This window comes from Pholcus phalangioides, unplaced genomic scaffold, assembly GCF_987345545.1.
Source record: "Pholcus phalangioides strain wild (caught in Gottingen) unplaced genomic scaffold, Ppha-v1.0 ptg000008l_1, whole genome shotgun sequence".
Lineage (NCBI taxonomy): Eukaryota > Metazoa > Arthropoda > Arachnida > Araneae > Pholcidae > Pholcus > Pholcus phalangioides.
In genome coordinates, this window is record NW_028301601.1 from 59,769,190 (window position 1) to 59,913,368 (window position 144,179).

At 39.8% G+C, this 144,179-nt stretch overlaps 6 protein-coding genes across 7 annotated transcripts; 5 read left to right on the plus strand and 1 right to left on the minus strand.

Moving 5' to 3' along the window:
• Positions 1 to 7,273: 7,273 nt before the first annotated feature.
• On the plus strand, positions 7,274 to 22,285 carry LOC149084678 (uncharacterized). The gene is made up of 9 exons (XM_089235103.1): positions 7,274 to 7,489; positions 10,293 to 10,416; positions 10,560 to 10,772; positions 12,058 to 12,274; positions 15,659 to 15,899; positions 15,989 to 16,112; positions 16,204 to 16,396; positions 16,647 to 16,854; positions 22,116 to 22,285. The coding sequence occupies exons 2-9, from the start codon at positions 10,300 to 10,302 to the stop codon at positions 22,210 to 22,212; spliced, it is 1,410 nt and encodes a 469-aa protein (XP_089091229.1). The 5' UTR covers positions 7,274 to 7,489; positions 10,293 to 10,299; the 3' UTR covers positions 22,213 to 22,285.
• A 12,644-nt stretch (positions 22,286 to 34,929) lies between these two features.
• LOC149084679 (uncharacterized) lies at positions 34,930 to 44,517 on the plus strand. The gene is made up of 7 exons (XM_089235104.1): positions 34,930 to 35,149; positions 36,701 to 36,904; positions 36,987 to 37,209; positions 38,451 to 38,694; positions 39,634 to 39,757; positions 40,528 to 40,707; positions 43,708 to 44,517. The coding sequence occupies exons 1-7, from the start codon at positions 35,036 to 35,038 to the stop codon at positions 43,732 to 43,734; spliced, it is 1,116 nt and encodes a 371-aa protein (XP_089091230.1). The 5' UTR covers positions 34,930 to 35,035; the 3' UTR covers positions 43,735 to 44,517.
• LOC149084680 (uncharacterized) lies at positions 43,942 to 44,478 on the plus strand. The gene has a single exon (XM_089235359.1). It carries the CDS (start codon positions 43,942 to 43,944, stop codon positions 44,476 to 44,478), a length of 537 nt encoding a protein of 178 aa, XP_089091485.1.
• Positions 44,518 to 50,896: 6,379 nt separating the features above from the next.
• LOC149084681 (uncharacterized) lies at positions 50,897 to 77,709 on the plus strand. 2 transcript variants are annotated; one of them, XM_089235105.1, is made up of 6 exons: positions 50,897 to 51,189; positions 55,059 to 58,940; positions 60,774 to 60,914; positions 66,143 to 66,257; positions 66,496 to 66,614; positions 72,916 to 77,709. In XM_089235105.1, exons 1-6 carry the CDS (start codon positions 51,052 to 51,054, stop codon positions 77,356 to 77,358), a joined length of 8,838 nt encoding a protein of 2,945 aa, XP_089091231.1. In that variant the 5' UTR covers positions 50,897 to 51,051; the 3' UTR covers positions 77,359 to 77,709. The 2 variants fall into 2 exon arrangements, with proteins under 2 accessions (XP_089091231.1, XP_089091232.1); XM_089235106.1 differs by having other exon boundaries at positions 60,786 to 60,914.
• A 1,957-nt stretch (positions 77,710 to 79,666) lies between these two features.
• LOC149084682 (zinc finger SWIM domain-containing protein 7-like) lies at positions 79,667 to 92,960 on the plus strand. Its single transcript, XM_089235107.1, has 6 exons — positions 79,667 to 79,917; positions 83,430 to 83,619; positions 87,380 to 87,401; positions 88,533 to 88,714; positions 88,863 to 88,885; positions 91,703 to 92,960. Exons 2-6 carry the CDS (start codon positions 83,541 to 83,543, stop codon positions 91,805 to 91,807), a joined length of 411 nt encoding a protein of 136 aa, XP_089091233.1. The 5' UTR covers positions 79,667 to 79,917; positions 83,430 to 83,540; the 3' UTR covers positions 91,808 to 92,960.
• A 5,105-nt stretch (positions 92,961 to 98,065) lies between these two features.
• Positions 98,066 to 117,118, minus strand: LOC149084683 (uncharacterized). Its single transcript, XM_089235108.1, has 9 exons — positions 116,728 to 117,118; positions 113,072 to 113,360; positions 111,421 to 111,555; positions 110,970 to 111,341; positions 110,564 to 110,857; positions 106,099 to 106,237; positions 105,678 to 105,943; positions 104,411 to 104,509; positions 98,066 to 103,011 (listed from the first exon to the last, which is right to left on the minus strand). Exons 1-9 carry the CDS (start codon positions 117,043 to 117,045, stop codon positions 102,653 to 102,655), a joined length of 2,271 nt encoding a protein of 756 aa, XP_089091234.1. The 5' UTR covers positions 117,046 to 117,118; the 3' UTR covers positions 98,066 to 102,652.
• Between the last annotated feature and the right edge of the window lie 27,061 nt (positions 117,119 to 144,179).

The window sequence follows — 144,179 nt, forward strand, 5'->3', positions numbered from 1 at the left end:
CATTTGTGGCAAAAATGAGACGATGAGTAACCAGGACCGGCGGTTTGTTTACTTGAGCACCAGCACAGTTCAAAAGAAACGAGATAGAACCCCCCCCCCCTCTCATGCACCACATAATAATGCTAAATTATTACAGCGTCACATCGTACACCCGCAATTTGCGATTGTAAAGGCCCATGTAAATTATTTGGCACATTATTTTTTTTATGTAACAAAAAAGGCGCATTAATACAAAACTGGCAATTTCTTGTCACCCCCTCAGAGCTGGTACCCGGTGCGGGCCGTACCCGCCTTCCTACGCCACTGGCTGGAACAGTCCAGGCATCGACGCCGCTGGCCAGAATGCATCACCAATTTCTACAAATTCGCACCATTATGCAACGGTTTCAAACGGCTTTTAATGTGATTGTTTTTTCAAGTTAAGATCTGAAAGAACATTTTTTTTTAATGTGCACTTAACTTAAATGGTTCTAGTATATATATAATGATATACACTGCTGGCCACCCAAATTGCAACACCAAGAAAGACAAGAGATATCGCAACAATATTTATTTTGTAGATAATATGTTGACCAAGCATCAAATGATTAAATTTATAGACTTCTGTGAAGTGTGGTTCCTGCCAAAATCAGTAGCCAGAGTAGCCGCCATTGTTGGAGATCACCGCTGCCACACGCCTCGGCATTGATTCAAAGAGACTTTGGATGTGTTCTTGGGGTACAGCAGACCAAGCAGCTTCCACGCGTTGCCAAAGTTGATCTGGTGTGGCAGCTGGGGATGTAATCTGGGTCAATCGTTGAGCAACCATGGACCACATGTTTTCTATCGGCGAAAGATCCGGAGAGCGAGCTGGCCAGGGAAGCAATTCAATCTGGCGATTGACGAAGAACCTTTGGACAATGCGTGCCACGTGTGGGCGCGCATTATCCTGTTGAAATATGGCTGTGGGCAAGCCCTGAAGGTAAGGAAGGACAACTGGCTCCAACACCTCGGAGATGTAGCGCTGGCTTTTTAAAGTACCGGCAATGCGTACTAGAGGAGTGCGAGAGTGATATCCAATACCGCCCCATACCATAATACCCGGTGCAGGACCAGTGTGGCGGCGCATAACGCAGCTGTTCAGCATCTTCTCTCCACGGTGTCTCCAGACTCGAATCCGACCATCGTGGTGTTGCAGACAGAAGCGTGACTCGTCAGTAAAGACAATTTCATTCCATTGTGCCGTCCACATCCTTCTTTCATCGCACCATTGGCGGCGGAGACGTCTGTCGTTCTTCGTCAAGGGTAGACTAAGCAATGGACGTCTTGCGGACAGACCACTCTGCTGTAAACGGCGTCGAATGGTACGCGCAGACACTGGATGATGCGGTACAGACTGAATGTGCTGTGCTATGATTCGTGATGTGGCTGAGCGATCCGTCACTGCCATACGCACAATACGCCTGTCATCACGTGAAGTGGTGCACTGAGGTGGATGCGATCAAACACGTCGGTCCGTCGTACCCTCCTGCATCCAACGATCACATATCCGCATTACAGTTGTTTGGTTTCGTCCAACACGACTACCGATTTCCCTGAAAGATAATCCACAATCTAGGTAGGCCACTATCCTTCCTCTGTCGAACTCGGATACTTGATCAAACGATGATCGTTTTTTTGAAAAAAACCACAAGAAAAACACAATTGCCGTACTTCAAATCGTCGAAATCTCCAAGCCTTAAATAGCGCTTTGAAGTGGCGCCACAGGCGCGCGTGATGTGCGTCTGCGCTGAAATTCTAATCATTTGCATATCTCACCTCCGCTAATGCAAGTTGTAAATTTCATATTATTTGCATGCTTCCTTCAGGGTGTTGCATTTACGGTGGCCAGCAGTGTATATCGACCCATATTATTCATTTTTTTTTCTTTTTAAAGGGCATTTTGATATACCAGGGCCATAGCGTGGCAGATTTTTTATGGGCCCCCCCCCCCGAAGGGGTTATTATTATGCAATAATAATATACTAAAAAACAATTTAATACATATATATTTATAAAAAAAACTTTTGATCTTCAGCATTACAGCCGTTACTTTTTGAGTACGAACTATCGAGCAATCAATTTCGAACCTTTCTACATCATGGTTTCTCCAGTTCAGAGAATCACAAATATTATTAGGATTTTGGCCTCTACCCGATGCGAATTTTTTGTTAATATATTCATTTAAAACTACGTTAAGAAAAATTCAACATTCTTATATTTTATTCTCACTCTCTTCCATTGGGTCAAAAAAAAATTTTTTTTAATAAAAACTTTTTTTTCTCTAAAAGTGTATCAACCAAAACACCGTCTCAAATAATACATTAGTGAATACTGAAGTTGTGCGATTGCGCCACTAGATGACAGCGAAAATACTCATAATTCCAACAATACGGAAAGTAGTATTAGCTAGGGTTACCAGCTTCGAAACTGAGAAAGAAGGACGCCTACACGCGCACACTGTGATGCTACTTATCTCAATTTACACGATAGATGGTGCCACTATTCCGATTATTAAAACCGGTTACAACGGTAAAATTTTTCCCCATTTTGAAACGGAACTGCTAAAACAAAGCAGAAACAGAAAAAATTCTGGGAATTTCGGTGGCTGTAGGCGAATGCCTGGGGGGGGGGGAGAGAACTACAAAATACTCATATCAATGAAGAAATAAATGTGTTTCAAAATGGAAAAAAAAAAAATTCTAGGAACCTGAAAAAAGGAGAACAAAAGGGCAAATTTTCTGAAACGTAGGAGGACGCTTGAAATGGCATAAAAAAGGAGGACGGTTGGTAATCCTAGTATTAACAAGATACTTCTAGACAACTCCAATTGAATATTTGGTACCATTTTGTTTCAATTACGCACATATAGTAAAGAGTTTGGATTATTAACTACAGAAGAATCTCTTATCCAGTCTGAGACCGAGGACCAAGAGGAAAATACGTTTTAACGAGGGAGAATCGAAACCGGTGCTAAGTTTTATGCAAATTTATGTGTTGTACATTGAACCTCTTCTGTACTTCATAGAGAGAGATTAAAGCTCGAGCACAAGAATACTATTTAAAAATTAGGAAAATAAATGAATTAAAAGTGGAGAGATAGTGGGTTTTTTTCAGAATCAACATGGATTTACATACTACGAATTGCTATACATGCATGCTGTTGTTACACAGTAAAGCCATTTACATCAGAGGTACACAACTTTTTCAATCGTTGGATTAAATGGCTTTTGAGAGATGGGTACAGCTTACGAGCCACAAACTGGTCTGTTTATTTGGATATGCGGAATTGATACTTCCTTTCCGGCCTGTTTAAAGACGGCTGGAAGATAAGCTCGTACTGTATCTCCTCCGAGAAACATGCACTTTCATATGACAGGGGTTATAAACTTTTTTGAGGGATTGATGATTGGGAATCTCGGCCCTATTTAACCCCTTAACGATCAAGGTCGAGATATCTCGGCCCCGCGAAAATGGGCGAATCACTGAAATTCGAACTCTCTCTCACTTCCTTTGGGACTCTTCATTAGTAACCCTCTAAAAGAAACTTGCCTTTCTTTTTTACCACACCATTATATTTTCATTTTTTCTTCCTCGCTACGTGGTTTGACGTTTAAAACAAATTTATATTACGTACATAAGGAAAGAATAACTGGGAGAGGGAAAAAGAACAGAAACCTCTGCTCTCCTCTTATCTTTTCCCCGTTCATTTCCCATGTATAAACAATGATACCAGTTTTTGAGATTTAGTTCTGCTAATTCAACTTATGTCATCCAAATTAGTTGCCAAAAGCTTGTACATAAAGGGGTTAAATACGTTTAAAACAATCGCAGCAACCTTAACAGATCACAAAACATCTTTTTTGGTGTATATGATTTTATAATATTGTTCCGGATAATTTTCCACAAGACTTCGAGGTTGCAAAACAAAGAAGCGGTTCGACGGACAAACACAGATTTATTTACAGAACAGCAAACATCCTTAAGGAGCTTGCAAGATGGGCGGACAGATTTGGCTTGAAATTTAATCTTCAGAAATGTCTATTTACGATAGTAAAAGAAAGGGGCAAAATACCAACGATCCCCTCCATAAAGATGAATAAAAAATCACTAAAATATGTAACAAAATTCAAATACTTAGGCGTAGTCATCAATAGAAACTTTTCATGGACTGACCATCTACAATACATTAAGAACAAAATGGCCAAAAAGACGCAAGAAATTGTTCAAAGATCAAGGGCCACTTGGGGTGTCAAAGCTGAAGTGCTAAAAAAAATTTATTTGGAATGCTTGGAGAAAATGGTAATATATGGGTACGAAATCTGGTACACAAATACAAGAACTCAGGATGACAAATTAATTTCTATCCAGAGGAAAGCTTTAATTGTAATCTCAAAATGCTATATTACGGTTTCTAATGAAGCATTGAATGTACTTACTGGGATACCACCCATACAGATTACGCTTCAAAATCTGCTGAAACGTTACAAATTGCTTCAACTTGGAGAACAAATATGCATTAATCAAAATATTGTTAAAAGAGAGCACATAGAAGAAGATAAGCCGGCTCTAATACCACCGTGGGAGAAAAAGAAGATCGACTGGAATGAAGATCAAAAGGATAGTATGGAAAATTCAATTTACACAGATGGATCCAGGATTGAAAACAGGGTTGGCTGTGCTTATGTGCATTATAAAAACACACAGATTGAAAAGGAGCAACTAACAAGGCTTAGTGATCATAGCACTGTATTTAGAGCCGAAATTACAGCGATATCACAGGCGGTGCAATATACTCATGAAAATCACCTTCAAAATGTGCACATTTTTAGTGATTCGAAATCGGCACTACAAGCGCTAGCAAACCCAAACAATTATAACGAAATTCATCGTACAATACAAAATCTGGCAACGATAAATAATATCAAATTTCACTGGATCAAAGCGCATAATAATAATAAAAGAAATGACTATGTGGATAATAAAGCTAAAGAGGCAACAAAAAAGGACCAAATTGACATTAAAACTAAAATCACTAAAATACAACTTAAAAATGCCATAAAAAAAAATATACAGGATGAATGGCAGAGGCTGTGGAACTCAACTACAAAAGGCAGATTTACACACTCAATAATGCCGAAGGTTAAAACAACCAACATCTATGGAGACTTCTACATCAACCAATTGTTGACTCAACATGGGGCACTGGGAGTCTATCAGGCAAGGTTCCACAGACGAGACTCATTATGTATCTTCTGCAAGAAGGAGGCTAGCGACGCTCAACATATAGTATATAGATGTGAAGCATGGGACAAAGACAGAAAAGAATGCAATTTTAGCGATCACAACATAAAAATCTTAACATTGGTGAAAAATAAGAAAATAGCAAATTTCTTAAAATCCATCATGCAAAAAAGCGTGGAATATTATATACATCACCAATAATGTCCTATTTTATGACAAGGTTTAAATGAATACATAATATATATGATATATTTGTTTTAAATATATAGATATTATTGAAAAGTTGAATAATTGTAAGGTGTTAATACAACATTGTATATAAGTGCATTTGATGAATACGAAAAGGATTTTCTGATTTAGACTGTATTAGCGTATACCATTTTTCAATGTAAAGTTCTCACTTTGATCTTTTTTGTTGCTGAGTTATACTGTAAATTTTAATTATACGTACTACAATTTTTTTTAAATTTATGTCATATACTGATTTTTTACGAAAATATGTAAACTTTTGTTCGTGATAGCATGTGTGGAGCAGTGCACATAAAATATATGTTAATATCTAATACATGGTTACAATGCATAAAATCGACTGAAATATAACTTGTAGTACAGTGTTCTTCGATCTCGTGCAAAATTAGCTGATTGACGGACTGATTTGCTTCGTGTATTTCAGCTGACCTGATGTGTGTATAGGTTTTTTTTTTTTTTTTTTTTTTCTTTCTTTCTTTTTCTCTTTTTTTATGTTGAAAGATCAAATGATTGTCGGACTCATGTGTGATATGTGAATGTGTATCTACAGTGTGATAATTACAATGTAAAATATAATACTTTAGTGAAGCAATTATTATAAACCCCAGGGACACTAAATTGCTGCTCGCGAGTTGTTAATGGTTGCTCCCTGGGCCAAGATGTAAAGTTGATTTTTTTTTTTTTTTTTTTTTTTTTTTGTGGAGAAAATAAATGCTCCCTTCGGGGAACCCCGTATGGCGAACTATGTTTGCCGGGCCGGGGGTTAGTATCTCTTACAGAACAGCAATTTACACGTATTTACAAGCTAATCAGAGAGCTTTCAACTTTCTCGTAAAGTTTAAACACAACTGACTGTTCATCGAATCTCTCTATTCGAGTCTCTTGGAGCCTGTCCAGCCTCTCTCAGTCTGCCATCTTGTGAGCGCCACGGTATTTATAACCCCGACAGAAACTTCGAGAAATAGAACATTCCACAAAATTCTATCTTACAGTTTCCTAATCGGCGGAGCTACTGTACGGAGGGGTTGGAACACTGTCTGGGGGGGATGGGGGGGGGGAGGGCGGGGCTTTCTAGAATGTTCCCGCCAATTCTCCACCAATCGCATGCCTATGCGCTAGACCGAAACCGGTATCAACTGATTTCGACATTTAGAGAGCCATCAGAAGAAATCGCGCCATCTATCGTCGATAGTTCGTAACAATATATAATGGTTGCTTATTTACTGTGCTGCAGCAGCAGCACTGGTTTTTTTTTAACTTTTGTGTCACAGCAGAATGTCAGGTTGAATTTAGCGCACACCGGTTGAGTTTTGACATTTTTTACTCTTACCACAATCATTTCACACCCGCATGCAGGCTTTGCGATCGGGATCTAAAAATTATAGCCGATTCAGAGCAGCGTCTTGTTCTAGAATTCGGTGCGTAGAGACTTCATGTGGTAGCGATACGCTTTTGCCGTCGTCTTGGCACCATCTGACGAGAACTGATTTAGACGCAGATTAAACAGGCTTTCAAACCCATGAAAACCTCGATGATGTTAGCGAATGTCTTATCGACGTGGAATAACTCGGCTCTGTGGTTGTTACCACTTGGCATTAATGATGACAAAATTGTACTTTTTTTTACTTGGTATGTTTGGAATGCTTCGATGTATAAAGTTTTTGTGTTGAGCATGTACACACAGCACACACCCAAAGTAAAAAACACCACCTGTCGTTGTTTTACGAATTATCACTTCACCATTTAAAAAAAAAAAAAACCTGATTTTTTTATCGTTTTTTCCGATAAAATGCCAAAGAAAATTGACAACGGAAACTGAGACACATGTTCGAATAGCCTGATGTAAAAATCGTTATCATTACTGTGGAAAAAAAGTCCTTAACAGCCGCGAAATTCACCCAAGAAACTTTTCTTTCCTTCTAGAAGTAGCTGACGGCCATCAGCTATAAGGAAGATATTCATCCTACTTCGAATACGTGTAAGCTGAAAATTTACAAATATTTTCTACATTGTTATTTGTTATTAAAAAAGAAGAAGAAAATTTAGGTTATCTTTAAATTTGCATGTTTTTTTAATTATTGAATATTTTCGTTTACTTTTTTTTCGACGTCAATACGTCTTTTGAATTAGGCTTTACCTGATTCACCTTATACTGAGTTGTGATTTGACCTTACGGAAACCAATCGAATTTCTGAAAATCCGTGCGTGACTTCGAGCGCTCATAATTATTTCAAGCAATACATGGCGTATATGAGTGATTTTGGTGTCTATGGATAGATCTTGTCTATGGATAGATCTTGTTTAGATGGAAAAAGATCGCTTACCACCGGACAGTAAGGACGTGTGGAAATTCGCTCCCCGGATAGCTCCCCGGATAGTTTAGATGAATCTAACGATACCCTTTATTGATGTGAACACTTCTTAAGATGTCCATATTAGGGCAGAGCCGCCTTTAGGGGCTGTGCGACGGGTGTGGCAGCCCCATGGCTCTCCACATCCTGTAGCGGGGCCCCTAGGCTGGGATCTTTTGCGGGCCCCTTATGTAGTTAATTTATAGCGTGAAAAAGAAAAAAAATGATGATAATCGTCCCGGGCCCTAGGGCTAGAGTCCTGTCAGCCCCCCTATGTGGGGGCCATGGGCAACACCTTGCCCCGCGCTTTGTAGGGCTCCACATTCACGCTTAATTATTGGAGGCTTTTTCATCAATTCCGAATTTATTTCTCTCAATAATTCTGAATTTTCACCAATTCTGGAATTTTTTCTTCCGTTAGTTCTGAGTTTTCATCGATTCCAGATGATTTTTTTTTCATCGATTCTGGATGATTTCTTTCATAAATTCCGGAATGGTTTGTAATTGCGTTAATTGATGAATTTTTCATCAATTTTTGTGTTGATTTCCATTTAAATGTGTGTTAGTTCTGAATTTTCATCTCTCTGAATTCTGGTTTTTTACCCACCGTTAATTCTGTATTTTCATCAATTTTATGGTGATTTCTTTCATTAATTCTGCATTTTCATTGGTGTTGCTTTTCTTTCAATTATTTTTAATTCATCAAGAGCTTAAAATTTTCATTAGTTTCATTAGAAGCCAGGGATCTACAAATATATCTCATTCAGACGGGGGCATCGAAAGTGTTTCGAACATGTGGGTGCTCATCTTTTTTCTCTCGTATGTTCAAAATTACCTTTAGTGTGTTGCATTTTTCGTCAGTTTTTAGTGCTAATTTACATTTTGCTCATGGATATATCTCAGCATTCCCCCCTGCACATTCTGAAATAATATATGCCGATTCCCCCCCCCCCCCCACAAATATATAAAATCGGGGCAAAAGGAGTGGGTCCTAAACATTTTTGGGGCCCGACATTGTTGAGACGCTCCTCTGGCTGTCATATTCGCATCGGTTCCCCGCGTCTGGTAAGGGCGGCTCTGTATTAGGGCACCAGACTAGCTGTATTGCACAAAAATTTTCTACTTTCGAAACTTTTAAGCATGTCACGCCATTAAATCAGGAAGTTCAAGGTGTTCTTAGAAGCCAGTGGGATCTACGAACATATCTCATTCAGACAGGGGCGTCGAAAGTGTTTCGAACCTGCGGGTGCTCGTTCGTCCTTTGTTTTCCATAGGAAATTTCTGTTAATCAATCAATTCAGTCTGGGGTGCTCGGACCATGCTGCAAATCACTTTGGGTGCTCGAGCAACACCAGCATACCCTGCGCCAACGTATTTGCACTCAGAAAAATCCAATGATACAAATAGTACAAGTACAAATACAACGCCTCAACAGGCAAATTGCCCAACGAGGTGGCTGACTTAAGAACATCATGGATCCCCGAGCCATTTTTTGGAGGCCCTACCTACTACTGCACCCTCCCCGTTTTGGCAGAAAATTTGGATGATCTCTATTTAGTATGTCGGTGATAAATCTTGTAACCTTGTCCTAACTTAACCACACGTTAGAAAAGGAAGAAAGGGAGAGAGAAAAATAGAAGAAATGAAAAAATAAATAAATAAATAGAAAAAGGGAAAACAGTGTAATAGATAAGTAGAAAATAGAGCGTATAGTAGATTTCTCTTTTCATCCCTCATCCAATGAGGGGTTCTCGCGGCTTGCCACTTGCTTTCCGACCCCACATTGTACGGTGAAAGTTGTTTGTTTTGGTGAGCTCTATCTCCCCTTACAGGTCTGACCATCAGTTTGTTTACATCCTGTATAGTAGAAAGACACATTATATGTGTGAGGGAGGGAATCATGTAAAGGAGTATAGAAAGAATGGGAAAGAAAAAAGCAACAACTTCATTCGATTCTCACATAGGGTTACAACAAAGCTTCGCGATGGTGAGGAGAGAGGAAAGAAAACACAGAGAATTTGATTGAATTTATTCCACCGGTGTTTGGACGAAATATTTCGTCCGTTATCGTAAAAGTAGTTAATAGTCCGTTATGGTGTGAAGAAGTTATCTAGTTATGAAAGACGTATTCACGTTTTAAACTTGCGAGCCCCCACTTCATTCTTTCCAGGGGCGTACGCAGAATCGGGGGAATAAACATTTTCTTCCCGAGAAATTTTGAGTTACCACCCTTCAAAAAAGCATTTAAATTAACAGAAATTGGTTAAAATACTATATTAAAAGTATTTTCTTTCGATATCTTAATTTCTTTGCTGGAATATTAATTATTTTTCCTTCTGATTTGACCGTGCCCCCCCCCTTCCCGCGTACGCCTCTGGTCATAGCGTCTGGTATTTATGTAATTTTTTTTTTTTTAATCTATGACTACAGTAACAAGATGGCCGGACCTTCATTGATTCTGCCCTACCTTCTGCCTATGCTGCTGGGTAGAGCGATCGATCTACACAACTACGAAATCGAAGCTAACGTTTACGATGAAGTCAACTACACGGAAGTGAGTATGGAAACTGTTTAGCGTTTTTTCTATGTGAAGAAATATCAAGAGTTTTCTCCATTACACAAAGAAGAATTTAAGTCATTAAAACTTATATGTACATGTTCCTTATAAAGAATATATATTTGATTAATACTTCGCAGACTCAGCTGAACGTACTGAACGCCACGTACCACGTTGTCAACGGTGGATCTTTTCCATACGAATATTTCGGGATGCCGATCGACATCGTTCTACGGATAAAGGCCGGCTACCTAAGCTCCAAGTCCGGAGCGTTGGGACTAGACGGACTATTGAAGGACTTGTCGAAGATGCACAGCAGCGCCGTCGTAGCGGCAATGGTTGTCTACAGCAAGGTAAAAACTCAACTCATAATACCCGAAATTAAATATGACCGATGTAGAACAGGGCCGGCTTTAGAGTAGCTTGGGGTCCAGCGCAAAGTGATGTTTTCGGGCTCTCATCTAACTTGAAATGCATGCTTACCAATTCACATTCTTACTCTGGAGCTGTTTTTCTCAAACTTTTCCAGCCCATGGTCGGTCCCCTTTGGATCATATTTTCTTCTTCCCCCTGTCTTTTAATGCCCCCCCCCCACCTCATCCAAGAGCAAGTTCTTTTCTACTTATATAATTGGAATTAATAAAAACAAAATTTAAAAATATTGAACCAAAATTTTATAAATAAGATCCTCTCGAATCCTGGGCCAGGCACAGATCCAGAAGGTCATCTATGCCCATAGACTAAAGATATAATTCTAACTAATTCAAATATAGTATTCTAACTCTGTGTCTATGCCGCCTCCAGTCCAGAGGTTAGGAAGCTGGCTTCTGACTGTGCAGGTCTGGGTTCGGGCATGGATGTTTACCAACACAAATTCCCAGGACAGATCATGAAGATCTTTTAGGAATACGTGACGATCACGTTATTATTATGTAAGGATCCAAGAAGGATCATCCTTCCCAAGAGCCGAATTATTTGGGAAAAATAGGTCTGTGTGTAAAATGCTGGACGATCCACGCAACGAACCTATAATCGACCCTCGCGACACATCACCCCGAGTCCTCGCTTACCCTGGGTTAGAGTTCAGTCAGCTTTTTTCCTTCTTGCATTTTATGCATGGCCGTCTCAATATTATGGGAAAAGTGATGTTATGAGGAAAAATATTAGCTGGAAGTAAAGTGTATAACATCTTACATATTTACGCACTTGCATTTGAAAATCATAGAACCAGATCTCATCGTGCAGGGGCCCCCCATAGGTATGTTGCCTCGGGACATGCCAACATGGGCCAAGGGTAGATAGCTCTATGGATAGCTCTGCTGGCTTCTGAAACTAGTCACTTTTTTTTTCTCCTCCCACCATACTTTACTTAAAAATCTTTATCTCTTTATTCTCTCTGTGGTCCCTTTCACCACTTGTCGTGGCTACCCTGTCATCTGATTTCCACCTGCCATCAAAATATCCCGATGCAAGGAGGCAATGTGACCCCAGGTTAAGAACCCCTGCTCTAGGGAATAACATACCTATATGTATGCAACGAATTTCATCGTTTCATTTTCGTTGAAACGACGTTCTAGGGCTTCCTCAGCCCTAGAACATGGATGAAGACGAATTGTTTTTCCCCCCCATCGTTTTTAGGTAAGAAGAGACCTGCCACCGGACGCAAAGTTGCTCGACGGTTGGAAAGACAGGATACCCAAAAATAGCACTCATTATGCCTCGCAGATGACGTACGGTGGTTGGGTGTCTATCCTCTACCAGTTCCGCTGCAAGATTGCGTCCGACGTCCCGAGTGTGTACCAGACCGTCGTCGATGTTCTCGGAAAGTCTGGCCAGCTGCAAGACAACAGCAATGGTAAGATTCTGAACGTTTTTATTCTTACGTCAAGGGTTACCAGATTCAGAAACTCGGAAATGAAGACACGCGCTCATACCCTCTTGCTTCTGTTTACAACAGGTGGCGTCACTGTACTGAATATTTCCCCAACCAAAACAGTACTGCAATTGTTTTTTTGGCTTTTTACCATCAGACGAACAACATTCTAATTGCATTGCATGAATTGATATATTCATCTCTTATGCCTGGAAATTACGAATTCATCGTTTCCACCTGATCAATCTTGACTTTAGGCAAGTGTCGAGGTATCATCTAAAGAAAAAAAAAATTTAACATTCTCTCGAATTGTAAATGAATTCACACTATATGAAAGCGGTATATTGCACAGTTGAACGACCAATGGTGATATTAAGACAGATGCTGTGGTTCTCTTCTTCCAAAGTTTTCTTTGGACTTGTCTTCTTCACATATGTGGAGATACACTTGAAAGGATGGAGTTGTGGGCACGATGATGATGATGTAAAGGCTGGGGATGGACACAATCAGGCCTGTTCCTCGTTAGTTCGAGCCCTGGGAAAATATGAATTTTTGGGGGGCCCCTGATATAAAGTGCCGAGACAAAGAAATACGCAGGGGGCATGTGGGCTGTGCCTAAAAAATGCAAAAGCATCTAACTTTGGGGCTGAAAACTTATGGGCACTGGCCCACGTGCTCCGTTTGCCCATGCTAGAAACAGGCGCCAGTTGCGATAATGATGTCAATTCATGTGTATGAATATATATTGTCAGTCGGCTCCACCATTGAGCTAGAGAGATATTGCCTCCCCACTATCTCCGTCCATGATTTTTTGAACTACAATGGAATGCATCAGTGATTCTCAAACGTTTTGACGCACAACTCCCTCCCCCATCACAAGAATTTTATCGGCAATCCTCTGCACGAGACCATATGTCCCGTTTTTCCAGCACATTCTCAATTTTTTAGCTTTTCTTTTTTTTTTTTCCAACGTGCTATCCCGAAAGCACTTTTCAGGATACCTGTTAATCTCGATTTGCCCCGATCAATGATAAATGAAATCAAATTATTTTTCAATATTTTGTCGATAGAATTGTTTTGTTATAAATAAAATTTCAAACTACGCACATGTTTTGAATCCTTGGATGGAATTTCACTCATTTTAGCTCATCACTAAGCTTGTAATACATTTGTTTCCTCAGCACACGCCAAACAGTAGGCTCGAAAACGCTCTGATTACAGGCTAACATCATTAAAACGAAAGAACTCAGAAAGCTTTCTGCTTACTAGACGCCATTTCATTTCTGAACGAGTCATAAACGACAAACTAGCGTCATTAATTGTTCATAATCGAAAGCATAGATTTTTTTCCCCCTTTATATTCACATATTACTTATTATTCTGTGTTTTTAATTTTTAAAAATACATACTTTCGAAATCAGAAGATTGTTTCTGAAGCACCCAGTACAAGTATTAACTGAATATATATTGATTGTTGTACTTGTGGAATTTGACAAAATTACATTAAATGATACATGTATTGTAAGTAGCTGCTCAGCGCTGAGTCGAGATATTCTTTAGTTTGCGATATTTTAAAAAAATATCGCCGCCCCCACCACCCGCCCAGGGATGCTCTACCCACACTTTAGGAACCACTGGAATACATGAAGCCGTGGCAAGAATAACATCTGCTGTGCTGAGATTTGAAATGGTGGCGTTTGGTCTAAAAAAAAAATTCCGGAAACTTCTCTGAAAAAATGAGGGCAAAAGACAGAATTTCTTCAGAAGACGCTAAAAATGACACAAAAAATGAGGACGTGTGGTAGCACTATTCTTAAGGTCTTAAGGCTAGGGTGACCATACGTCCCGTATTTCCCGGAACAGTCCGGTATATTCTGTTTTTTTGGTCGTCCCGACTTTTTGGCAAAAGTGTCCCGGTTTTTCCCGTATTTTACACGAAGCCTACTTAAATTTTACTCTTTATTGAAGTCAAAGATTGACATTAGTTTTCAACTCATAAATTATTTTATGATAATTACAACTAGAAAAAAGAATATTAATCTCCCACATTCGTCTTGGTGAACGTTTTTCTTCGTGGAATTCATTTTAATTCACTTCAATTTGCAGTAACGGTTTATTTCTCGCCATTTTGATTTTTCTGTAATTTCAACAATATTTGGCAACTTTGTTTGCTTTTGGCATCATTTTTGGCGATAATTGGCGACTTCCCGTATTTGGAATCCCAATGCCCCGTATTTCTCTCGAGGAAATATGGTCAGTCTACTTAAGGCAATACCTTCTAAAGCAGAAGCTTTCTGCTCTAGAAGGTGTTGCTTAAGGCCATGTCCACACTCGCATACAAAGTCGCAGTACACGTTGTCAAATTGTCAAACATATCCTTTGCATGGCTTTTTTGGTAGACAATTGTGAAGTTAAAACTCACATGAACTCATATTAAATATATATTTATATCGGGTTTCAGTACTTAATTTTCTTACAACTGATAGGATGACTAAAGTTGCGGCATTTATCATGCTTCATTCAAAAAACAGAAGCTATGATTTTTTCCCCCCGATTTACTACATAATGGGAGTATACGGGGTAAATGTCTCAGAAATATAGCTCCCGGACGAGAGTGATGATAGCACGTTTCAAGACAAAAAACGTTTGCAGTGAAACCCACTTATTCGAAGGATATTGCGCATAATCTCACTTCAGATGTCGCCATAATGTGGGAATCTTGCTCACACCATGAAGTGTGATAGAGAAATTTTATACACACGGTATGAGGGAGAAGAAAAAATTTTCTCCTTCGAGTCAATGGGCAAAAAACTTTCGGGCAACAGTTGGGCTTCAATAAATGACTTTTAGAATGTTCACTTTGGTTACCCCATTTTCCAAGCAATGCGTTTCACATATGTTTAGTCCTTTGCTATGGTTTGTCACTTCTTCAATCCTGCCAGTATATAGCGAAAACGCGGGCAGCGCCGGGTATTAAAGCTGGTATTAGGCATAGGCGGATTTGACTTGGAAGTCTGGGGAGGGGGGGGGCAACGTCATTATTGCTGGGGGGGGGCACGATGATGATGATGTCAATTCATATGTACATATATACATTAGATCAGTCGAATCCACCTTTGACGATCCCCCGGTATCTCCACCCATGGTATTAGGATTGGATTGGATTTTGATTTTACTGGTGCAAGCCAATTAGGTCATATACCAATTAGGTCAAGCTGCTAGCTGGTATTATATAAAAAGCTATATAATACGGTACCACCATAAATATCTAATAGTAGTTTTGTTGAATGCAAAGATATGAAATGGAATATGCAGATCTCTCTAATGTTAAATAAATAATTAGCGTGTCTTAATGTCTTTCGCTAGAGCTTTGGTTCAAGGTGAAGGAGGCCGTCGAAAAAAACGAGAAGGTACGAGGTGAAGTCACGATTGTCACTCGCATCTACTCGTCAGTCAAACTTCCTACTTTAGTTGAAACTCCCTCCGAGCTCACGAGGGCCGTAAAAAACCTGCCAAAATATATCGAGGGACCAGGAATTCCTATATTCATGCATCTGAAACCCCTGGCCGAAGTTGACCCAACTTTCCCGTCGGTCAAGAGAAACGAGTAAGCCGTGTTTTACTTTAGCTGTGTGACTCGAACAATTTCTTCATTAACCCACAAGATAAAGATAACCTTCAATTTCTATCTCGCAGCGAGCTGTCTGGAGATCTGAGGAAATTGGACTACATGTGGGAAGACGTCATGCACTCCAAATCAAAAGTCATGAGATGGCTACAGAACACGGACGTGATCTTTGAAGAGGAGGAAGAAGACAGGGTGAGATTGAATATTTATAAACCATGAAACAGATATGGCTGGTTTTTTTGGACTGTATAAGGTATACATATGGATGTGGTTTTTCTCGCAGGTGTATTTGTTTCTGGAAAAGGTTAATCAGTGCATCAGGTTATTCCGACTTATGATCGCGGACATCAGTCTCTACAAGAGGGTCGAGAAGTCTTCCTTGCAGAAAGCTTTCGACACTTACAAGAAAGGTCTGGAGCTGGACAAGGCCAGCAAGTCATATGACTTCATGTACCGTAGGCTGAAGGAAGAATTGGGTATGTTATATACGCACACCCACACGTGCAAAAAAACTGCTTCTCTTTCTCATAATTATTCAATGACATAATAGCAGTTGAGATTATTAATACTGTAGTTTCCACAGTAGCCATTCGTCGGAGTTAATACTGCGTTATTGAAATCTGTCGATTTTTATTGAAATTATATTATTGAAATGTATGCATGTGTGTGTCGGGGTACTTTTTTGACCACTTACAGTCGTTTTTTTTCCTGATCTCTCTTTTGTAGATGTCACTTGCGAGAGGAGTTTCCTCAAAGGCATCAAGGGATTGCTCAAAGTCTACGATGACGAGCACCGTTTCTTGGGTGAGGTCAAAGGTATCGAGGAATGCAAGACAACGTGCATGGACGAAAGTCGATGTCGATCGATCGGTTTCGGGGAATCGGTATCCCAAATGGACGAAAAAACCGGGCAATACATCAGCAAGAAAAACCAGTACGTATCTGGTACTTCTCTCTCTCTCTAAACGAGAAATCTTATGTACACAGTATTATACTGAGGACGAGCAAAGTATACATAGGTAAGTAGGGTGAATCACCTCTCCGGTGATGGTAACGGAACAGTTATTAGTGCAGTGCGCAATGGAGCAGGGAATAAATATAAAATTATGTTTAAAATTAGATAAACCCATGATATACTGCGAAATGTGTACGGAGATGGTGTTGTATCTCGCAAGACAGTATTTCAGTTCGTGGTCCGTACTAGAAACAATAAGTTTCTTCTTCAGTAACGATTGGCGGTAAAAACGTGGTATCATTCTTTGCCGTATCAATGAAGTCGCCACATTGCTGTTTTTGTTCGTCGCTTAAGGCCTCCTCACACGGGGATACTGTAGTCTCACGCCTACGAAACCACACATGCACCTCGTCCATATTCCTCTGTTGAACTTCTAACGAATTGGTACATGTAGGAATGAGTGTGCAGGGGCGTCGGAAGTGTTTTGAACCTGTGGGTGCCGGTCTTGAGATTCATGTAGGAAATTTAGATTTTTGAATCAATTCTGTGGGTGCTCGGACCCGTTCTACAAACTTCCGTGGGTGCTCGAGCACCCACAGCACCCCCGGCTTCGACGCCACTGTGAGTGTGTATGTATAGTGAACCTTCGGTGAAGTAAGTTTTGTTTCTGTGCAATGCTTGTTATGTGTAGTGTGCTGCCATCTGCAATAAATTTTTTTCAACTATGAGTGGAGGGTGATGAATGAAGAATTGTAACGTTGTAGGCTTGTTGCTCTCTGCGGCCAGAGTCTCACGACTGATAGGAGCCTCGGTATCCAGAGCCTCAAAACACGTATATTTCTATGGAGCTCCTCACACGAGGATATTGGTGACGAAATATCCAACGTGACGGAATTCACTTAAGACTTCTACATGCTAGTCGGAATAAACATTTGTAGCGCGACTCCATAGTATTTCTTCATATTTCCGTTAACTAGGTTGTACGATGGGGGTGACCACGCATTGGATTTAACTTGTATTTTTAAAAGAAATATGCTCCCTCTCAGACCCCAACTCGATTGGAATGCGTGTAATATATATACAGGGTGATTCAAACTCAATGTACAAACTTTTAGGGGAGGTAGAAAACACAAAAAACAAAACAGAATCACATAGGAATGTATCATCGGAAAGCCCAACTTGATCATCTGGAGGATAAACGGAGATGCAGAAATGACAAGCCAATAACGGGGAGAAAAACTATTTCCTTGACGATACTTTACACGAGGACAGTCACGACCTCCTATATAACCTATCTAGTTGGTCTAGTTATCTAGGTGGTCGTGGGACAGTACGTGTACACGTTAAGTTTCACAAGTGCTCAAAGTTCTTATCATCCACAGTTATGCACGCTTCACAACGGCGACGCATTGATTGTCGAAACCTTTCGGAAATACCCGGCATTTCGTGGATGTTTGCAGCTGCGACGTGGATGATGAGAACTTTGAGCACTTGTTGTGAAACTTAACGTGCACACGTACTGATCTCGTGTAAAGTGCCACTGAATAAAGAGTTTTTCCACCCATTATTCACTTGTCATTTCTGTATCTTCGTTTATCCTCCAGCTCAGGTTGGGGGGTTTCGGGTCATAGATTCCTATGTAATTCTGTTTTGTTTTTGTGTTTTCTACCTCCCCCAAAAGTTTGTACATTGAGTTTTGAATCACGCTGTATATGGGTCAGGCACAGTGGGAGGATAACGACAACCCCAAGATATGCACAGCTATATTTTTTCTCTCCGCGCTTTCTCTGCTCTTATTAAAATAAAGATTCTTCATTTTATAGAACTACCACTCACTCAAAATAACGGGTATTCACTCAAAATTATAGAAATTGACTCTAGGTAATCGCTCGCTTATCAAGGCTCATATATTACTCAAATTGTGTGTGATGCCATAATATAGGTATGCCAGCAGTTACTCCAGAAGTTAATTCCAGGTAAGTGTTTTTTTAGTTCCTCATTCCGTAGAATGCGATGAATTTGGAATACGGTTCCAATAATTCTGTGGCCGAAATAGTGCCGTCTTAACGCATGGGCCCGGGGGTTTTCATGAAAATGAAAACGGCCAAATTTTCGAGAGTGAGCATGTAAATTTGTAGGTAGGTTTCTCACCAGGTGGGGGAAGGGGGCTCAGAAAAATCTCTTTGCCCGGTCCACAATGCTCTTAATACGACACCGTGCCGAAACAATAGTCTAGAATGAATAATCTTTTTAATGTGTGTGTGTGTGTATGTATGAACATACTTGGGGCAAAAACTAGAGGGGGGGGGGGAGTAGACGGGTCTGATGGCCCGGGCGATGGACCATAAGGGCACCGAATTCACCCTTTAACTGCTTCTTCTACATGGCATGGAGCGCCAAAAAGCCGGTTTCCCAGAGTGACTAGATCAAAGTACAACTCGACCTCGACTCGTTCAAGTCAACTCACCTCTCAGGTTGTTTCTACGGATTGATGACAAAGGGGGGAAGGGGGGAGTTTGAAGGTTGCTTACGTCATCGACCACGCTTTTTGAAGATATGAGATATTCTAAGCTGCTGACGAAATTTTGCTGACAAGGGATGGGGGTGGGGGTCAAAAAGGGCTAAAAAATCTACTTACGTAATACTTGAATGGCCCCTTTCTACTTGTTGCAGGCCGATGAAATTAATTGGAAATTTCCGGCATAAACGGGAGAAATGATTTGCGAACTGGCGAAAAATATATATGTGTATATATTTTGAGGAAAATTTGTCCTATATAATCTTTGAGCATGGCTACAGCAGCCGTAGAAAGCAGCTTCTAGTCAAATCACGAACGCAAAAGAAAGCATCATGCCGAAGCTAGCGAGAGCACGGAATAATTAGAATGCCGAATAGATGCCAGTACAGAGTGATTCAGAAAAAGGTGGGAAAATCTTTAAGGGATGATAGTACACACCAATACAAACAATTGCCATCAAAGAATGCACGGTCTAACGCGAAACGCGCTAGTGCGTTTCGAAACGGCCGCTCCGCAAACGTTGAAACATCATTCCTGTCGAAATTTATCGGGAGAAAAAGAACATCACATGAATGCAAATGTAACCTGGGGGAAGAAGAAGAAACCGTATGCAAATCTGCGTCACAGTAAATAAAAGGCGCGGACGCCAGTCCTGTGAAGTTGTACTTGAAGAAGTTGGGGTGCGGTAGCCCGGTCGATAAGATACTTGCCTAAAGTACCAAAGGATGTTTAGAGGTGTCACGAGTTCGATACCCGGTTTGTCCTTGTCAGAAAACTTTCCTGACACAGGGGTACAACAAAAAACGGCGACTTGACCGCAGCAAAAAATTGCTACCGCAGGGAGTCCCCCATCAAGGGGTTAGCGCACCAACCTCTCGATGAGTATAAAAAACAAGCCTGCCATTTGGAATCGGAAATAAATTGTAGGTCCCGGTCTAATTAGCCCTCGTGTGCAGAAAATGACCGCGGTTCGACAAAAATGATCATAATAATTAAAGTCCTGTGAAGTTATTCCAACGTGCAAAACGATCCTAACAGTTGTAATGGCGCTCTTTAGTAGTACTGAAAAAACAAACATGCATTTCATTTACGGAGCTGCAAACGGAAGTACCACAGACGACTTGCATCAGACCGGGAACCAAGAAAGGATCCCGTTTCGCACAGCTGCCGATGCAAGAGCTCAAATGTTTTCGAATTGGGCAACCACCTGTGGGGGGAAACGCTCACCGTACATTCGTGCTGCCTCTGCGGTACTTAAGTTTGCAGCTCCATAAATGAAATACATGTCTGCTTCTTTCAGTATTACTAAAGTGCTCCTTTATTCCGTATATTACAACTGTTAGGATAGTTTTGCACGTTGGAATATCTTCACAGGGTCCACGCCTTTTGTCTACTGTGACGTAGATTACATTTGCATGCATAGTGTTGTTTTTCTCTCGATAAATTTCAACTGATGCCGTTTTAACGTTTGCGGAGTGGCAGTGTTTCGAAACGCGTTAGCACGAGTTTGCGTTTCATGTAAGACCATGCATTCTTTGATGTCGATAATTGTTTGTATTGGTGTGTACTATCACCTCTTAAAGTTTTTCCCATCTTTTCTGAATCACCCTGTATTTAAGCTACTAGAAAACTCCGAATAAAGCTTTGCGATCGGAGACGTCCGAAGTGTTATGCACTTGTGGGGATGCCTGGCTCGACATCTATATTGCAAATTTTGATTTCTGAATGAATTCTGGGGTGCTCAGACATCAGAATGCTGTGAGCGCTGAAGCAGCATTTCCGGCTCCGGCGCCTCTGTTTAAGAATGTTCTTAAAAACTTTAGGGCTTTGATGCGTGTGGGCCTTGATTTTCATTTCAATTCGTCTCACCTTTGCTCAGTTGAGGTTGAGATCAGAATTCTAGGTAGACCACGACAGTCGTTTCACACCCACCCCCCTTTTTTTTGTATTTCTGTTTAACAGATGCAGTTCTGCATCACGTCAATCATCGGTTCCATATAAAGCGGGCAGTTTCACGAAACAGAGGCCACCTGTTACGTTGATACTGACGGCAATTGCGGATAAAATTAACATTCCTTTTTATCTTCTCAGCGTTGATCTGGGCAGGGGCATAGGAAGTGTTTTAGATCTGTGTTTTCTGGACTAGTGCTTTGTGTAGGAGATTTTGATTAATGAACTAATTCTGGAAGAAGGGGTGCTCGAATCCATTCCACGAAATGCCGTGAGTGCTAACGTTGGTGCCCACTGTACCATTAGCTTCGACACCATTTTGTGTGAGGAAAATATTCTGTTCCTCTCGCTCCCAGGATTGCTGCACAATCCCCCTTTTTCCTCAACTTTTGAGACTCACTCACCTCCAGGGGCTTGAATAACGTTAGCATGCGCTGAACATAAAAGTCATTTGTGACTCTAGGTTCAATAACAAAAATTATTTGTCTTGACTGCGCTATCACTCCTCTCATTTTGGCTCTGGACATTCCATTTCCGGGCCATTTGGCTAAGGTCAGGGATATTCGAGTCCTGACGTTTCCACCCACATCTGCTGACAGCATCTGCAGGTGCTGTTATTCAACCTTCGAAAGATGCCAATGTAATACTTTAGCAAGCATCATTCGATTTGATGTTGCTATGCTATCAAACGCTGTACTTATATAAAAATAATAGATTATTCTAATTTTAATCCTTATTCTTTCATGCACTTTTTTTTTTTGTTTTCTTTTAGGTGTTGGTTGTATTACAGAAGCACGAGCACGGCACCAGTTGTGATGAAGAATGACTTGTACGGGGATCTGCATGTTCACGACATGTTCTGTTTGTGAAAAAAACTCTGGCAACAATTTTGTTTTTGGACTAATGTGCAGTTATTCAATTAAAATAATAATTTACACCTGATTCCGGTTGACAAAGAAAAAAAAAATACAACGAATTTTTCAGTTTTTAACATTTCGAATACATCTGTAATAACTAGAGCCCGGATTATATGCATTTGCATATTTTGGCTTTTTCCAGCATTAATGCATATAAATGCATAAAATCAAAGAATTTTCAGAATAAGTGCATATTTGTGAAGGTTTATTGAAGCTCAATCACACACACACACACACCGCAGGTAGGATTTTTTTTTCTTTTTTTCAAATATCAACTGTTTCAGCGTTATCGTCAAAAATGTTCAAGCCTATGCAGTATATGCATAAGTAAGGAGGTAAATGAATAATATGCACTAACAAATAGAAAATATGCTATAATAGAAAATATAAATTAAAAACATATCTGCTTTTTTTGCATAGTGATTTTTTTAACGCATATTTTGTCATTTTTGGTACATATTTTCGAATTTTTAACTTTTTTCAGGATTTTTCAAATACAAACACAAAGGACACAACAGGCAAATTGCCTAACGCGGTGGCAGAAAAAAGCTACCCATAAAAGATGCATATGCTTAAATGCATATTTGCATAGTTTTAGAGCATGTTTTGCCGCTTTTTAAGTGCATATTTGCATATTTTTAGAGCCTATTTTGCCACTTTTTAAGTGCATATTTTGCCACTTTTTAAGTGCGTATAATCCGGGCTTTAGTAATGAGATTCACGGCCTCTCCTACAAATCGTAAGATTGACAGATTCAAATTCTACAGTAAGAGAATTCTGCGAAATCAGTTTTCTAATTTCGAGGTTCAAACACTAATTGACCTTCCTTTCCAAAAAAAAAAAAGTGAAAAGTCGCAGAGTCAAAAAAAGTCATCAAGGAAAGGCACAGCAACTATCAGAACAACAATATGAAAATAACGGATTTTTGGCTCCTGATTGGGAAGCTTTGGTGGCAGAACCCCCTTGGAAAATAATGTTCTTTGTGTTTCTGTCTGAAGAAAGTTTCTTCAGAATACGCTGAATTCATTTTTTTTTTGGCGAGAAAAATTTTTTGTCACTAAGTTTCAAACACTGTAGGCCTATATTAACTCGAATTCAATAAAATTAGGCATCAAACTAGAATATGCAGTCACTGAAGCACAAACTAGTTCTTGAGGCCACTTACTCCTTCAGTAATTTATTGTTCCCATTAGTCATCAGTGTGGCAGATTGCTCCCATCGTCTATTCAAGGGATGCGCAATCTCCGGCCCGAGGGCCAAATGCGCTCCAAGGCTCCAAATGCGCCATCCAGCCCACGAAAGATGTTCCAGTAAAAAAAAAAGTATTAATACACAACACAGTATATACTTAAGCCGACCATATTTGCTTCATAAAAATACGGCATATCGAGACCCATACGGTACACATCTCTAATTGTCACAAAAAAAGAGAAAAAAATTGTCAAATCTATGTAAAGTTGCCAACTATCGCTAAAATTGCTGAAAAAAAATTGTCAATGGTGGGAAATAAGAGTTCTACGGAATAACGCAGATGCATCCAACATCGTGTCATAGGCGGAGATAGACTTGGAAGTGTGAGGTGGGGGGGGGGGGGTACGGTCATTATTTCTGAAGGGGCACGATGATGATGATGTCAATTCATATATGCATATATACATTAGATCAGTCGACTTCACTTTGACTCTGGGGGGGGGGGGCAATAGTCCCCCAAAGCCCCCCGTATCGCCGCCCATGCATTGTGTTTTCTGGTTCAACTTCGTTTAAATGTAGAGCCATAGCTGTCCATATTCATCGAGTTAGAGAGCAGCACACCAGCCTCATTTTTAAAAGGTGTGGGTTTCAAATTAGACATAGATGTGTCCGGACGTTCGGAATCGGCTGTACCAAAGGTTGCTACACACTACTCTGACGTGGTCCCACGTCACGTTAGAATAGTATGTAGCGGCCTTAATAATTAGGCCCTGGCCGCAACAAATAACCGCAGGGGGACGAAGTGTGAGTCCTTGTGACGAAAGTCAAGGAGAGACTCACACGTAGAAGCACTTCATTAATTCAATTAATACAAATACAAAACGCCACAACAGGCAAAATGCCTTAAATCACTTAAGCGCCCGAGAGGCGTGGTGGTAGAGGGCAGCAAATTTTAGGTGGGAACAAAGAACCATTTTGAAATCATCGAATTTTCCCTGGGGAGGGGAGGGGCTTATCAAAAAATCACGCCCCTCCCTGTTCCTTCCTTCATAAAAGTCCTGGTTCTGACCCTTACTTGAGTGACCCGAGCAATATTTACTTAAGTACAGGTCACGTAAATGATCTGCGGTGCAAGTCCCCAGATCACTTAAGAGGGTCCGTGATTCATTTCTACATCACTTAAGTGGTCCGCGGCACATGTTTAGATCAATTGAGGGACCCGCGGCACATTTACCGACCATTAGAGTGGTCACTCAGATCACTTGAGTGGCTTACAGCCCGTTTGAAGATTAACTACGTGACCGGTGGTTCTAGATCACTTAGGGCAGTATTCACCGACATGGTTTAAACAGTAGTCAGAATTTTTGGATAATAGATCAACATAGATTGGTTAAAAACCTGAATTTAACCAATATCCGTGTCGATCACTTATCAAAAAATTATGACTATGGTTTAAACCATGTCGGTGAATACCGCCCTCGAGTGACCCGCGATGCAGCTTTACATCCCTTAAGTGACCCACGGTATATTTACACAGCACTTGAGTAACCTGCGACACAGTTCCAGATCACTCAAGCCCTCCGCGGCACATTCACAGATCACTCAAGTGACCTGCGGTGCAACTCCAGATCACTCAACCGGTCCGTGGCACATTTACATAACACTCAAACGGCCCGTGGCACCTTTACAAATCACTTATGTGACCGTTGGAGCTTTTCCAGAACATTTTATTGGCCCGCGACACGATTTCAAACATATGAGATTTCCTGCCCTCCCCTAAAGGTTTAACACCCTTGCTTCGGAGAAATGAAATCAGGTTCTGAAACGAGGTTCGGAGGACACACATTATCTTAGTTGCCCCGACGCAGCTACAGCCCCATATCAATCGCCTGTTTAACTCAGCCCCCTTCTCCCACAGCCAAATCAATGTCTTATTCGTGATAGTTTTTGTTTTACATGATTTTTTTTCGTTAGTAAAATTTGATATATTTCCGGCTTTTGCCGCCATAACTTTGATGTTTTACTTGTGCTGCCATCTGTTGAAGTCTAATGTAAAAAAATCTAAATGAAAAAAGGGCTTTAAAAATCCTTTTCGAGCAATTTTTTTCACTAAATTTTCACAAAAAATTGAAAATGTAATTTTTTATATCTTGATTGTAGCCTTTAGTTTCATTTAATTTCATTTTATTCTATATTAGGGTAAAAGGGTAGGTCTATATTAGGGTAGGGTCATCTTGTATATATGAATTGACATTCGCAGTGCGGGCTCTCATCATCATCATCATCGTACCCCCACCCCCCAGACCTCCCAGTCTATCTCCGCGTATGCACCGCGCAGACTTTTGCTTGGGGTCCACTTGAAAGGGTTATTATTATGCAAAATGAGTGTATTTTTTTTTTTTTTTTGTGGAGCCTGCATTCGAGGACCTGGGCAGTGTCCATGTCTAGTTACGGGCCTGCTCTATTCTATGATAGATAATATTCATTCACAATTGAAGAATCACTTTAAAGGAGAAAGAAAACTGCAGTAAAAGTCCGATATAACGAGTAGGGTTTATAACGAGAATCTCGCTATAGCAAGTGATTTTCAAGGAACTAATTTAACCATTAGCGGTCCAGGGGTTTCTCCGGCTCTTCGTTGGTGCAGCTCGTACTTTATATAACGCTTCCCCCCGCAATAAAGAAGGCCACTGGATGTTTATCCATTTGCGATTTTTGCGAAGATTCATCTAAAAAGCCGAATTCAACGGGGGCATTTCGATTATCGAAGGGTCTACATCGTCCTGATGTGGTCCTATGTCAAGTCGACATCCACATAAAACCAAAATCAGTATCAAAATGAAGATCGATCTAAGGTCGTCTCTACGAGGTAATGCCTAGATACGAGAGTTGCCATTCCAGAACGAAAGTGGTTTTCTTTCAGTTAGGCCGATAGGGGTTCTGAAACTGTGCCGCGCTTTAGTGCACCGCCCACCATTATCAAGGGCACCGCGAGGTAACGGCCTGACAAAGGTTTTCCAAAAAGATTCTTTGTTAAACTGCTTTGGGTAGTCGCGGGTAAGCGCTAATTAGGATGAGAGGCGTAGCGGGTGGAAAAGTTTGAGAACCCCCTGCCGTGTAGGCGTAAGTGAGGGCCTAGACAAACGAGAGCATTTGTTTAGACCAGTGATTCCCAACGTGGGCGTTAACGCACCCTTGATGGCGATGGAATGTCCCCGGAGCGGCGGTAGAAGCTACGGGTATAACATAGGATCCTATGGGTTAGATTGCGTTGGGGGAAGGTGGGGGGGGGCGATGGGAGAAAAAAATTCTGAAGAAGGGGACGATGGGGCGAAAAGAGAAAAGATAAGAAAGATAAATGATGTAAGATAATTATATTATACTGAGCTTCACGATAAGCAACTTAATTGTGAACTTTACTCAGATATATACATAAACCAAAATACATTTGAACATGTATCTAATAAATACAGGGTGGGCAAAAAGTCCGCATAGAGACTTTAAAAATTCATAAAAAACGGAATTTTAACCGAATAAAAAACGGTTTGCAGGATTAGTATCGCTAAGTCACGGAAACTTTTTTAAGCAGGGAAAAAAAACCTCAAAAGACAGCCGATAGGTGGCACAGACGTACACAAGTCAATGAAAAGATACGGAAATAACGAACAGAATGCCCTCAAATCGTTTATTACAGCAGTATGTATTCCACATGACCACCACCACAAGGGATAACACATTGCAGGTACCAACAAAGCTTTATCATTCTCACTCAGCAACTTTGTTCACATACACGGTTTACTACGGTGAAGTGGTTGTGGATTAGGAACGCAAGTTCTTATAACCGTCTCATTTGCATATTTCCACTGAAGTTGCTCGTACCAATGCCACCTATCGGCTGTTTTTTGAGGTTTTTCTGTCTTAAAAAAATTCCCGTGACTTAGCGATGCTATCCCTGCAAACCGTTTTTTATTTCGGTTATTATTGTGTATTACATGTTTATGTTTGTGAAGTAAAAAAAAATTGTGGATACCCCGTTAGGCTTCATTTGTTGGCGCTACACAGCATGAAGATATTGTTTCTCGCCACACAGTTGAAGTATTGTCGAAAAATATTGGTTACCGTGGGGCTTCATATCTCGGCACTGCACAGCATCAAAAAAAAAATTTGATAGCCACAGTTGAAATGCTGCCGAAAATTATTGGTTACTGTGGGGGTTACATTTCTTAGCATTGCACAGAACGAAAAAATTGTTACACGCTGCGAAGTTCAAACGTTGCTGAAAATTATTGGCACTATTTTTAGTTGAGATATTGAAGTTTGAAATTATTTCGACAGAAAGTGTCGCTTGTTTGCAGCAATTGCGTCTTCATCCCGAGCATCGATTTTAAAGACGTTTTCACTTCAAAGATGGTACATTTTAGCCTGACACCATTTTTCAAGTCAAAACGTTTCCATCCGGCATCCATTGCTTTACGCGATCGTAAAGCAATGGATACCTGTAACACAAAAACAAGACATGGGACCAAAATGGGAACCGGAATCCATAACAAAATAAAAATCGATTTAAACTTCACTTCTCGGCAACTAACGCTGGAGGAGGATGATGGAGAAGAATTATAGAATTAGAATGCATGTTATGAACTTTGAAACCATTTACGGGGGTGGGATGTCAATAAGGGAAGTGCAGGAGAGTGCAAAAAATGTGCTTATTGAAGTGCAAGCCCAACACTTCCAAGAATATGAACGAGATAGCGTCCAGATTCAAAAACAAGTTTTGGAAAAAAACGCTCTCGTATCAGATAGATCACCGTTGCAGTTACTAAAGACCTAGTAGTCTGAATGCTGTTGCACTTGAAATTTTAGTGCTACTTCCAGCTACTTCCATTTAGCTTAATGGAAGTAGCTGGCGAAACAAAGCAACATTCAAGGTCGCTAGACAACTGAATTGACGGTCTGTTTTGGAAAAACGAAAGTGACTGAGGAACTAGCGGCATTCCAGAGTAAAGCGTCACATGTCGTAAAATCAAGTTTCTTAAATTTATTGGTTACCGTGGGACTTCGTTTCTTAGCATTACACAACATCAAAAAAAATTGTTACTCGCCACACAGTTGGAATGCTGTTGAAAATTATTGGTTACCGAGGACTTCATTTCGTGACACTGCACAGGAGCAAATTGTTACTCGCCACGCAGTTCAAACGTTACTGGAAAATATTATTGGCGCTGTCTGTAGTTGAGATATTGAAGTTTGAAATTACTTACAACAACAGTGTCGCTTGTTTTGACGCGATTTGCTTTTCACCCTAGGCCTCGATTTTAAAGACTTCACTTGAATAATGGTATCAGTCGATATCTGGTAAAGTTGAGATCGCGTAAGGAAAAGGATATTTTTACACAAAAACAGGAGATGGGAAAAAAATGTCAAGTGAAGGACCGGAATACATAACAAAAAGATCAATCTAAACTTCGCTTCTCGGCTACACTGGAAAGGGATGGTGACGAAAAAGAGAATTAGAATGGATGATGATATGAACTTCGAAAGTATTTATGGGGCAGGTTGGCAAGGGAAGTGCAGAAGAGTGCAAAAAATGTGCTAATTAAAGTGAAAGCCTAAGAATCTGAACGAAATGGCTGTCGATGCTCAGGAACGAGAGCTCTCTTCCTATAATGAAAGTAACATTGAGATAGATGGCCGTGGCAGTTACCAAAGAGTGGACCTAGAAGTCTGGATGCGCATGAAATTTATTGCTGCCGAAACAAAAAGAGGCATTCAGAACCAGGGCCGTCTTAAGAGCATCATGGGCCTAGTGGTTTTTCTGAGGCCCTACCTGGTAAATTCTAGAAAATTTTACCATATCTCATTTTCGTGAGGCCCCTTTTCTCTTGAGGCCCATGCGTTAAAACAGCACAGTTCAGGGCCACAATAGAACGGAAGAGGCGGTCATAGTTACCTGAAGAACGAAAGTGACTGTGGATCTAGCCGCGTTCTGAATTAATCGTTACATGCCACGAAAATTAAAGTTTGCCAAACTTATTGGTTACCGTGGGGCTTGATTTATTTAGTGAAAACGTCAACAAATTGTTACTCGCCACAGTTGAAAAAATGTTGAAAATTATTGGTTACAGTGGGGATTAATACTTAGCACTTTACGTAGCACAAAGAAATTGTCACTCCATGGAGATGAAATGTTGCTGAATATTGTTACCGTCGGGACTTCATATGTAAGTACACCAAAGAATCAAAATATTGTTACTCGCCACAGTTGAACTGCTACTGAAAATTATTGGTTATCGTTGGGCTTAATTTGATTGGATTACAGAGTATAAAGAATTTTTTTCTCGCCACACATTTGAAATGTTGCTGAAAATTATTGGTTACGTGGTGCTTCATTCCCTGCATGTATACGGCATCAAAAAATTTCCATTCGCAACGCATTTGACATGTTACTGTAAATTAGCGTTTGACTTCATTTCTGGGCACGTGCACTGCATCAAGGAATTACCACACAGTTGATATGCTGCTGAAAATTATTGGATACCGTGGGGTTTCATTTCGTAGCACTGCACAGAAGGAAAAAATAGTTACACCACGTAGTTCAAATTTTGCAGAAAATTATTGGCGCCGTGTCTGTTCTCAGTTGAGATATTGAATTTTGAAATTACTTCAACAGAAAGTGTCGCTTGTTTGGGCGCGATTCACTCTTCACCCCCGGCATCGATTTTAAAGACGTTTTCTTTTGAAAAATGATGTCAGTCAATATCTGGTAAAGTGAGATCGCGTAAGGCAAAGGATACCTGTAACACAAAAACTGGACATAGGAAGAAAAGTGATGGACCGGAATCCGTAACGAAACTAAGATCGAACTAAACTTCACTTCTCGGCAACTAACGCTGGAAGGGGATGGTCATCTGTTTTGGAGAGCTAAGTAGCCGCTGTGGTGGTCGAGTGGTTATAGTGCCGGACTCGTGATGCGAGGATCCGGGTTCGAACCCCACAGTGGTGGTCGGCTGAAGTTGGTTTTCTGTGGTTCCCAACTTCAAGGCGCAAATGCGAGCCGATCTCCCCGTTAAAAAGTCTCGCCACAGAGAGCAACAGTCCTACAACGGTAAATCATTCAACCATAACACTTCACTCATAGTTAGTAAAAACTGGGGGCAGATGACAGCACTACACATAACAAGCATTACACAGAAACAAACTTTACGTCAGATTGCACTACACGTACACGCACATTCCCGCATGTACCGATTCGTTGGGGGGGGGGGTGCATGTGTGGTTGTAGCAGTAGTAGGTAGGGGCTCGGGGATCCATGATGTTCTTAAGTCAGCCACCTCGTTGGGCAATTTGCCTGTTGTGGCGTTGTATTTGTATTTGAAGAAAAAGAGAAATGGATGATGATATGAACTTCGAAACTATTAATGGGGCAGGTTGTCAATAAAAGAAGTGCAGGAGAGTGCTAAAAATGTACTCATTGAAGTGCACTTCCGAGAATCTGAATGGAATATCTGTGAGGCAGTAATGAGAGTAGCCTTCAAATAGATCGCCGTGGCAGTTATTAAAGAGTGCACGAGTACTTGGTATGGATGCGCGTGAATTTTTAGTGCTGCCTAATGGAAGTGGCGGTCTTGGTTCTGTTTAGAACGGTGGTCACTGTGGATACATCCCGCATTGCTCTATTAAATTTATTGGTTGCAAGGGGGCTTGCATTGTGTTTTTACTTCACAGCATCACGAGCTTGTTTCTCGCCACACTCTCCCGGTGTTGCTAAAAAATTAATGGTTTCCGTGGGGCTCAACTAGTAGTGCAATCTACGGAGAATGGAATTTTTTCTCGCCACACATTTGAAACGTTGCTGAAAATTATTCGTTAATGTGGTGCTTCATTCCCTGCATGCACACGGCATCAAAAAATTTACATTCGCAACGCATTTCACATGTTACTGTAAATTATTGGTTAGCATGGGGCTTCATTTCTGGGCACGTGAACTGCATCAAGAAACTGTTACCACACTGTTGATATGCTGCTGAAAATGATTGGATACCGGAGGAGATAGATCACCGTGGCAGTTACCAAAGCGTGGACCTAGTAGTCTGGATGCGCGTGAAATTTATTGCTGCTTAATGGAAGTGGCTGTCGGAACAAAACGCGACATTCAGGACTGAAAGTCGAAGTCATAGTTCCGTGAAGAACGAAAGTGACTGGATCTATCCACATTCTAAATTGAGCGTTACATGGAACCGGAATTGATATTTGTCAAATTTATTGGTTACCGTGAGGCTTGATTTGTTATCACTAAACATCAACAAATTGTTACTCTCCTCAGTTCAAAAGTTGCTGAAAATTATTGGTTACCGTGGGGCTTAGTATCTTAGCACTACGTAGCATAAGGAAATTGTCAGTCCATGGAGATGAAATGACGCTGAATTTTACCGTGGGAGCATCATTCATTAGTACACCACAGCATCAAGAATGTTTTACTCGCCATATTTGAGATGTTCGTGAAAATTCTTGGTTTGTTTGCACTACAGTGCATAATTTGTTTTTTCGCCACAGATAAATGTTGCTGAAAATCATTGATTACTGAGGGCTTAATTTGTTGGCATCAATAAATTGTTCTCGGTCGAACAATTTATTGATCTCGAACAAAACTTGTTCCACATGATGGCCATCATTTTCAGATACCATGTGAAATCGCAAGATGTCATGTTCCTCAACTGACCCCAAAGTGTGTGCGGGGAAATGTTCAACACGTGGCATGAAATGCTGCCTTTAAGGTCAGGTAAAGTTCTTGGATTGTCACGACTTACCAGACGTTTCAAATGCCCCCAAAGCCAAAAATCGCATGGATTAAGATCCGGGGATCGCAGAGGCAATAGATTAGGGAAGTGCCGGCGGATGGCACGTTGTTCTATGAAATGTGCTTTAAGAACATTCTTAACACACACTGCAATGTGTGGAGGAGCTCTGTCTTGCATAAAGATTGTGTCTGCAAGGCAGTGACGTGCCTGCAAAGCCGGAACAATTTCGTTCTGCAACAGCAATGCATATCGCTTCCCGGTGATCGAACATGTCACTGGACCTGTAGAGCGTAACTCCTCGTAGAAGTAGGGACCGAGAATAAATGATGCAGTAAATCCACAACATACCGTCACTTTTGGTGAATGCAACGGAAACTCTACGACACCGTGCGGATTTTCTGGTTCCCAAATTCGGTAGTTGCGAGTATTGATTGCACCATCCAAGTGAAAATGCGCTTCGTCTGTCCATAGGATATTCCAAGGTCATTCTGAATCGACCTCAACGCGAGTCGGAAACTGCAGTGAGAACCGGAGTCGAGCGTCATAATCATGTGTAAGCAACCGCTGCACAAGTGAAAGTGAAGCTCTGTCTTCTTCCACATGGAGCGGAACCTCTTGTACTGCGTTTATAGAAAGGGGTTTTCTTCCTCTTCCAGGACGAACAGTCGACGATCCTGTGGTTTCAAATTTCGTTATCATACTCCGAAGGATTTTAACATTCATTGGACCTTTTTGAATTCTCTTCCAAGTCCCATATAGTAGAGCGTAGAGCAATAGTCCGTAGAGCAGTCACTGCGGAATTGCTGTTTTGGTAAAACAATTTGACCAAGAAAGATCGATCTCGTAAACTTATCGTCTTTGTGAGCAGCAAACACATTGAGAATCAAGATCTGCGCGAATGTTTCTTGGTTTTATAACAGCTGCAGCGTCTCATCCATAAATTTACATGTACACTACAGGTATTCAAAGTAAAACGCCCTCTGGTGGCGACATGTACAACTAATTTTTTCCCTTGAAACAAATTCCCATCAAAAAATTCACGAAGTCCTCCACAAAATTTCACTTTTCTGATGACTGGTTTCGCCTGTAGGCTACTTTAAAATAGGGTCTTTTAATTATGGATGCCCTGTATATCTTATTTCAATAACTTTTTTGCAATGCACCTGATAACAAAATTTTCGTATCGGTGATAAAATATTATTTTTTATAAGCTTTTAATCGCAATATATCGACCAAATATTGATAAATTGGGCAAATTATCAACAAAAAAAAAAAAATGTTTCATGTTGATACAGAACAGCAAAAATTCCAAACGTTTGGATTTTGGAATAGATGTCATTTTTAAAGAATTAAAATCCTGGGCAGAGGGGGATTTTGGATTTTTACGGCCTTCTCAGGGGCGTAGCCAGAAATTTCGTTCGGGGGGGGGACCACTTTCATTTTGGGGGGGGGACCAAAGTGACAGAACAATGGATTTGGCCATCTTTTTCCCTTTTTTCGGTCATTTTCTCACATTTCGGGGGGGGGGGGGACCAGATCCCCAAGTCCCCCCCCCCTCGCTACGCCCTTGGGCCTTCTGGTCTAATTTTGTTGACCGCATTCCTCAAATTTATCACCCTGTGCAAAGCTCGTGAAAGCCCGATAACCCCCCTCCCTAATACCGCTGTATATACGCCACTGTCTCTGAGCCACTCTTTCGGTCACTCACATGCTTGCACGCGTTCTTGATCACACTTTCGTTGTCACTGACATAGTCCCTCGCTCTCTAGGCACTGTTTTGGATACTCACTGACCTGATCCCTTGTTCTCTATGTAACTCTTATGGTTACTCACATGCTTGCAAACTCTCGCGGTCACCCGTTTGATCACTCACTGACCTAGTTTGCTCTCAAGTCTTTTTTTTTTTTTTTTGGACTCTCCCTGAATTGGTCCCTCACTTTCCTGGTCACTGTTATGGTTAATCACATGCTTGCAAACTCTCTAGGCTCCCCATTTGGTCACTCACTGACCTGGTTTACTATCAACTCACTTTTTTGGTCACATGGATGAAATGGTCCATTCATTTTCCAGGTCACTGTTATGGATGCCAGGAAGGTCGATGCCTGGAGAATGCCTGGAAGTTACTCATATGCTTGCAAACTCCCTATCCTCTCCCCCTTTTGGTCATTCACTGACCGAGTTCACTCTCGACTCACCTTTTTGCTATCTCACTGACCTGGTTCCTCACTTTCCAGGTCACTCACATACTTGCAAACTCTCTGTGTCACTCACTGACCTACTTCCTCGCTCTCTAATCAGAAGCGAATTTTTGTTTCAACACCCGTGGGCCACAGAAAGTTTCCCGACCTTTTTCAATTCTACTAGATTTTTGATCACTCATTCCTGGAATTCGCCGCCCCTTCGAACTTGCCGCCCTTGGCTATAGTCCACTTTGCCCTCCTTTAAACACGCCTCTGATCTTGTGGGGGCTGATAAACTCCATGATATTGGTGATTAAGTTTTCTTTTCTGATCAAAAATATAAAACTTATTTAATATTATTTCAGAGATTTGCAATTTCCTGAGAATAAGAAAATACTTTAAGATTGTGCATTTTTTTTTGAAGGAAAGGCCCAGATACCGCCCGATAAGCTGAGAAATCCATCAGCTGCTGCGTTATCGACGAAACTCGCTATTCCTTTACAACTGACGATGGCAAAATAATCTCTCTCACTGCCGTCTCTTCTCTTCAAAAAAATATCAAAGAAAAGCCACAGATCCGGAAATTGACGGTACTTTCCGGACGCTATGATAGCCAACGTCCTGTATGTCCTACCCATGTTATTGGGTCGGACCTACGACCTCCGGACTGACCGAGTCGGATTCGACATATTTCCACAGTCTGAGCTTGATAAGGCTTGGGTAAGATATGCAATATACATCTTCTTTGAATTTTTTAGACCTTAAATACATATGTGTGATCCCTAATATGTTCTGAGAAGTAATAGTCTCTCTAAAAAAAATTTTTAATCTAAGGATTGTTTTTGGAGAAGGTCGATGGTCTCAGGATTCCATTGCAACCTGACAGTAGCCTATACCAGGGGGTGCACAATCTTTTCAGTCCGCGGGCCAGATACGCGGTATTTTTACCGCTTGCGGCCCAGAAACCTGTATATATAAGAATGATTACGTTTCGTATTTTACGGGACATTTCCGTGACAACTTTACTTGTCCGATGCTTTTCATAAAATGTCCCGTTTTTCTCGTATTTTTAGCAACGAGGCTTGCTTGGGTTTTCGTGAAGCAGCTGAAGCTGTAAATATCAAATTTAGTCAGTAGTTTTATTTCATGACGTAGACTCACAAACAAGGGGTTTTTTCGGAATTCGACCCCCAAGCGGGTCATAACGGGTTCAAATATAACAGAGAAATCATACCAAGCCGAAACCGTACTTATTTCATGAAATTTGATCAGAGGTTTAATTTTATGAAGTAAAGACTAACTAAGAAGGGTTTTTTTTCGAAATTCGACCCATAAGGGGGTCGTATGGGGGGGGGGGTTCAATAATGGTGGGTGTCATATGGAGAAATCACGCAGAGCCGAATCCGCTGAAGCTATAAATATGAAATTTTGTCAGCATCATACTTTATACTGCAGATACCCACTAAGACGGGATTTCTGAAAATTCATCCCCCTAAGAGGGGTCATGAGGGCGTTCAAATGTTATATGGGGGAATCATCGCGAGTAGTTTTCGGATTATCAAATGCACGCTAGCGCGGGTAACAGCTTCTGGCTTATAGATTATTTTAAGATAATTATGACACACTCTATCATGGGTTAATTTTTTTCATAAATATATTTGCGTCATATACATACGAGGGTTTTCTTTTTATGAATTGCATTTTAATCCATTACAACTTGCAATAGCCCTCCGTTTCCCGTCATTGGCGATTTTCCAGCAATTTTAGAGATACGTGGCACCTTTACAAACCTTTGATAGTTTTGAGAATTTGTAAGGTTATAATTAGCAACTTTCGTTGACTAATGAATTTTTTTATTTATAAATGACAACTTTAAAAAATTGCCTTTGAAAAATTTTAGCTATAATTGGCAACTTTACTTGCCTTTGATAAAAAAATGTTTTGGCTATAATTGACACTTTTACCAAGATTCACAATGTTTTAGGCGATAATTTGCGATGTCTAGTATGGATCCCGATTTCCCACATTTTTATTGAGGAGGTATAGTCAAGCCTAGGTATAGATTATGTTGTTACTTTTCTACCGGAACACCTTTCGCGGGCAGGACGGAACACCGCAGGGGGACCGCATGTGGCCCGCGGGCCGGGGCTTGTGCACCTCTGGCCTACACCATAAAGACTGCTATATTTTAAGAATCTCCACTCTATGCTATATAGTTTAAGAGAATCTCCACTCTAAAACCAGATTAATTATTATTGATTCCATTTCCAGTCACTGCACGAACCGGAGAGTGTATCCAGATACGAAACAGCTGATACATCAGACGAGGTTCGAAATCTTCTAGAGGTCACTGGTGATCTGGCCCTGAAAGTGAAAGCGGGCAAAATTGACCTCAAAGGAACGGGAAATTACTTGAGGGATTCTACTAAATCAGAACGCAGCATCGAGATTTTGACTCGTGTTAAGTTCAAGACGGTAAGTCGTCTTACCAATCCCAATCGATGCTCGAAGCTCATCAATTTAAGCTAAGTAAACACCGTCTTTTTGCATTTTTCAGTACACAGTTGCTTTGCCACCTGACGTGCAGCCAATACAAGATTTTCTGGTGAGGTATCCACCCAAGGAACTCGGCACTCACTTTGTAAGGAGCGTAACTTATGGAGGCGACCTTATAGCCTCGATTCGATTTCGAACTAATAGAGAATCCGATCTCAAGAGCGTCAGTGCCATCGTCAAAGGAAGCTTCAGCGGTGGAGAAGCTAGCTCGCTCGTGGCTGAAGGTGACCTAAATATATTTTCTTTAGTTAGGCCGGGATTGCACTATAAAAGTTTTAGAAAAGTTCTTTCATAAAACTTGAAAAACGCAACCAATAAGTTTATCGGTATATTGGAGTGGATGTAACCAATATAAGGCTTATTAGTTTTTTTTTCTCAAGTTTTGTAAACGATTTTTCATCAAACTTTTATAGTGTAATCTCGGCCTTACATACAGTTGAACTGGGTTATAATGACCTCGGCTGTAATGATACCTTTGTTATAGTGTCAATAATTGGCGGTTGTGACTGATTCCCATATAGAATAATGTTAATTAACCTTGCTCATAACGTTAATCCAAAACGCAACGATCTCGGTTATAACGAAACTTTTTTTTCCTCGTTATTCCGTATTATTTATCATAATTAGGGTGATGATATGACACGCTATACGGGACATTTCATAATTTTAACCTTGGTTTTTTTTTTCTTTTTGAGAAACATCCCTCCCTTCTTTTCAACAAAAAGCTTACTTTAATTCATAACCATAACTAAAATCGGGGGATGAAGTTAATTTGCATAATTTATAGATTATGTTCCCCGGTAATTATGACTATTAATATGAATATTAATCTCACATATTTGGCGTGGTTTTTTTTTTTCACTGCCGTCTTAACACATGAGGCCCACTCGGGATGGGCTGGGAGCCTTACCTGCATAAAAGGCCTAATGAAAATAAGATCTCGTCAAACTTTCGCCAGTGAATATCAAACTTTGTATTTCCAACCATGTTTTTTTTTAACCAGGTGGGGGGGGGGGGCAGAAAAAACAGTTTGCCCGAGGCCCGTGATGCTGTTAAAACGGTTCTTGCCGTGTCCAATTTTCCTACCGTGAAATGCACTTTAAATCACTGCGGACTTGCACTGCATTTCTCGCCAAGAGTTATTTAGAAGGAATAATTGGCGATTTGGCCAATGATTAGCAACATTTTTAGCGAGAATTGGCGATGTATTTATGATCCCAATTTCCCGTATTTTCCCCTGATCAAATATCGTCACCCTAATTAAAAAAAACAACTTCATGCGCACTATTTGATTGCATATAATTATATCGTCCATACTTGAAAGGTCTTAAAAACTTCATACAACGACAAAATTTCGCGGAGTCTTCGATGCCGTTTTAACCGATTTTGTATCCGACTTGGGTCCCCCCCCCCCCATCAGTCCTTGGTGCTTAATCAATTTGCATTTTTTCTCAAACTTAATCAGGTAAACTGGAAATGGTGAAGAGTAAATTAAAGGACAAAGCAAGTATGGAAATTTCTTATTACGCCACTGTGCCGCTGAAAGGCGTGCCGAACACCATCGAAGGTCTGCGTACCCTCGTCAGAGATTTCGACAAACACGTCACGGAAGTCAATAATGGATGGGGCGTGCCGATCAGAGTCGAGCTCATGGAAATGGAGTCTTTGGGTGGTGCGAACGGTTCTCAATTCCGATTCATCAAAAACAAGTAATTATGTTTCCATAATTGCTAATATATTTTCAGTGTACAGAGCGGAAACTAAAAACAAACCTGTAAAATATATATGTAACGGTAAATGCGATAAATCGGTTATTATGCATAATCACCAATCGTCTCGGTAAGTTTGATAAATTTATTACGTTTACCTACGATTATTCATAATACTCAAGCGTCGTTGGTAAATTTAAAAAATGCTGAAAAATTATCAATTTTACTTGCGATTATGCTCAATACCCAAGCTTACATGGAAAATTTGATGCATATTCCAAATTCATCGGTTTTACCGGGGATTATGTAATTAAATAATCTAGGGAAATCGTTATGTCGGGGGTTGGATTAACTAACACAAATGTGAGTGAACCCCCCGATTTCACAAATCAGATAAAATCAAAGTTTTTATTTGTTAAATCGAGGAAGATCGTTATATGAGGGTTGCGATTATCCTATTCTTTTTCACAGGAACTTCTTAAAGTTCCTTATACCAAACTTCGTTATATCGGGGGGGGGGGGTCCAATTGTGGAAGAATCGTTAAATATCCGTTCGTTGTATTGGGGTCTGATTGTATACTGACATAAACTTGTAAAAACTCGTTAACTCAAAGAATTTGTTAAAAGAGAGATCATTGTATTTGGTTGCGATCGTGAAAAATGGGAAATAGCAATTCGTTGTATCGCGGTCCGATTTCGGGATTGAACAAATAGGATTTACGATTATGCATAACAACCGGCAAATGTGATGAGTTTAGCACGATTTATCCTGCTTGCCAACGACTCTTCGGTAATACGCGTAATTACCGGTAAAAGTGGTAATTTAGGGAAATTTATCAAACTTATCAAAATGATCGACAATCAAACAATGCATAATAACCGGATTTATCACACTCACCGTAACCAAATTTTCTAAAAATATTCTCTTCGCTTGAACAGAGCTCTGGAAGCGGATATCTCAAACTTGGAATCGGAGTTCGACGACTTGAGAAAAGCGCAATCTCGCCTCAGCGAATGGATCAAGTCCTTGCCAGCGTACATAACCAAAGAACAGGAAGAAAAGGTAAAGTCTGCACCATGTCATAAACAGAAGCGGATTTATAGTTTTTCCGTCTATGAGGGTCATACAAATTTCACCGCCCTTTACTTATTCTAGCCTAATTTTCTTAACAACTCATTCCTCAAATTGGCCACTCTGGACTTAGCAGTCCGCTTAAAACACTCCCCCCCCCCCTCGCCCCGTAAGACCTTGTCTTTCAGTCACTCTTTTTGTGTGCACATGTTTTCAAGCTCCCTAGGTCATTAGGTCCTTCTTTCGGTCGCTGCCATGTTTACACACTCTCTAGGGCACTGATTTGGTCGCTTACTTGCTCTCCAGGCGGTGACGGATTTATGGATTTCGTCGCTCTTTTTCCTCTTCCATAGGTCACTCCCATGTTCACACACTCTCTAGGCCACTCTTTCAATCGTTCATTGACTCTAGCAGCTCTCTCTCAAGTCACTGTTTTGGTCAACCACATGCTTGCTCACTGTTTTGGTCATTCATACACTCTCCAGCCCAATTTTGAGGCCACTCAAATGCCTGCATACTCTCTAGTCAGAGGCGGATTTATGGTTTCGACACCCTTTTCGTTTTGTTGACCACTCATCCATCAAATTTACTGCTTCTCCAGATGTACCACCTTGTGCTAAAGCCCACTCAGCCTCATCCCCCCTCCCCTCTCGTAAATAAATCTCTGGTCATATATCTATCTCGATTGGTTCCAACGCAATTTCGTATAGAAATGTCTTTAAAAATGTAATGTACAGTGTTTATAACTTGCTTTATCGTAGATCGAAGCTTTGTACAAGAGGATTCAAAAAGCTCTGAGGCCGTACTACGACGCCATAGGCAAGATGAACATCGAGATGGACACTTCGCAGTTCCAAGAAGCAAGAGACGCCTATAGCGAGAACCGGAGGGGCCTGCCAGGCAAATTCAATCGGGAAGTCGACAAGCTCAAGAGGAAAGTTGTACGTAAGCATTGAATACAATTTAAAATGCTGCATAATATGCGAATCTTCAGCAATAAAATATCGGCTTCTATGATATTTGAAACTCTGTTTACATCTTGATTCCAAGATGTAACGAAATGAGCATCTGGAATCTTTCGGATAGTTTTAGAGCAGGGATTCTTTAACGTTTTTTAAGACGTGGCCCAAAATCAACAATACGATCAATTTCACTACCCATGGCTTTATTTTGAATTAAAAGATATATGTGCATATTTTTACATGCTTAAAAATTATTCCTTATCAACAGAATGTTTGATTTGAAGTACGACCCATCTCGGAAGCCCCTGTGACCCAAATTTGGATCGCGACCTATAGTTAGAGGTTAGAGAACCTAAAGCATTGGGACACCTACGTGGGAAGCTGGTTTCCTTGAACAAAAAAAGATAATCGACACACATTTTCTCACCTGAATTTCACTCTTTTTTTTTAATTTTTTGGCGATGATTCACAAGGGATGTGATGAACTCAGCTAAAGAGAACTCACCTAAAATGGTTTTAAACGATGTATTTAGCAATAATTGCTTTCTACGATGAATTTGACAAGAATAACTGTCTGCTATGAATTTGCAAGAATAACTGTCTGCTATGAATTTGCAAGAATAACTGTCTGCTATGAATTTGCAAGAATAACTTTATGCTATGAATTTTACAAGAGTTGCTATCAACGATATACTGTACTGTATTTGATAGGAATGGTTTTTTTTACGATGAATTAACAAGAATGATTACAAGAATGGCAGGACTCTCAATATATATATTTTTTTCATATACAACAACGGCTTGCAAAAATGTCCTGGATAATGATGAATTTTCTCAAGAATTGCTTCCTACGATGCGTTAGAAAAGAGACTTTTTCTTCGATGAACTTTACAAGGATGACCTTCGATGAACTTTACAAGGATGACCTTCGATGAACTTTACAAGAATGACCTTCGATGAACTTTACAAGAATGACCTTCGATGAACTTTACAAGGATGACCTTCGATGAACTTCACAAGAATGGCTTTCTTCGATGAACTTTACAAGGATGACCTTCGATGAACTTTACAAGAATGACTTTCTTCGATGAACTTTACAAGAATGAATTGCTTCGATGAACTTTACAAGAATGAATTGCTTCGATGAACTTTACAAGATTGACTTTCTACAATGCATTTGACAAAAATTTATTTTTACGATGTATTTGATAAAAATGACATTCTATGATGATGGTGACAAGAATGGCATTCTATGATGATGGTGACAAGAATGGCATTCTTCGATAAAGTTGACAAGAATGGCATTTGACGATGTATTTGATAAAAATGACATTCTATGATGATGGTGACAAGAATGGCATTCTTCGATAAAGTTGACAAAAGTAGCATTTGACGATGTATTTTACAATTGTGGCATTTGACGATGTATTTTACAAGAGTAGCATTTGACGATGTATTTTACAATTGTGGCATTTGACGATGTATTTTACAAGAGTAGCATTTGACGACGTATTTGACAATCGTGACATTCGAAGATGAATTTGACAATTGTGACATTCGACGATGTATTTGACAATTGTGACATTCGACGATGTATTTGACAATTGTGACATTCGACGATGTATTTGACAATTGTGACATTCGACGATGTATTTTACAATTGTGGCATTTGACGATGTATTTGACAAGAGTAGCATTTGACGACGTATTTGACAATCGTGACATTCGACGATGAATTTGACAATTGTGACATTCGATGATGTATTTGACAATTGTGACATTCGACGATGTATTTGACAATTGTGACATTCGACGATGTATTTTACAATTGTGGCATTTGACGATGTATTTGACAAGAATTACTCTACGATGCATTTGACAATAATAGATTTTTAGGATGCTTTCGATTGAAGTAGGTTTCATTATAGTCCATCATAACAACGCCTTTCAATGTCTTTGCTCTGTAGAAAGAAATACTGACTCTCAATATATGTATATTTTTTTCATATACAACAACGGCTTCCAGAAATGTCCTGGATAACGAAGATTTTCAACAATTTTATCGACAATGATTACCTAAAAAAAATGTTCGAGAACCGTATTTTGTCTTTCAAAAAAATATTTCCAACCGCAATGGTTTTCCAAAAATATCCATATTCTCAACCGGTGAAGAACAAATGAATGCGTTTTTAACAAACCAAACGGTTCTCTTACATCCATTGAAATATTGTTATTATTATTTGTAAAATTTCAAATTCGATAAAAGACATTTATTCGTATTATATATATATATGTTACTACCAAAGCCCGAAGTTGGTCACTTCGCGAAGTGGCCAGCCCAGTTGACCCGGCCAGTTTCAGCAATTCGGTCTTTCGTCGGCCCCATATGTTGATCCCTATATATGTATCACTAAGGTATCGGTATTCAGATTCCTTTGGTCGTTAGGGTTGCCATAGCTAACCGCAATAATTGTGTTGGCTCTGGCTTATTACAAATGAGCATAATTATCACACAAAAAAAAAAACGTCAACGCGGTGATGACCCCGAATCATAGGGATCGATATTATAGGGAAGTATAGGGATCGATATGTACGGACCGGCTAAAGCATAGTTTCCCAAACTTTTCATTCCATCGCCCCCTTCTTCAGAAATATTTTTCTCTCATCGCCCCCCAACTCAAGTGAACCCATAGGATCCTGTGTTAAATCCGTAGCTTCTATCGCCCCCCCGGACCATTCCATCGCCCACTTTGGGAAACACTGGGCTAAAGCATGAAATTCGGGCATTAGCTGGATTAACTGGGCTGGCCAACTTCGGGCTTTAGCAGTAACACATATGCATATTTATAGAGTTAAAAATTTAATCACTCTTGAATAGTAAATTGAGTCCGGATGCCTCAAGATTGAGTATTGCATGTAGTATATGCTGTGACGTATTAACATGTTCAAATCTTCGTCTTTCCATGTTTCTTTTATTAGGTAATTCCAGGTGAGCGGAAGCCGTGATTACGATAAAGAGGGTGATTGGCGGTGATCGTATCGATTTCTCTAAAACACCATTTCTTTCTTGTTTTTGACTTGAGTTTGTTTTTAACGTTATATGATATGTACTGATGTACCTTTATTTCTGTTTTGTCACCAGAGAAGAAACTATTCGGCACGGGGTCGTCGTCCTACATCCGATGGGGCAAAACAGACTGTCCGCCGTCCCCGATGAACAAACTGATCTACACTGGATACGTCGCCACGTCGACCAACAGGGGAACCGGAGGATCGTCCGAATACCTTTGCCTCCCGGAGAAGCCATCTTTTGAAGCCAAGCCACCGGCGTTCGGCGGTGATTTCTCGACTATACTGGCCGGCGCCCGGTATGGCCTGATGGAAGAGAACCCTTTCGAAGGCGACGCCGCGAGAAATTTCTTCGGGCACGGCATTCCTTGCTCCGTGTGCCATCTGACCAACAGGACCCTGGCTACTTCTTTCCCGGCTTTCAAACAGTGCCCCAAGCGCAGCGATGACGACGACGGCGGTAACGTGAATTGGATCCACGAGTATTCTGGTTACCTGATGTCCGGATCTAACCTTCCTGGAACCTATATATGCGTCGATGAGGATCCCGAGTCCCACAAACAGATCTCGGACGAACAGCAGACGCATAGTGTGACCCTCTCGTTGATCGGGCAAGGGACGGTTCCATCGACACGGTACAAGCCGGGCTCAGCAGTAGCATGCGTTGTATGTTCCAAATAAATAGGCTGTGCAATGAATAAAACCCAGTTCGTTAATTAATTTTCTATATTTCATCTTATTTCTTCTATTTTGAATACGAAAATTCAGATCCAATTGAAAGCACACTTTCATCTCAAAGGTGCAACACACACAATTTATGACTGTGTGGTAGGGGCTTGAAGTTATGACTGAGTCTACATCTACAATACATACTTTCTAAACCAAACATGCTCAGCCCATGGCCCATGTGCCAAAAGTGACCCTCGGTGTCATCTGATGTGGCCGTAACCTCAAACCTATTTTTTGCAAAAATGATCCAAGCGGCACATTTACAGATTTGTTAAGAGACCCGCCGCATATTTACAGATCGCTTAAGTGACCCGCGGAAAAGTTTCGAAACACATAAGCGACCCGTGGCACATTTTCAGACCATTAAAGTTACTCGCAGTGCATTTATATATCACTTAAGTTACCATGACATATTTAAAAATCCACTTTTATAACATAACATAACATAACATAACATAACATAACATAACATAACATAACATAACATAACATAACATAACATAACATAACATAACATAACATAACATAACATAACGGTAGAACAGTTAATGCATAATGTGATGAAGAAAGCTGAGACAGGGAAGAGAGCAGCAAGGTTGTCTTAAGAGCATCATGGGCCCCCGGGCCAAGTGGTTCTTCTGAAGCCCTACCTTGTAAATTCTAAAAAATTTCAACCGGATTTCATTTTTGTGAGGCCCCTCTTCTCTTGAGGCCCCCGGGCTGTGCTCGGGTGGGCCCACGAGTTAAGACGGCGATGGAGAGCAGTAGCTAAAAGCTAACAAAATGCTCTCGACCCTATGACATCTCTGAACTCGTGATACACACATAAATCTTCTTATTTCTTTTGACCTGAAAGATGGGCTTGTTGATGGGGGCGGGGGGGAGGAGATAAAAAAGTATGGATAAAGTAGGGGTATATACCGATAAGAAGACAAATGGAAGACCCCCATGCCGATTAGAAAATTGTCACTTCAACAGTTTGGTTACGGAGAACCATGGCTCCCACAAGGGGTGGGCTGGCAAGGCTCCAGCCCTGAGGTCCGGGGTGATTTTCACTATTTTTTCGTTTTTTCACGCTATGAATCCACCATAAAGGGGCCCGTGAAAGTCTGGTCGGGGAGCCCGTAAAAGATCCCAGCCCAGGGCCCTACTCCAGGATGTGGAGGCCATGTAGAGAACAGGTGTTAAAAAAAAAACCAATGTATGAAGGGGGAAACATTTACAAAGATAGGATTTTAGGCAGGTATTACACCATAAAATTTTGTAAAAATTTTTTTAATAAAACTTGAAAACGTAACTAATAAGCACATCTGTTACATTCGAGCGAACTTAACTGACCCGCCTATTGGTTGCATTTTTAAACTTTTATCAAACTTTTATAGTGTAATGCCGGCCTAAAGAAAATAGTTTTTTTTGATGAGAGGAGAGGTGAAGGAAAAACAAAACCTCTTGTCAGTAATAACAACAAGTGCTTTTGTTCATATGTACAGACGAGCACGCGCGCACTGTTCATTCTAAGGGATTTTCATCCAGAAGATGGTTAAATACAGCCATTTTGAACAATGCTAAAGCCGGGTTTTCCTAGGAATAGGTTTGTTGCGCAGCGTGAACCGAATTAGACTATTTCGCGCCGGCAGAAACGTGTTACATAATCACGCTACGCGTGTTTTCTTAGCGAGGCGCATCAGATCAGGGCGGCTATATAAGGCGTCTGCATGCTCCGGTTTGAAGGGAAGGGAAAGAAGACACACAAGAGTGAAGAGGATATCGGCAAAACCGCGGCGCACGACGCATTTGACTCCTCCAGAAGCAGTCGGCCAATCACGCCCGACGTAAAGCGCTGTCGTCAGGCGTATTGCGCTCTGTAGGAAAACAGACATGCTACTTTTCTTACTGGTGAGTGGACGGCGGGTCGCGCTGGGCGAATCAAGTTGCGCGCGACACAGGAAACCTGCTCCTAGGAAAACCCGGCTTTATAGCTCAGTGTTGTGAACGAAAACTGCTGTCGTCTGCTTCATTCTAGGTGCTTTGTTTTTGATGGATCCTTGTGCTCTTAAGAGAGAACTGAACTTGCCACCCAGTTCAGTTTGTCGGCTTGGATCGTAGGGAGCGGTTGTGAACGAAAACTTCTGCTGTCGTCTGCTTCATTCTAGGTGCTTTGTTTTTGATGGATCCTTATGCTCTTAAGAGAGAACTGAACTTGTCATCCAGTTCAGTTTGTCGGCTTGAATCGTAGGGAGCGGTTGTGAACGAAAACTTCTGCTGTCGTCTGCTTCATTCTAGGTGCTTTGTTTTTGATGGCTCCTTATGCTCTTAAGAGAGAACTGAACTTGCCATTCAGCGCAGTGTGTGGGCTTTTGTCGTAGGGCACTACGCTGAATAACAATTACTGCTTCTTTTGATCCGAAATTCATTATCACGATCTTAGTCATCTTCCTTTTTGACAGCAGATGGCAGCAAAAGCAGTGTATTAGAACAGTGGAAATTCACACTTTATTTCTAGTCTACTTCTTCCCTGGTTCTGTATTAGTCATCTCTAGAGCCCAGACGTTCACGCAAAATGCCATAAATGAATTTTTTCCCCTATTTCCAAACTTTTTCGGTAAAATACCTTTTTTTTTTAATTTTCGTGCCAGGAATGCCTATTTTAACGTAGTTTTAAGTTTGTTACTGAATTTCAGAGGCCATAATCTGTCAAATTTGTATAATTTGGGCATTAAGAACTCCAAAAGAAATGCTCTTTTTAAAATTTTCCAACTCGCAGTATTAATTATCATCAGAAAACCTCCCCCCCCCCCCTCCCGCAACCCCCATTTAGACGCAACCAAATGATCTCAGAGATTAGTGTTGGCATGCATTAACTCTGCTTTAACCGGATGGTGTTAGACGAGAGTGGTTTTGTTTCAGATGAACGCAGCTTGTGTTAGAAAAGCAGAGGAAAATTATAAATTTGTTTCCGCACAGGCTGCACGTAATAAGTCACTGGATTGCGTTGTACGTACATAGCGGACCAATGATTGTTTCAAGAGGTCTTGCATTGATTACATAACTCACGCCAGGCGGGGTAGCAGCAGACAGGTTCTGAGGTCCATGTTGTTTTGATTTTATTTTTTTGCACCATAACGCTCTGAAAAAAATCATGACTATTTATTAGACATGCATATTTAGTATTCGGTTAAATTGACAAGAGTCGCCCTCTGTGTGACAGATGCGGCCACACAAGACCCCGCGTTCGAAAGAGTCCCGCATACGTAGTAAATATGAACAAAATATATATTTTTTTCATTTTGCAAAAATAGACTAAGAGATGGCCATGTTTCAACTATAGAAATGATAATGATTATCCAACTAATACAACAAATAAATGAGAATTATTCGCATTTCGAAAGAGCCCCACAGATCATTATTCCTACCGACTCCGCGTCTAGTAATGGTGGCCCTGGAATTCGCCCAATCCTGAGAGTCTAGTAACATTTTATTTTGGACAAACAAGCACCTCGTCCATATTCCCCTGCGGAACCTCTAACGAATTGGTGCATGTCGGAATGTGTGTGTGTATGAATAGTGAACCTTCCGTGAAGTTTGTTTCTGTGTAATGCTTGTTATGTGTAGTGCTGCCATCTGCAATAAAATTTTTTAAACTATGCGTTTTTCCCCTCTGAACTCATAGCGAGTGAAGTGTAATGAATGAATAATTGTAACGTTGTAGGCTTGCTGCTCTCTGCGGCGAGACTTTTTAACGGGGAGATCAGCTCGCATTCACACCTCGAAGTTGGGAACCGTAGAAAACCAACTTCAGCCGACTACCACTGCGGCGATGGTGGGGGTTGAACCAGCACCTCCTCGAGATAGAAGGCCTCTGCAGTCTGCTTGTGATGTCAGTAAGTAGTCCATTTCCCCTCAGAATATTCAGGAAAAAAAATTCCCTGCCCAGTATCATCGTTGTGAGGAAAAGAAATGATCGGGCTCAGAATTGGGGATTTCTATGCCCCAACATCCAATCACTATGAGGTATTTGTAAGCCAATCAGGAAGATTCTACGCCAAAATAAGAAACAAAATAGGATGCTGTGTTTCAAAATGTGGCAAACTTGCTAGGCAGTCTGAATGACGTTTATAGCAAACATTGCAGAGGCCGTCTATTTCTAGGAGGTACTGTTTGAACTCGGATCCTCGCGATGTAAGTCAGTCACTATGAACCATGACGGTAACCGTCAGGTCCATGGGTGAGATCCCGGAGAAGAACAGAAATACCGGACGTACCTCCACTTTTGTCGGAGAAGAACACAGATAGCAAGTTCTTTCTCTGTAACAAGTTCTTTCTCTACCTTTTTTGACTCGCGGAGCCCTTTTTAGTAAAAAAACAAAATCTATAGCGGAGCCCTATATAGACCAATTTTTCAATTTGATTTGAGTTTTACTATTTAAAAGTTTTTATAATTATTATTATTATTTATTTTTTTCCTCGAGAGCCCCTGGAGAGTGCACAAGGAGCCCCAGGACTCGGCGGAGCACCGGTTGATTTCTTTTACATGAGTGGAAGGCCCTGTCATACGCACGCCTAATGGGGTATAAATGGGTAAAAATGAATCAGTGAGATACCCACGGTTCGGTTTGACTGATGCCAGCTAGGGCCCTGCGGTTAAGGAACACTGCTCTAGAGGAACCTGAGGTGACCACCGATAGATTGTGCCTTCAGTTCCAACCTAACTGGATCGGTAGTAAATTTCTTTCATTAATTACTTGATTAATTAATTAACTAATCATTAATTCTTGATTAATTTTGAAACTAATTTTAATCTGAAATCACTTTAAATGCTTCTGTAAATATTATGTTTGGGTATAATTCTGAAATTATTTTCTTTCTCATTATATCTTGAAATTATTTCTGTCAAAAACTATGCAATTATTCTTTTTTGAATTATGAAATAATTTCTATCAGAAATTTCGAAATAATTTCCCCTCATTGGTTTAAAAAAGTTATTTTTCTACCATAAGGAAGTCTGGTGGGGGGGCACGGTCATTATTGCTGGGAGGGGCAAGATGATGATGATGTCGATTCATCTATACAATATGCATTAGATCTGTCGACTTCACCTTTGATGCGTATCTCCGCCCATGGGCCACAACAAAAGCTCCGAGGGCGAATGTGGCCCGTTGGACATGCGATAAAGGTCCCTGCTCTAAGATATTTTTTTTCTTGGCGAAACTATGTTAAACTGCTGCCTCACGACGTAACAACGACCGCTGTGGTGGTTGAGTGGTCATAGCAATGGACTCGCATCGCGAGGTCTCAGGTTCGAACACCACAATGTTGGTCGGATGAAGTTGGTTTTCTGTGGTTCACAACTTCAAGGCGTGAATGCGAGCCAATCTCTCCATTAAAATGTCCAGCCACAGAGAGCAACAGACCTACAAATTTACTAAATTAATCATAACACATCACTCACTTCACTTCCTAAACATAGATGGCAGCACTGAAAAAAATAAAACACAGCACTACATACGCACTCGAACTTTTAGGTACACTCACAGTTACACTTCCGGCACAACTCACTAGGTAGTAAACCGCCCATAGATTGTGATATACCTGAATTGTGCTCGGTTTGAAAGAAAAGAAAGATACAACGGCAGCTCCCCCGCTCTGCAACTATTATTTTTTCTTGGTCTACGGAGTACCATTATATCGAGGTTTCATTGTATTTCCCGGGATTAGCGATTTTTCAAGGAATTTAACACCAAAGGGGAACCTATCACATCTTTGGTAACGTGTCAATATCTTGTACTTTCCCGTGTTATTCTTCGTGAAATTTAGTCACTTTATGACACTGCTTTATGATCACCCTTTAGGGGCCGTTCAAGTATTACGTCATCATCGATGGGGGGGGGAGGTTTGCGATTTGCTGACTTTTAATGACAAGGGGGAAGGAGGGGGGGGTTTCGGTAATGCTTACGTCATCAACTATACTTTATGAAAACATGAGTTAGGATTCAGAGGGGCAGAGCTGATGACGAAATTTTGCTGACAAGGGGAGGGGAAAGGGGTCAGCGTTTTGCTGACAAGGGGGGGGGGGAAGGTCAAAAATGGCTAAAAATTTTCTTACGTAATACTTGAACGGCCCCTTACATGAAAGATTGTCCCCTATAAAGCGGGATGTATGGTCATACCATGATGAATACTGGAAAATTTTCTTAACAATTTTTTAAATTCGCATTGTTTCGATAGATTTTCTTCAATTTAACTCCGATGAAAATTTAATTTATATTCTCAACGTCAGATTTTAATTTTAGATTTTCAACCACATAATAATAATAAAAAAAAAAACAACCCATAAAATTGACCACGGAGACGTGAGGACCACGATAACTGTATATGCCAAAAAATTAAATTAAACGATGTTCTCCAAGTGATTTGTTTGTGAATTCGATTTAGTTTTTTAAAAACGCAATTTTTTTGTTTTGCAGACGATCGCGATGGAAGTCGCCGAAAAGAAACGCTGATCAGATTTGATTATAATTCCCCAAGATGCAGAGATCGTCGATATTGAAGAGAAATCCCACTTCGAGGTTCCCCGAGGAAAGTGCCGCCGCGGCACCTTACGTTAGTGCATCTTCATCAATCCCGATGAGCAACGAAGGGTACTCGGGCACCAGCACTTATCAGGTATCGATGGAGGAGAGATAGTATATTTATCGGAAACCTTTTTATAGACTTCACAGCTAATTGAATCGGTATTATTTCTATGTTATTAACCCGAATTCATCTATGCGCGTTTAATAAATAATGGACATGATCTAGTTTCTATTTTTCCTCGGTTTCGTGAATTTTTTAATCGCAGTCTCTCCAGTATGTGCGGGGTTCACTTTTTTCGAATAGGTTCTTGAGAAGATGCGTTAACACTGACGTCTTAACGTATGGGCCCACCTGGAAATGGCCCAGGGGCATCAAGAGAAGAGAGGGTCCTCACAAGAAATAAGATCAGGGTGAAATCTTCGAGGATTTGCACAGGTAGGTGCCTCAGAAGAATCACTTGGCTCATGGTGCTCGTAGGACAGCCCTGTATGTACATGCTGTGGAAAGCACATTTCGCAGATTGTTCAGTTGATCAAAAGCCATGGTTCTGGAGGGTGGGGGATACAGCCTCACTGTGGTCGCTCGTTATTCGAAAAATAGATGGCAGCACTATAACAAGCATTGCACATAAACAAACTTCAGTTAGGGTTTACAACTTGTACACAACATGTACTCATTCGTTAGAAATTAGATCTTATTTATAGTACTTGAAAGTCTAAAGGATTTAGATGTTTGTAAGGATGTCAGAAAGGATTGTTTCTGACTGAGGGTTGGGCCCCCGGGAAAGGCCAAGAGGGTAAAATATGTTACCAGGGGGGAAGGGCATGGGCTAAAAAAGACGCAAAACACTGGTCTGAAGCAGTGTTTTCCCCAAAAGTTGACAAAATCACCCTCTGTGTGTGTGTGTGGGGTGGCTGTGGATAGGAGGTGACATCAATCAGTGAAAGTGTCTATGAATTATTGGACTGGTTTTGTGATTGTTTTATGGCATGAATAAAAGAAAGTTGGTTCAACCTACATATGATTAAGAATTCAGGAAACATGATTATTCAAGAATTATTATCAACATTCAGTGTTGGTGATGTTAGGTTGTGTTGATAGTTGATGCCCTGACATTTAAATAGATTGTACCCACATGCAGAAAAAAGATATAATAAAAGATGATTATTTGTATATCACACACACTAATAAATTTGAAACCACATACCTTTTGCAACTAGTTTCTAGCCTTCACTCCACACCAGTACCAGCATATGTACCTGCTCGAGTGGCGTGATGGTAAGATGCTCTGTCTGCTACGCTACGGTGAAGGTTAATGTCACTGTCCCAGGTTCAAACCTGAGGGAGGATATAGATAAGATATTTTTCCTAATAGGCTTGAGGCGACCACTGATACACAGTGCCTTCCATTTTCAACCTATCTCGTTAATGGCAGCAAATTGCTATATAGTGATATGGCCAAAGTTGGTGTTTGGTGGAATAGTAGCATATGTATCCAAAACGTAATGCTGATTGAACTGGTAAATAAACATTGAGGTGTAGCTTTTCCCAAGCCAGCAATGACTGGCACCTGAGACATCACCCTCCACACCATTCGTCAGCAGAGGGTATAGTAAGCTAGATAAAAAATTCTTTTCGTGAAAAAGCGAAAATGGGGCGATTGGATAGCCAGCTAGCATTTGCTAAAGCGAAAGGTTTAGCAAAATGCTACAATGCTAATGATTTAAGGTTACATGTCTTCTCGTTTCGTACCTTCGGTACACATTTTTGTAAAAGTGGCTGCTACTTCTTTTGCATTTTAAGATTGTCTTTTGCATTTTGCAAAAAATGCGACCATAGCTTAGTGCTGTCTTAACGCATGGGCCTCAAGAGAAGGAGGGCCTCACAAAAATAAGATCCAGTTGAAATTTTCTAGGATTTACCAGGTAGGGCTCCGGAAAACCACTTGGCCTGGGGCCCATAATACTTTTGAGACATCCCAGCCATAGCTTAAACCCTGCATCAGCAGCTCTTCAGCTATAATGTCACACCACGCACGGGCAAGAGATCGGCAGTGAATGTGTTAAACAAGATTATTCGCCAGGAAACATGTCTGTCTTTCCTTTGTTTTTTTCTTGTTCACTAGTGCATGGACCTGTTATGAATGTGTAGCACCGCAGATTTGCTCCATACACCAGGGGTCTTCAACTCATAGCCCAAAGGCCACATTTAGCCCCCTGAGATTCTTGTTTCGGCCCCTGATCATTTTCAGAAAATGGTTTAAAACATTGAAAGATGATTAATTCTAGAATTCTCAAAAGAAATTATTTTCTGAATTAATGTGTAAGAAATAATTTCAGAAATATTGAAATAATTAAATAATCATTTAAAGAGATTTCAGATGAAAATTAATGATTGTCAATTAAATTAATCAGTAATTAATCAGAAACTTTTCCAGAATTGGTGAAACAAGTGATTTCAGAACTAATCAAAATTGATAATTCATTTATTTATTTAAACCATATTAATAATGTGAAAAAAAATGAAGTATACATATATATAAAAAATAGGAGAAAAGCAAATGCTGTCCAAAGATCTTAATGGGGGAAAAGAAGAGGAAACACAATGTGATTGGCTGTAATGGTTTTTTTTTCCCGAGTTTGAGACGTAACTATGAGTTTGTGTCTCTCTGCCAAGAGAAGACCTTTAAGCCAGCCATTTTAAAAATAAATTTATTATATGGCTTGATGAACCAAAAAAAAAAAAAAAAAGTTAGATGCCAATAAAATTTTTCAAGCATTATTTTAAAGCACTCTTTTCCGGAATGAAATCTAAAATATATTTTTGTAATCTGCCAGAGACTTCGGGATCCCTTTCCATGCTAGCTGCTGTGGTGGTCGAGTGGTCAAAGTGACTGACTTGTATTGCGAGGACCCAGTTTCAAACCCCACTGCTGCGACACTGGTGGTAGACTGCTGTTGGTTTTCTGTGATTCCCAACTTAGACGTGCAAATGCAAGCCGATCTCACCATTAAACAGTCTTGACACAGAGAGCAGCGTGTCTACAACAGAACAAATATCCAAATATCACGCTTCACTCAGAATTTGTAATACAGATGGGACCACTAAAAATTCACTCGCATGATGTTATATACTATGCACTCAGACTGTTAGGTACACATACTCACACTTCCTGCACAACTCAATTTGTAATAAATTGCCTATGGCGATAGATCAGAGTTGTTCTTGTTTTGCAAGAAGAAGAGCAGACATGCTGACATGATTTTTGATAATTTTGTGCTGTGTTTAGCCTTCAATTCAGTTATATGGGGGGGGGGGGGGAATTAGGTGCCAGTACCAATTTTCTAGTCATGGTGCCTGGAATTTGTCAAGCCCTGGATTGTTATAGCTTAGTTGTAACTTAATTATTGTAACTGTAACATGATTACAGCTTATTGCAAGGCTTGACCAGGTGCTAGGTTATCGTGACTATCAGAAAATGGATACGTTATTAGATCCAAACATTCCCTGCTTTGCGATTGCTAGATTAGAATCGAAGCAAATTTTCTTTTCTTTCTTTTTTTTAAAATTGTAGTGTATCTCTCAACAGTAGAAGGGGTTGTTATGTCCTGGGAAAGTCTAAAATACATTATTTAGGACTGTTTTTCTTGAACAAAAACCATGCTTGACTCCATAGAAATTTGGCCGGCACCTAAATATTTCTTTATTTGCCAAGCCCTGGCTTAGTGACCTGCAGATAATTTTCGAAAATTTTAATGTGGCCTTCAAGGCGGGAAAATTTGAAAGCTCTGAGCATGCACCTACCCTCTTGAGTGGGCCATCTTTGACTGATCTGAATGGAGATTTTGATTGGAGTATTTTTGTGACTTTTTCTTGTGCATAAATTTACTTATATATTTCTTTTGTTGCAAAGAATGATGACTAATCACTCAAATAATAATAATTATTATTATTTTCAGCATCTTTCTGCTCCAAGCAATGTAAATTTCACCAGCACGATGTATAACTCAAATGTGTCGGGATTCATGAATCTCCTGCAGAATACTCAAACGCAAGAAAGGTCGTCTCAGTCCTCGTTCAATAGAAACCTTCTGGCCCAGGCTTTAGAAGAAAAATCACGTCTTGGTTTGATGGAGGATCCAGTCGGCGCACAACAGTCCAGGGCTCTTGAAGCCCTACGAGACTATGGCTATGAAGCAGCAGAGGACCCACGACACAGGTCATTCATGGGAAATAATGCAGCGCATTATGCTGCTGCTGACATGTCCCATCATGCTCCCCGAGTCCAAACCTCTTCTGGTGTTCCTCAGTACAACCCTGCTTACCAGAATATGCCTCAATATAATGCTGCTTACCAGAATACGCCCCAGCACAACACCGCTTACCAAGATACTTCTCAGTACACAGCTGCATACCAGGATGCATCTCAGTACACTGCTGCTTATCAGGATACATCTCAGTACAGCACTGCTCACCAAGATGCAGCTTGTCCTGATGTAGAGGTACTTTTCGAGAAGGATGCTGAAAATACGTCAGTGAATGAGGATTCAGTATCTTCGAACACAGCTAATCCTTCTAGCATGCCAACATTTGAGAGTGTCGATGATGAAGATGAATTTCTTTATGGTGAAACTACTGTGGATTCATCGTCATCATCAGCAAAAGATAATGCAAATAAAACAGGTTCGCAACCTAGTGTCAGTGAAAAAAATCTTTATTTCAGACCCAGTTTTGAGTTTCTTTCAGGCATTAGCGGAAAAATTACTCTTCAACTCCCTGACCGTGTAGACAGTCCACAACAGACAAAAGACATAAATAAACCAGAAGTCACCCAGCCAGTACAGAGCAGCCCAGCAGCAGCTGCTCCCGCTCCTCCTGCTCCTCCTCCTCCTGTTACTTCGCCGATGGTAAAAAACACAACAAAATGTGACGAATTAGATGACATTTATGGCAGTCAGAACATGAATAGGAAAGGGCAACCATCTCCAATCAGTAAAAAACTCCCAGTAGACATATTTGGGATGTCACCACCAAAGATTAGGAACAGCAACATCGCAGTTGGGAGGAGGGTACTAGAAAATGCATCGGAAACGCAAAGGACATCTGCAGACCCTAAGAAACAAGATCGGCGTTCAACTGTCTCAGCGGGCAAACAACCTGAAACTGCAGATGGTGGCAATGATGGTCAGTCTGCTACGGAATCTGTTCTCGGCCTCGTACCTCATCCGGTGTCCAAAACCATTTCAGCAAAGAAGAATGCCAGTAAACCAAGTATCAGTGATTTGCATGTGTCTGTTTCAGTTCACAAGTCCAAGTGGAAGTCCAGGGGTGGGGACTCGTTACCAGGTAAAGAAGAAATCTCCCCTAGCCCTCGCAGAAGCAGTAGAGACATTTTGCAGCGCGAGGAATCTAAAGGTAAAAGAAAACCTGATTTTGACGATGATTATGATACTGAATGGAAACGATCACCCAGGTCACCAGCTAAATCATCATCTCCTGCGGTAACTCGTGAATCGTTGTCGTCGAGGAGTAATGCCAAGCACAAAGATAGCAAATTCAAGAGATCATCTCTCGAAGATGATAATGAATTAGGTGACACGTCATCAAAAAGGTATAAGCACCACTATTCACCTGATTATCATCATTCTAGTAGTCGAAAAGAATTTTCAGATTCGTATAAAAGATCCAGGGATTATGATGCGAAACGCCATCTGAAGCGTAGATCTCCTGTATCAAATTATAAAAAGCACTACGAGGAAAAGAGTCCTTCTCGAAGCAGTTGGGAAGTTGGTCACGATGATAGACACCGGAAGAAATATTCTTCCCGTCATTCTAGGGATTACGATTCGCCTCGTGATCAGGATCGGCATTCAAAATGGCATTCATATGGCAATAGAAGATCGCATGAAAGGAGTTCTTCTCGAAGTTCTAAAGAAAGTCTTCCACGCAAGAGGTCCAGAGAGCGTTCCTGGGAAAAAAGTAGACATAGCAGAGATTCTCCGAGGAGAAGGTCTCGAAGAGAAGATTTTGAAATACACAAGAACAAATCAAACAAAATGTCTGGAAAACCGTATGATAAGCCTCTTCAAGATTTGAGTGATATCAGTGACTCGACAGACAAAGAGCAGAACAAATTAGATTCTCTCTCACCCGTTTCTGATTGCTCAGAAAAGACACCATGCATAGACGAACATGATAGTTCACCCGAGATTCGCGAAATGCTACCCAAGATTCTTTCCAGGGATAGAAAACCCCAGAGTCATGAATCTACTGAAATCTCTAAAAAGAAAGAAGCCACATCTTTTACTGTAAACCAAGATGACGTGATGCAGCAAACAGAGAAACTGGCATCATTACTTCGATCTGCAACAGCGGTGAAAAATCAAGCTTCTTTTCCGCAGCAGGAGCCTTCGAGCAAAATGCTCAACTCGACTTCTGCTAAACCCAATGAGGGTGATCAGATTTCAGAATTTTTCAAACGCTTGGAGGAGAACAGGCAAATGGAAATCAAGCAACTGAAAGAAATCGATGTACAGAAGGGTGTTGTCCCGAAAGATACTGTTTTTAATCCTGGAATGGCATTGCCTCACAATACAGCTCAAATGAACATGAGCGAATCTGTTCCCAGCGTTGCGGAAATGATATCTGGTTCAAACTTGAAAACCTTGTCTCAAGCTTCTGATAGTCTGAGCTCGATGCAGCATCCAAGTTGCAACACAGCAGGTCCGTACCTTGCTAATCCATCATACAACCAACTTGCGCAAGACTTTTCAGTAGCGAATGCAAATCCAGCTTACCTGCCTTATGGGCAGTATGCCCAGAATCCTCCCAGTTATGGACCTTACCATCAGCAATATCAATATCAACAGCAATATTATAATATGCCTGCTGCATCTCCGTCTTCTCAATATTATACTTCACCCATCATGTCCATTCCCGAAAGTCCACAAATGAATTTCGCCCCTAATGTTCCTCCCCTTTTCCAAGATACCAACAGGCAAAAAGTTTTGAATGCCAGCAGGCAAAAAGAATCCCGTCAAAGCTGTCTTAGACCCGTTCCTCAAGTCGAATCTCACAAAATTGAGAGTTCAAACAACTTGCCTAATTTATCCACCTCTGCTGCTAAAGAGAAGAACCAGTCCCCATCTCCAAAAAAAACCAAAGTAGAAGCTCCACCGTTGTCCACAAAGAAAACTCCAGCACCCATAAAGAAAGGTGAAGTTGTAATGAAAAATGTCGAAAGTATCAGGAAGCAGGTTACTGCGATTGCAGCTAAAAAAGAGGTGGAGAAGGTTGCTTTCAAATTCAAGAATGATGCAATTGGTAAGAAAGACAAGAAAATTAAAGTCCCTCAAGAAGTATTTAATGTTAAGCCAACACCGTCTAAAACAGCAACAAATATTGCAGAACCAAAACCATCCGATCAATCGCCCGGGAAAACCAAGAAGAAAGAAGCAACATCAACAGTGGCAGCAGAGTCACCCACGAGTAAAGTGGCAAAGAATAAGAAACTCAGTTTGGCGTTCAAGAAGAGGAACTATAGGTGTAAGAAACTACTCGTACCAGAAAATACTTCTCCCTTGGATTTGTCGAAACTGAAAGAATTCATAACGTCCCAGGAAAGATTGTTCGCGGAAGTTCTCATTGAAAATAAGAAAAGTCTCGCGAGGCATCAATATCTGCTTTCGAGTTCGAAGACCAAGGGTAAAGAGAGATATATCAGGAAGACTTGCGTCAAAGATATAGAGGACAATGATCGGCGTGTCAAATCCATCAGAGATTTGACGTACAATATACTACGTGCTATAAAAGGGTATTCATCACCTTCTGAAGCAAATTCGGTGAGTTTCTTACACTTTAAATTGTGGAAATTTAAGTTGAGTTCAACCTGACAAAACTCTGCAAAATGGTTGCTTTTTTTTTGGCAGCTGCTACATTTGCGAACTATATTTACCTTGCTATAAAATTATCTAAATGCATGAAAAAATGTTCAATTGGCAAGAGGCTTCTGATAAGTAATAAATGAATTGATTCTCAACCTGAGGACATAATATACAAGCTAGCATTTTCATATTAAATGACATGTTAGCCCTACAATTTAGTATTTTGATCGCTAGATATCTTTCAATGTTATGCACAACAAGAGTATCCATCATTTTAAGTATCAGTGATTATGTAGAGAAAATTTAATAATAGAAATCACACAACATTGAATATATGATGTAAAACTTTTTTAACACTTATCTGAGTACAGCAGGGGGTTTATACAGCACCTCCTAGAGGCTTCCGCAGTCTGCTTCTGAAGTCAGTAAGTAGTCCATTTTCCCTCAGAATATTCAGGGAGAAAAAATTCTGGCTCGTGCCAGTGTCATCGTTGTGTGCCCAAGTGGCATGGTGGTAAGATGCTCGTCTACCATCGTGAAGGTTGTTGTCTGGGTCCCGGGTTTGAACCTAAGGGAGGATATATAGGTAAGATATTTTCCCTAACGAACTCGAGGCGACCACCGATAGACAGTGCCTTCACTTCCAACCTATCTCACTAATGGCAGTAAATTGCAATATAGCGATATGGCCAGAGGTGGTGTTTGGTGAAGTAGTAGTAGTGTCATCGTTGTGTGATCGGCTGAAGTTGGTTTTCTGTGGTTCCCCCAACTTCAACTGCGAGCCGATCTCCCCATTAAAAAGTTTCGCCACAGAGAGCAACATACCTACAAACAATACAAATGTACTCATTCAATCATAACACATCACTCACTTCACTTCTGAAATATAGATGGCGACACTGAAAAATCAAAACACAACAGTGCGTATGCACTCATGACTGTTAGGTACACACACAGTTACACTTCTGGTACAACTCACAAGGTAGTAAATCGCCCATAGATGGTGATAGATCCGAGTTGTACTCAGTTTGAAAAAAAGAAAGAATCATCGTTGTGAGGAAAAGAAATGATCAGGCTCAGAATTGGCCATTTCTATGCCCCACATCCAATCACTATGCGGTATTTGTGAGCCAATCAGGAAGATTCTACGCCAAAGTAAGAAGAAACGAAATAGGATGCTTTGTTCCAAAATGGGGCAAACTTGCTAGGTAGTCTGAATGACGTTTGCGGCAAACAGTGCAGAGGCCTTCTATCGCTAGGTGTTGCTGGTTTATATCAATGCCCATATATAATGCTGGTTTATATCTTTGCCTCTATAGGAAGGACCATTGCAAAGGCACCCCGACATGTATATGGGTCATAACGAATACTATGGACTGATTATGACATTAATCCTAGAATGCTAACTAAAATAAAAACTGCATGTTATTGATATTACTGACTGTTTCTGAGACAGAGTTGGTATTATAGGGTTAACTAATGAATTGTTTGTCAACAAGGGGGGAAGTAGGAAGAGAACACCTAGGCTCCTACATCATCTTGTAGCCTGATAATAATAACTCACGGGGAAAAAAATTAAGTCTGGTTAAACCTTAACTTCAGAATGTGCAAAAAAAAACCCACTTTTGATGGAAAAAAGTTGATAATATTAGCCGAAGTCCCGATAACCATATTTTGAAGTTCGTACACACAAAAATTTTCAAGCATTTTTTAGATGATTTCGACTTTTTTTCTGGATTTATTAATCAATGATTCATTGATGTAATTTTTTTTCTTCTTTCATCTATAAAGTGTACGGATCAGTCCGAACTAACGTCTGATGCTCGATATTGTTTCATTGACGATGGTGTGCATTTTTGCAAAGACTGCGAAAAAGTATTTGGGGATGCTAAACAGAAGCTGAAGCATTTGCTGACATCCGAGCATAAAGAGGTAAGTAAGATTGATTGAATGCCTGCAAGAATTTTCTTTTGTATGGGCACAAAAATATCAGTTGATTGATCTCATTTCCATGAAAAGCAAGTACAATCATCACCTGTTGTTAATTGGTGTTCGTTGCTCTTTCATTTCAATGTCAAAATTCAGCTCACAAGCCTAGTAAGTATGGAAATTTGTTAGGTAAATACAAAATTGGCTACTGGTCAGTGTGAAGGGAGCAGTCGCCTCCAAAAAAATAGTGTAGATTTAATGATTTTGCTTTATTTTTATGGGGCTCTGTTTTACTGCATTGATTTCCATGATAGTTTAATCACTTTATGCTCAAAAGATGTAATATTTCATCTAAATGTGAGTGGAATAAATTCAAACAAGTTTATTCTGTTTTCTTTCCTCTTCCATGCTGATCATCCCGAAACTTTGTTGCAACCTTACAATATTTTTTTCCTTTTGGTTTTTTGTATACCCTGATAGTGATTTTTTTCCTCACATATTATGCATCTTTCAAGAGTGAAAGAGAACAGGTTAGGTGAGGGTGAAAAGAGAAATCTAACTTTGTATCTACACTCTTATCAACTTATATGTTATGCTGTTTTTTACACATTTTCCTCCTTCCTTTCTCTTCTACTTTTCCTGTCTTCTAACGTGCGGTTAGGTTAGAACAAGGTTACCATTTTTATTGCCGATTCGTCATAAAATGCATCCAAATTTCTTGTCTATTCGCTTGTAAGCAAAGGGGTTAAAGCAAATCTGTGTACTGTTTTTATTACGCCGAAAGATGTGTACGCCACCGAAACCATATCAGTCTCAAATAAGTTTGTTATAAAAAACGTTTACCCAAATCACTACTATACTAGAAACTACTTATTAAAAAACAACAATAGCAACAAGACAATGTTACTTTGAAGATATTACGTAACTTACACAAGTTAGATGCAATTAAATGCTTATATTCAGGGTTATATTATGGGCATGGTGCCTAGAGCAGTAAACTTTGGGAGGGGGAAGCAACACTATATATGATTATTTATAGTTAAGGATGAACTGGGCTTGGAGGCACATAATATTTGAGTGTGCACGTATGTAAGGGATCCAAAATACCACCCTGCATTTATAGGGTACAATTTTGGAGGAGTAAAAACATGTTTAACCAATATTAACACATAAAACAATAAATAAAAAACCAGGGATGAGGGCAAATAAAAAGCAAAATTTTGTTTCTTTTCCTTGTTACACCTTTATAGTTGCCTTCTTCTTAATTGTGCCAACACAGTTTTGTTCACACTTGCATATACACATTAAATATTTAATGTTTTAATTGTTTTTGTCTCTGATCTCGTGAAGCACAGTGTGATTGGTAATCAAGCTGAAAGCAAATGAAGCTAGCTAAACAGATGAATGAATGATTAATTTAATTGTAGTCTTCTTTTCAAATTTTTGTGTAACATAATATCAGCTTGAGCGTCACAAGTTTTAAAACTATTTTTGAAAACATATTTGTGGCCTGCTTACACCAAGAAATACTGTGTGAGAAGTTTTTTTTTTTCCTTAACACATAAAAACGAAATCTGATATTAAAAAGTATAATCAATATCCTGAACATACAAAGTAAAAAAAAAAAAAAGAATTGACTTCATCGCTTGATTTTACAGAATTCTGATGATTCTGAAATATTCATGAAATATTCAGAATCATCCAGGGCTTGACACATCCCATGCCCCAGGTTAGTATTGGCACCTAAAATTTTCAATCTGTGATTCCTAAATTGGAGTCAAAAGGATGATACAAAATTTTCTAGTTTTATTATATTACGTCTTTTAACATGGCAAGAAGTTATGAAGTTCGTACAAGAAGAGTAAAAAAACATTATTTAGGACCATGATTCTTGAGCGAAAACCATGCTTGGCTCCTAAGAAATTTGGCTGGTGCCTAAATATTTTTTCGATTTGTCAAGCCGTGGAATGATCACATGCAAAAGTTCAGCTTTTTAGTAAATTTAAATTGCTTTGTTATCACAACGAATAGTGTATTGGGATGCGAGAATTGCAACAGATAATATGTATCATTATGTATAAACACTGCAAGAAATTGTACTCCAACATCCAACATTAGCTTTTATTACAAGATGAATGTAAAAGAGCAGATACACCCAAGTTCCCATCTGTGAGATGATAAATTTTTGTGACATATCATGATTCATGATTGCTATCACACAGCGCTGATGCAGTCATCTAAGATTGGATCTACATGGAGAAAAATTAAAATCCTGAATTAATATTGATAAAACTGAAATAAAACAAAACATTAATCCTATTGATGTATAAGATGTGATGCTTACATAATAAAAGGTCTGGTGCAAGAACCAGACAAAGCTCCGTTTTCTACAAGTTTTCAGGTGTTAAAAAAATGCTTTTGAAAATATTGGAAAATGGAAAAACTTAAAAAATTCAGCAGGGGCAATCATTGTGAACTTACATATATCCATAATCTTATTGCACCAAATAAAAGAGAAGAATATTTTTCATGAATAAACTATAAGAACATGCTTTAAAATGATAAAAAAATAGAACTATCTGGTTCTTGCACTGGGCTATCCAATATTTATGAAGAAATCCATAATAATGATGGAAGCAAAACTGACTTGGCAAAACAGATCCATGGCGCTTCTCAACTCAATATCGAAGTCACTTGGTGTCATTGAACATTGAAGGACCGGACACACCCCACTTCACATCTTTCAGAGATATCTAAGTGTTCCCGAAGGGTGGATTGCAACCGGGATCCTCCATTTATGTCATGGGACAAATTCTCTGTCATGTACACTCATATTGTGCATCTACTCTTGTATAAGAACATCAGTGAGGTCACTGACGAAAGCCTTACTTCAGAAGCTTGAAATATTCATTGATAAAAATTGTTTAAATACCATGTCCTGTATACTTTCCCTATACATCAACGGGAAGAAAATCATATATATTGTTATTATGTATGATCTCATGGCATTAACAAGAAAGCAATGATGAATTGCAGCGGAATGATTGAAATATTTGTATGCAAACATAACATCCTCCAGGAAAAAACATGGTAAGTCTCAGGTTCCTATTTGACTTATTATATGTTTGTTTAGTGTGTGTATTTATCCATTTGCTGTTACATTACCTCTTATTTAACATCTGCTTTCTGAATACTTTTATTATCTGTTTCTGTTTTGTGAATTGATGCTGACAAAATGTGCAAGAAAAGGTTCTAATAAGCACTCAAAGGATTATTTCAACTAAAATATATTTATGTGTTCAAACACAATATTGATCTTTTTTTTTATATGGAAATTTGTTTATGAAATGCAAGAACAGTTTTGAAACTGTTTCTTTATTTATTATTATTTTTTATTATACTTAATTGGAGAACAACTTTTTTGAATGCCTATTACTGTGAGGCTATACAATTTGCTGAATTATTCTGCTGCTCTGCCAAAACATTCATGGTGCTTACTTTTTTGGGATGCTGTGTATTCCTTTCAGTTTTGTAGAATGCCTTCAAATAAGTGTCTTATGGCATTATATAAGTTTAAAAACACACTTTCAGAAAAATAATATGTCAAGTTTTTTAAAATATGAAATTTTAGTGTCAGTTTCTGGGTGAGGAACTTAAGAGCTTGTAAAGCTTAATTGTGGCTTAATTTGTGGAGACATTACCATAGCAGAGCAAATGGCAGTCAAATTGGCCAGTCTGTCTCTTCATAATGGGTTTTAGCACTTTTAAAAAATAAACAACCAACATATCAAAATGATCACATACATCTGCATTATTTTGACATGTTAAAGGTTGTAAGGTGACTAGGCAAATCTTTCATTTTCCACTACATAGGTTTTGACATTTTTGTTTCTGGATCGTACTGGGGAAATCATATTTTGTCACTAAAATGAATCTGTATTCTTAAAAGACAAGAAATTTAATGAAATTTATTGCATTATACATTTATTACATTTCACAGTGCTGTGAAAAGGTATAAATCCTAAAAAACAAACTCCAGAAATGCTTGTTGAACTGCAGCACTTCTTTAACAAAAGTGTATTGCTTCATCTCTCTCTCTCTCTCTCTCTCTCAGTAGAAACAATGAAAATTAGTCAAAAGTGTACATAAATGAGTAGTAGTAAACACATTGACTGAAATATTCGTGCACATATTGTTTTTAGTTTTATTACTTCACTTTTATGTTGACGATCAACGTAGAGCATTCAGTTGCTTTTGCTTCGAAAGTAAAGCAAGTAGTTTTTATTTCTGATCAAGATTTTATTCTGATCATTGGTAGCATAAATTTTGTTGGTATAGCATTATTGAGTGATTTTTTCCCTTGCTTCAAAAAGTCATCTACATGCAGGCCCGTCATTTGGGGGGGGGGCAGGGGGGGGGACGTTGCCCCCTCTCCCCCCCCCCCCGGCTTTTGAAAATACACTACTAATGGTATATATATATATATACAAATATGTATATGCGTACCTTTAGTACATGCTCTTTGCCCCCCCACCCGGAAAAAATTGAAATGACGGCCCTGTGTCTACATGCCTGTATTCGATTTTCTCTATGTTTTCAATAATTGAAGAAAAAAATACAGTTGAGGCTTATTGTAACGCTTGTTCATTATTGACGTTCGATTATGACGACCAGTACATTAAGTTCCAATTTTTTTGTACTCATCTCATGTTATTTTTCATCTTTTTCTCTTTTGAGGAAACTAAATGTACAAAATTTATATTTTTCATTTGCGGAAATTGTGTTTCACCTAGACCGTTGATATCAGAGAATTTGGTGTTTGCATGGACTGAATTTTTACAACTTTATTATTTTATAACCTGATGCATTTTCACTGCAATTGACAATAACATAATGAGTAGTATGTAATTTTTTTATTCCATCTAAATATGAATTTTTGTTAGAAGCTATTTTTTTTAACGTTGAATAAATGACAACCTCCCGATATAACGTCCATTTTCTGTGGATTTATGGAGGTCGTTATAGCAAATGCAGCTGTAGAATTTATTTTAAATATTTTTGAACGTGTAGCTAATGAAATAAGAGTAAATTTCATGTCCCTGCTTTTTGTTACATGTAGCAACTTTGTGTCTAAAAATTCACTTATTCTGTAATATTTTTTGTTTTTATAGTGTTTTTGATTTTCGTAAAATGTTTTATAACATCTATATGTTTTTTTTGGGGTTTAACAGATTGTTGCAGCAAGTGAGAAACCGTGGTCACCACCACCGTCAATGCCCCCCTTTAAACCCTCAAATGCTGATTCTCAGAATACTGAGGTCAAAGTCAAGCAGACATTTATCAAAGGTGAATTTTTTAAATTTGATGTTCGAAACTGTTTTTAATTAATCTGCTATTTGAAAGATAGTCTGTATGAAATTGGCAAAAAATCTGTCAAGTAAGTCATATTGGTAGTAATATTATGTTTTGAGTAATGTTAACTCCTCATGTTATGATGTGTTAAATTACTTTAGTTGTTGGGCATACCTATATACCTATACCTTTTTTTTTTTTTAAATTAATGCTTACCTCATTTTATTTTTAGGCACAGATTTTATGGTATCAGCCAATGCTATTTACTGCACACTTTGTAAAACATGTTTTCCAGATGAAGCACATGCAGAGCATCACTTACATAGTTCAGGGCATTATGAAAAATATAAGGTATATGTACGAGTCATTTAAAAAAAAATTTCACTTCTGCACCCTTGTTACAGTTTCTTTTTTTGAGTTAATTTGTTTTGAACTGATAGTGGTTTTTAAAATATTTCTTTGCATATTGAATTCTTGATTTTTTTATAATTTAATCAGTGAATATGAATGTGTTGACGGTTTTGTTAAAAATGTTTTCTGTTTCAATTTTTAAATTTTGCATATGTGGCCGAGAGAACTCTCTCTGAAAAATGAGCTATATATTTCATATTTTTGATTAAAAAAATTACATAATAAAAATGAGTGGCAATCGTAAAATTTCTGGCCTTAATATCGTCACAAGCAAGAAAAAGGTTTACCTCTGCTGGCATGTGGAATCGTTTCCTGTGGATGACCTATTTATTCCTGGCTCTTTTAAACATTGGTCAAATCGGCACTGTAATGAACAAAACAGATTTTTGTGGCATCAATATTATATAGTTACCGATACCATGCTTGTTATGAATGGTTGGCATTCAAAAATAACCAATTTTATTAATCAGTAGAAAAATCATAAAAAATTTTGATTAATTAGTTAGAGAGTTTAATTGATTTCCATCACACACAAGTTCAAATATAACCAGACATTTTGTCGGTCACTGCTGCAGATAGCACCTGTATAAATCATATTTATTAAGAATGATATAATAGTCATTATTGTTCAATATTGGAATTATTCAGTCTTGATGCCTGACACACATTGTAGTCATGGTTTTACCTGGATATCACTGTATTATATATAGCCCAGAAAAAAGACTGTGGTCATTGTGGCAAAAGTGTGAAAGTACAGTTGCGTTCATAAAAAGTCGGACAGCCTTATTTTTGCTAAAATATTTTAAACGTGGGTACAATTGATATATAACACATATCAGGGTTGGTAAAAAAACCGGTTTTTTTGAAAAAAACCAAAAAACCGGGTTTTTTTGGTTTAAACCAGGTTTTTTTGGTTTAAACCGGTTTTTTTGTTTTAAATAGTATTAACATTAAAAACAATGAAATTTCTGAAAAATCATTCAAACTTGTAATAATTAACTAAAATAAAATGTTTATTAATGCAATTAACACTATTCCCATGCTAATTAATCAATAAATATTTATTACATTTTAACAAAAACCATTTTGCCATTTAATTATTTTTTGCTTAACTCAATGGATTACTGTGTGTTTGAAAATTCTTTTAATGTTATTATTAATCATATAATATATAAAGGTTTTTCTCCAGTTACTTTCAGTATACTTAATTACGAAGCTATTTTGCAAAAAGTAATATAAATTAGGTGAATATAATGCATTTAATGAAGCATAAATAATGCAGATTAATTAACGATGATTGACGATATGCAGGGTGATTATAACTAAGGTTCTGATTTCAAAACACTGTAAAAAAAGAATGATTGTCAGAATGACTTGAAAATTGACATGAATATTCCTGAAAAAATTCAATTTTATTTGATAAAGGGGAAAAAATACTTAAAAATGTAAAATTAATGACATCATCCAACACGTGGGAAATTTGCTTGCAGAATGGAAACGATAGCCAGTCATGGGAAAATTATAACTTAATTATAGCATTGCACGAGTCCATAATTCACGGAAACATCACAAAAAAAATGAAGTAATTGAACAAATAACTACAACTTACTCAAAAAATGTTAAATATGTTGTCCACCGCGTGTTCTGGCTATGAGGCTGAAAGCACAATTATTCTTGTTCAACAGCAGAATCGGAGTATGCCATGGTCATAATGTGGATGTGCTTGCAATTCAGCTTTATTAAACCAAACGCGTCCCCTTTCCCCCGTTCATATTCCTGAGGAATGAGGAACTTCTAACATATAGGGAATGTGCTGGAGATTACAATTCACCAAAGTTTGCAATCTGACCACTGTTTATAACATTTTGAGGTACCCCCACAGCCAGAAGTTGCAAGGGTTAAGGTGCATCCTGTCAAAATGGGTCTTCAGCAGCTGCTTTGCTGGTATTGCAATGTGCATCTTGATAGAAGTTCTATCCACACACTGATGCTGTGGAAGTGCCGAAATGATGTGGTTGCAAAAATAGATTATACCGCTGGCCAAGTACAGCATCGTCTACTTGCACATTTTGCACTTTTTTCTTTTGCGAAAAAAACGTCCATTGCTTCAGGAGTATCCATGCAAATTTTCAAGTCATTCCGATCAGTACTTATTGTATAGTTTTGGAATCAAAACTTAAATTATAATCACCCTGTATATAGCTGATTATTTTTTATAAATCTGTTACTACTATACAGTAGAACCTTGATTAACTGGGCTTAACAGTGTGTGTGTGAAATTATAAAAAAAACTACTATTGAATATATTAAGACTGGGAGATCTACAGTAGGAGATGTGCTACTTCTTATGGGAATGAAAATGTATGAGAGGTAATGTAACAACTAGTACACTAGTCTTTGTCCTTTAAGGACACTGGTGTCTTTATTGGATTATAGGACCACTTGCCCCTAGCATGATGGTGTCACTACTGTAGCTGCTTCTTTGTGAAGGGAAAAAGAAACCCTGTGAGATAATACACCACTACATTTAGACGTGTGATGCAATCCTTATTCATGAATTTGCTAAAGATAGAGCATCAGAATGTAGCCAAAGGTTAGAAAATGTTGTAAGAATGAGAAGTTTTGGCTTTTATATATAACTTTAAATGACTAAGATACTTCATATGAAAAATATATATATATTCTGGCCACTTTTATGAGACTTTTTGAAAAAAACCACTTATAAAATCTTATGTCATTTAAAGATATACCATCAGAATGTACCCCAAGGATATAAAATGAGGTAAAAATGAAACATTTTGGCTAATAATGAACAAATATAATATTTTTCAGGGGAAAAAATGATATTTAGGCCACTTTTATCTGATTTTTTGAAAAAAACCAAAGTGGTTTTTTTAAAAAAACCAGTTGGTTAAAACCAAGGTTTAAACCATGGTTTAAACCAACGTGGTTTAAACCAAACAACCCTGACACATATAGATTCTATTATTGCCTACCAATAAAATACATATCTGAAAATAGACCCGTAATCAAATCATATACTTTGTTTATAACAAAAATACTCTAACTTATGAGAGAAAATAATTGGACGATTCACAAGAATTATCAAACCATAAAAAATAAACAACATATTTTTTAGTATTTGGTAGGGTACCTAATGACTTTAATTACTGTCCTGCATCTGCAGGGAATTGAGTCTAAATCTGTCAAATTTTTTATAGGTATTTTTTCAGAGCCGTAGCGTATATTCTGGGAGCTGCTGGGCAGATATTTTCCTGAGGACCCCTTAAAAAAGAAAAAAAATTATGCAAAATAAGTTAAATTTTTTGTGAGGCTCCCACATTTGGTTCGGGGCCTCATGGCAGTGCCTCGGTTGCCCCAGCCTAGCTACGACCCTTTATTTTTTCCACTCTTGCTGCAATAATTGAAATTTTGCATCCAGATTAGAAAATTTCTTAGCTTAACAGTGACGTTTAAGCACCCGCCATAGGTTTTCTATTGGATTTAAATCAGGTAACATCAATGACCATTTTAGAACTCTTTTTTTTTTTGGCATTAAGCCATAACACAGTGATTCCCAACGTGGGCGTTAACAGAAAGTTCCAGGGGGGGGGCGGTAAAAGCAACGGGTATAACATAGGATCCTATGGGTTAGATTGCGTTGGGGGGGGGGGCGATGGGAAAAAAATGTTCTAAAGAAGGGGGCGATAGGACAGAAAAGGTTGGGAAACTATGGCATAACAGATGGCTCTGTGCTTCGAGTCACTGTCTTGTTGAAAAATCCAACCTCAAAGCATACGAGTTCTGTTATAGGGTAACCCATGGACCTTTAGAATGTCAAAATATTGTGTTTGGTCTATCATGGGGCCTGTTATTTGCATTAAAGGACCAGCACTGGATGATCCAAAGAAGCCCAACACCATGATACCATGACGTTACCACCACTATTTTTAACTGGAGGAAACTGATATCTTCTGTTGAATCGCTGGTTTACTGGCTGCCTAATATATCATTGTTCACTTGATTCAAACATTTGGAACTTGGACTCATCACTCCAAACAACCTTTTGCCATTCTTTAGGAGTCAAACTTTGGTGCTTCCAAGCAAAATCAAATTGGGCTTTTCTATTCTAACAAATCAAAGGATTCTTTGTGGGTTTTTGACCAAAAAGATGAACTTCAAAAAGACGTCACTTGATTGCAGAAACACAGATAGAAACTCCATAAACTGGCTTGGAATTCTTGGTTTATCTCCACTGCACTCTTCATTAGATTCTTTACGAAATGTTTACAGAGCAATTGATTCTGGAACAAGTTTTTCTTTGGCAACTAGAACAGACTCTCTGTTAACTTCACCTCACACTTGAAACCGCTTCCAAACATCACATATTGTCGATTTTGGAACACTTGGGTGTTTAGTGCTTTGCTTGGCCTCCTAGAAATATCACTATTTAAGTATACACCAGAGCCAACGAGAATAACTTATATTCATATTTGTTTACATAGACGCCTAAACCATAGCGTCCGACATCTCTCATGTCCAACAGTCAACAACCTTGTATCTCTTCGGCCCCATGGCCTTTTCACCCGATCCGATTATTATACATCACTTCATTTCACTTCCGACACATTTAGAAATAGGAATGTAGCTTTGTCCATCTTGATAAGTTTCATGATCTTTTATTCCCAGAGAAATTTTTCTTTTACGAGGCATTTTCCTCACTTCCAAAGTTACAAGAAAAATGATTTTGAATTTGAAAAAAATAAAAAACAGCTCCAGAAAGAAGAAAAAATTCACGCTGTCTGACTTTTTTAGCTTTGACTGGATTCCTTTTGAGAAGCATCATATTATATACCCTTTCTTTTCTTATAAAACTAACTCGTAACTCTTTATGAGTTAATTTTATAGGAAATTTGTCATAAGAGGTCCATAGATAGATGTCATACAATGTAATTCCGATTTGTGTAACTTGATTTGCATTTCATTTCAAATTTAAAAAATTCATCGTCCAATTTTTTTTTGAATGCAACTGTACCTGATTAGATTTTCATGGCCATTGCTCAATGCATAAGAGCCTCACAGGATTGTGTGTATGGGCAGTTGTGTGTGTGAGTACTGACTTGAACCTTGTAGTGGCGTGGGCGAGATATCTTGCCTAACTTTATGCCTTGTATGTGGGCAATTATGAGATATCTCTGCTCCTTAAAACCCTCTAATTTCAGCAATAATGAACCCAACTATCTTTGTAAGGGATGCTTTGTTCGCAACCTTTCCCGTTCTTCCCTGGACCTGTCAGATCAACTGACAGTGTGCTGAGTCAGTTTTTGAAAGTTTGATAACAGAAGTAGAAAAGACAATGGGTTTTTCCTTCCCTTTAAGGTAGAAAAATCATATGTGTACCGTATAAATAATAGAAAAAGCTAGAGTCTTTTCTTGACTTGGTTTATTGTTCTTCAAGTTGAAGAGGGGGGAAGCACTATCACTTGCACAAAATTAAAAAATATATATATATATTCTTGAAAACAGGTGTGACATTATAATGAGGGTTTAGTGATTTTTACTGTGGCAGTTATAATACGGATCAGTGAAGTTCTATAAACTGCTTAAGGGGGTCAACAATTCTTCAACACTAGCTATCAACACTAGCTCGTGGCTATCAGGAGATATTAGGTGAAACTGACTGAAATGAACAGAAAGTTATGATTCTGTTTTGTTCATTGCAGTCAATTTAATCTAATATCTCCTGAGTTGTTGCTTGTATTCACAATAGTCCCTTAACCTGGAAGATTCTTATTCATCAAAAGCTGTGAGAGTTTACATATTTTATAGAGGAAAAAACTGGCAGTGTTACGTATTTTTACTGATAAATTGATAGTATTTACTATTATATTGAGCTTATGTTTGTAATAATTTCCAGGTGTAAAACTCATCAAATGTGGGCATATGTAATGCCACAGAAGTTGGTGCACCTTTCTATTGATTTCTTCCAAAAACATAAAGATAGTTTGGATTAAATGCTATTTTCTGACTTTGTCCAAGCATAGAGTTTAAAAAAAAGGGGGGGGGGGTTGGTGAAATTTTCGAGGTAACTAACAGATAAAAATGTTCATTATTTCCTTCACATATGCAATGTTTTGTTCTGTGTTGATTTTTTATGAACAATTGCCATTTTAAAAATCAGATTCTTTTTGTTCTGATATTAAGAATTTAACCTCAGGTTTTTTTCCTTCTTTTATTGCAGAAATATATCGAAGATAATCCATCCTATGAAAAGACACATCTTGCATTGTTGAAACGAGTGATAAATCGCATGGAGGAAAAAAAGGAAGATAAAGAAACATCTGCAGAGAATAAGACCAGTGATGGGGAAAAAACAGTTGATGCTACAAATGTAAAAAAAGAAGCCATGTTTGCTGATGAAGAAAATGATGACAAGTCAGCAGAAAAACTTGGCAAGATCCGGAAGGGAACTGTAATGGGTAGCGTATCTATGCGGCTTTCAAAGAAACGCAAAGTTGCCTTACCTATTTCGAAGATTGCTTCCAAACCTGTTTTTATTGGGAAATCTCCTACTTATCTAGCAAAGCTCCATGCTAAGAGTAAAAAAGATAAATCTGAAAGCGACTGCCCTCAACAGGAAGAGGTGACTGATCCTTCATCAAAAATCTCTTTGGATGGCGAAAACGCAGCTCTGAGCCATAACAAAAACAAACCTGTTGATAAAACAGCATCTAAATCAACCTATGCATATGTACCAACATATGAAGAATCACTTCAAGTCTCAGGAACATGTCCAGAAAACTCTTTAGGACAAAATGATTTGGCTACTTGCAAGGATTCTCCTTCTAAAACAAAGAATGTTGTGCCTGAACTATGTAAGGAAGATAGAGGCTCAAATGGAGATGCCAATGATGAAAAAGGGGCACCATCAACTGTTCAAATGGTTGAAGATATGGATATATCTGACAGTGAGGACCAGCCATCTTTAGAACAAAGTTCCCTAGCTGTTGAGGATAGCAACAACAAGAACATTATTGTCAATGCATCTAATTTACTATCGCCGCCTGGTACTGCTCATGCTAGCATCAGTGCAGAAGAAATTTGCATACCTCTTCCTGAAGAAAATAATAGTTCTAAAATTTCTTCGAACTCTGCAAAGCAGAATGAAATTTCTGGTCCTGTTGCTCAAAAAATTCAAGAAAACATTGATATCAAGAAGTTGCATTCCAACTCGGCACCATCAACTCCTCCTAGAGGTCAATCTGTTGGCAATGTTGTGCCTATTTCTCCAATCAGCCATCTTTCTCCAGGATTTTCCAATAGTGCAGGATTGCTCATATCACCTCAGAGAAGTATGATTCCCCCACTTCTCCCTGGTGTTTGCAACATGATGCCTCCTCCCCCTGGTACAACTAATTCCCCTCCATTCCACAACTCAAATTACCAACAGTATAATTCTGTGAGTATACCACCTTATCCTCCTCCTTTACGTGTTCCTCCCCCTCTCAGAGTACCTCCTCCAGCCTTGCCAAGAGCGTCTACAGTTCCAGGAGGAGCACTTCTGAGTCAGCCACCAGATGCTTTGCAGACTCATATGAATAACATGCCTGTATCCTTGTATAGACCACATGATCCACAATCTAGTGGTACCTTTGCTATTCCACCATTCAGGCCACCTGGAGCACAGGGCTCTCTTCGTAGAAATGCACCTTTGTTCAAATCAGCTGAATCTAGCCTTCCAGCAGTTAATGTGCAGAGCAAATTCAATAAGCCACCATCGGAGAAGAGAAGTGCTTCGAAATTTGCACAGATTCGCAGAACACCTGCTAATACACCTGCACCGACAGGAACTGCGGCATTAGGACCGGGTACATCATCTTCATCAGTGGATACTGGTAATAAAATAACTTCCAAAGAATCTGATATCTCAGACAAAACCAAGACCATTACTGGTCAAAAGGCTGCTGGAAGTGACGTGAATTCAAGTGAAAATCAGCAGTTACCCAGAGAAAAAGAAAATGTTTCACTCAACAATGATGACACATCACAGAGTGAAGATCTGGTTCAGATATGCAGAGAAGTAGTATCTTCACTTCTGAATAGCTGTGCATGTGAAATTGATGCTCCTACAAAAATTGCCATTTCTGGTGGCGAAAGTAGTCAGGCAAACTTGAAAAGTTTTATTTTACCATCTCTGAAAGGATCCATGTCAGTGTCAGAGATGCATTCTGAGAAAATTCCAAACACTGATCAGCTGCTCCCAATCAGTGAGAGCAAAGTTCCAGTTGATGCTGAATTTCAGATAATTTCTATCTCTGAAGCTCCAGTCACAGTTCAAGCATCCAGACCAGATCAGTCTAGTATGGAGCAAAGCACCATGCCACCCTGTTCTAATGAAGCTGGTTTCACCATTAATTCTGAGAAGAAGACTACAGATCAGACATGCCCAAAAACTGGAGCTCCGCTTCTGGAAAATGTTGCTGTTGAACACAAAGTAGACAGTGAAGATTCATCTATGGATGATCCTAAAGACACGATTCAAATAAATTTAGAAAAGGTTAGCACATTATGCACGCTTGAAGAGACCAGATCAGCTACTGTAGTTAGCACAGATGGGAAGACTGTTAAAACAGAGTCACAAGATGGGAATAGCATTTCCGATATGAACGATCAAAATTTGTCAACGCCACAAATGTCTCCTTGTTATGAATCTCCTCCTGCCAGTACATCCGTTACTGATGAAGAAAAGAAAGGATCAAAAGAAACTAGTTTATCAAGTGAAGAATCCAACATTTGTGAAAATATACCCATGCAAATAGAAGAAACTAAGTTAGCCGATAGTACCACCAGTTTACCATGCGTTTCATTGGGCATTGCAAGGCAGAACCCCTCAGGTACTATAGCTGAAAATTCAGGCAACAGTCAGAAACCATCATCTGCGGCTATTGATGTTATCCATCGTGATGATAGCACTGCTTTGGTTAGAACAGATGACAGATCAGATAATATTGAAAATACAGAGTTGCATGAAATTTTTTCAAGTTCAGTGGAAACTCGAAATAGTGAGATGCCTATTATTACTGATGAGCATGATTCTGAAGAAACTGCAGAACCTGTGGATTCTTCCACTGCTTTAAAGAAAAAATCAATTACCCATCTAGATAACAAAGACGATGAAGCACAAGTGCTTGAGATGGAAACAACAAACATACCATGTAATCAAGAAAATTCTGAAATTCAAGACACTTCCTATACTAGTGTGTTTTCGCCTTGTGAAGCCAACTTAGCAAGAGATGTTGATATTGCTACTGTCGGCAGTCACAAGAATGAGAATAGTGAGAAAAATCTCTCACCTCAAAGCCAACTAATAGAGACAGTGACCAAACTTGACACCACAACGCCACAAAATCTAGAAGATACTTCTGTCACCATGAATAAAAAAACATGTTCAGAAATCTCTGGGAAATCAGAAAAATGTGAGGAAAAAACTCAAGATATGCCCAGCATGCTGGATGCTTCTGTTCCTCTACAGTCAACTGAAATAATTACTAATGCAAATGCTCTCTCAATGAAAAGTGACGATTGTATACAAAAAGAAAATCATGTCAGCAATTCAGATGATGTTGACCATGGTTCTCTTAAAGATTGCAAACACAGTAGCAGTGAATTCGATAATTCATCGGCATCTGTAAATAGCACTCAGGACATTCCAAGTGAGTCTAGAAAAGTCTTGAAAAAAGATGCATGTCATGCGATTGAGTCTTCTTCTGAAACATGCGATGCGACTATTTCAAATAATGAAATCAGTAATGTTGGTGGAGATAGTTTTACAGCTCTGTGTTCCGAAATTGATAAATTGTCTCAAAATGTCTCTGGGAGTGTATCCCTTGATGGAAATGATAATCTCATCGCTGCTACAGATAACTCCAGTATAATATTGAACGTGTCTACGGATAATGCTGTTCATGGCGAGTCTGTGACATCATCAGACTCTGCAGTGTGTGATGATAGAAATATTTCAGTAGAGTCTAGCAAAATATCGCAGCCTGTAAGTTGTCAAAGTGAAACACTTCTGGATGATAGTCAATCAGATGTTGAACTGAGGGAAGCAAGTGTCATTGTTGCTGATGCTGCTGATTGTGATCCCATTAGCTTGAACATCAGTGATAATACCCGAGAGGAAATGCAGGATACTTCCAAAGACACTCAAGGAAAAATGTGTGGTATTGAGGGGGGTGAAACAGGTGTTGCTGATTGTAATCCCAGCAGTTCGAATGCAGGAGCTAATACTCAAGAGAAAATGCAAGATTTTTCTGAAGATGCACATGAAGAAAATGTGTGTGAAGCTCCAGGAAATCCAGCTAAACCTGTCGATGTTGATGTAAGTGCTTTGTGTGAAGATGAGTTTAGCGTATCTGAAGAAGAAGAAGAAGAAGCAAATGACAGCTTCGATGTAGCAACTGACATTGAAGATTTTCCAAACATGGACACAATTCCTTCTCAACCAGTGGAATCAACAGAGGACAGCCAGCAAAGCATGCCCATGCCTGAATTGACTGCTGAAACTGAAACAAATGCTTCGGTTACTGAGGTGGTGTCCAAAGCAAAAACACCCAGAGGACGGAAGAGATCCAGGCGGAAGCTTTTAATGCCAAGGAAAAAGAGAAGTACCCCTAAATCTTAAAGAGATTTATGAGAGTGAATATGTACATGTATATAATTTATTTTACTTTAAATCATGCTGGGACCTCTTCAATTTTATTAAATGTATATACAATGTTTATGTATGTAAATTATATGAATTCTTGAGTTTATAGTCAATTTACCTACCGCTGGAATATGTTTAGCAAATGTTTCTGAGAAAAAAAAAATGAAATAAAAGCATGTAATATTCAGTTTTGCTTGAAATGCGCTTATTTTGATTATAATGCATTTTTTTGTTGTACTCGTAGACTGTACTAATTATTGCTGCTTCGAAATTAAAATAAAGTTGTGAATTACAACGTTCTTATAATCACGTTCAGATTTTATTGTCGCTTTTCATTTCTGTTGTATGCATTTGTTTGCTTTTTTATATGTGTGTATATATTTTATGTTTATTTTTCTGCGTGTTTTATCATATTATTCATATTTCTAAGGCATAGGCGATGGCTTAACCTTAAGTGGTGTGGTTGATGCACGCAATGCTACTATGAAAGAAACTTATTCCGTTATTTTGTCTGAGAAAAATGCAAGGTAGTTAAATACAAATACATACAAATACAAATACAACGCCACAACAGGCAAAATGCCCAACGAGGTGGCTGATAAAAAGATGCCCATAAAAATATGGTTGTCATATGTTTCAAAAATACAGCAACCCAATTAAAAATGCAATTAACACAAATTACAAACAATATATACACATGATAAAATATTATACAATGCCCATAAAGAATACTTATGGTTGTCTTATTCTAAGAATGGATAGCTTCTCGATTTACCCCAACATGTTTATCGTATTTCTTTTTAAACGTGTCAATTGCGTTACAATTTACTACCTCCGGGGGTAAGCTATTCCATTTATTAACAACCCTATTGGAGAAAAATTCCCTGCGACACCATAACCTTGCATTGTCCCTCACCAATCGATACTGGTGTCCCCTTGTAAAAGCAGTCGATTGGCGGTGTACTAAAAGTTCATGGTCCATCCTATCCATCCCATTGAAAATTTTGAACACTTCGATCATATCTCCTCGACACCTGCGTTCATCCAGTGTAAACATATTCAAAAAATGAAGTCTCTCTTCATACCTCAAGCCCCGTGTGCCAATAAGGACACGCGTAGCTCTTCTCTGCACCCCTTCAACCAAGTCTATGTCCCTCTGTAGGTATGGTCTCCAAAACCTTACAGCATACTCCAGTCCAGGACGAACTAAGCCTCGAAAAAGCGGAAGAATGACTTTAGGAGAACGCGAAGAGACCTTTTTGAAAATGAGACCAAGCATTCTATTCGATTTTTTGACAACCGCTGAACAATGTTCAGAAAACTTAAGTCGCTCGTCAATGAGAATTCCCAAATCGGTGACTCTAGTTGCATCCGGGATAGTGACACCATTCAACTCGTAAGAGAACCGTGGGTTGTTCGAACCAAAATGAGCGACCATGCACTTATCTACGCTAAACGTCATGCTCCATTCATTTGCTCATGCTGCAATCTTGTTTAAGTTGGTCTGGAGCAACTCCCTATCGCTTTCATTTCCGATTACCCCCATTAGCTTCACATCATCTGCGAATTTGCTAGTAATTCCATCGATACCCTGATCGAGTTTGTCGATAAAAAGTGAAAAAAGTATGGGGCCAAGGACACTTCCCTGAGGAACTCCACTTGTGACGTCTGTCCAACCAGAGAATTCCCCGTTCACCATAACTCGTTGCGACCTATCTCTTAACCACGATTCTATCCAATTCAGCAAGTTGCCCCCTATTCCAATCTCGTGTAAACGCTTCAAGAGTTTGCCATGTTGGACCCGATCGAATGCCTTCTGGAAATCAAGGTAAACAACGTCGACATTTTTGCTCTTACCCAAAGCCTTAGTCACGTAATCATAGAAGCAAAGGAGGTTAGTTACACATGACTTCCCCTTCCTGAACCCATGCTGATTATCCGACAATACATTATTCTCGTCTATCCACTTCACAAACTGCCTTTTGATGATAATTTCCAAAATTTTCGAGAGGGAGCTCGTCAAACTCACTGGACGATAATTAGACACCACTTCTCTACTACCCTTAAATATCGGAACAACGTTAGCCAGTTTCCAATCTCTCGGGACGATACCCTCAGCAACACTACTCCTGTATATCTGTGCGACTGGCCCCAACAATTCATTAGCACCTTCCCTGAGAACCCTGGGATAGATATCATCTGGTCCTGGTGCTTTGCTTGCACATACATTTCTTAGAAGATTTAGGTGGTGGCTAGAAATTTTGTTTGTGGAAATTTTATCAAGAATCCATTGAGATCACTGCTCTTTTTTGATCATGTTCTCGTCTATGAATGTTGCACATTGAATTATCTTTTAGTCTGTTAGCGGTTGATTGTGTATGCAACTGAGAAGACCAGCTTGCACTCATGCCTCAATTTAAGAAAATTTCTCCACAAAGAACAAGCAGATCTTCAACACAATATTTACATAAACTCGAAAGTCATGGCATCCACCACTTTCAATATAGAAGACAGCATTCTCAAACCATAGAAAAGGTATATATCTCTCGGAAATCATGATTATGTTAGGACCATGCATATATGCATACACAGCACTTTTCAGCCTCCACTCATTCATTACAAATTCCTTAGAGGAATGTCTGAAAAGTTAATATTGATTTCTTTCGTTACTGCCCACGATGCTGTATAAAATACAATAAAACTCTTTTGCGGACACCAGTGGGATGAAAAAATTTGTCCGTAGAAGAGGGGTGATTGTAAGTTGGGGGTTTAAAATGCATACTTTTATTATGTAAGGGGAAATTATTATTTGGTCATAAAAGAGAGGTGTCTGTTAAAAGGGGGGGGGGGGGATTACTGTATAATGCAGTAAACCTGTCTTTAACGGCACCTGTATGAAGCGGAAACCTGTCTTCAATGGGGAAAAAAAACTACTTTTATTTATTATTAAATTCAATAAATATGAGAGTTATATATTAAATTAATTAATTATTGAGTGATATATTAAATTCAATAAATATATGAGATTATTACATAATTTTATACATTATGCCAATTGAACCTCTAGATAGCAGAAACCTGTGTTCAACAGAAAAAAATCTTTGTCCCTTGTGATTCCGTTGACCACAGGTTTGACTGTACTATTGTGCGATCAAAGCAGTGGTTTGCATTGGAATATATTGGTAAAAACAAAGATTGAAAGTTTCAGATAATACGGATTGTGTGGTCCCCCCTTTTTCATTCAACCTACATCGCCCCTTTTTTTCTGATTTTGTGCAAGTATTTATCTTCCTCGGTTTATATATACTCAATATTTTTCTGTTAAGCATATTCATACACCATTACATTTGGGGGTGTTAAAAATGATTCAGACATCCTCTCTTTCTCTTACCAAAATTTGATCAAAAGCTGATTCCACCCACTGGCAGTTGATCTGAGAGGGGGGGGGGGGAGAGAATGAGGAACTTGTTGATTTTGGAAAAAAAAAAAAAAGAGTAGCGAAGCCACAAAGTATCTAGTTTGTCATAGCCAAAATAAGATGGTTTTAAGGAGGAGGGGGCGAGATATCTCCTAATTGCTGAAATTCAAAGCATAAAGTTAGGCGGGAACTTATTTCGTGAATGCCAATGAAAAGGTTCGAAGGAAGTCAATCTCATATTATGGATGTTTGACAAGTGGCGACCCTAAATTAGGGATTGTCACGTGCAATGATCCATATACATATATTTGCTGATGTTGTAGGTGGATACAAGGAGGGGGGGGGGTGATCGCACCCTCTTCCCCATTAACAAAAGAAATTGTATTATGAGTACAGGTGAAGTGGGTGGACAATAGCACCCCCTGTTCACAATACACACCCCTCCCCTATCTTAAACGTATACAGGCTCTTTTCGAATTGGGGAAGAGGTTGAATATATATATATCCAGTTTTGTTCTAGGCTATGCCAATAATACAAATTTTCCATTTTTCCACTGAATGGGCTGGGCCATCACTTGTCTTTGTATCTCCCCATGCCCTCTGTGATTCTCGTCCTCTGAAGATTCTGTATCCATTTATATGCTTTTTGGTGCAGTGTCATCTTAATGAAAGGGCTCACTCCGGGAGCTGGCTCCTGATAATATGCTGGATATAATTTTCAAGTTTAAGTTTTTTCTCCTTTCAAACCGAGCACAACTCAGGTCTATTGCCATGGACAATTTACTACCTAGTGAGTGTGCCGGAAGTGTATGTACTTAAGAGTGGGTGTGTATTGTGTCAGCTTTCCTGCATTTGCGTCTCGAAGTTTGGAACCACAGAAAACCGACTTCAGCCGACCACCACTGCGGCGACAGTGGGGCTGTCACTATCACCACACGACGACCACAGCGATCAAGTTGAAGTATGTAAATTGGTAAGTGAGGTCTTCCAGCCGGGGGAGGGGGGGCTCGATGATGCTGTTTATAGCCTGCATTCTGTTGGTGCCTTGAAGATTCCGGCTGTAATGTTTTGCATTTTTAAACATTAATTTATGGGTTCCCCCCCCCCCCCCATCAAAGCTGATTATTTTACATGAATGGCTTGTCACGCAGGGCCGTAACTAAGGGCAAGCAGACGGTTCTGGTGCATTCTTCAAAAGGGGGGGGGGCGCAAATTTCGCTCTTTTAACCTTTTTCAACATTACGGGGAGGGGGCAGTCGTCAAAATGCATGTTTGCCCCAGCCGTCACGTACTACCGTTTGGGAAACCACTAACATAAATTGCAAGAGTTGTAACCAGAAAGGAAAATATTTTCTGCGGCCATGGGATGGGAGCATAAATTTTAACGCCTCTACTTCCGTAACTTATCCCAAGTAGACTGGATTAGGTGCTTACTCTCGTCCGGCACCCCACAGGTCAGCGCGGTTAGAGGTACGTCAAATCACGGTTGAAGGAACAAAAAAAACCTTTGTCATCCGAAAAAAAACACCTCAAGGGAAGTCAAAAATAAGTCCCGCGTGGGTTGAGATTTATCTCGAGCCACTCCTGCGTGTCCGCCCTCCCCAGCTTCAGGGTTACTTAGATTTCAATTAAGAACCCCCCCCCCCCACTTTTTCTGAATGTCCGGGAGCCGAGATTTTTTCACGTGTGGGCTAGAGATCCGGTTGAAATTTTCTAGAATTTAGAAGGTAGAGCCTCAGAAACACCACTTGGCTCGAGGGCCCATGATGCCCTTAAGACGGCCCGCGGGGCCTCGAGCGCAGAAAGGGCCTCATGAAAATGAAATGTAAAATGTTTTGAAAGTAAATATGAATTGGGTAGGCAGGGAAATTTTTAGCCAGGTGGGGCCTCTGGTAAATCACTTTGCTTGCCCCCCCTCCCCCATGAATCTCTCAACCCTTACAGCGGCAATATCGAGATATGTCGTCAAACTTGATCTGCTTTATTTCAGTCACCCCGAAATATCTCGGGTTCTTGACATTTCCAATGCGGCTGTTATAATGTGGATCAGGAAAATTTTAAAAACCATTTAAGAGGTCTGTGTGTATGGGTGCCATCAGAGCTGCAACTATAGATACTTTGTCACCCGAGGCCAGCCGAAACTTTGGTGCCCATTGCATGTAGAGGAAGGAGTTGTAAAGGTTGAGTTCGGCGCCCCTTCTGGTTCAGCGCCCGGGGCACTAGACCCGCTTGCTCCCCCTAGTTGCGGCCATGCAGTGCCGTAACTAGGCAGGTGCAAGAGGTGCACTCTCACAGGATCCACTTGAAAAGTGGGGTGGGGCCCCCCCATTTAGGCCCACGCAAATTTTTGCACAGGAATGGCTAGCTACGGCACTGGTGCATTTCATAGCTTTAAATAGGGATCGGGTTGGCAGGACGCTTGTCAAGGAGCCCTGGGGCGATTGTTCTCATTTTATGTTTTTCAACACTGTAAATTCACTATGAAGAAAGGCCTCTGAAAAATCTTAACCTTGTGGGCCTCGGTGGGTGAGCACGGTGCCGTGATTTTATAGAATTTTTAAAATGAATGATTATAAATTGAAATTTTATGCTGCTTCCTGAAAATCACTACATTAAAGTTTCTTCATAGACACAGTAGAGGACGCCAGCATCTCTTTCCGGATTCGTTAAACACCAGGTAGGAAGCCTCACGTGCATCGTCGTCATGATGTAAACAAACAAATCCCGCGGCCGATTCGCCATGAGTTTGTCGGCGATTGACGTCGTCGTTGAAAAGTTGCTCAGTGAAGCGAGTGTTTCATTCAAAAACGGAGGAAAGCGTGAGTTTTGTTTCCTCTTTTAATTTGATTTCCGACTCAATTCAATCATCAAAATCATTTCAATATAATTTGTGAACAAAGGATGGTTCCAGGACCCCAAGGGAAGAATAACAACTCACTGAGGCTTTTAGCATGCCATTAGAATACTTCGGAGGGGGCACCTTTAGTCTGGTGGGAGGGGGGAGGGGCAGCGGTTGTACCCGCGAAGGTATGGACTCTTAATTCATGAAAGTATCCGATTATGTGCTAGAGAAAGAGGAGATGGTTAATTCCCTATATACAGTTTACGTTTTTTTTGTCGCCAAATTTTCGGCTTCGCCGATGTGATATCTTACCAAGGTACAGCTTCGATATAGGGGACACGCCAAATTGGCGACTTTTTTCCGGTGCCAAACAGGTCCGACAGCTGGACGAAAAGTCGCCAAGGCCGTAACTGACTGCGGACGCCAGAAAAAATAAATCACCAGCATAAAAACCAAAAGTGGAAACCAACAATAATATTATAAATAATAGTATAAATAAATAATCTCAGAAAATAAATGTACTCCCCTTTAAAAAGTCTCGCCACAGAGAGTAGCAGACCTAGAAACAGTACAAACGTAATTCAATCATAACGAATCACTCACTTCACTTTTGAAATATAGATGGCGACACTAAAAAATAAAACACAACACTCTGACTGTTAGGTACACACAGTTATACTTCCGGTACAACTCACTAGGTAGTAAATCGCCCATAGATGGTGATAGACCTGAGTTGTACTTGGTTTGAAAGAAAAAATATATATAAATGTAAAACCCAGACTCTCTTTAAAATGATAGACCGATCTGGGCATAAGTATCTGGGTATCCAGACTCAGCAACCTAGCACCATTATGCCGACCTTGGGAACTTATGGCCTCCTTAGTGATCTGGATTATACTGCATCTGTACCATAGAACCAAATCGGGATGATAAAAAAAAAAGGAATAGTCGAAAAACAGTAGTAAACTGTAATATTGGGAAATTATACCAGATTCTATATTTGCGAGGGAACTGAAAATATTGGAAAATGTGTGGTTTAGGAACAGCCAGGTGAAAATAGAGTTTAGTTACCCTTATTGGGGGCCAAGACCCAACTCATAACGCAATTGAATAATGTCAACTATACCCAGACAGCGATCTCGTACATCTGTTTAGAGAAGAGGAAGAAGAAGAGGAGCCTGAGTAGTCAAGAATAGTTTGATCCACGCTGGCTTATCGAAAAGCTGGATACAGGCAGCAATTACTGACGAATGTCTTTGGACCAAATCAGACTGCACGGTGCAGCGATTAGATCGACGCAGCAGCAGATTGACAGCTTTCATTGATGTGATAGTTACTGATTCAATGAAAATCCCTGACGAGAAACAGATCAAATTGTGTCAAGAACTATTCTCGATTATGACGATTATTAAGATGATTTTGTGATTTTTAACCTGTGATTTATAATTGTGATTTATTTACATGAATCACCATTTTTCGATCACAAATTTCATACTTGTTAACCAGCGAGGTGCGTAATGGCACCTGCCCATGTATGTAATATATCTTTCTCAAGATCAATAAATGGTTAGGTTTTCCCAGAGGCACCCGAGTCCCCAGGGACAATGTGCTTATATCACTGAGTGTGACAGAGCCTGGGTGTCTCTCGGTTCCTATCACCACCACCTGATTAGTAAAGCGTTAGCCCAATGAGATCTATTGAAAAAGTTGTTTTCACAAAATCAACACTTTTTTGCCAAAATGCTGTAATTTTTTTCCTCAACTGTTGATATATGTTTTTTGAGGGAAAGCACAAGGGAAAAAACTGGTACGCACAGCTTTAGCTTTTTTGATTACTCTCGGGTTATAGCAGTGCTATATCCTTAAAAATGTCATTTTTTATTTATTTTTGGTGAATTCTGCGGGATTCGAGAGTGGCATCATCAATTTTTAATGCGTTAAGTCCATAATTACTGGTCAAATAAAAAAACTGAACGCTTTTCCATATTAGTTTTTCACAAGGAATCACATGCTTAAAATTAATTGCTGGTTGATGGTATTCTTCCCTGTATTAATGCTGCCATCGGTCTTCCATACTTTCTTTCAAACCGAGCACAACTTAGTTCTATTGCCATGGGCAATTTACTGCTGAGTGAGCTGTGCCGGAAGTGTGAGTGTGTGTATACGACAGTCCGAGTGTGTATTTAGTGTTGTGTCTGATTTTTCTGTGCTACCATCTCTATTTCAAATTGTGAATGGAGTGTAGTGGTTGAATATTTGTACCGTTGTAGAGGCCTGTTGTTCTCTGTGGCCAGACTTTTTAACAGGGAGATCAGTTGTTCAAACTTGAATCCTTGTGTGATGTAAGTCTGTTAATATGACCACTACAGCAGCTCTATCTTCCTTACTGAACTAAATGAACCGAACACGACCAGGCTCTGTCGCACCAGCAATATAAGCTCTGTACCCCAGAGGGTGAGGTCATGCTGGAAAAACTGAAGCGGGCAGCAGGGTCTCAACTAGATGCTTGGTAACCCTGGGCAAGTGCACATTTTGATGCCCCCTTGTAATGTTGAAGGAGAGGTTTCAGAATGAAATTTGTGCCCCCCCCCCTCGGGTCTAGCACCCGGTGCACGAGACCTGCCTGTAGTTGTGTCCCTGGCTGGCAGTCCGGCTGGGTAAGCGAGAGAGCAGGAAGAAATCGTAAAAGACAAATAAAGAAATAATAAAATAGAAACTAATGATATATAATTATTTAAGGAGGTGGGGGGAGGGAGGGAGCAAGCTTAAACAACCAATATTCACTGACTAACCAATTATGTATCTTCAAACCGTGTTGGTTTTGAGCACTGTGCTACTTATTGAAGCACATAAGAGTGGTCTGTGTCTGTTGTGCTATGATGCAAGTCATATTAGGATGGCCATAATTCAGCGCATGTTATATTTGCCACTCATAAATGCTCTTCTTTTAATGCTGGTCATAAACTTGTAACTGGCAACGATGTTAAACACCCTAGTCGTGTTTTGTAATTTAGCATTAATGAAGTCGATGCTCATTATAACAATCCCTATGGTTCCATCAAAAATGAAAATTATATGGGGTGTTTCTTGTATCCAAATCCGAGGTGGCCGACTTCTTTCTGTTCGTTGGCCAACATAATGGTCAGCTGCAGTGTCACGGGCTGCACCAATGCTGCCACTTTGCCATATAATTTGGTGTCGAATTTGGTAATTTTAAGGTGATGAGATGAGGAAAATGTTGGTTATGGTATTGGCACAAGAAGAGCAACTGTACTCGCCCAAAACCTAGACAAAGAAGTGACTTTGCCATATAAGCTTCACCATTATCTAAATTAATTCATTAATTATTGAAAAGTTACTTTCGTCATTAGAAACAAATAGTTTGTAAGCAGTTTGTGAATCGGGAAATCTGCTGTTGGAAACGGCAGCTCAAATATAGTGATCACAAAAGTGTAATCTATTATACAGTACTTTTATCTTGTTGCAGGCCCTGCAAAATCACTTCACGGGTCAGCTTTTGGCCACCCCTGATCTGAAGGAAAACATATAAATTGGGATGGTCATCACACATGAAAAACTTTTCCTACCAGTTGTTGCAGTGGAATGGTCGCTATAACAGGGGGTTGTTATAATGAGCATCGACTGTAATAATATTTTGTGATGTAGACCTACAGTATGCTTATGAATATTACTATAACATACAAATCTCTCAACCACTTTTCAATTTTTTTTTCCAGTGAGTAAACCAGTGCTCAGAGCGTGAGTATTCTTACTTTTGTATATTTGAACATCATTATTTCTATTTTCGAAGGGAAATCTAAATATATGCTTTTTTAAATATTGGGTGTGGCAGCTAGGGTTGATAAGATACTCGCCTAAAGTATGTTTAGATGTGTCGCAAGTTCGATACCTGGTTTGTCCTTGTCAGAAAACTTTCCTGACAGAGGGTACAACAGAAATGGCGACATGACCACAGAAAAAGATTGCTATCACAGGGGGTCCCACGCTGAGGGGTCAGCACACCAACCTCTCTCAGTGGGAGATTGTTAAAAAAACCCCAAAAGGCTGCTGTTTGGAATCGGCAATAAATTGTGGGTGCTGATCTAATTAGCCCTCGTGTAGAAAATGACTGTGGTGCGACGAAAATAATAAATTTTCAAATATTATTGTTATGAAAGTAGAAGCTTCTAAACTGAAAAAAGCTTGAAACTGAAAAAACTTTTCTTATTGGATGCCTTTACACATCAGTGGTTCTCACCCTTTTCTTACTCATGGAGCCCTTTTTAGTCTATTGCAGTGATATCTTGGCTAACGAATGCATCAGCTTATAAATTTTTCAACTAACAAAGAGTTTTTCATGAATTTTCTGTGTCTCGGCTAACAAACATTAACACAAAACAGCAGCGTTGCATTTTAACACCAATCATAATCAGAATTACTTCCACTTGTGCTCTTGATTAACTCATGTCCACTTTGGAATCATTTTCCAGATGAACCTTCATTTCTCCTCCTGAAATTTTTTTAACCGTTTCATGTAAAATGAATAATTCTACTAATAGGAAAAACATTGATAAAAAAAAGTGCCTGGATATTTAGAGCACACGTTCTTTCAAAGCAGGGTTCTTAGCATAAACTGGAGCCTTGTCATTCTAGAAGCTTATCTTTTCCATCTACGTGTACGAGACACAGAAATGTGAAAATGTGAAATCAAATTAATGATAACTTATTGATTTTGAATTCTAATCAATTCTGAAATTTTTAAAATAATTCTGAATTAATAAAAAAGTAATCATGCATAATTTTATAAATGTTTGCGGCGTTGAAATATAAAAAATATGAGTTAATAATCTCCATATTGTGTACTAATATTGGTTTTTCGTTTCTGTTCAGATTACTCCTGATATTTGATCATACGCTCATACAAGCTCTTGATTTGGTTGATCGTCGGATGGTCATGCATATCTCTTCGATGAGTGGTAGATCCATCTATCAAGTCCAGGGGAAATCCAGACGCACCTATGTATGTTTAAAAAGCAGCAACTACTGCACATGTCCCGCTTTCAAGTTCAGAGGCAAGTTTTTTTTATCATAAGTTCAAGTTTAGATTAAACTTTTCATCCAAGTATTGAGGCTATTGTGTATGTACACTTGAAGTTTAACACATGTTTTTGTGAAAATGTATTTGCAATGTATCGTGAAACACTTTTTTCTTCTTTTCAGTGTTAAGGAAAGGTGGCTTCATGGTGAGTTTTTTGTTCTTGTTTCTCTTTAATGCATTACATACTACACTATTGACTATCCCTTGCTCTCATCTTTTCATATGATCGAACCTTATACACACATTGATTTCAGAAAAATACTATGTGTATAGGATTTGGATTTTAATGATTTTGGCTCAAGAACCAACCAAGGTCATGCTGTACCAAACCGTGTATATGTTACTGCCAAAGCCAAAAGTTTGTCACTTGCCCAGCCAATGTCTGAAATTCAGGCTTTGGCTGGCCCTTATATATTGATTCCTATATATCCCTATGATTCGGGGTCATCGCCATGTCAGAATATTATTTTGTGATAATTATGGCCATTTGTAATTAGGCAACCTACATTATGGCAACCCCCCCTAACGATCAAAGAAATCTGAATATCAATATTTTAATGATCCATATACATGGTGTTGCCTTGAAGTGGCGATAAACTCAAAAGGGGTGATATTGGGTATCAAGAGGAACATGAATATTATTGCCTTTTTTTGATCCACTCGACATCACACCCTTCATAAGTATTTTTGCAATTTTCACCACTTCAACATGGTTGGCAATGCCATGTTCTGCGGCAATTTTTGTTTCTCTGTGTTTCTGGACCACTTCAAGGTGACACATTTACATATAAGAGCCGGCCAAAGCCTGAATTTCGAACATTGCGAACGGGCCGGCCCAGTTACTTTGGCCAAAGTTGCCAACTTCAGGCTTCGGCAGTAACATGTACAAATATAAGAATGGTATGTAAGAATATACCAGTGGTTCTTAAAGTGTGCTTTGTGGTCACTAATGTTTTTGAATTGACATTTTTTTAAATTATGAAGATTTATGATGTATTGTACTATCCATCATTGGATCATAATTATATTGCTTTCCAAGCGATAGACCACTTTTGGTTTGGAGGTGGGGGGGGGGGGATCAGGATCCAGGTTCGTGTTCAGTGTTTTTCATTTTACTCCAGTAAATGTAGTTGAAAAACTAGCCTGTACACATTATTTATGGAAATTTGAAAATATAATTAAAATACAGTATCAGTTTTTAATTTAACTGAGAATTTAACAAAGAAGTGTGCAGACTATCATTAATAAGCTTGTTAATGAACTACAAAAAACTGTTTTAAAGTAATTAGTGATTGTACTTCAAAATTATGACTTGTTAAGAACTACGACAAGATCAACAGAAAACTTGTTGTTTCTAAATAATTAACCTGGAAATCAAAACCATATCCTATTTTAGGATATTTTCAATAAAATAGTTATGAAATCCACTAGATATATATTACTTTTAAGACATTAAATTTATATTTAGGCTTTTTGAGGCCTTGAAATTCCCTACGGGGCATGCCTTTATGACAAGCCACCCCTGCCCTTCATTGTAAATCGCAAAGTTGCGTAATGAGTTCTCAGATGAGCCATTATGCCTTGATGGATGTGCCATGGAAGCCAAGGAACCCTTAAACACTAGCTAATTGCATCGTATGCATACCATGTGTGTCATGGAAATATTGAATTCGAACATACACCAATCTCCTGTGGCCATTCTTCAACAAAACACATTCAAAGGTGTTGGTACCATATCTCATGTGTTTGTTACCTGCGACCATGATATAACATGCATTGCTTGACAGAAATACTGGCATAGCTTCTCAAAACAGAGAGGTGGAACATTTGTTAGCAAGCCAGTCGAGGGCTACTGTGGCCATCTCATTAACAGCGGAACATTCTGTATTGAAAATTCTGTTCTTTGTATATCTACAGGGTGATCATAAAACAACTTTGTCAATACACAAGTCCCCAGCAGCTGCAAATATCAACAAATACGGATTAAATTCGAGATATAGGCGTTTCAAAGTATGTGCTCCAGAAGGAATATAAAAATATCACAGCAACAAAGTTTAAGAAAAATTCAGATGGCAACACACTCATACATTAAGTGATCGGCGTAGTGAAAAACCATTAGTGGTGTTGGAATGGTACTTGTAGCACCATAAAATGCAGACGCACAAAAAGAAAGATCTCACCAAAGGGCAAGTAAGCTAACACCTCGGAAGAGAACTTATGGCGACAGAAATGTGATCCGCATTGTTGTTTCTATGTTTCTTTGCCTGCGTCTAGTGCCAACAGTTATGGTGCTACAGGTACCCTTCCAACACCATTTATGTTTGTTTTTTTTCCAGCATTGGTAACTTTGCAATGCACAAGAATGAGTGTTTTCATTTGAATTTTTTTAAATTATGTTGCTGTAACCATAACTGCAAGAGTTAAAAAAAAATTATGTTTCTCTACTCATTCTCAAGCACATACTCTGAAACACCTGTATACACATGCATTCGTTGATTTTTGTGGCCACCACCCACAGGCTCACATATCTGCAAAGTTATTTTATGACCACCCTGAAAATAACAAATGTTCACATTATCGTAGTTCGAGCAATCAACGATTCGAGAATTTCTCTGTCGAAAAGGGCCATTCAAGTATTCAGTTATCATCGATGGTGGGGGGGGGGAGAGGTGGTGGGGGGGGGGTTCCGATTTGCTGACTTTTGATGAAAAGTGGGGAGGGAGGTTTGGATAATGCTTACATTATCAACCACCCTTTATGAAAGTATGAGTTAGGATTTAGAGGGGACAGAGCTGATGACAAAATTTTGCTGACAAGGAAGGGGGGGGGGGGTCAAAAATGGCTAAAAATTTGCTTACGTAATACTTAAACGGCCCCAAACTCAGATGAATTATAAGTGTAATCGATTCTTTTATTTGAAATTGTAGATTAATAAAAATTTTGCTCTTTTCAATTGTTACAGTGCAAGCATAAACTAGCCTGCCTCTTAGCCGATGCCATGGGTTTGAGTGAAGAAGTTCAATACTCAGAAGAAACTATTGCTTTAATGTTGGCAGCTCCGATATGATTATATATATATATATATATGAAGGTATTATACATTACGCTGAACATGCGTATGTTATGAATGTACTGTGATAAGTGTGTGTGTGTGTGTGCATCTTCTGACTAAAGGACATTGACGGAGAAATTGTTCCATGTCGAATGTATTTAATACATCTTGAGAACTCTGTACAAAAATTATTGTAACCATTTGTGCTACAACGATGATCAAATTTTTATATGTAATTGGATGCGAATCATAGTTTGTCATCAATCTTTGAACACAGAGCAGTGATTCTCAACCTATGGCCCTCTTGCGGTCCTGCGATACTCTGGAGGGGGGCATGGGTGAAAATCAGATGAAGGGGAGCCATGACAAGTGTTGAAGGGGCCAAAGAGAGCTGTGAAGAAATCATTTAAACAAGTGATGGGCAAGGGTGGAAAATCTGCTACAAGCTGCTTCAGTTTCCTACATTTTGCTACAATTTCTGGCAGTTTTCTATATTTTGCTACAAAAACACAGAAATTTTTCAATTCTGCATCATCTTACGCCAAAAACAAAATTTTATCTTCAGAAATTTTGAAGTTGCATCACAATAGAAGCCGATTTTTTGATAACATCATTTGTCCTCCCCACAATTTGATTTCTTGGGGGCCACAAATAGAACTAACTTGAGGCCCCTCCCCAAGATTCGGCGCTCAGGTATCTGACAACATATAAAATGTGGTCAAACTATGCAAATTTCTGCTCACCTGCAGAACAATGAAAGAAAAAAAAAACTTCAATTGCTGTTTCCAGCTATTTTTTTATGAAAAAAAGTTGAGACCTTTGATTTATGCATTCCTTATGTGAATTTTTTTTTAAATTATGTAGATTTTCTCTGATTGGCTGTATTTGATGCAACATTAGTGCATCCTTTAACAGAATAGAAAAGTTCAAGAAATTGCACAGGAAAAACAGCAATGACGAATCTGTCTTCATCGTGAGGAGTTGCGATGCAAAAGCTGTCGGTAAATTCTGGGTGTCTGCGATCATGGAAAAGTGACAAAATCCCGAAAAGTAATGAAATGAGAAATAGGGTTACGAAATAAGTGAAAAATAAGGAGTGAAAACAGATGCACTCGAATTGAATTTTTTGTGAAAATAGAATCATTCTATTAAATTTCTAATAGTTTAATCATTTTGTTTAATCTATTGTTTTTATTTCTATAGTTTAAGTTGAAAATAATTTAAGTCTATAGTTTTTAATCACTTTATCAAATTTCTTAGAATTTCCTATAAATATTCTAAGAATGGCCGAGCAAAAGAAGTTATCTTGAAGTATGTTGAGTCAAACTGACATAATGATCAAGAGCGAACTCAAAAAAAAAAAAATTATAATTTTAAATATGAAATAAGTAAATTCTGGTAAAAGAAGCAAGATCAAACATTCAAAAATGCTTGAAACTGATGAGAAGAAAAGTACAACTTAGACTTGTATCAGCGGCAAAAATACAGGGAAACCTGTCTAAAACAGACACCGTATGAGACGAAAACCTGTCGTAAGCAGGACAAATATATAGTCTAGTGAATAATCAATGTTTTTTCAATATTAGGAAACCTCTTTAAGACAGAAACTGTCTAACACGGAAAGGGAAGGCATATATATTTAGTCGATACAAAACCTTCTGAAACGGAAAGAATTTTTGTCCAAGTGCAAGTTTTTGTTCTTTGGATGGGAGGAAAGTTAAGCTTTTCTGACCCCCCCCCCCCCCCCCCCATTTTGGGGGTTAACTATTTCACTTCTTGCAAAAACTATGAATGCTTATTATCTATCTGAACTGGTTCTTGGGGTCCGGCTTGAGAGGGAGTTCGGATTTACTATTCAAAATTTAGTAAAACCTTGTTTAGCATTTCATTTATGATGGGAATGGTGACTTTTGTTAGAAAACACTTCTATTTCTTGGAAAAAGTTTGATAATTTTGGGAAAGTAGTATGCGAGGTAGACTGAATTATTGTTCACAATTCAGCGATACCGTGTTTTGGCTGTTGCAGAGATTTTCATTCAGTGTAGAGATGGCCACCAACCATAAGAAACACATTGAATTTGAACACAAAAATGGAGTTCGTAGAGGAGTAATAAAAGCAAAATTTATATATAAGTGTTACAGATATGCAGAATCTCTATTTTTTTTCACAAACGTTATTGGTTGTGGATCTCGTTATCACTGCTTTTTAAAAGGTATGCAATTTCTCAATTTTTATTTTAAATGCAGTGAAACTTTGCTACAGTGATGCTCGATATAATGATACCTTTTTTACTATGATAAATCCCTCTATAACGATATTTTTAGGAGATTTTTGAAACTGTTATGGAAAACGACAATTTTTTAAAATATTTCGCTCAAAATCATTTTGAATTTAATTTTAACTTCGTCACCTGTTTCTCCTTTTTCTGAAGGCATCTTTTAACATCAACATCTTGCACTGAAACATCACTGAAAGCTGAAGTAAGTTATTGGTATTGGTACTTTTTGTGTAAGACATGAAAGTGCAATATGGTGAAGTTCTTTACAGTGACAATGCATCTTAGTGAATTTTTATAATAAATTAATCAAATACAATTTTTTGCTGCAAATAAATACATAAAAGCACATTTTCTGATGGTATTAACAATGTTGATATAGGAAAGATGACAACAGCATGAATTTGATCGCACGTAAGGGTAATTTTGCCTCTTGATATAACAATCCATCTACAATGATATTTTTTCTTGGTCCTCAGAATATCGTTATATCAATGTTTCACTGTAATAAAAAAATTTCATTTTTGACGTAAGTGTTCATTCTATTGCTATTCAGGAGAACATTTTGTATTGAAGCTCAGTGCCGTCTTAAGGCATGGGCCCACTCGGGCACGGTCCGGGGGGCCTCAAGAGAAAAGGGGCCACAAAAATGAGATCTGGTTGAAATTTTCAGGACTTTGCCTGGTAGGGCCTCATAAAACTTGGCCTCGGGGCCCATGATGCTCTTAAGACGGCCCTGTTGAAGCTTAACTGTTGAATATGAAATTTCAAATGCATAGGTATTTGAAACAGCAAACGTGAAAAAATTCGAAATAATAATATACATGTCTCTGTTTACACATGTCGTTGGTTTATAGAATTTGGGGTGGATGTGCTCAAAACTCTTCACTGTAATTTCCCTATGAGTAAGTTTGTTTTTGTGTAATGTTTGTTATGTGTAGTGCTGCCATCTGCCACCAGTTTTTATAACTATGAGTGAAGTGTAATGATTGAATAATTAATCGTTGTAGGCCTGTTGCTCTCTGTGGCGAGACTTTTTAATGGGGAGATCAGCTCCCATATGCGCCTCGAAGTTGGGAACCACAGGAAACCAACTTCAGCCGACCACCACTATGACAATGGTAGGGTTCGAACCCGGATCCTTGCGATACGAGTCCGTCATTATGACCACTCGATCACCACAACGGCGATTAAAATAAAATTTCCTGCTAAAAAAATTAAACTTTCATTTTCCACCCCTTGATGGGAAAACTACAGCCCTTGTGCCAGATGTGGCCCGCTTAAAGACCTGCTGAAGGTTGTCTGCCATATCGTTAAGATAACGCTATAAAAATTTTCAATTTCAGTTTTATAAAAAACAGCCATTTGCGGGAAGGGGGGGGGAATGTTCCATTTTTTGCTTATGGAAAATATAGTTGTGAGAATTGAAATTTTTGCGTATGCAAAAAATGGAACTCGCTCTTATAAATATGAATAAAATTATTGAAATATACTTATTTATTTTCATAGTTGCAAAGGATAAACCATTGTGTTTCATTGGCAATAAAATCGTTGCAATCTTCAAAGTATACAACACATTCTGCCACTTTGTTTCAAAGCAAAAAAATTCCAATTATTAATCAATGATGAGTATGTTCCGCCCCTCCAATTTTTTTTCTTTTTTGGCTCACTCCTAAAAAAAAGTTTGCCCACCACTAATTTAGACAAAGAATAAGTGTTGGAGGGGGGGGGGGGAACTGTGACTACTGTCAGAATCCAGCAGAGCTGTCCATAGAACCAGGGCCCCTGTGGGCATGACCCAAGGCCTCACATTGAGATCTGGTACTATTTTTGAATGTAAGTATGTGCATGTGTGAGCTGTTACATTCAGCCAAGTATGGGACCCCCCCCCCCCTCAAAATATCACTTTGCCTGAGGACTCATTATGTTGAGATGGAAATGCGTATAACTCAAAAAGTAAACTCACTGAACTCTAGGGTTGGGCGGGTCAATTTAGTTGTTGGATTGTTGTTGGAGACAGAGGGTAGCAACTAAATGCTTGGTCAGCCAGCTTGACGCAGCTCTTGCAATGCTAAAAGAAGGGTTAAAGTGTGAAATTTTTGCCCCCTCATCCGATGCACCGACCTGTTTGCTCCCTCCTCCAGTTGCTGTTTTGGTTTGAGCATTCGTTGTATTACACACAGACATATTTTTCCGAAGCCATAGTGGGGGGGGGGGAGACTTGGGGGTAGTCTAGCCCCCTAAAATGTGCGAAAATAACTGAAGAAAAGGGAGAAGATAGCCAAATCTTTTTTTTTTTTTTTTTATCACTTTAGCCCCCTCTGAACAAAGTTTCTGGCTAGGGGGGCCTGTATTTTTCCTATATAATTCGGCTCTTGGGAGGGATGATCAGGGATGATCACCCACCTTCTGGATCTGTGCCTGGCTTAAGGTTCCAGATATCAATCTTATTTTTGTTCATTACAAATTCAATTTAATTAGTAGAGAGGGCCTCACTCTGTTGGTGTGTGGGGGGGGGGGGGGCTGGAAGAAAAAGTATGATCCAAATGGGCTGAAGAAAGTTCAGAAACACTGTGTTAGGGTATCAGTATCTGATGTTGTCTCAGCAGGATTGTAACTATGAGTTGGAATAATTTTTGTCTGGAAACTATTTTGCCAATCCGCGTTCCACTGTAAAAAACATCTCCAGGTGGCAATCTTGAGGATGCTTTTGCCATCCTATCCACAGAAAAAACATCCTCAACATTGCCACTTGGGGCAGTTCCCTTTCACAATTTAAGCTCTAGGTTTCAATTGGAATCCCAAAAGAGGCATTACATTAATACCTGCATGAATGAATGTCAGAACTCTTCCGCTGGACTTGTCCTGTTGTATTAACAATGCACTCAATTCCGGCCTTCAACTAGAGAAGACTACTGCTGTTGCAGGAGTCTGTCTAAACTCATTTTATAGCGTCCTAGCTTCCTGTTTTTGTGAAAATGATTCATAATTATGTGAAAAATAAGTAATTTTGCGAGAAACGAAATAATCTAGTTAATTTTGTAATCAAATGATTTAAAAAGAAATCATATTTCACATTTATGGTTTCGTTAATTTGTATTTTGTGAAGGGTTAGTTTTTCAGATTTCGAATTTCGCAAAGGGTCCAGAAACAGGCTCGAATTTTGGCGGGACGGACTTCTGCATTAGATGAATTTGACCTGATGTATAGTGCTATGCATCAAAGTGAAGCTGCCATCTATCTTTTGAAAGCTATCAATTTCCAAAACGAAAAATCAGCACATTATAGCTGTACATGAATATCATTATAAACGTTATGGTTTAAACAACTACTACTTTTACCTCAGAGTTGATGAAAAATAAATGGCAATACATAATGCACACACATCAGAAACTCAGTCATAAATACCTAAGGGACACGCATATATATGCATCTGACATGTACTAATAACTTATTTTCCTATGATAGGGATTCTTAACCGGCGGGTCTTTAGAGAGATTTCATGGATATCACAGTGAGTTTGGATGAGAAAACAACTTATCATTTTTACATTACTGTATACTGAATAGCATTTTGTAAAGATGTCTGTTGACCTAATCTTACTTACCGAAACGGCGACCCAGTCCATATTTCGAAGAATTTCTAACCGTTAGGTCACCGCCGGGGTGAAAAAGAGTATGACAGGGGCAGGAAGAGTGTGTGTCAAAGACAATGTGAATAATCAAAGTATCGAAAAATATACGTACACTTAAAAGCAAGGGCTGCAGGAAAAGAAAAATGTACATTGCAACTTAACTGGAGAAAAGGAACACAAAAGGTTAAGAACCTCCCTAGTTTATGAGGAGGTAGAGTTTAGTACTAGTCTTATTTGCCCACAGAAAATGAACCTTAATGAGGTGGTGGTGGTGAATCATATCCATTCTGTGTAAATTAACAGAATGATGCAAAATTCAGTATCCTCTAAATTAAAAAGAAATTGATACAGGTTTTTGGCGAAAAACAATTTATTTCATAAACTAAAGATTACAAATATCAATATATATACACATATAAAGCTCTATTATACATTTTGTAACTTGCAAATAATGAGTTGCTTGTCGTATCACTTAATATGCAGGGTGATTGCAAGTAAAGTTCCCTTTTACTCCGAGTATAGTTTTTCTTAAAACCTGCTTATATCCGAACACACAGTCACATTTTTATGATATCTTAATGAGACCATGGGAGAGAGATTTATGAAATTAAAAAAAAAAAGTTCAATTTTCGACCACCACGTGAAAAAGTGGAATTTTTAAAAAATTAAATTTACTCTTTTCCCATGGACTATATAGTGTATAACACTAAGTTTCAATGGAATACATCTTCTAGAACAGGCGCTACATTTATCTCAGCAGTGTATAGGACTACTGCTCAGACCTATGTAGCACCCATTTTGGTAGACATATTCTGTGAAAACTTGATATATATATATGTTATATGGACCATGGAAACTACAAAATGTAATAAAAAAAGTGCCACTTTTTCACCTGGTGGTCGAAAATTGAACTAATTTTTAATTTCATAGATCTCTTCCCCGTGGTCTCATAAGGTATCGTAAAAAATTTGCGGATAAGCAGTTTTTGAGGAAAACTACTCTGATTACACGGGAAGTTTAATTATAATTACCCTGTACACCCAATTAAGAAGTGACAAAATACCTGAAGCATTGAAACACACACATCATAACATCAGGAATGATTGGAAACACAGCGTTCCTACATTATAGCTTGAACATTTACATACGTAAAATATTTAAGCGGAATTAATTTAATGAAAAAAAACACCAGATTTTCTACATGTTATGACTGGAAAAAAAAATCAGACCTTTCACATTAATCAGAATCCTCAGAAGCCAAGCCATATTTGGCTGCATGTGAGGTATTGTTTCACAGTAATTATGAGGAAAAACATCTTATTGCTAATAGTATCTGCACGGAACGCATGTAATGCTCATGTTAGGAATAACTCAAAGAGGAGACAGTGAAGGTATGGGAATTGTGACTTTTGGTGTCCTTAAAAGTTTTGGATATTCACCATAAAACCACCACACACAATGTAAGTCTCAGACCAAGAGTTGGGCAAACCCGAGTCTCTACTGGGCAAAAGTATAGGCCTACCACGGGTGATATGAGTAAATAAAATTTTTCTGTGAATCCTGGCATGATAAATCTCAGGCATCATATTTACTAAAATATTGTCATCTGCGCCTAAAACTTCGGTAGCTGAATTAGAGTCTGAGGTACATGCAGAATTTTCTGAATCCAGGTATATGCTTTCTAATCAACTTGGGAAAAGGTAAGTTCCAAAAAAAACCCTTAAAATTATTTTAGCCTTTTTTATTGGGGGGAAAAATGCTTGGCTCCTAGGCCAGCATTTACACAAGAGTGCCAAAATAATAAATATTCTATCCATAGATAAGTTCAAAAATGACTACAAAACCCATAAAAACATTGAAAGCATGTATAAAATGATATTTTGAGATATTTTTTGTTCCTGATTTGTCAAGCCATGTTATAGCATTAGAAATCATGATCACACAAAACAGGTTTCTCTGGTAGGGTATGCTATAGTTATTCGCACTAGATCTGCCCTGATGAGCAGTTTAGCAGGAATAAAACAGAGTATCTACAATGCTGTTCAAAGAAGCTTCAGGACGTCAAAATGGCTAGAGTACCCATGATGTACAAATCAAAAAGCAACAGATGAGGATCTGACTGAATCAATCATTGCCACCGGATAATTACAAGCAACATATCTTACCAGTAAAGAACGCTGTGCTTTGACTAGGATTGCAGCATTCACACAAGAGTCCCAATACAATATTCTTTCCATAAATAAGTTAAAAAATGACTACAAAACCCATAAAAATATATTGAAAGCGTGTATAAAATGACTAGAAGCACACGATATTTGACATGTAAAATCATTAAGAAAGAAAACACATGACTTGTCTATTTAAAAAAAAACTATGAACACTCTCACATTTAGATACAGATCTGTTGATTAGCTTCTATGCGAAACAAATTTTTGATCCAAGTCAGCACTATCCTAAAGAAAACACTCATACAAAACCATAAGAAATCGTACCATGAGCACAGCCATTTATGTGTATGTACATAGAATAATATTCTTCAAAATAGTTAACAATTATCATCTCAGTTATTATATCAGCGCAAACAACATCATGGATTTTACCAACAATATGCCATATGACAGCTCGCTCTGATTCCACTGAAATGTATCTCTAACAAGACCAGCCTTTCAGAACTCTCCCTGGGATGGGGAGAAAAAGTAAAATTTGGTCATCAAGTCCATGGTAAACTGTTGCAATAGGATATCAAAGTACCACTGAAATCAGTCCTGAGGTCATTCTACTCAATACGGAGGAACAGAGTTGTTCAATATCACTTAACAATATCAGTCTGGTTGCAGGGAAAATTATATGAGGTTTGCTCAAAACGTTAGAGTTTTTAATGCATGAACCATTGAAGCTAGGGAGACATGGTTTGGTGCACGCATTTAGGCGATCCCAGCGCACTTGCAGAAGCTGCCAGTCACTAGCAGACCACAGATGAGTGAGGAAGAGTGAGCTCTATCACATTCTTGTTTTCGACAAAATGGCAGGAAAAACTTGAACAATTCTACTGCATTAATTGTGATGGAGCTGCCAATTGTGACGTAGAACTTCTTGGTGGTTCCTTGGTGATGGTTGTGCCATGCGGTACACTGTATCTCTTGAAGACCAAATTGCCAGTCAAAATGGAATGAACAGATCCAATGCTAATACTCACCTCGTCTGAAAGTTCTGTGATTGGAGTGAGTGACCAAACGAGCTCATTTCTAGATGCTGCGGGCCTTTACCAGAAAGTGCTTCACTGTCGATTAATGTGTGCCATCTTTGAAGCAGTTGCATTGCCCCCCCCCCCCCCAGCATCAAAGGTGGAGTTGACTGATCTAATGTATATATGAATTGACATCATCATCCTGCCCCCCCCCCCCCAGACTTTCAAGTCTATCTCCACCTATGAGCAGTTGTATCACTCCTTTATCGGTATGCTGCCATTATCTCCAAAGGTCTGTTGAATCTTGTGGATTGTTTCCACTCAGGATTCACTAAGCTTCACCCAAAATTTAATGCAGTAGAATTAAAAGTTTCCCTGCCAATTTTTCAAAAACGGAAATGCAACATGCTCACTTACACTTCCTCATTCATCAGCAGTCTGCCGTGACTTACAGCTTCTACAGGCAGGTAAAAATTCAAGCATGCACATTAAGATCGACGACATATGGACACTAAACTATGCCTCCTTAGCTTCATTGGTTTACACTCGAAAAACTATGGTCGGACGTATTGGCTTAACCTAAAAAACTTGAATAGATGTGATTCTAGTACTAGACAAATAAAATTATCTCCCAACAAATTGAGTAGATAAGCGCCATGGGTTCCAACAAACTTCAAGTTATCCATTGCATTTCATCCTGAAAGAATGAAATGCAATGTGATTCAGTCGTACTACCTGTCGTGAACGGCAATGTTTGGCAATATTTGATGAAGAATCGGTTGATGAATGAATATGTGACAAAAACGATCATGAAAACATATCGGTTCACACCTAAAAAAATTTAGAACAATCCTACCAAGAATTTCCCAGGCTATCACCAAAGTTACTAATACCAATCAAATTCACAAGAATGAAAAAAATACCATCTACTGACATCATGACATCACATTCTTCTAAAAAGAATTGTAGCATGTTCGTTAACTTGCTCCCCTGGTGTTTATTTAAGATTTCCATTGAAGTGCATATAGTTTTATGTCCATAGGTATGAACAAGAAGCGAAAGAGTACAGCTGATTAGATACTCTCTTTAAAAATGCCAATTCGTTCTAAACATCTTTTAATAAGTTTCGCAGAGAACTTAAATTTTACATGTGTCGTCAGATTTTCATTATAAGAAAATATTTGCATCCCACAACGCCATTACCTGCTTTTTCTTACAAGTTGAATGATATTTGCTCGCTACTGACAGAAAGAGAGAGTTGGAAACATAAAAAAAGCAGAAGTGGATGGATTTTGGACGAAGCGAAACTTATCACATTCATGTGCTACTAATATGTGATAGGTGCTAATAATTTGTGACTCTTGCTACTAACAAAACTGTGACTGTGCTACTAACAAAAAAGCGTGAGTGTTATAAACAAAGTCAGACTTACAAGTAAATTCGAGCATCACAAAGAGCATAGCGTAGCTCAAACTAGGGTCAAACAGCAACTACCTGTTCTTGAATCTATCCCACCTGCAGAATCCACTTTGATTCATTAATTTGAAGTTGGATTCTTGCAAAGGTGTCTCACCAGTATTTCCTCGATTAGTGCCATGACTATGAGCTCCAATGACTTTCAATTTCATCAAGTATAGCATGTTTTTTAAAAAAACTTGTCGAATGCTAAGAACTGTTCTCTTGTATGCTATGCTCCAGTGATGAGTCAAATTCAACTCGTTTTCATGGACTGATCTTCTCTTACATCTAATCTGCATATAACACTACAAGTACAAGCCATTGACCAGATAATCAGCGTCATGCGTTAGGTTTCGGCCCCTACGTATAGTTTTCCTCCTTAAAGTTCGTAGTCTACATCCGACCAAAATTATGAATACGGTGGTAATGATTAGTCCCATCGCAACAACGATGACAGTGTTGTTGCCTTCCGGCGCATGAGTCACTTGCGTGTGTGAAGACGATTCAGCACCCGTTGACAATTTCTTAGCCGAGATACCACCGACTACTGTCTGGGGCGCAGCAACGTTGTTATGCAGCAGCTTGTGATGGAGTTTAGGTTCAGGATGGTGATCCACGGATGCCACATTCAGTTTTGGTTGGGAATTGCTTTCGTGTTCAGGAGCTTGGGGGAAAAAAACCAATATATTATAATTATAAAATGGTCCACATAAAGAAATGCTTTCAAGTTTACGCCAGTTTTTACAATATATAAACAAAAATAAAGGCCAATGAAGATTTTTTTAAGCCTAACATATTTCGAAAGACAATGAGTGTCATCTTCAGAGAAAGAGACGACCAATAATTAAAACATATGATCACATTGTCCTTGACACCAATCCCATCAGGACTAGCTGGACACTTTGTCATTGCTCATTGGAAAAAGTGATAGTGCTATCAATTCTCAGATGCTAAGGTCAATGTGAAGATGAGCTAGTTGTGCTTTTGGCTAATAATAGGTCATTTGCTGGTTGGCTGCTATTGTTCAATCCTATTGGTTGAGAACAGACATGGTAGAAACAATCCAGGTAACCAATCGTGCTAACTTTATGAAGACATCTTCTTTGAAATGTATTGGCAGATACAGAGGAGAAGGATGACCATGCGTTCAGTAGAAAAATTGTATTATTGGCATAGGTGGAAAATAGATATTCACTCCCCCCTCCCCCTACCTGAAGGTGCTTATATCCGATTATGTGTATCAAAGTCTACAAATGATGAATCTACACCAATTGTTCTAATACAGTGAAACCATGATACTTGATCAAAAAATCGAGAAATCCTGCTACAACAATATTTTTTTAAGTCTTGTTTGAAAATGTCTACACTCAGATGTTAAACTGCCGCCTCTCAATAATAATCTCTCTACAACATTATTTTTGCTTGGTCCACAGAGTATTATATTGATGTTTCACCATATCAAAGAAACACTCATACATTTCAAAAGACCATCTTCAAAAACGTCAAATAATCTGAATAGCTGACGGCGCTAACTTTTTTCTGTCATAAATTGGCGATGATCAGCTTGCTGTCCCATTTTTGTCTGGGGGAAATACAGTCGCCACCATATCTCTACTCTGTCTTTTTTTCAAAAGCAAGGACAACCTTCGGCCCGAAATAGATGTTCCTAAAAGAAGTATTAATACACACAACACGATAGATGCATCAGTTCCTGATCTGTGAGCGGAAATCATATCCACGTATCTGGCCCATAAACTGAAAACCTTGTGTACCTTTGGCTGAGAGGTTGGTTCGCTTAAAATGCGCACACAAAGCAAGAAATTTGTTTCGAATGATTCAACATTCAGACAACATCTCATTAATCAGTGTTTACTAAAGTGGGCAATGGTCTGGGGGGGGGGGGGGTAAAAGTTATGGGTAACATAGGATTCTATGGCTTGATGGGGAGAGAATTTTTTTTTGATAAAGGTGGTGATGGAACAAAAAGTTCGGAAACATTAGATGATCTGAGAAAAATGTGGTATTTATTACTCCAAAGAGAACAAAAACAATAAACATCTCACCTTGCACGAGATGCATATTCCCTTTAGGTTTAACCATCACAGGTATAGGAGTATGACCAGAACTTACAAGCAGGTGGTCTGACATATGCATAGGCTCTTCTGCAAACGATGGAAAAAAAAATCAAACACAGATCAGTGTGGTAGGAATTGTCTGCCAACAAAATGAAACATCATCACATATAGAGAGATGTTCTCAGCCCAAGATATCAAGGAAACAGTTATTTTCCAGATATTATGCCGACGTGAACTCGGAAAGAAAAGTCATTACCTTTTCTTTCCGAGTTCACCTCGAAATAATATTCGGAAAATAACTGTTTCCTTGATCATAACATATGTTAACTTAGCAGCATTTCTACAACCGAATTCCAGTGATTAGCACTATTATGAGATGTTTACGAAAGAGTTCAGATTGATTTCGACCACTGAAAATAGAGAAACATTAGGTATGCAAGACTTTTGATGTTCAGCGATGAAATGAAATCTGTGTGGACACTCGTCTAAATTTTGATCACTTTAGAAAAAGTCTGACCCAATGGCACAGGCCTTGACGAATTAGGAAAAACAAAATCTAAAAACACAACAATATTTTTTCCCAGAGCCAGAAATCACACATAGAAAATAGTTCCAATATAAATTTTCTTAGTTGACATAGCAACCTGGCACTTTGGATTTGTCAAGCCTTGTGCCCAATGGTTCCCCCACTTTTCATGTTTACATTACCCTTTTGAAACATATATACACAAGCCTTGCGCACCCTCAGAAATGCATTTAAGACAGGTCTTGCATTACCCCCTCCTCTTAAACTGTAAAATGTGATGCGTACACCCCCTTTGAAATGCATAGGAGACTACTATAAGTTGTAGGTGCACATAATACTATAGGAATGCATAGAAAGCTTGCTAATGTTTTTCTAATAACTTTACTCATTTCCCATGATTGCTAATTATTTCCCGCATACTAGTACTGCGGTATGTATATCAGAGCTTGGGACTACTAGTCTAACCCATTCTTGGCTCTGGCCATGGCTTCAATTTTCTTCCCAATTTTTCTGAAGAGCCTCTAAGCATACCCCAACAAACAAGGCCATTTTTGAATGTTAAAATCTCAAACAAGATCAGCTATGAGAAAAGAATATTACTCTTGCGACGAGCTCATAAGGTTTTGTCAATCTAACTATGAATCAAATTTGTGTGTTCATGGATATAATCAATTACATATCATACAGAAGATAAAGCAATTGCAGAAAATCAATAATTTGGAGACTTACTATGCAGTGCCTGCAGCTGCTGGCTCAAGCTTTTCCTAATAGCCTCATCCCTTTCGTACATATGAGACATGTCGGCAGCAATCCTTGAATTCGGTATGTTTATATCTGGCGCTTTGATTTCGGACATGATCCTGTAGCTTGTTCTTGGAATATCTGCATACTGGACATACGATTGTGACCTCAAGTCTTCGGGGCTTGGCATGTAACTGTCTTGATCGGAGATGACAGGTTTAGGCTCGTGTAGACTGTGTGATTTGTGAACTTGCCTGTGAAAAATTGAACTGCCATTATTATTTTAAAATAACGCCAAATATCAAGAAATTTTTCATTCACTGAGACAGAACTTTCATTTTATGGTGCCATAATATTTTTCAACAGCAGTTACGAGCATGAAAAATGAGTAAATAATAGAGCAATGTACTTGATAACTGGTCGATCGATAGGTATATACTCTTCATTCCTGATTGGTTTCGGCTGCATCCTTTGACTCTCGTACGGCTCTTCTCTGCTAGAATAACTCGCTTGTTGACTAGTGGATGGCAAGTTCGGCTGTGGGTAATCTATATAAAAGGAGTGATAGAACACTTTTAATGTAGAAGGCATTATCAATCAGCTCGTTACAGACATCTGACTGAAATTTTTTTTTTTTACTGTACGGTTCCAACTAAATTCACGTATCTAATAATCAGTTTCTAACAACACATGAAGCATATACAGCTGTGGAAGCCGTCATTATCATAATAAAGTTTTTTATTGATCATTTTTCTCAAATTTCCTGCTCACAAGGTGTTATTGCAGACCATGATTTACACTTTATATCTAATTGTGAATGAGTACATTCAACTGACAAATTGGTTGTCTAACCATGGTTATATTACTGGAGAGAGAATGACGTTTGCAGTCTCCACCTTGGCAATACTGAGAATGCTGTCCCAAACATCCGAAGATCATGTGCGACATGTTTACTGTCTTAGCGCAATCCACATTATTTTCTTATGGCATCCATTGAAGTTCGTAGACAAGTGAGGAAGGAAGGGACTGTTTATTTTTTTAAGATTTGCAATTATGAAAGAAATAATTCCCGAATTGATCAAAGAAATAATTTCTGAATTAATGGAAGAGATAATTCTATAATAAATGAAAGAGATAATTCTATAATAAATGAAAGAGATAATTCTATAATAAATGAAAGATAATTCTATAATAAATGAAAGAGATAATTCTATAATAAATGAAAGAGATAATTCTATAATAAATGAAAGAGATAATTCTATAATAAATGACAAAAATTATTCTACAATTAATATGAAATAATTCTGTGATTAAAAAAAGGGATAATTCTATAATTAAAGAAATAAATCCAGAATTAATCAGAACCAGAACTAGAGGGAGGCAAAGGGGGCAAAATTCAGTGGGGAGGCAGTTTTAGATGGGAACAAAGAACACCATTATAAAATTATTGAACTTTAAAGTTGTGGGGGCGGCAAAAATCCTAGTTACAGCCTCGAATTAATGAAAGAGATAATTTAATCTTTTTTTTTTGTCTTTAGTTCTCTATTATAATCTGGGGGAAGACAATTAATTGCAGTCTTTAGAGATTGAACATTTCAATTAAGAAATGGCCTGGTACAAATTATGCATTATGTGGGTTGATGTGAACGCAAATTTTCCAAAAAACACATTTATCAATTTTTAAATACTATAAAAATTCTGCTGCCAATTGTATTTTTTTCCACTAGCACTGAAAGTATTTTTTTAAATATTTTAATATAAAATGCTGGTAGACATTGCATATGCTAATGTTTTCCATTGAAATGCTCTTTTCTCAAGAAAATATGTTTTTTTTGTCAGGTAAGGAAAATTTTTTTCAAACACCACTTGCTCAAATGTCTTGAAGCTTGGTGTGTGTCTCTCAGCACAGAGGTGTTACATGCTTTAACAAAGGGATTAAAATGATTTGAAAAACACAAGGCAGGGGATTTTTCCCATAGGAAGCCAAAATTATGCACCACCACTACTTAAACATGTCAGGTGATATCCTGATATCCTTGTATTCAATGTTGTTTCCGTCGCTGTGCAGCTCTTTTCTCCCTTTAGTAATATAAGCTCGATGTGCCTAACACAGCGGTTCTCAACCGGTGTTCTGCAGAGCCCTTGGGGCTCCATGTGCACTTCCCAGGGGCTCTGCGGCCTCTCGAGGATAATAAAGTAAATCAATAAATTTGATAAACAAAAAAAAAAAAGAAAAGAAAAGGCCTAAAGGGTACCACCATATAAATAATATACTAAAAAGAACTCGAATTAAACAGGGCTCCGCTATAGAAATTATACACAGAAAAGAGCTCAGCGAGTCAGAAAAGGTTGAGAACTGCTGGTCTAACCCCTCCTCAGTCGGAGTGGGGGCACTTACTATTGTAGCACTCTGTGATCTTGTCAATGAAAAGTCTCTCCAGAGAGCTACATCTTTTAAAATTAGTGCAGAGTAATCTGTTGAGTTGTGTTGTTTCTGAATTTGGAAGAGATGGTGACACTTCTTAAACCACATAACAGACATTTCTCAGAAACAAACTTCACATTAGGCGCCAATATGCACAAACTAATTAGAGGTTCCTCAGAGGAATGTTTACAAGATGCATGTGCGGTTTAGTAGTGGTCATTTCAACACCATTTTTTTGGAGTATATTTGTATCCAGAAGGATTTTGATGATGACTAGGCATCTATCAAATTCACAATATAACTTGTTATCCTTTGGTACAGAATGAGAGAGAGATTTCTGATGTCCTTTTCCAATGCACATCAAAGGGGTGGGGGAAACATCAATTATGCCAAACTACAACTTAACCGTACATGCACCTCATAAACATTTCTCTGGAATTTCTAACAAATCTGCAAATGCCGGAATGTGTGTTCTGAGTGTATGTGTGCCCCTTATGTATTTATGTTACCATCTGCCTTCCCTTTTCTGAAGTAAAGATGGAAATGCGTGAATTTTCATGTTAAGTCAGTATCGCGTTATAGGTCTGCCTGTTCTTTGTGGAGAGATTTTTCAAGTGGGAGGTAAGCTCGTATTCACACCTAAAAGCTGGAAAACTGCAGAAAACCAACTTCAGCCGACCACCACTACACTGTCAATAGGGGTCGAACCTGGATCCTCAAGACGAGTACAGCACAATGCCCACAAGACTGCACAGCGAAAATTATACAAGTCTGCGTATCTTAGATCCAATCACATAGGTACCATTTCCAGAATTGAGAAATCTGTAGCTGGTCAAATGATACAATGTTTTTCTGCCGAAGAAAACACATCAAACAAATAAAAGGGAAAAATGGAGATTACTTTGAGGGAGTGCACAACGTGGCTATTTACCTGGGATGTCCCAGTATTTTTGACCGTCGTGACTGTATTTTTCATAAAGATATCCTGTTTTTTACCTGAATGAAAATCGAAATTATAGGTGTAAATGCTTTCAATTTACCCGGAAGCCTTCCAATTTTTTAGCTTCTATTCGGAAACTAGATTCTTTCAATTTTTTGAATATTTATGAATTCTATGAAAAAAAATGTTTAAAATGACTAATATGTGAGAAAAATATTTATACATTCATAGTCAAATTATCATGACATAATTTATAAAGTGACAAAATAATTTTAATCCTTGTGTGTGATTTCAGTGAACAATAAAAATTCAAGAGGCCGCATTGAAAATGCAGGGCATTTTTATTTTAAAAAGTTGGGATGGCCAAAATTATATGAAAAAACAGGAATGTCTCAAGAAAATAGGTCATATGGTCAAACTATTCAATCTTTGATTGCGTTTGAAATGCTGAAATTTGAAATAACTGAAATTTGATGCATTTGAAAACCTGTAGTATAATTTTCTACGAGGTCATGTGGCAACCATTACAAAACCAACAAACATTCGCAGAGATCTTGTTTTCAATGCGCTTGCTACTCACAATGACCTAAAGCTCCTATACAATCACACCTTAAGTTCCAATCACACACTTTGCTCAACTGTCAAACAAACGTGCCATCTTGCGATTTGAGATGATAGCTACTTGCTTATGGTGGAACATGTTTTGCTGCATAAAATATTGTACAAGTAAACAGTGTGGCTAAATGTGCAATTAATTAATAAAATGTCCTCTGGTGGCAATATTTGAAACTAATTTTTTTTTATTCGCTGGAAGAAAAATTCTCATCCCTTTATTAAGCCATTTAAATACAAAATTTCACAATTTTCTGATGAATAGTTTCAGCTGTAGGCAGCTTTTTAATTATGAATACACTGTACTTTATTTCCATTGTACCAATTCAGTAGAATTCCCCCAGGGGAAATTTGACAAGGTATGGGTATGATTAAGATTAAGTAGTAGTATTAGCCAGGATCATAATTACAGCCTGGCAACTGACACGATGTCCAGAGCTTTAATGGGTCCCCTCCAGTTAAGATAATTAAATATGGGGGGGGGGGAAATCAGTATCTTGCACTTCAGAGATTAATCTACCTCGGTGCCTTCACTGTCTATGCCTTAGCCGCATCTGGTGACAGTCTTCATCTCTTTGCGGTCCAGAAGTTTATTTCGATACTCTGTTGGTATCTCACAGCGACCACCCCTGCAATAACAATTACAGGAAGGCTCCCCCATGATGCTAGCTTATGCCACTTTGTGAATTTTATGCAATTTGCTGACATGCCAAATTCACTGGGTTCTTGTAATCATAATGGACCATTATAGAAATGAAGTATCACTGTTTTTCCGATGCGATTCCACTTCCATATAGGATTGCAAAGTATTAAAGCATATGACACAATATTTTGATTTACACAGCAACTTTTTTTTGATTCGAACATAAATATATAATGACTTAAATCAAATCTCACCATTGCTGATGTAACTGCTGCTCGGCAGTTGATCTTGCTCTGAATACACAGGATTGTCCTCTGGGTGGTAATTGTCGTAGACAGTTCTGTCATAATCTGGATACGGGCTCTTTGGAAATGTTTCGCCAACCCTCTGATAACCATTGTCATATCCGCCATAGCGTTGGTCAGGAGCGGAGGCTTTCATCTGGTATCGTTCATAATCTTCCGACCACCTGCTCGGGTACTGAAGCCTAGGATCATTTGCGGCCATAAACTTGCTATGTCTATGTGAAAACGGTGAATGCAAGGAATCTGGAAATCAAACAAATGAAATCATAGAGCAAAAAGAAAAGAAAAAAGATTACATGCATTAGAATGTAGCGGAATGAAATGAGACCAACTAGGGAAGCAAATATTCACTCACCATCAGGTGGGGTATCATAATATAATCCTTGCTGACTCTTCGGACTCTTGTACCCTTCTCTATAAATAGCAGCCTCGTCTACTGCTCCTCGCAGAGCTTGCTCTGGTTCACTGACTATATGATGCTGATGAGCTTGATGCTTGCTCGGAGCGAGAACAGCAGGCTTCACGTGTGTTATTTGCGGTGGAGGAGCGGGTGTCAGAATCTGAGTGATGTGAACAGTCTGGTGTGTTCCCTGCTCTCTTTGTTGTTGCTGCGGTTGAGCGGGAGAAGGACTTTGCAGGGACGGTCCAACCACATTAACAGGAAGTATTTGTGCCTCATGTTCCATTGATGCAGATGTTTTCTGAGATGGTACTATCTTCAGAGCTCCTGAAATGAATGCGTCTTTATGAGCAAAGGATTATTAAGGAATCAGAATTTTGAAATTAGTTTTTAAAGCAGTGTTTACCTTTCAGAGGGCAACGGAGCTCCGCACTCTCATCACTTCCATCAGGACACTGAGGTATGCCGTCACAGACATTGTATATGGCTATGCACTCGCTACTATTCAAACATTGGAACTGGTAATGTCTGCATTTTGGTGCTGCAAATAAAAACAAAATGGCAAAAAGTGCAAGAGGCAATTTTGAAATGCAATGTTTTGCTAATGTACTCTGCAAGAGATAAGAATTTAAAAATTTTTGCGGTATCCATGTTCAATCTTCAGACAATCATGACTTTCGGCAAAAACGGTTCAACCCCTTGAACTAATGCAGGTACCGGTTGGCCATCAAGAAGACCGCCAATTGCTGATAAGAAATTAAGGGGAACTTTATGAGAGAGTGTTTTGATGTGTGATTAAAAAAATCAAATTGTTTCTTAAATCACGATCTAGAATGCCTCACTACAATCAGAAGTGCCCTTTATATAAAAATAAATTGCTCAAATTTGAAATAGATCCAATGGTTGTCCAGATGACCAAACAGTTGTTGCCACATTGACATAGCACTGTAGGCAGAGATACACACAAAAGACGGGGTGGGGGGAGACAACTCATGATGATGCCAACTCACACATATATATGCATATAGTGGCTCCACCAGAGAACAACCGCTAGGCTAGGCCATGCCCCTAATATCGGATTATTATATGCTCAACCCATGATATGCAGCCACATGTGGCCTCAAACCTAATTTTGCAAAAACGAACTATGCTACTTTACCGTACACCAACTCTGGTCACATATTGTCATGCTGGAATTTCCAACCAGTGGAGTTGGGTAGGAAATGAAGGTGCTATATATTGGCCTAGGATCTGTAGGTAAGGAACTTGTATCTAAGGTTCCATGCCTGGATTCGAACCTGTGGATCTCGACAGTAACCTTTATAGTGGAAGATGAGCATCTTACAACTGCGCCACTCAGGACGCTAAACAAACTACGCTGCAGCTTAGGATAAATTAAATTATTTGCAGTGCAGTTCTGCTTCACTTGAGTGGTCCGTGGCACAGTTTCAGAACACTCAAGCGGCCTGCCAAACATTGCAAGATAATTTAAGTGAGACATGGCATTTTCTACAGATCACTCAAGTGTCCCGTGGCAAATTTTCAGATCAGCTAAGTAGCCAGCAGCTTATTTCCAAATCACTAAGGCGACCAGTGGCGCAGTTTCAGAGCACTAAAGCAGCTGCATCACATTTTGAGATCACTTTATTGACCTGTGACAGTGCTGTTCCAGATCACTAAAGTGTCCTGCATTTTCGAAAAGATTGAGAACCTGTGCTGTAGATCCGTTGTAAAAGTTTTCCAAACTTTTTGTTTCATCGCCCCTTCTTAAAATTTTTCTGTCCAATTTCTCTCCGCTGGATCCATTCTATCGCCCAGAAGGGAGCCATATTGCCCACTTTGGGAAAACACTGAGCAGTGTTTTCTACTATGATCTACAGAACTGTAGATCATAGTTAAGCTGATTCTGGTACGAAATCACAAAAATGTGGTTTTCAGAGAGAACCACATTTATTAGCCAACCAATCATATATTAGCATGCATGGAAGGAAAGGGTGGGGGAGAAATTCAGATAGAGAGTCAAACTATTATAACAACATTTTTATTTATTAACTAACCTTCGACGTTTCCTTTTGTTTGACCGAAGGATGTGGTAGAAACAACTGGGATAGGAGAATTAAGCGCAGCAGCAGCAGTAGTAGTAGCCAGTACCGTCGTACTTGCAACTGTCTGAGAGGAAGCCTTCTTTTCTTCCTGCTCCTGTTTCGCTTCTTTACTCCACTCTTTGAGATCGTACAGGTGCTGGCTCATCTTAAGGAACGAGCTCGAGTAGAAGTTATGGGTGGTGAACTTGCAACGAAAATCCGATGGCGGGCCACAGTTGAAGATGAAGCAGCTCCTTCTCATCTGTAACGAGATATATATTAAACAGGAATAAGCTAGAATTTAAAATTTTGCAGAAAGAAAAATAGAATCGAACATCGATTTAGTGATTGTAAACCCCCTCACTCAAAAAAAAAAGCCACTAAAAAGATCGGCAATAAACTGTGTTTGATGTCACCAAATGGTGTGATTCAGTACCATCAAGTGTAGCCACAACATCCATACAACTTTTCACTTGGTTTTATGGAGGTAACCCCAATTGATTCTCCTCAAACCATTTCTGTTTGAGTTTGCGCCAACTCCAAAATGAACAACATACCATCTTTCAGATAGACAAAGTAAAAATAGGGGTTTGGAAACTTCGTCCACAACATTTTGCCTTCCCTGACCATATTAGTGACAGTATGATCCAGTGTGTGATTGACTGAGTTAGTGAGTAACCATATGTGAGTGATCATATGAGTAAGTGTGAGTGACTGCATGGTTAAATGAATGACCATATGAGTGATCATACTCACTTGGTGTCTTATATGGTCACAATGTCACTCACTCATGGTCACAGAACCACTCAATTGTTCTCATAAGGTTGCTCACCCCCTTCAATTGGTCACTCATACAGTCTCACTTACTTGGTCAGTCAGTTCATCACTGAATGGTAAGGGCAGGCAAAATGTAAGGGGCGAAGCACTAGAAGCAAAATTTTATTAAACCCTAAAAATAATTCAGGCTTTGATTTTAGATATTTTCCGAAAAATGAACATTTTTATTTCACTTCGATTAAGGTCTCTTTCACATGGAGTGGATGTGGATATGCATGCCCTTTCACACTAAAGATATTGCCCGCATCTTTAGTTTAAAATTGGTGCATAAAAACTATTTTTTTGCAATTTTTGTAATTATTTTTCTCCTTCACCCCCTGATTCAGTGCCCATAGGCAGCCTAGAGCCATTACTTGGTGGTTTAATCTAGAGTCCCATAGAATTATGGGTATAAAGATGCCTTCATTCCGATCCTCACAAGTAGTTGATGCGAGAAAATATCTTTAAATGTTTTCAAAAGATTTTGAAAAAAAAATCTAAGATCTGTCTTTTCGGAAAATATGAAAGAAAAATTCCAAAAACATCCAACAATGTTCCAAAAAAAAAAAATAATTCAGGAGATATCAAAGACTTTGCAAGTAGAAAAAAAAGGGGAGGGGTTGGAGACTTTCAAAATGTCTGTGTTTAGAAATATTCACATCGCAACTCTGTCTTAGGCCAGGGTTACACTATAGGCCTAAAAGTTTTATAACAATTCTTTCACAAATGCAACCAATGCATTTGCTCAAATGCAACCAAAAAATTTATTGGTTCTGATTCTCAAGTTTTATAAAATAACTTTCATTTTAATTTTGGTCCCGTTAGTAGCCGTTGTTGGCAGGTTTTATTGTATAAAATTGTATGGACAAAAGGCAGTTAAAGTTGCTATATCTCCTTTATCTCAGAAGGAAACGGAGGGATAGATGTATGTGGGTACATCACATTGATGAATAGGGACCTTCATATGGTGTTGTTAAGGGTATTTATGGCAAATAATTAAAAAAATTCCATGCAAAATCATCTTTAAAAGTAGCCAAAGATGCGGACGAATTTGACCCAGACCTGCGTCGTGTATAGTTCCATATAACAAATGTACAAAACCTGTATGTGCGGAGCACGCACTTAGGTTTTGACACATGCGGATGCCATCTGGACTCGCATGAACACTTCAAAGTTGGGGGCACATTTCGCATCGTCTAAAATGCTCCATATATTCCAATTGTTAAAACTTCTTCCAGACCAAAGTCCGCTTCGTGTGAAAGGGCCCTAACTGATGAACTGCATGCCATATAGCTTAATGCTCTGTTTTTGTCGTGATGAAGTACAGCCAGACAAAGGAGACAGTATTTTAAGTCAGAAATCTGGTGAGCCACATTAATATGCATTACAGTTGCTGCTGCAATCTATCTCATATGTTAAGAGATCAAGAAAAAAACAGAGTTATATCAATACATACTCATCATAAGGGCTTGACAATCATGCACCAGGTGAGCGGGGGGAGTAAAAAGAATTGATATATTGACACCTAAAATTTCCTGTGCTTGGTTCAGACAAAAGACATAAGCTTGGCTCCTAAAATATTTGGTTGGTGCCTTGGTTTTTTACCCTTGATGTGTCAACCCTTGCACACCAGATATCCTTGGCCACATTCACTTGGTGATTTTTCATCGATCTCAGTGTTTTAAATTCTTATTAACTCAACACAAGGGTCATAATTAGGCTGGGATGACCGGGGCCCCCAAGAAATGTCTGCCCCGGGGCTCTGAGAAGGTATGCTACGGCTCTGCTCAACACCAACTCTTTATAAATACCTAAATATACATATTTTTAATGCTGACAGCGTTTGATTGACAGTGCCTTCATAGTCCCCAATATAAACGTGTATTGGGCGCCAGAGCTCTTCCCATCTCCCAATTACCTATGGAAATATTTGGTTTAAGGATCCAACTTTCTTTTCAATATTTTCAATAGCTTTATAGTCAGCGTTAGAATATGTTTTTTGGCGAGAAGAGAATTTGACCAGGAATTAACCAAAATATATCTTTCACAATTAGAAACCCCCCCCCCCCCAACACAATAAAGGCTAATAATGCGCGAAATTAAGGGACACATGTTGTTAGCCCCTCCCCCTCCAATATCCTTCACCAGTGCTTAAAGTCAGCATGGCAACCTTAATGCCTTGACCTACTTGAGCGTCCTTCAAGTTCACAGATATGCTTTCCATACAGAGGGGAATGAATGGTTTTGCTGCCTGTGGGCTATTCAAATTTTGTAGTCCTTATTCATGGCCCCACAAAAGATTCAAGCCTAGGGGCCCTGCTACACTATGGGGGGGGGGGGTCATGCCTTATCCCATTCTAGTCTAATTTTCTTGCCCACTCATTCCTCAAATTTGACGCCCTCAAATTATTTCGCACCCTCTAGGTCACACCCATGCTTGATAACTCTCTAGTTCAGGGGATCTCGAACTGTGCATGACCAACCTTTGTCAAAGGTTTTTTTTATGAAAAGATTCTTTCAGAGTTCCCAGAAAAAGCTGCTTGATCATTTCCCTGATCAGCTCCCCTCTCCCGTGGGGGCCATGGTATTAAGAGGAACCTTGAGCTACAGGCCAGAATTTTCTCCTGGCCAGTTTGCCATAAATTTAAGATAGCCTATATATATAAAAAAAGACAATATTCCTCCAGGGGCCCACAGGGTAAGAGCCCTCCCCACCCCCAAACATGGAAGTCCACTCATAATAATAATGATAATAACACTCATCAATAACTTCGAAAATGTTATGGACATCTGCACTGAATCGAACAACTCACGACTTCCTCGAAGACGGCGACGTTGCAGTCTCTGTGCTTCCAGCACCACAGGAGACATTCCTCGTTGGACGCCGTTTCCGTCTCGTTGATGTACTTCGCGCCCATCGACCTCGATTCCAACGTCAGGATTATGCTGTCGCGGTGGACGTCGAACTTGCTGAGGATCGAGTCGTATGGACGTTGCTCTTTCTCGGCGCCCCCATCGTTGACGACGTTATTATAACGCTGATCGTAGTCGGCAGCAGCAGCAGACGATAAAAGGCCGCTGCTAAAGATGAGCAGTAAACACCAGCGGAACGCGATTATGAACTTGGACATGATTATCAATTCACTCCATCGATTAACGATAATTTTTTTTGCCCGATAAAGACAACGCAGTGTTTACGGGGGGGATTTTGTTTACAAATGTGCTTTGTGACGTTTTGCCTTTACATCGACTGACCGTCCATTCTTTCATTTTAATCCGAACATACAAATATCTCTACCAAAAGAGCCATACTTTACGGGACAAAGGCATTCTTTTTTAAAAAATTTTTGGTTATAACAATTATCATCATATAATTTGTAATTCATGGAAATAACTTATATCTATAATTTCCGTGAAGAACAAAAACTTGAATGACATATCAGTTTTAATGAATAAAACCAGACATTTCAATTCAAATCATATCTTATGGTCACATCAGATTGAACGTTGATATTTGGAGGTTGGTGTTTCCTGTCATCTAGCGATCAAAACTTGAACCTTGAAGAATAAACAATGTAAGTTCAGGGTACTGCTGTCATCTAGCGGTAAGCTATAACACTGGAGTCTTTGATGATGTTACAAATCAATAGATGACAGTACAAGTTCCATCACGAAAAATTAACGCACTTAATTTAAACGGAGTAATTTATCTTGAGATTTTTTCTTTTATTGGCGCATATATATAATGGATAAATTCTTCATAAATTATGGATAAAATAAATATAAATTATAGGAATGCTTAGAGCAGGAGAAATAATTTCAGAATTAAAGAAAATTCATAAATTCAATGACAAAATAATTTTAGAATAAATTAAAATTCTTCAACACTATACCTCCCCCCAGGGCCGTCTCAAACGCATCATGGGGCCAAGTGATTTTTCTGAGGCCCTACCTGGTAAATTTTTGAAAAATTAATTACTTCTCAATTTGCTGAGGCCCCCTCTTCTTTTGAGGCCCCCGGGCCGTGCCCGGGTGGGCCCATGCGTCAAAACGGAACCGCCTCCCCCCGCCCCTGTTGGACCGTGGAATATCCAGTGCCGTCCTAACACATGGGCCAACCTGGGTACGGCCCAGGGGGCCTCAAGTGTGCAGGGGCCTTATGAAAATGAGGCCTGGTTCAAATTTTCGGGAGTAAGCATGTTAATTGATAGGCAGCCATTTCATCTAGCAAGGTGGGGGGGGGGCTTTGCAAGAGAGCCCGCGATGCTCTTAAGACGGCCCTGAGAATATTTCAGGGGACCACGGGTCTTGAACCTTCAGATAACAAGCATCCAGGGACCGATTTCCACATGAGCAAAAGGGCATTTTTTTTTTTAACTTTCGGATTCCCCTCCCCCCCCAGAAAATTCAAACCACATACTGCACATTCATTTAGTAACAAAAAATCTCTGACCCTATTCACAGGGGCCTCTTCATGTTAATGTCGTGCCCTGTGAGCACCGTAGGTGCTCAGTGGTGTTTTTGATTTCTGGTGTTCGAGTTCATACTCACAGCTGATCGATCTATCGGATGATCGATCTATGTTTCACGAGCCGGATGGTGAGCTACATTTGGCCCCCGAGGACCGGAGGTTGTGTATACACATATATATGCTCAACCCGTGGTCCGCGGGCCAAATATGTCCCTCGGAGTCATCTGAAGTAGCCCGCGACCTCAAACCTAATTAAAAAAAAAAAAAAAATTAACTAAGAAACACATTTCCGGATCATTTAAGAGAGCCGGGGCACATTTACACAGGGCCTGTTTTTCGCGTGGGGAAACGGGACACCTTCCCAGGGCCCAAAAATTGGCTGCCTTTTTGTATTTTAAGCACAGCCCGCATGCCATCTTCCGTTGCGCACGCCTCTGCCTCAAAAAAAAAAAGACTACATATAAGGGGGCCCAAAAAATTAATATTTGTCCAGAGCCTGAACCTATGAGGAACAGGCCTTGTAATTAAGATCACTTAAGTGACTCGCGGAACATTTCTAGATAAGGGAGCCGTGAGTCACTTGAGTGACACGATATTTTATTTACAGATCACTGATGTGTGTGACCCACAGCACTTAGGCTGACCGCGGTGCAGTTCCACACCACTTAAGTTAGTCGGGGCACAGTTGCAGACCGCTCAAGCGGTCAACGACGCATCTCCACATGCTTTAAATGACCCACGGCACATTCCTCGATTACTTGAGTGACCCACGGCACACTCCTCGATTACTTGAGTGACCCACGGCACATTCCTTGATTACTTGAGTGACCCACGGCACATTTACAGATACGTTTTGTATTGTTCGATCGTTTTTAGGGTATTCAACCTTTAGAAGAGTACGGGCCACACTTCATTGATTTAAGAACGTGCCATGGGTCACTTGATTAAGTGGTTTGGAACACTTAAGTGATCCGGGGACACTTGAATGATTTGGAACTGTACCACATCACTTAATTGTCCCGCGGTATACTCAAAGGTCACCGCAGCACCTTCCAGAGCACTTTCGTGACCCTCGGCGTATTTGCAGCACATTTACAGATTAATTAAGTAACCTGCAGTGGTTCGTGTCCCTGGATCACTTAAATGTGATCCGGGATTATACTACGTACCACTCAAGTGATTTATGCCGGGGGGGGGGCACTTGAGTGATCTGTAAATATTCTACGGGCCACTTGTTTGATCTGGGAATATACTGGGAGCCATACAAGTGATATGGAACTACTGCACCGCGTGTCACTTGAGTGATCTGAAACGTTTGTTTATTTTTCACAAAATTAGCTTTTAGGTCGCAGGCCGCATCACATGACTCCTAGAGCTACATTTGACCCATGGGTCATACGTGAGCATGTATGACATAAATGATGTTTGGCAGTTTCAGAACACACGAGTGGCGCGCGGCGCAGTTCACATCATCCAAGTTACCCATGACAGAGTTCCAGATCACTCAAGATAGGCAAATTTCCCGCATACGCGGCACATTCCCAGATCACTTGAGTGAAAAACCGAGGAAGTTTTTTTACAGATCACTTATGCGCAAGTGTCCTGTAAATCCACCGCGGGTCACTTAAGAGCTCTGGATGGGGTCGCGGTGATCTTTGAATATTGCGCGGGACACTTAAGTGACCCGTGTTACAGTTAGAGATCACTTCGGTGACCCTGGATCCCGCGCCATCATAACGCATATTCCCCGGCCGAGTCCGGAGACGAGGCCTCATAAAAATGAGATAAAGCTGAAATTTTCGAGAATTTGCCTGGTAGGTTTTTAGGAAAATCATTTGGCCCCGGGGGCCCCATGATGCTGTTAAGACGGTCCTGACTGTACCTCGGACTGTACCGCTTGAGTGGTGTGTAAATGTGCCGAAATGTACACTGGGGCGAAAGAGCAAATCTTCTTTTCTAGTCTTAAGTGGGAATTACCTGATGTTTGGCACAGTTCCAGAGCACTTAGTGGAAATCCACATCACTCAAGTTATCCGCGCCACATTTACAATGCAAGCGGCCCCGCGACACGTTTTCGAACAAATTAAGTGGCTCGCATTCTCCTAAATTTTGTGCACCCCCCTTGTTATAGACAAAGCAGAATAATGACGGACGACTTCATACTCTCGTTTCTGTCGTTTAATTCTGTGAATAATTTTTCTGTTCAGGCGCCATCTTCAGGCATTACTGTAACGGCAAGCAGAGCGGTATCGCCCAGATAAGCGTTTCTTTCCCCTGTATACAGTCTCGGGTCTAGAACTCCTCCCCGTCGAATTCGTCTTCGACTCTTTCGTCCTCTTCAAGTCCTTCTTGCAGACCTTCGTCGTCGTCGTCCTCATCGTCGACGGCATCGTCGTCTTCTTCTTCCTCGTCGAAGTCATCGTCGTCGCCGTCGTCCTCGCCGTCCAGCTGCCTTCTCCTGTGCAGGGCCCTCTCGACTTTCTGCTGGTTCTGTATGTCCAGCAGCCTCTGCCTCTTCTCTTCCATGAGGTTCTCCCTGTGCTTGTGGATGTAGTCCCTGACGTTCGGCACGTTGCGGACGACGCAGGCGGCCAGGGCCGATCTGAAGGCGCTCATGTCGGTCGCCTCGAGCCACTCGTTCGTCGACTCGTCGTAACATTCGACCTGAGATATGGTGGTGGCGCCGTTGAAGCCACCGATGGCGAAGATCAGGTTGTCGATGACCTGTTGAAACAATAGAAGGGGCGGGGGTGACCATCAATTGGATTTATCAATTTGGGTGGGTAGCAAAGGCGGAACTATGAGTAGAGGGGCCATATGTTCCCTGCAGTCTTGGGATAGCCCACGGGTGAAAATCGGATTATGAGGGAGCCACGACAAGTGGTGAAGGGGCCACAGAGAAAAATGAAGATTTAAATGTAGCGTGAAAAGTATGACTAGTTTCAAAATCAAGCAGAGCTGTGCATATAACCAGGGCTATCTCAACCTATGGGCTCATTAGGGCATTGCCCGGTTCCTTTCATGTCCCTAGGGGACTTAATTGGTCATAATTGGTACATGAAGAAATATATAGTATTATGATTTTTTCTGGGGAACATCGAGGCCTTTGCTCGAGTATCCAGACGGCCATAACCCCCCCCCCCCCAAGAAGGAAGCTCACAGAACACTAGCCCAGGCGCTGACCCAGGATGATGTTTCGCGTGGGGGGGGAGGGACCATTTATCTCCCCTTCAGAGGATTGTCCCGTATTTTACACAGACCTATTTTTCCTCATGTAATTCGGCTCTTGAGCAAACTATAAGGGGCAAGCGAGTATTGCAGTAAAGCCTCTAAAACTCAACGAATGGAAGGCTTTCTCTGTATAGCACGTCGGTGTATGCCGTTGCTTATTCATTAATTCCAGGATCCGGAGCTGCTTGCACACCCTCTAGGTCACTCTTTTTGTCACTCGTTGACCTGGCCCCTCGTTCAACAGATCTATTTTTTGGTCACTCACATACTAGAACATACTAGAACAGGTCACTCACTCACTTACCTAGTTCCTCGCTCTCCAAGCAGGTTTATGGTTTCACCGTCGGTGGGCTACATAAATTTTTCTCCCCTTTACCCAGTATAGAATAAAATATATTCTTGGACACTCATCCCTTCAAATGTGCTACCCCCTCCATCCGAACTTGCCCCCGACCCGTGTATATGCCTCTGGTGGGATAGAACAGTTGGAATCTAGAACAGATTTACTCGCCTCGATGGCAAAATTGCTCCTGGGGCTGAACATCTTTTCTATAGCTGTCCATTGATCGGTTGCCGGGTTGTATTTCTCACCGGTCTGCAACCTGTTGATGCCATTGAAACCGCCGAGGACGAATAAGTAGCCGGCGTGGCCTATGCACGAGACTCCGGACCTCCTGCTCTGCATCGGGTTAGTCAGTGTCCATTGGTTTGTTTCGGGATCGTAGTATTCGCAAGAGCTCAGGCATTCGGCACCGTTGAAGCCACCGGTCACGTATATTCGGCCGCCCAAAGTCGTCGCACATGCGTCGCTTCTCTGGGCGTTCATCGGAGCGATCGAACTCCACTGTGATAGACGAAAATGTAATGAGACCAAAAAAATGAGTCACTTCTTGGAACCTCAGCAGGGAGGAGGGGGCATATATATTCGTGACTTGGGTTCAATAACCAGGGTTCCTGCTGGATTTTCATTCACCTAATTAATTTGGCTAATCAGACTGAGATAGTTTTAGCCAAATGCAAGATAAGGGAAGACCAATTAAGGGATAAGTCGCATTCGAGAGCTTTCGTGGCTTTCAATAAAAAAAAGTCACAGAATTTGAAGCTGCTTGTCCTATCACCCCATTAGCTCATTAGCTTCACGCTCGTTGGCGACGTTGACAACCAAATATTCATTATTTAGTGAGCCCTAATTTTGGAGCATCGATGAAAGACGTAACTCATCAGCTAGAGGGCTATTAGGTTGTCCTCATTTTGATGTCATATCAAGGGGAATTTTTCAAAATTCGATGAAAGACGCGATTAATCGGGAAAAGGGCAAAGGTAGGTTCATCGCCCCCACATCCTGAAGCAGGGCCCCTAGGCTGGGATCTTTTACGGGCCCCCGACCAGACTTTCACGGGGGCCCCCCTTCATGATGAATTTATAGCGTGAAAAACAAAAAAAGATTAAAATCCTCCCGGGCCCCAGGGCTGAAGCCTTGTCAGCCCACCCCTTGTGGGGGCCATGGGTAGGTTTATCAGATATCATCATTTTGGTGTCACTTTAAGGGTTCTCATTTCGAAGAATCGATGAAAGACATAACTTATTGGAAAGAGGGATAGGTATTTCCTCTGATCCCTGATTCAAAATCAGGGGTCCTGATTTTGGTGTCATTTCAAGGGTCCTTATGAAAGACAACTTATTGGCAAAAGGGTGCCATCAGGCGTCAGTCAGATGTTCTCATTTTGGTGTAAGGGTGAGTTTTCAGGGAGCATCGATGGAAGACATGATTAATTGGCAAGAGGGCAATGGTAAGGCTACTAGACGTCCTCATTTTGGTGTGGTTTTCAAGGATTCTCATTTTGAAGCATCGGTTAAGGATGTAACTTATTGGCAAGAGGACTATTAGACGCCCTCATTTTGGTGTCATTTCGATCTTTGGCGACGTTGACAATCACACAATCATTATTTAGTGACATTGGCGAATGAAACCTCGATTTTTGGAAAAAAAAATTCGTTCAACGGAATGACTGGTGCATAGGCATTAGCTACATGTCGACTAAAAACGAACAAATTCAATTGGCGAATACGTTCTTTTACTTCTTCGCCTAATGGAACATTTTATCTCGATTTGGCGTAATGTACTCGGAAGCAGAAACCCTTGGCCAATATAACCATCCCCGACTAATATCATATAATACGATATCATCTGAAAACCCACTTCTCACCCACTTCTCACTCATCCACTTCTCACCTGGTTGTCTCCGATGTCGTATTTCTCTGCGGTGTTTACCCTGTGCTGTCCGTCGTAACCACCAATCGCGTATATGAAGTCCTTCGTGACAGCGGCGCTCACGTAACACCTGCAGTGAAAAATAAGGTCAACAGTCCCGTTCACATGGGAAATAGAAAAAGCGGGGTTTAAAACCCACTTCAAGAATTTTCACCAATGACTGCTTTGCATTTCTTTTCGTAGGGGTGCATGCGTGTTTCCGATTCTGGAAACCCGCGTGCACTATAATCGCACCCTTACGAAGGAAAAAATTCAAGCGGGTGCTCGAACTAATGTTACCGCAATATTTGCACATGTGAACGGGGCTAACGTGTTCATTCAATATCCTTTCAGTTCTTATAAGAAAGCGGAGAGAATAGGGAATAGGCTGTGTGTGTGTGTGTCAGAGATAGGCTATTTTGACTCGTGGGGGCCCCACCTGGCCAGGGCTGGAGGAACCCACTTGGGGGTCCCCTTGATTATGATAGATGCTTTGATGAAAAAGAAATTGCTTTAGAACAATGTCTGTAAATTTATAGGCTGGTACTTCGCACTTGGTATAAAGGCCCCACATGATTACTTTGTTCAGGGGCCAATGATGCTGTTGAGACAGCTCTCGCTGGATTTCTTAACATTTGAGAAATCAATGACCACTGATTCTCAAACCGGGTGATAGGGTGCTTAAAGGGGGGGGGGGGAAGTGAGAGCTATGGGAAAAATGTGAGGAAATGAGGCTTTTAAATTAAAATATGGAGGGGGGGGGGTGGATTTGACTACTTTTAGAATTCAACAGAACTGCCACTAGAATCAGGATCATTTTAACGCATGTACCAATCCAGGCTTGGTCCAGGGGACCTCATGGCCACAGGGCAGTGCAGCCTTAACGCATGGTCTCCAAGGAGGTGTCCCATGATAGTAATATCCAGTTACAATTTTTCAGTGCGAGTATGTAAATTGGTTGGCGGATGCCTTTAGAAAGGTAGAGGATCCCACTAATCACTGCTAGGGAACCTATGATGTTCATAAGACAACCTGGGCCTGCACGATGAGATCAGGTGCTGAGATCTACTACTATAATTTTCAAGAATAAATGCACAAATACGTAAGCTGTTGCTTCCAGCTACAAAACATCACTTTACCCGGGGTCCCTGACGTTGAAACGACCCTGCATGGAACCTCAACCAAGAGGGAAGTCCAATCCAGGGATCCGGGGTCGACGTTTTTTTTTGTCTACTCTATAAATTTACTTGAAAAAAAAATCAATTCACAATAAGTAAGGCCTCACTATGATTGTAGAAGGGAGGCCCTGGATAAGATGGGGGGAGGGGCAACGAGAAGGAAATGTAGTCCTAAGGGGGCCATAGGGGAAAAAGTTTAAGAACTGGTTTAGACCATGCGCCAAGATGGAGTTGAACCTCCTTGAGAGACTTCGTCGGGGGGGGGGGGGTTCCGCTAGCTTGTGAATGAGAAAAAATTTCATTCATTCATCGTTTTCTCAGTCAAGCTAACGGACCTCATTCCTTTTCCCGAAGTTTCTCAAGGAGGTTTATGGACCTTGGGTAAGAATCCCCTCCTCCGTGATAGAGATATACAAGAAAGAAGGGGGAGGAAAAAGATCAGTGACCACAAACCTTCGCGTGACCATTGGCGAGATTTCGTGCCACGTCTTGTTCATGACGTCGAACCTCCGACAGCTGTTGAAATGCCGCACACCGTCGAATCCACCGATCACGTAGATAGAGTAGCCGACCGTGACGCAGCGATGGTAGGCCCTGGGACCTGAAGGATCGACTTCTTCCAACTGTAAGAAAAAAGGGGGGGGGGGTCAGCTTAACGTAGAATTGACGCCATTCATGGATTGCCTTATGACTGGTTGAGAAATGACTCTCATGGCTTGGGTTGCGTATGCGAATTGAATGAAAGAGGTGACGTGAGGACCCTACAATTTCACATTCCTTGCCTTCTGAGCCAAATTAGTCTCAAAGATTAATTTATTTGAGTGAGGTTGTGTGTGGGCTCTCTAAACGTGTTAAGTCGAGGCCATACTCGTTTCCAGCCTAGTGTAGAGCTAATAAGTTCCAAGATTGGTCATTGGCGAGTAGTGTGGCCACTCCACTAATGGTAATGATCACCAAATGTGGGAGGCTGGATGGTATTTGAAAGTACTGGTCGAAGAGAATGACCAGGACCTTCCATTCCTTCCCCCCCTCCCCAACCCAAATCAAAGGGCTCACCTTCCTACCCGATCTTCCAATCCGTCTGGCCCAAGACTGCGCTGAACCTTTAAGAGAGTGTGGGAAATTTTATTGTTTTGAAAGCGTATCACGGGGCCACCCCTTAGATAATTTTTTAATGTGCCGCAGGCCACTTAAGTCATGTGAATCTGGAATTATGCCACGGGTAACTTGAGTGATGTTGAACTGCACCGCGGGACACCGAGTGCTCTGCAGTGCCGCTGGTTTTTCATTGCAGCAGAAGAAGACAAACATGGCTAGCAAATATTTACGAATGACTATTGGACCAGGCTGGACATGATCTAAAACTAATGTGGTTCTAGCTTTAGATTGGAAACAATCGCCAACATCTCGGATCTGATTCAGAAGAATGGCTTACCTGGACCCATCTGTCAGCTCTGGTATCGTAGGTTTCAATGAGATTAGTCGGAGCACCACCGCTCCAGCCCCCGATCGCGAAAAGGACGTCGTGGGGGATCCTAGGCCTGGCCAGGAACGGCGTCGCTACGGCTTCCGTCCTCTGAGTGATCTCCTGCAGGTCGCACAGGAACTTCACGGTCTCTATTATGATCTGCTTGCATTCTTCGTTGTTTTGCACGTACCTGTTTCGGGAATGGGGGGGGGGGTACAGATGAACAAAAGGATTAGGAATTTCCCAGTCGTTTCCAATTTCAAGATGGGGGGTGAATGAGTCTTCGTGAAGTCATTTTGCAACTACGCGATTTTGAACCACACAAAACCGGTTTTAAAGGAGTGGCGAGCACAGAACGAGTGATTTTAATGGTAAATTTTGTGCAGCCACACCAAAAAAAAAAAACCAGTTTTGCGAAGCTCGAAATCGCATAGCGCGGCTTAGTGGACCCAGTTTAAGATGCCACTATAATCCAGGGTTATATAGTAAGGGCTGTCTCATCCTTTTGAAGTTGCTCTTGCCGCCTTGGCTCAGTGGACGTGGTCTCGGATCAGGAGCGTGACGTCACTACTCTAATACTTTTAACTAAACCTTAACATTGAGGGTAGCTAATGGCAATTAACCGGTTGCGTCAGGGTGATGACATCAGCTGGAACCGACTCCGGCACGTCATAAGACAACCCTTATTACATAGATCTTCAACCTTTTCCCAGTCGCGAGTACTATTGATGTTAAGCACTTGCTGTCATTTCTGTTCAGTGCTTCCATGTGCCATGTATGCATGTTTTGTTTCAGGTGGCAAAGGAGCTGAAGCGAGTGAGTGGCAACCGAGATCCCACGGGTCCATCTGCGAATGGATTGGTGGGGACGGAGTGCGGTGTTGGCATGGACGGGCGCGGGCTGCCGGAGGGGGACGGACGTTTGGTTCCGTTCTGTTGCTCCTTTGAGCGATGAGTGGCGGACGGGGGTGTTCTCTCGTGGACTAGGGGAGCCGAGTGCCTCGGAATGTTTTTGCTGGGTCGGAGATCTGGCGGGCGGTCGACCTGTACTCCTTCTTGACCATCGGAAGTTTCCGGGAGCTTCCCGGAGTGTGGCTGCTTGGGATGGAGTGGGGTCCCGGCGGGACGGACCCGGTGGCTTGCGAGTCGGGGGAATGTTCGCTGGGCCCGGATGTCAGGAGAGTTCTTCCAGCATGGCCCAGCCGCAAGGTAATCCGCTTATATCCCGCAAGGGACAGAGCGGGGGCCATGTTTGGTGTTATGGAGTCGCGAGTGCTGCTTGTGTCCACCACCAAAAGAAAAGCACCCTTTTAGGCAAGTTCGACGTACACATTTATGAAATCACGATGATTTCAATCATCCTGGAACTCAATTTATGCAAGGAATTTAATTCGAACGTTGATCAACTGCTCGCGAGCGCGAAATCGGTCATGAGCATCGAGCACTCGGGGTGCTTCATCGAGCACACCGTGGTACTCGCGAGCAACGGGTTGAAGATGCCTGCCTATTATATGGCCCTGCCAATTCGGTTACTTACTCGCTCCCATATTCACTCATTTGCTCATCACCAGTGAGTAAATTGCTTAACCTGTGTGGAAAATTCACTCTGTCATTCACTCACTGGCGATGAACTGTTGGTGGTGATTTTTCCGTCAGTTAATTGTTTGTCGGTGAATGAATTTCCCGTGAACCACTCACCTGTGCTTCTTGACGCTTTCCATGAAGTAGTTCGCACTAAGGAGTCCGAGGCGGACGCACTTGAGCAGGTCGACGATATGCTTCTTGCGGTTTTCCTCGTCCTTGTCAATCCATTTCAAGCAGGCCTCGTACACGATCTTCTCGTTGTGAACGTTGAGCTCTTCAGAATTCAGAATCGCGATCACTTCCTGCAGCGACAGGTCTAGGAACTCTTCGCTGCTCTCAGCGATTTGCTGGAAGTTCAGCATGATGTACCTGTGTGTGTCGAGAAATTAATCGTGTGACTATCCGAAGCCGATCAAATTTGATGAATGAATGAGTGATCAAATGACCAAGAGTGACCAACGAGTGACCTTGTTATCGACGAATGACATCTTGTTTGAGCAACCAATTCTCGATTAAGTCAATGAATGAGCTAATTGAAAATTAGAGTGGTGTCTTTATCAACAAAGTTGTAGCCAATTTACTCACTTCAACCTATGCGCGGAAGGGTCCTTGCTTTAAGATTTCCTCTCCCACATACTGTAGCAGGGCTATTACTCTCTAGGTCAGTATATCCCAAAGTGGGCCATATCGCCCCCAAGGCGATGGAATTGTCCTAAGGGCGGTAGCGGCTTTAGGTTCAGTATAGGATCCTATAGGTTTGGGGGAGATGAGAATAAATTTTTTTTTGAAGAAGTGGGGAGTCTGCGATGAACCGAAAGTTTAGGAAACTGTGCTCTTAGTTGTGATTTTTGGTGGGCCTGGTCTGTGTGAGGACACAGACCAGATTTTTCACGTCCTCACCCACCTCTATAATGAATTTATGGTGTGAAAAAAAAATAAGAATCTTCTCGCGCCTCTGGACCGTGTTCTTCCGATGATGGACTTGGTGAGTCCTGTCATCCTCATTCTCATGAGGGCCATGTTCGATTCACAAAGTCTGATAATGCATTAGGAAAACTTCCGGTAGAGCAGTTCTTGCACTTGGTGGTCTCAAGACAGGTTCACACAGAATTTGGAACAGAATTCCGTAACGCAAAAGCAGGTTTTGAGGTGTAGCTAGCACAGCGTGGACAATTTTAATGGCCGATTTGTCGTAACCACACCCCAAAACTGGATTTTTGCTCTACGGAATTCTGAGGGCGTGGACCCGTCTTTATTTTCGTGCTTATGTAAATGTTGCGTTGAAGAATCTGCTTGCTCTCTGTGGCGAGACTTTTTTTAATGGAAGACCAGGCCGAATTCGCACCCATAAGCAGATACGAAGGGGAGAGGGGGTGATCACTATCCCGTTCAGTGAAAAAGTAGTAACATTTGCATAGGTGGGAGGGGGTGACATTCGCATCCACCGTTCGGGGGGTTATATCCACTTATGTTCGCACCTCGAAGTTGGATAAATTAAACCGGACTGATAAGTGGGATCAGAAGAATCCATGTCCACCATCACCCGCACACAGTGGAAGAACTTGGCCAGTGAACGCATTGGGCCGGGCTGACAAGCGCGTAGGCGGATAGAGAGGAGGTACTTGGCCCTAGCTCAAGTACGTGTTCTCTTGGTTCAATGAGAACTTTGATACTATCCAACTATTAAGGGGTTTATGAGAGGAAATCCGTTTGTTTTTTATATGCAATAAAACACACATACTTGTGCGCCACGTCCAATAGGCCCTTCAAGAAGAAGTCGTTGGCGAACTTCCGGAATCCGATGCAGTTTTCCGCGGAGATCCTGGACTCGAAGAATTTTGAGCAGTCCCGGATCATGCCGGTCACGTTCAGCTGGTCAGCCGTCCTCAACAACTCTGCGGCGTTCTCTTCGTTTATGAGAGTCTCACCGGTGTACGCGTAGTGCACGACCAGCTTCAGCATCTCGAACGTCACCGACGGAACCAGGGTCTTGTAAGTCGAGCAGTCCGAATTGCCGAGGGAGTTGGTGAACACGGCCCTGAAGTAAGGACTACTCACGGCCATGATGGACCTAGTATAAATGAAAAATGAATAGGGCAAAGTGTGTGTATTAGACGAAGGTTCTGGTTATTTTCTGTATCACCATTAACATTCGTGCCTTGAAGAATAGAGAGAGCAAGGTTAGTGAGAGACCTGTTGGATTATAGTGTACAGGGTATTTGCTTACCTGTGTACGGGTATTTCGCCTCCACTTTCGGTCATGAGCATCCCGTCGACGAGGATATTCTTCTCGAGGAGCTCGACCCAAACCTTTCTGTCTATGAGAGGAGATCTCTCATTATCACTGTTACTTCTCTTGACCTTGTAGTAAGCGCGGTCCTCGTTGGTCCTAAACAAAAGAAATTAGATCTCAATACAAGATAACATAAACCGGCTATTTATGGAAAGACACACACTGTGATTTTTGGAAAAAAAAATTCACCTCTCTGCTTCTACATTCTGGACGAATGCGCTACTACCACGCTATAGAAGCAGATGGAATATTTTTTCGTTGGAGCGTATAAATGCTGAACAGTACCGTGCGATGTACGATAACTGTAATCAGCTGGTAATTCGTAAATGACGTCAAGGTCATCATTTACGAATCTTCTAGCCAAGGATGTTGATGCGTCCTTACCAGCCTACGGATCCTGTTCCAGAATATGAGGGCCATGCTAATAGCCAATTATTTGACGTGTGTCTGTTCAGTGCTCGGAACACGCATCTTCAACTTGATACTCGTGAGCTCCCGTGGTGCTCAGTGAAATCCTGAACTTTCATTGTTGTGAGTGACTGATCGCCATCCCGATTGAATGTCCCGTTCGTTAAAATTGCTTCAAAGGTAAGTAAAACTGATTTGATCAGTAAACACTGATTTGAGTTGAAGACATACGTCAGGAGGACTATATTGATGATGGCTCCTGTGGTGCTCGTGACTCGAAAAGGGGATTGAAAATCTCTGGGTTAGAAGAAAAAAAGAGGTTGCTCGAATTAGTACAGTTGCTGTTTTCACGGGCTACTATGAGTCGTGCCGAAAGCGGCGCCAAATTCAAGTTGAAATGACAAAAGAAAACCTTTGCAGACCAAAAAAAAAAAAACATGTAGTCGGGGGGAGCCGAAAATATAGTCCCGCACGGGTATAGATATATCTCGAGCCGCCCCTGAAGGTGGGTGTCGAGGAATTGGAACTATTGTACTCGGGGTCCAATTTCTACATTGTCAAATGGGGAAACTTGCCTAGAGCCTTATTATTTTGGAGGACCAAAAATTTGAACAACATATATTTCTTAATGATTAACCAAACATCCCTCACCTTAGTCACAAGAGCTCGATACTTTCAAAGCTTTGCCCAGGCCCTTCCCACTTAATATCATAGTTGGGCTCTGATGGCACAACGGAGCTTTATTAATATGATGGCAATGGTTAGAATGGATTTGTACGAGTAAGGATCGATGCAATCGGAGTATTGGTTGCCGGTAAGCATTCTTTGTAGATTGGAACCACTCCTCCTTCTGCAAAGTGAAAAGAATAGGGGGATAATGAATTTCTATTATGACTGAAGCTATACTTATGAAATTTTATCAATAGTTTTCATTTCATATGATGTAGAGACTCACTGAGGAAGGGGTTTTTCAAAATTACACTGCGCCCAAACCGCTGGGGGCACTGGAGCCATATTTATGAAATTTGGTCTGTAGTTTCATTTAATGACGTAGAGATTCACTCAGGGTTGTATTCACCGACAGGGTTTAAACTATAGTCACGCCATTTTTTGGGTAGAAGATCGACACGGATTGGTTGAATTCAGGTTTTAACCAATCCGTGTAGATCTCCTATCCAAAAATGTTGACTATAGGATACCCTAAGACAGGGTTTTTGAAATTCGACCTTTCATGATGTCGAGCCAAAAATGCTAAGGCTATAATTATGAATTTGGTCAGTAGTTTCACTTTATGATGTAGACCCCCAGGGTCGTCATTTCAACTTTTTCCGGGGGGGGGGGCAAAGAGCATGTACTCAATGTACGCACATATATATATATATATATATTTGTATATATATGTGTACCATTTTTAGTGGTTCAAAATCCAGGCCCGACCCCCCAAATGACGGGCCTGGTAAAGACTCTCTAACAAGGGTTTTTCTTCTTCAAAATTCGGGGCTCATAAGGGGTTTCAAATGCGAGGAATCATGCCGAAATGAAACATCTGAAGCTATAAATATGGAATTTGGTCAGTATTATATTTTATTATACAGAGAGTCACTAAGACGGGATTTATGAAAATTGAACCAACAAGGGTGTCATGAGAGGATTCAAAAGTTGATGGGGGAAATCATCGACAAGAAATTTTCATATTACCAAATCGTCGCGGTTAGCAGCTAGTTAACTCATGAATAATCAATTCATCTCACTCCCCCTACTACGTACGCTCTTTAGTCTCGTTTATACGGGACAACCGACAACTTTTTGCCGTGGCTGTCTGAGTGCTTTACAAACAAAAAGGAGTCGGGACTCACCTTTCTCGAGCCATATCTGTTGCGATGACCGCTCAACGATGTCAAGTTGCTTGCCTAATTTAATCGATAAAGCCCGGTATTCGGCGGCCAGTATGAAACCTTATGGGCACTGTACTCTCTTCTCACTGCGGCCCTGTGAAATATAACACCGGCCAGTTTCCTCACCCTTCAATAATTTAGATGAAGGTTCATTTGGTTAAAACCAACGGGTCCAAAAAAACGGGAGGGGGGGGGGGGGTGACCGAAAATAATCTCACTTATGGTGATTTGGATAAATTCGAAGCTGAAAAAGGGATCAAATGATTTATTTCTTCCGCTGTCTGAGCTGAAACTGGGCTAATCTAATAACAATGTCATTTCGCATGGCTACTGTTGATGTTAATTTGCGTAAATTTTGTTGTTCGAGTTTTGTTTAAGGGATCCGAGAGTCCGAGTTTTGACCGTGGAAGCCATTCTGGGCATCGATATCTAATGGGAATTGAATTCCCTGAGGGAAGGGGGGGGGTTCCGACTACCCTTATTGTGACCCTCAATGATGTATACTGATTACCGGGTCCGAAGTCTCTTTTTTTCTGATCATCTGATGATTCTCGCACCTATAAAACGTAACTCCTTTCGATTGGAGTTCTGTTTTACTGGAACATCGCAGCAAATCCGTCGGAAAAATATGTTATTCTCTTGTGGTGAAGTGCTGTTGTCTCTCTAAAAATATCCTCTACCAAAAAGCTGGTAGACCTTTGTTATTGCAGTTCGACCACACATTCTATGGCTAAATATGCTTGTTTAGGTGTACTCTTAAAGCTTGTCCCATGATTTTAGAATTGCGATTGCCAAAGCCTGAAATTGTCCAGTTCACGAATTGGTCAATTTCGTTGTAAATTGACCCTGAATGTCCGAATTTTGGACTTTGGCCAGCAAGGGCGTAGCCGGGGGGGGGGGGGACTTGGGGGTCTGGTCCCCCCCCCGAAATGTGAGAAAATGACCGAAAAAAGGGAAAAAGATGGCCAAATCCATTGTTCTGTCACTTTGGTCCCCCCCCGAAATGAAAGTGGTCCCCCCCCGAACGAAATTTCTGGCTACGCCCCTGTTGGCCAGTTAATTCACGAAGCGGCCGATTTCAGGAAATTTTCGTAGCTGTGCGTTTAAGCACCTGCCATAGATTCTCTATTGGGTTTAGATCAGGTGACTGCGATGACCATTCTAGAGTTATAATTTTGTTGGCGGTAAACCAGGACTTGACGGAGGTGTCTGCGGGCTTCGGATCAATGTCTTGTTGAAAAGTCCTTCCTGAGACATTCGAGTTCTTCCGTAGGGTAACATATGGGCCTTTAGAATGTTCAAATACATTTTTTGGTCCATGATGTCTGTTATTCGCACCAAAGGACCAGCACCAGATGATTCAAAGCAGCCCCACACCATCACGTTACCACCACCATGTTTAACAGTAGGATGCTGATATTGCTTGTTGAGGCTGAGGACTTAGAGGAATCAACCAGGAGTAGAGGTTTGAAGTCCAATCCGCACCTTCTCGTGGAGCATCCCGTAGGGAGCCATGTTAACGACGTGGCGAACAGACGCTGATGGCCTTCCTCCAACCCGCAATAGCCAGCTTGGAGGATTTCAGCCAAAAAACCCCTCTGAAAAGAAACATGTTTCTAAACTAAGACCGTGCCCCGGACGCTGGTCCAGAGAGATGATTTTGCTCTCAAACCTCTCCTTAAACGTTATAAGAGACGCCAAAATGCGCACTTGTCCCGGGTGACCCTGGGAATAATTTGCGAACCGGCAAAAGTAAATAAAAGTCTAAAGCAAGGGGTATTGAGATCGCATGGCCCGCGGGCTGTATTTGGCCCTCGAAGCAATTTACCGTGCTCGCCGACAATTTTTAGAACATGGCTACAGGCATCGAAAGACGATCAAGGAAAAAAAATTGATTCTACGCGCATTTTCCGGAGAGGCGGCGCACGGAGTGGAGGGGTGGGGGGGGGGGCCCAAGCAGTTTTTGGAGCCCCTGGTTTCAGCCAGTAAAAAAGTCGGCATCTGAAAAGACATGCCTAATTATGAAAAAGTAGAATATTGACAGAAACGCTGAAAAATACAAACCTTAATTAACGAAATAAATGAAGTCTTCAACCATTTTGAGCCCCCGTTTAACTCGGGGGTGTCCCGTTCACCCCGTGCAATTGTAAATTGTAAATCCATCTTATAATTAATTCTAAATAACTCAGTAATGCGGAGGCTCTTAACCTATGGGTCGTGACCCACACTTGGGTCCGAGATGGGTCGTAAAAATCTATTTAGAGTTAGGAATTCTTGCGCAACTTACTCAGGGATTCTTATCACTGCCCAAACTTGATTCGCGGGAGCTTCCGAGATGGGTCGTAAAAATCCATTTACAGCCAGAGATTCTCATGCTGTATGCCATGGCGCAAAATTGATTCGCAGGATTTCCGGGATGGGTCGCACAAAAAAATTACAGCAAGACATTCTTGAGATATAAGCCGTGAATCAAGTTCGGTCAAGACCCAAACTTGATTCGCTGGGACTTCCGAGATGTGTCGTAAAAATCCATTTACAGCCAGAGACTTGCGCTGTATGTCACAAAACAAACTTGATTCACGGGGCTTCCGAGACGGGTTGCATAAAAACAATTATTATTTATTATTATTATTATTTATTTACATGCATTGGTTACAAACCAACATAAAAACAATTACAATAAGGAATTCTTGAGCTGTATGTCACTACACGAACTTGATTTGCAGGGGCTTCCAAGATGGTTCACACAAACCCACTCTTACAGCCAGGGACTCTTGAGCTGTGGGTCCCGACACAAACTTGATTTCCAGTATGAGTCGTACAAATCCACTTACAGTCCTGTTATAAATGTAATTATTGCGTCACTATATAGTTTCACCAATTTCAAAAAACAATCCCATGGGTCGCGCAAACTGATCACGTTGTTAATTTTGGGTCGCGGCCAAGGGTTAAGAATCCCTGCAGTAATGAGTTGGTGGACCGTGGACTTCGCGGGAAGTTCCAATTCAGTCCGCGATGTCTAAAAGGTTGAAGACCACCGGTCTAAAGTTTCAATGGGAAAAATGAAACATCAACTGCATGTACAGTAGGTACTTTATTGTACCTGATTATATATTTTTGGCAAAAAAAAAAAGGTCTAGGAAACGTCAACCTTGGTTATAACGCAGAATTTTGCGGAATTTTCAATATCGTTATAACTGAGTTTGACTGTATTTATCATGTTCAAACAAATTTTTATTCCTCATAAAATAAGCAAGAAATTTTAACAATAAATAATCGTGAATTTCACCGATAATTGGTAGCTTTTTTGCAGACAATCTCGTATTTTCCCGTATCATATATATAATAAATATGGTCTCGGTATTTGTAAGAGCCAACAGCTGAAGATAGCGGAGAAGGAGAGACTTTCAATAGGGTAATATAAATAATTATCTTTCAACTTACATGAACTGTTAAAGTAGTTATTTTTAAGACAGTTTTTCATATAATGCGAGGGGGGAAAAAAAAACGTGATTATCTTTTCATTTTCCGCCTCAATTTTCGTAGGAGAGAAAATTTTTCGAAAATTTTAGAAAATTTTCTTTTTTTCCATTAGTTGGTGCATCGAATTATTCGACTCCGAAAGACAAATTGCTTCAAAGAAAAATATTAAAATTTTAAAATACATTCACTTTTGTTTTTACGTTTTTATATGTAATATTTAAAAAGAAAATTTTTCCCCGAGACATTTTTCTTGGATCGTCGAATGATGAATGGCATTTAATTGTGAGTTACGGACGTGAAAAATGGCTCAAAGTTTTGACATCTCAAGCTTCAAAAACACTATCATTATTAAGTAAAGAGAACCTCAAATGACAAAAAAAAAATCACTTCTTTTTTTTTTGTTCTATGGAAATGATAGTGGAATATTTTATAGTTGGAGCTATCATTAGTTTGGGAGAAGAACCATTAATCTAGAAATCTTAATTCACTTTTATATCGAGATTTTTTCCTGTCGATTTGTTTTTCTAGTTACAATAATTCATTGTGCTATTTATGAGGGTTTGTACACGGAGCCGCCCTTAGGCAATACCTTCTAAAGCAGAAAGGTATTGCTCTAGAAGGTGTTGCCTTAGGGGTGTGCGACATATGAGGTCGCAACGGGGCCCCCCTTGGTTGTCGGGGTCCCGCACTAACGGTAATAGAAGTGAAAAAATAGACATGCCAAAAGAACGCATTTTTTGCTGTAAAGAACTGCTTCGATTGATTTGATTCTGGAATTTTCATCAATTTTGGGATTTTCTCTTTCGATATATATTTATATATAATTCTGAATATTCATAAATACTTGGATTTTTCTCGTTATCGATTCTGGATTTTCCACACAAATCTTGGACTTTTTCTCTCAGCGATTCTAAATTTTAATCAATTCCAGGATTTTTTTCCTTTCATTAATTCTGAATTTTCATCGGTGCTGGAATTACATCTTTCAGTTATTTCTCATTTTGAATTTATCGATTCTGAATTCGTGAATTTAAAAATATTTTCTTTAGTTCTGGGTTTTTATCGTCCGAGAATTTCCATTAATTCTTGCGTTAATTTATATTTAACTTATATTTAATTTAATTTTAATTTAATATTTATATTTAATTTTTTCAATGGATATTTTTCAGCATTGTAATATTTCGTGATAGTGCATGAATCTTTGACTGATCCTCCCCCGAAGTACATAATATCAGGGCAAAAGAGCCACGAAATAATTTCTGCATCGGACCCCGCATCTGATAAGGGCTGCCCTGCGTGCACAACCTCTGGCCCGTGGGCGAAATGCGACCCACCAAGGGGTTCCATTCGAATCGCGAAAGGTTAACTATCAGTATACATTTATTATAATTCAATCCCGTTATAACGAACTCGAAGAGATCGGTGAAATCACTTCGTTATAACGAAATTTCGTTATAAAGGAATTCCAGGTTTTTGCATTGTCCCTATGTAAAATTATCTGGGGGATTAGAAAAGTGTTCGTTAAAACGAGATTTTCGCTATAACGGGATTCGACTGGATATACTTTCTCTCAACTGGCCATATTTCTTCGATAAAATCACGGAAAATCCAGATCAATGCAGGAAAATATGGGACATCTCAAATCATTGCCAAAAAGTAGTCAAAGGTCAATAAAATTAATTACGAGATTATATAATTCTACGCAATTATTTCATTTCAGATCAATTCAGACAAGTTCCAGATATGACGAATATTTTATTGTTATTGAGCTATAAATTCACATGGAATTAAAAATTCTGATACGGAATTTAAAAATACATAAATATGGGAATAACATGTCTCTCTTTTCATGTATAACATTCAGTGGAGTGTTACTGCCTAATGTTCAGCATGATAATCGAAAAAAAAAACACACTATCAAAGAACAATTTCTACCGGTAGATAGCAGGCATTGCTGGACTTATTCCTTTTAATATAGAAAAAATTATAATATTTTTTTCACATATTTTGTGCTTTAACTTCGAAATACTTTACATTTTAATATAAAATATTTATCAAATTTTTAAAAATAATTTTTTTTCATGTTTATAATTCTAAAATTTATACAAATCACAGCTCGTTATTTAAATTTGTTATTAGGCAATCCCTATTGTCCCACTCGATAAGTACGGCAGAACGGTTTAGATGCCGCGGTACCGTCTAAAAACATTTTACTCAAGTCAGGTATTTAAATTGATCAGAGTTTGGACAAAGTGGTGATTTCAATATGTTTTTTCTATGCTTACTTTTAACCTCATTTCAGGGATGAGCCTTGGCAGTATAGAGCTCTGAATAATCTGACCAAGACCAAGACGAGATTTTTCAATCGGTTCAACAGTGACTGTTTTGCGTGATGACAGTTGAATAGGGGTCATTCAAGTATTACGTCAGCATCTTGTGGGGGGGGGGGGGTTTCGGATTTGCTGACTTTTGATGACAAGGGGAGGAGGGTGGGGTTTGAAGGTTGCTTACGTCATCAACCACCCCTTTTTGAAGATATGAAATATTCTAAGCTGCTGACGAAATTTTGCTGACGGGAGGGGGGAAACAGTGTTTTGCTGACTTTTGCTGACAAGGGGGGAGGAGGAGGGGGGGGGGGTCAAAAACGACTGAAAATCTGCTTACGTAATACTTGAATGGCCCCATACTAACATGACTAATTTTGACCAAAATGAATCTCAAGTTCAAAAAATTATGAATTAAAGCTTGAAAAATGAAAGTCTCTGATACGCAAACGAAGTAATATGAGGACAAGACTCAAAATTTTAGTTGCGTTCATGTCCTTGTGCAGTGCTGACAAAGCTTTTTCTATGTGCGCGCACAAAAACTTTACATGGTTACAGTCGCAAAAAATATTCATGATTTTGCCAACGTGATGAGCAGTTTGTAATAAAGGATAAATATTTCATTTATTACTGAGACAAATTGGAAATTCATTACGGTAAATAATAATGCAAAAGTATATATAGTATATACTTCATAGTTTGACACAAAATATTTGCCAATTTTTTAACAAAGGAGATCATGAAATCCACATATACCCCCCTCCCCCCGAACCAGGGCTTGACAAATCTCAGGCACCAGGTCACCATGGTGATTAAAAAACTGATATATTGGTGCCTAAAATTACCACAATGTGTGATTACTAGCTCCGGCAAAATAAATGCACTCCTGTCCTAAAGTACTTGGTTAGTACTTAGATTTTTTCTTAATTTGCCAAGCTTTGCCCAGAACGTGTAGTGTGGTGATCGATTGAACAGCTATTGATTATTTTTTCACTTTGGCTTCCAACTGCGGCATGGCAGTCCAACATTCTCAAAAAGATATTATCTTATTCGAAAAAAATTGAATAAATTTCTGAGAAACTGAAACGACATTTCTTTCATCTCGTATGAATTTCTACCAAAGTATTTCCTAATTAAGATTGGTTCACCCCACATCGATTAATAAAGTAAGTATTTAATTGACTGGAATAAAATTCAAGTTCAACCACGGAATCATCCGATGCGAATGAAGTTGAGGTGAAATATTTACCAAATTTTCGTGACATGGCATGTCGGTTAGATCGAGACGTTATGTGGAGTGTTTGAGACAGCATTTCCGTCGAAGCCAGATAAAAATGTCTTTTAAAACATGACAAACTTCAGAGTTTGTTCAAAACTGTGGAAAAGAGGATAAATATGTGACATAATACCGTGAAAGTCGAAACACAGATCCGGGAACGGCATGTAACACTGAGACGTGCTTCCCCGCCATCTTGTCTGTCGTACGAGCAGTCTTTTCCGCGAAAAGTTATTTCGTCGTACGAGTTTCTGGATACCGTTCAGAATGTGTATTTAAGAGAAACCAAAATATTTATTATTTATATATATATTACACGAAAATCTCAGGTGCTCCCCCGGATAGGAGGGCTTCAAGAGGTTTGTCCGTTTCTGGAAAAACATTCTCCCCATCTGTACATTTATTTACTTTTACTTTGAAAAGTGTTGGGAAGTTTAAAAAGACGTTTTACGGAACTTCCTCAGATTTTCAACGTTGTTTATTTTCCCCATATGAAAAGCGTTCCGTTTGAAAAGTTTGAATATTTAAAAAGAGAGTTGAATTTTTGCAAAATATTATTTTCTTGACAGATGTTCGGATGAAAAATATTGTCGAAATAAACATTGTGGCATAACCATCTTATATGGTGAAATCCTTTTATGTTTCAAATGTATTGACAGGGCAAATTGAATATTGATGAATCAGTTGAACTGAACATACCATTTATGAACAATGTCCATTATCTGGAAAGAAAACGAATTAAAAAACATTCTGAACCCCTGAAAATGAGGACAAAAGGGCGAAATTTCAGAAATGTAACTGAAGACGCTTGAGATGCCATAAAAATAATGAGGACGTCTGGTAGCCCTATTCATGATGGTAGACGCGTACCACTGCGACAGAACACTCCGGTGCTGCCTGTCTTAAAAATCTGGAAGATGATTTGAAACATGGGCACTCACAAGCAAGTCGATACAAAGGCTACAGACAACACAAAGGAGCTTTGGAAGATGTATGCTAGGCATCACAAGGAGAGACAGAAAACGAATCACTTGGATGAAGAACCACAGAAAGGTATATGATATCATGGAAAGAATCAAACGTTTGAAATGGAGATGGGCTGGACATATTGCAAGAAGACAGGACAACAGATGGACCAGAAGTATTCTGGGTTGGTACCTCCGTGGTGTTAAACGTCCGAGAAGGCGTCTCCACGCAAGATGGATTGACGAGATCAGGAAAGTGGCAAGAGTCATCTAGATTGGCTAAAGCATCAGACCTTCATCCAGCAGTGGATTGAAAATGGTTGTTGTTGATGATGATATCGGGGGGGGGGGGTTGAATTTTTTTTTCAAATGTAGGGATTTTTATGCGGTGGGCTTGATTGGTCCTCGTGTGTATATGTGTGAGGGGGCCCAGGCCAGTAAAAATTGACACTGGACGAGTGACTAAATTTTTAACCCATTGAAATTCAGACAGTGCCAAATCCCGTATCACCTTGCCAAAGAGGGATCGAACTATCAAAATATTCCGATGCAATCAGTAGTAAATTACCCTATGGTGATGACCCAGTCAGTGACGCCGGAGTCGGGGGGGGGTGCATTGGGTGCTCGAGCACCCTCAGTATTTTGTAGCACCGGTTTGAACACCCCCCCCCCCCAGAATTGATTAAGAAATCAAAATCTCCTACATAAAGAACAAGTTGAGCACCCTCAGGTCTGAAACACTTCCTACGCCTCTGGACCCAGGATTATGATAATGATAAAAATCGCAAAAAGTGGTAGCAAGCAGTTTTATTAATTTTATTCTCTTCATGCGGATAACAGTAGTAATGAGGGAATACATACACACAAATGAATCACAATTGAAAAGTTCAACCTTTCACATCGTTTTCAACGATAATACATGTATCAATGATAAAGGTTTATGTTGTAGCCCTACTATGAATTAAAAAAAAATGAACTAAAATACGTGTGAAAATTTTTTTTGAAACATTCATATTCCAGAGAGATCATGTACGCAGTCAGGGCCGGATTAACCATTAAGCAAAATAACCACGTGCTTAGGGCATCAGTACTATAGCGGCACCACAAAAATACAACCTCTGACAATAAAGTTCGGTGAATGAAGTCAGAACGGCCGATCTGGCAACACTGGAGAAGCAAAACGCTGCACATGCTTAGCGGCAGGTGTTGACCATCTGCCGCCACCGTTGTTCAGTTGAGCGTCGTTTGTGTTCCGTCACAGGGCCGGATTAAGCAAAATAAGCACGTGCTCAGGGCATCAGTACAAAAGGGGCACCACAAAAATATATCATATGGTATTTTCTTTTTAATGCACGATTTTTTTTTCAACATCCATCATCCGATAGAAGATCCTAAAATTTAAAGAATACTTGATTGTATAGTTGAAGATCATTATCACAAGAATGGCACGAAAGATGTGAATCTAATAATATTGCAAACTAGACTTCACACACATTATTGCTCAGTTTTTCGATTAGCTTTTCACAATTTTCATAAAGTATGCCCAGGGCTGTCTTAACATTATCATACACCCAAATACAAAGCTATTTTTCTGAGAGAGGCACTACTACATAGCTAAAAATTCCTACCTACCTATTTGCATATTTACTGTTGAAAATCCGGAACCAGGTCTAATTGTCACTTGACACCCCGGAGAAGTGCCCGGATGGGCCCGTGCAGTAAACCAAGTTCTACAGAATAAGGACGTGATTTTTGTGGGTCATTAGTAGATCAACTGTGTAGTTTGATCCATAGAAGTAAAAGAAATGCTACCAGGTGTAAATTACAGACTTGAGAATGTATCTAAAAAGAAAAAAAATACCCAACATATATAATGGTGATTCGTCAGAAATAAGATACCTACTGGCAGGGCAATTGGATACTTGGTTAGCCGGGGCAACTACTCATTTAGGCGCCCCCCCCCCGTAATGCTGAAGGATAGGTTGAATGGTTAAATTTGCGCCCCCCTTTTGTGATGCCCCCGGGGCACCAGACCAGCCTGCCCCCCCCCTCCCAACTGCTTGCGGCCCTGCCTGTTGGTAATATTATGGCCATTCTAAGATTCAATGGTTTTTCCTTGGAGTGTTGGTACAGCCTTTATTCATCAGCCGTTCGTCGTAGTGGTATGGTTATAATTTTAAAAATTCTCAAAATGTGACCAGAAGTTACCCTGTACGAGTTTTGAGGATGAAAATACAGTGTACACAAAATGAAAAATGAAGATTTTTATACGATATCCACACCCCCCCCTCCCCCGTCCTTAACTTCCAATTAGAGAGTTGCTGCTTTTCCTCTTCTGAGCCCAACAGCATGTTTTTAACTGCATTATTCCCTGAGATATTTAAATTCAAAAATGGCAGACAGGTCCGGGCTTAGGAAAATTTTGCGGCCCAATGAAAAAACAATTTTTGGGGCTCCCTATAAAACTTTTTTATGTAGGTGCTCCCCGACTTACAAACTTTTCGAGTTACGAACGTAAATCTCGATCTGGATCGTAATCAAACACGATCCATTGAGAGGGAATGGCATTTAAATTAATTTAAAAAAAATTCATAAATTATTAATAATAATTAGCGCGTGGTCCACCTGCTGACACTTCCTCGTGGCTCGAACCATATTGAACAGACATCAGTTTTTGTCATACTTTTAAAGCGCTTCATCATCTCTTTATCAAATATACGTTGCAATTCGATAACTTTGATCATTTTCCGAATCTTTTATTGCTGTTTTTGTATAATTAACGTAAATTAATAGAAGTAAAGGAATCAAGTACTGGGATTCCATGACCCCCCACAAGAGTGGGGATGACAGGCAGGATCGTCGTAATAGCATCATAGCCCCGAGCCAAGGGATTTTCTTGGAGGTCCTACCTGAAAAGTTACCGAAAAATTCAACTACGTCTCGTATTTCTGAGGCACCTCTTCTCTCGAGGACCTTCGGGCACTGCCCGGGGTGGGGGAAGACGTGCGTTAAGACGGCACTGCCTAAGGTTCGCACCAGGCGTCCTCTTTTTTCAGTTTTGAATCTGGTAACCCTATCTGAAGACCACATAATCCATATTCTCACTTATTTGTTCGATCATCCATATTGTCCGAATGTTTTTGTGGAAATAAATAATTATTTTTCCTACGTAAAATCGATTATTGCAAATGCACGAATTTTGTTACCAAAATTTTCGTCTCATAAAAAAATTTTATGCCAAAAAATATAACAAAGAACTTTCCCTATCTCTCTTTCATCATTGCGTGAGTTGCCTGAAATTTCGAGATTAAATGGCAGCACCAATAGTATATAAATCAAGCCTCCGGAGAGAGTATGACGTCAGCTGTCTCCGCCTCGGCAGTACTGTGAGAACGGTGTCCCCCCAACATCTTTTGTCGGAACATCACGTGACTCGTTG

What these genes read in the sequence shown, in the direction of transcription:
- LOC149084678 (XM_089235103.1), top strand. Translation starts at nt 10,300, where the DNA reads ATGGCCGGACCTTCATTGATTCTGCCCTACCTTCTGCCTATGCTGCTG. An exon ending in ATGAAGTCAACTACACGGAA is followed by an intron (nt 10,417 to 10,559) that starts GTGAGTATGGAA and finishes AATACTTCGCAG; the next exon opens with ACTCAGCTGAACGTACTGAA. An exon ending in TAGGCTGAAGGAAGAATTGG is followed by an intron (nt 16,397 to 16,646) that starts GTATGTTATATA and finishes TCTCTTTTGTAG; the next exon opens with ATGTCACTTGCGAGAGGAGT.
- LOC149084679 (XM_089235104.1), top strand. Translation starts at nt 35,036, where the DNA reads ATGATAGCCAACGTCCTGTATGTCCTACCCATGTTATTGGGTCGGACC. An exon ending in TTCCGATTCATCAAAAACAA is followed by an intron (nt 38,695 to 39,633) that starts GTAATTATGTTT and finishes TCGCTTGAACAG; the next exon opens with AGCTCTGGAAGCGGATATCT. An exon ending in ACAAGCTCAAGAGGAAAGTT is followed by an intron (nt 40,708 to 43,707) that starts GTACGTAAGCAT and finishes TTCTTTTATTAG; the next exon opens with GTAATTCCAGGTGAGCGGAA.
- LOC149084680 (XM_089235359.1), top strand. Translation starts at nt 43,942, where the DNA reads ATGAACAAACTGATCTACACTGGATACGTCGCCACGTCGACCAACAGG.
- LOC149084681 (XM_089235105.1), top strand. Translation starts at nt 51,052, where the DNA reads ATGCAGAGATCGTCGATATTGAAGAGAAATCCCACTTCGAGGTTCCCC. An exon ending in CGGGCACCAGCACTTATCAG is followed by an intron (nt 51,190 to 55,058) that starts GTATCGATGGAG and finishes TATTATTTTCAG; the next exon opens with CATCTTTCTGCTCCAAGCAA. An exon ending in TGACATCCGAGCATAAAGAG is followed by an intron (nt 60,915 to 66,142) that starts GTAAGTAAGATT and finishes GGGGTTTAACAG; the next exon opens with ATTGTTGCAGCAAGTGAGAA.
- LOC149084682 (XM_089235107.1), top strand. Translation starts at nt 83,541, where the DNA reads ATGAGTTTGTCGGCGATTGACGTCGTCGTTGAAAAGTTGCTCAGTGAA. An exon ending in ATTCAAAAACGGAGGAAAGC is followed by an intron (nt 83,620 to 87,379) that starts GTGAGTTTTGTT and finishes TTTTTTTTCCAG; the next exon opens with TGAGTAAACCAGTGCTCAGA. An exon ending in TCCCGCTTTCAAGTTCAGAG is followed by an intron (nt 88,715 to 88,862) that starts GCAAGTTTTTTT and finishes TCTTCTTTTCAG; the next exon opens with TGTTAAGGAAAGGTGGCTTC.
- LOC149084683 (XM_089235108.1), bottom strand. Translation starts at nt 117,045, where the DNA reads ATGTCCAAGTTCATAATCGCGTTCCGCTGGTGTTTACTGCTCATCTTT. An exon ending in TCGCCGTCTTCGAGGAAGTC is followed by an intron (nt 113,361 to 116,727) that starts GTGAGTTGTTCG and finishes ATCTCGTTACAG; the next exon opens with ATGAGAAGGAGCTGCTTCAT. An exon ending in GCTCCGTTGCCCTCTGAAAG is followed by an intron (nt 111,342 to 111,420) that starts GTAAACACTGCT and finishes CATTCATTTCAG; the next exon opens with GAGCTCTGAAGATAGTACCA.